Genomic DNA, 144,179 nt, shown 5'->3' on the forward strand with positions numbered 1-144,179 from the left:
CCCTTAGAGCATAGATTGTATACATAAAATAATTGACAGTCAAAATGACAGTCAAAATGTTCAAAATACGAAGCAACAATCGAACAAATGGCACTTGGCAGTAACAGTAGAACTATAACCATTAAGCGATATTTTAATCAATTTGAGGATAGTGATGATTATGCTTGACTGAGTATTGTCCTTCTGTAATTTGATTCCCAATTGCAGTTCTCTTAAGGGCCACAAGATGGCAATGCAGGATACCAAACAAACTAAATGTTACCGCCTCAAGCCCTTTACCGGTTTCCACAACATGATCTTGCAGCATTTGTCTTCCTCATGAAAATCGCAGAGACAATGAAAATAGCATTGAGACATTTATTTATTTACGTATGTATGTTTTCCATTTAGACTGAACGCAAATACAGCAAACACAAACCACCAAGCACTAGGGGGGGATGTAGAACAAACAGGTTGAGGTGAATTGAAGGGTGGAAGAGGAAGAGTGGGGTGGACAGTGCCTTATGTGAGCCTATGGAATCAGCCAGTTAGTTCTGTCCTATTGGGGCCTGTGACTGTTTGTAATCCTTCTGCCCTTCAATATATTTGTGTTCCAATTCGTATTATTCCTACCACTGAAACAGTGTATCATAGCTAATCTATAGATTTACCCAGTTCTTCTATGGGACCTTATGAGGTTATGACTGCAACACCACATGGAGAGTGGATGGCTGAAATGTCAGTAGATTACACTGGTAGGCTAAATAATTACTTCCATGGTTTCCAGTGGCAGTGACTCCAACAGTAAGGCACCCATCATCAGTATAACAAGTGCACTGCATTAGTACTTACACGTAGTCTGTAGTCTTAACATTGCACATTTGTGAATCCTCTACTACAAAATGTGCACAACCTCATACCACTCTTCCAGTATATTTGTAACGAAATGCACGCATTGAAGTATTTATGTTCATACATACAATATGCCTCCCACCCTTCAAAACAGCACATCAGCTATACAGAGCAACTTCTTCCTCAATGTCTATACCGTACAGCAAGTAATAATTTTCAAAGGTGTGTGTCCAGTATAGAAAAAACACACATTTCTAACAATATCGTTGCTGCCTATCGCTGCAAGCAAGTGCCTTAACATGAATCCAGTGTCATTTGACCAGATAAAATGAAATAAAATATACAAAATAACTGTTAGGGACTCTGTTTCACAGAGACTGAACTTTACAGCAGTTAAGACAAAGTTCGAAGGATCTTCTTCTCCGTTACTTCAGGGTGAAGTGAGAGTGGAGTAATTATGCCAAGCACGGTAACAAAGCCATGGGAACACGGTGGCAGAACTCAACTTTTAGATTCAACTCCATCTTGGAACGTTTTGGTAGTGCTTTTTATATGCATAAGAGTTCACAGTTCTCTTTTAAATAGATTGATAATGGATTACAATAGCGAGGTGGCTACAAAGAGACAGTTATTGCAAGTCTCACAAGCAGGTAAGATTGACCGCTGTAATAAACAATATCATATACTGTAGGAGATGAGAGCAGAGCGGCACACCAAAAATGAATCTGGTTCTCCTCAGTTATATTTTCAAAGTTAGTCCACACAGGGAACAATGCATAGTATTTATTCAACAGTTTGTTCCAGCATAGTTTTTGTTGATTTCTCAGACAGACTGACTGACTGACGAATGTATATGCAGCTGTTGAATATAGCTTTAGAGTTATTATCCAGAGAGTATACAGATTTGGCCACGTATACAGATTTGGCCAGGCAGGGCTATGGAGGCCTTGCTAGGTGTTCTGGAGCAGGTTCACCGCCTGTCTATCTGTCGAAGATGATGGAGTTTGGCCTTAAACGTGTCACACTATGAATCCAGGCTTTGTCTGTGAAGGTACAGGAAAAGGAATCACACACTTAATAATCATTTTTAGGGAAGGCAAGAAACCCGCCGGCTCACATTCACCACCACTCTTATAAATACAAATGTTGAACTCATACACCATAACTTAAAAACAAAGTAAAAAAAAAAAAAAATCAAACATATCCTCACACTTCATAAAATAATTAGATACTGTAAAACATTATATTAAAACTGCTCATTTGACCAGACTATAGCTTTGTCTCAAATGATGCCTTTTTCCCTGTAGAGTGTACTAGTTTTGACCAAAGTAGTGCACTACATGGGGAAATGGGTATGATTTGACTTTTGCACTACGTGACCAGCATTTGCGACTGAAAGTATAACAGTATGATGACTGAAGGAGAACAGGATGAGGAGAGGAGCACAGAAGGGGGTGTGGAAGGATTCTGTTTGTATTAATCCAGAGAACGAGCGTCAGAGCCTGTAGTAGTAGTAATGCACCCTGAATGCCAAGCGGAGTCCCAACTCATAGTCTCTTGATGTTGTAGAAGTGTCTGTCCACGTATTTCTTCAGTTGACTCTCCTATCAGTATAGGCCCATCAGCTTTGCTGGACATGCAGTGTCTGCACGTTGCAGAAGTATATTCCACAGAATCCTTCTTGAGCACTTCCTGTGGACGTCAGTTCAACGACAGCTCTGTATCGTATCGTTCATTCCCTCGACTACTTAGAATCATGCATGTGAGTATGAGACGCTAAATCGACACATTTTTATTTCTTTTCAGAAAATAAGCAAACACTGGACTTTAAATTAGATTGCTCTATTGTTAAAAATGTTTAAAAAGCTAGTAAGACAGCTGTTGACTATATGTGTCACGCTGGTGACAACAAGCATTAAAGGCTGACCCTCACTACTGGCCCCTTCAGAGCACCCCTCCCCCCAAACCCCTTCCTCACACTCCACTCACCCAGTCCCCATGCATGATGTCAGCACAGAGCAGGCATCTCCACGGTGACCATATATTACAGCAATTTGTGGGGGTGGGCTATTGAGTTCCTTAAGAATAAATGACTAGTACTTACAGGTAAGTCAATGTGTTCTGGGGAAAGGTCAATCAGATTTCTTTGTGGATTACATCATCGTCGCTAATAATTTCATTGAACTATGCTGATCGGGGGGTGATGAACCATTAACATGCCATTATGTTTGTACTGTACATACAGAGTCTGTCTGGGGATGTAGAATACCAGAAGCATTATACTGATCTCTCACAGATCCCAGAGCTAAACAGCCCTATTCACAACCAAATACAGGTGTAGGATCTTCATTATGCGCGCGCACACACAATTAAGATCCTACATCTGTAGCCCTATTCTTTACAAACCATGAGTTAGACCTCATGGGGGTCTACTGTACGAACACTATGCATTTTCTAGGGCATTTTCCAGAGGAAGAGTGGTTGGTGGGTGAGGGTGAGTCAGAGGCGGCATCACAGTCGGTTCTGGCTAAAGGGACAGGAGGCGTATATTGTTGTAGAGGAGACAGAGATTATTTCAAGGAGAGCTGTCTATTGTATTGTAGTATACACTATGGGTAGGTTACTGTAGTCCTCTTGCAACGGTGGAGTGGGGAGAGTCAGGGAGTTGATGGGCTCCTGTCCCCACTCCCAGGAACCACCATGAGTTATCAGGACTGGAACAGAGAGAGAACAACACAGAGCTCTGTGAAACAGACTGACACTGGGATAAACAAGATGGTTTAAACGCAAATTGAGGTTTGTCATCATGAATCTTTCCCTGGAGGCAGAACTGAGCGATTTCCACTAGATGGGCCAGCTGCAAAGTCAAAATTGCCTATATCGTAAAAATATTGGTCTAAATTTAAGGTTAGGGTACGGCATTAGGGTTAGCAGTGTGGTTAAGGTTATGGTTAGGTTTAAATCTGATTTGATGACTTTGTGGCTTTGCCAGCTAGTGACCACTCTGCAGAGTTGCTTGCAGTGCAAGAATCATGACAATAGATTGTAACCTGCATTTTAAACAACATGATTGACTTCCATGTCGAACATACTGTACGAGTGAGCTATGGCATATTTAAATCCACCTATAGCCTGTATGGCATACATTCACAAATAAATGCATACGCGCGCGCACACACACACACACACACACACACACACACACACACACACACACACACACACACACACACACACACACACACACACTGTCTATCACTATCTCCCTACTTATCGAGGTAATACCACGGTGTCTTGACAGTGATGTTTACATTGCAGCTCCACCTACCTCCGATTTCCTATGTTGCTCCTTAGCGGGAGACTCTGTTTCCCTGACAACCACTGCTTTTGTCACCAGCATGTCAGGATGTTGCTGCTTAGCCTCCTGTATCGCCATGGCGAGGGCCTGTGTGATAAAGGTCACTGTTCCCATTAAATAGACACTATTCATTTGCACCTCAATCAACAATATTGGTGTCTTTGAGTGTCCATGAAAGATGCCATACAAATGACATGCATTTCTACAGTGCTTCTAACTTAGTAACGGCTGTGACTGTTGTTCCTCACCTGATGTTGGTCCACATCATCGTCTCCTGTGATGATGATCCTTTTCTCAATCCTGGTCTCGGAGTAGCCACCTTTCACTGTCTGAAACACAACACACACAGTCAACATCAATCTACTGATCAGATAACGATTGTGACCTTTCATAGCGCTATAGTGAATATTAAGTGAAGAGGAAGTGTCAAGACCTTTTTTTTTAAACGGTCGCAGAGGAGACACGAGGGGTTACCTTGGTAACTTGAGTTGTGGTTGCTGAGGTGACATTGTCTGCGGTGACTGTCAGCGGGGACACTACGGCCTCTCCCCCCAGGGTGCCCGCCTTCACCTGCAGCACGGTCATTAGGAGAAAGAAGGGTCACTTACATTATCAGCACAGCTGCTACGAACACATGCACACAAACACACACAACCAGTGGTTGGATTGAGCCGGAGCTACCCGGAGCAAGGGTCAAAGAGAGACAGATGGAGCCTAGCTCCAGCACCTTATGGGTCCAACAAGGATTTTTCATTTCATTTATTAGGATCCCCATTAGCCGACACGTAACAACAAATATATTACAGACAAAAGACTTTACAATTTAAATACATTTAATAAACATTAACATGTAGTGTGTGTGTGTGTGTGCGTGCGTGCGCGTGCGCGTGCGCGTGTGTGTGTGTGCATCTATCAGTTAGTACATACACACAACAAGTACTGTAGGTCACATGGACGTTTTGCCGTGAGGTGTTGCTTTATTTGTACTTAGTCAACAACAAAAAATCCAACTGTTTGCAAAGAGCAGGCAGCAAGCTGATAGGCCGCTTTACCACTCTTGGGTAGAGGAATGACTTTAGCTTCCCTCCAGGCCTGAGGACCAAGACTTTGCTCTAGACTCAGATTAAAGATATGACAGATAGGAGTGGCTATAGACTCAGTAGCTTTCCATCTACGTTGTTAATGCTAGGAGGTTTGTCATTATTGATCAATGACAATCATTTTTCCACCTCTCACACACTGACTTTACAAAAATATAAAATTCAAACTTGCAATGCTTGTCTTTCATTATTTGTTTTTTTATGCATGAATACGATGGCTCACTGTTCGTTGTTGGCATTTCCTGCCTAAGTTTGCTCACTTTGTCAATTAAGTAATCATTAAAATAACTGGCAACATCAAATGGTTTTGTGATGAATAAGCCATCTGATTCGATGAAAGATGGATATGAAATTGTATTTCTGCCCATAATTTAATTGAAAGTACTCCAAAGTATTTTTATACCATTGATCTTGGCTTGATAATACAGTTTCTTATTTTTTGTTGTTGTGCTTAGTCACACAATTTCTCAATTTGCAGTAAGTCAGCAAGTAAGATGTGCAGGCAGACTTATTAGCCACTCCTTTTGCCCCATCTCTTTCAACCAGACATATTTTTAATTCCTCGTCAATCCATGGAGCCTTAACAATTCTAACACTCAGTTTCTTAACAGGTGCATGTTAATCAATAATTGGAAGAAGCAATTTCATAAATTCATCAACTGCACCGTCTGGATGCAGATCAGACGCACAAATATTTCTAACATCATCCACATAAGAGTCACAGCAAAATATTTTGTATCATCTCTTATACACTATTTTAGGCCCAGCTTTTGGAAGTTTGGCTTTCCTGGATATAGCCACTATACAGTAAGAAACTTCTCAAGCGAAAAGCTTGATGAAAACCTGTCAATATTCAGGTCCCCAAGTAAGTAGACCTTGTATAGCTACTGCTGTATCATCAAATTAAGTATTTGATGTAAGCAAGTTATTGATTTCATTAACCTTATTTCTAAGGCTACATATAGGAGTAGGATAAAAAGTAAAAGTACTAACCCTCACCCTAGAATGGTAATACATTATACTTACAGCAGTTAGCGTAACCCTAGCCGCTTTCCTAACCCTAGCCCTAACCTTAGCTTCATGTCCACACCCTGGTTCAACCCTAACCCTAGCAAAACCCTAACCTTGGCTCTGCCACCTCCAAAGTTCCAATTTAAACCCTGAACACAATGTCAAACAAACAGAAACACATACCCACCCACATACACTACGCTGCTGGTTCAAGGTATAGCCCAGCCAAAATACAACTGCATCTTTACCCACTTCTCTCTACATGACAACATACAGTGAATCACAGACACTGCTTCAATTCAACAACAAACAAGAGCATTGTTTCATGGGAACCTTTATCACTGCATCAGCTACAATTAATCAAGAGCTACAGTATAGGACTACATTTCTGGAGTCAGAGTACAGTAACATAGTCTATTGAGTGAGAGGAGGGGGGTGGAGGATGGTAAGGTGAATTATGTACTTACATGGGAGCCATTTTCTATACTGGGGAGAGGAACTTCCTTCCTACTGCCAACTTCCTGGTTCTGGTTCTGGGATAAAGAGAGGGATGAGGAGAGGGAGGGAGGGATGGATGAAGGGATGAAGTCATCATGTTCATGCTGATTAAACTAATCAGGGAGAAGAGCAATGTGTCCATATGGGAACAAGCAGTCCTCAAACCTGATCACCAGATTGCATGTGGCTACCATGACCGTAGTGAATCAGAAGCAAGGTATTAGGATGAATTTATAAAGCAAGTTATAAAGCCAATAGGCAGCCAAGCAGAAGTGTAGCATAACAATTTGATACAGAAGTATGGTATCAACATGGTAATGTACCAACTAGCAAAATTCAACCCAACAGATCCTCCAGTCATTCTCATTACAGCATGTTTGTTGGCACTGTGATACAAATAGGCGTTTATTTAAATATGAAGTGCCTTAGATAACCCAAGCCAATTATGTGGTAGCAGTAAGACATACTGTAAACGTGTAACTTTGCACAGTTTAGAAGGGGGGACAAGTCTTTATAACAAGCCTATTTTAAAAGGATGCACATACAAAAATTGTGAGGCAATATTAAGGTAGAAAACTAAACAATCTGGCAAAATATACTCTCTAAATGTGCAGCCCATTATTTGCACATGCAAAACCTGTCATGGCAGATTTGAGTGATTCTCTATACCCTTTCCCCCATGAGCACCATATTTACACCAGTCCAGTTCCTTTCAAATCCACCAGGGGGATTGAATTAGTGTGCAGTTCAGGGAGAAGGGTAGTGAATCAGACTGCAGCCAGAGCTTGCAGAGCATAGTCTTCAAGCCTTTCTGCTATTGTCAATAGAGTGTCTGATACATACCAGGTCGCCCTCTGGTGCCTTAGCCACGTCAGTGCTGCTGGAGACCTTTGTCTCGTTACAGTTGATGTCAGCCTCCATTTGCTGCAGATACACACACACACAAACGCTACTGTATCGTTGCTTACTCCAAATCAAGAGTACATCTGCCAAAGAGGCTCAACACACTTGATATGGCTATTTGTTATCTAGAAGACTATGTACCTACACGTAGTGTACAAAACATTAAGAACACCTTCCTAATATTGTGTTGCACGCTGCAGCGTTGCAGTTCTTGACACAAACCGGTGCACCTGGAACCTACTACCATACCCCGTTCAAAGGCACTTAAATATTTTGTCTTGCCCATTCACTCTCTGAATGACACAGACATACAATCCATGTCTCAATTGCCTCAAGCCTTAAACATCCTTCTTTAACCTCTCTCCTCCCCTTCATCTACACGGACTGAAGTGGATTTAACAAGTGACATCAATAAGGGATCATATCTTTCACCTGTTCAGTTTATGTCATGGAAAGAGCAGGTCTTCCTAATTTAATACACTCAGTGTATTCAAGTCAATCAATTTCTATGCTCAACACACACTGACTTGGGTTTTCACTTCAAAGAAACCCGCTCCAACACAGCTCATCCTCATCATTATATGAATGACACACCAGAGGCACCAATTACATTTTAATCAGGCACCTTTGGGACCGGCACAGCTCCATGCTCTGCCATTAGAGATGAATGGAACTCCCGCATGCTTTCATAATTCTCTTTAATGTCCTGTCAATACTTTAATCCCTCTATAACAATGTTATAAAAGTCCCAATGCATTAAAAAACATGATTTGATTTTGGCCTTCCATGGTGACATCACCATGGGGTAAATGTGTTAATTGACCAATAAGAAAGAGAGTTCCAAACCTCTCTGTAATAACAGCTACATTTCCGTTTTTCCCTTCCCTTCCTACTCAGACCACTCCCAGACAGTCCTAGTAAAATTGAGAAATTGCCCTTTGCTAAGAAGCTATTTTTGTTTATTTAAAACAATCACAGTAAGGTACTTAATTGTTACCCAGAAATGATTTGATATTGAGATTTTTTTAAAATGGCTCCCTTGGACCTTTAAGTCATTGTGGTCGTGAGAATATGTCACTCAATTGAATCAAGAGCTGCAGTACAGCAGAGCTACGGAGAGAACAATTCTCATCTATATTAGGATTATATGCTTCCTCTTTAAATGACTAATTACATTTCCTTCTGTTTACAAAAATATAAAACAATATTGATGGGGTAAAAATGAACCTATAAATGGTCTTACTATTATCTTATTCACCCAGTGTTTCCATTTCCCGCTGAAGATAATTTCAGATGCCTTCTGGTCAAACCGTAGGGCCACTCTGCTACATTTGTCATTTGATCATTAGCATGCACTAGCACTGGTAACACTAATCTGCACTGGTACCAAAGTGACTCTTATCAACTGGATGCAAGGATTTCCTTTGTGTTGTCTTAGGAATGCGGTATTATCTCACCAAACCCCATGTCACACCTCTGGGTGGCAGAGGTTCTGTTGTGATAACATCCCTTAAGTCTGATATCTGATTTCACTATGTAATGCTACTGTTCAACAACTCACATGTTGAATCCAAACTGAGATCTTATAAAGGGGTCTCAGATTCATTGTCTCTTTCTTTTTCTGTTTCTGGCCTGCGCTGGTGAGATTCATGCTCTCTCTCGTTCTTTCTTTCTCTCTCCGCCTCATGGACTCTTGGGGCATGCCCTTTCAGGCTATGACTTCTCCCCCTCTCTCCCTCTCTGATCAATCTGAGAATAATGCCGTGTAACGCTTGTCAATGCTTTGTAACTTGAGGTTTATGCCTTGTATGTGATTTCAGTCATTTTACAATGTTCATTAAATGCACTTATATTTAAGAATTCCATTCTCAGACCTTTCTTGATTGCCTATTACTGTATCTCAACTGTGGTCTCTTGCATATTACAAACATATCTTTATGGAGTCAGAAAACATTTGAAATAGGCTAATTGTATAGTCCCGGATCGCATGTGAGGCATATATGATCAATATTACAGGAGTGAGTCCATACGCATAGACTGATCTAGTGTACCTGCTCGGACATGTCCATGATGTTGGTGCTGGTGACCTCTGACCCATTGGTGTGTGTCTCCATCTTAGTGTCGGCCTTCCTCAGCATCTGGGCAGCGCTAACAGCACTGGGGTCTTTCCTGGCTACTGGGGGCTGCAGCAGGAGGAAACAGACAGGTACACTAAGATTTCGTCGACCATAGACAGTCTATTCTTCTCCAACGTCGTCAATATTACCTGACGGTAAACAAATCTTTAACAAATGTCCTAAAATTGAGCCCCGAAGTACAGTATCAGTCAAAGGTTTGGACAGACCAACTCATTCAAGGGTTTTTCTTTATTTTTACTATTTTCTACATTGTAAAATAATAGTGAAGACATCAAAACTATGAAATAACACACATGGAATAACATAGTAACCAAAAAAGTGTTAAACAAATCAAAATACTCTATGTTGTTTTCTATGTTTGTATGTTGGAAATAATTTTGGGTTGCTGAATCACTTGAAAGACACATGAAAAACCATCATATTTGAATCTTACTTACGTGATGTCTGAATACTGTATATTCAGTAATGTACGTGCTGTGGCCTTGACATGTTACTGACCATGTTAATCCTTAGTTCAACTACAATACATTTCTTATTCAAAAATTACAATACTGTTCAAACAGACAATGAAGCAATACAAGTATTGTCATACACTACATTATCAATTGGTGATTGTGCATCACTTCATTTCAGACCAAACATTTAGTAAAGCAAGCATGACTGACAATGGAAGGGAAAATACAAGAAAACATACACATTTCACAATAATCTGAAACAACGAAAACAGCAAATGGACAAACCATAGGAAAATAAATAAACAAAATCAAAAGATTAAGCAAAAATATAACAAATAATTGTAATACATGTAAACATAAAATTAAAACATCAACAAAAAAAGAAATGGCAACTGAAAATGTTCCAACAGAAAAGGTGACTGGTGATTTCATTAAAGGAATGAAGTTATCTCCTTCCCCAGAGTCAGATGAACTCATGGATACCATTTTTACATCTCTGCATCAAGTATGAAGGAAGCTAGAGGTAGTTTCGCGAGCCAACGCTAACTAGCATAAGCGCAATGACTGGGAGTTGATGGTACGTACTAGCATGCTAGCAGTCACCATGGTCTTCCAGTCATTTCACTAACCCTAGTTAGCAATTGCACCAACGCTATTTATCAACTTCTTTCAAACTGCATGCAGAGACATAACAATGGCATCCACGAGTCCATCTGACTCTGGGGAAGTAGATAAAGGGCTTCATTGAAAAAATAATGAAGTATCCCTTTAAGGGCAGTATTCGCTCTCAGAAGCAGGAGGGAGGAGACGGGGAGTGGCAAGGATCAGGGATGGGGTACATTGTGTCTACCTCATGGCGCACACGTTCCTCACGGTGCACAGGGGGCATCTCCTCTACAGCGGACATGTCATGGGAGCCCATGAGACGGGCCGAATAGAACCTGGAGGTCTCCTCAAAGTCATCCCGGCCCACCTCGGGCAACCGCTCGGGCAACCGCTCCTTCTCCCCCAGCTCAGACAGGCCCTTGGAGAAATCCTCCACGCCCGTGTGGAGGTCCATGATGACGGTGAAGTCCACCTCGGCCTCCAGGCTAGACGTGGAGCTGACCGTTATGCTGGAGCACTTCCTCTCAATGCCCAACTGGGTCTCTTTCATGAAGACCACCGTGTCACGCTCGTGGTCTTCCTCCGAGGTGGAGCCCGGCCGAGGCCTCCTCTCCCAGTTTTCCCTCTGGGTGAGATAGGGGGTTACAGAAAGATGGCCGCCACAACAAAATCACAACACACGGCCAGTCTGGCCGCAGCTCAGGGCAGGGAGTGACCATGAGAGAGGGGATGATAATGATGATGATGGACAGTGGATGAATGATCCTCTAGAAGGGAATATGCCCTGGCCTGGAGGTGTGCATAAGTACTCATGTAGGATCTTTCCGAGGCCCTGATACCTATTATACATGTATATATTATCATAAAAATCGATCATAAAAATCTTCTCCAGGCATGCAATTTGCCACATCGTATATGGAGACGAGAGGAGATAAATGGGGAAGTCTTACACAGAGGAAATTACTTTGAACGTAATGGAGGGTAGCCTGTGGCATAGTCAGGGTTCAGCCTCTATGTATGCTGCTCATATGACAGAGTTACCCATGTGTGACGGTGAGGAAGACAATGGGGAGTGAGGGACTAATTTACCACAGGGGAGAAATGGGAAAATGGTGAGGCATGCGGTTGAATTCAAAACGTAAAGTGACCTTGGCATCATCTACTGTATCTTCATAAATGGCAAGAGTGGAGAGAGGCTCCTGCGGAGGGAAAGCAGGGGAAGAAGGAGAGCAGCCAGAGGTTAGTCCAAGCTGGAGAGACAGACTACTAGACTTCAGTAGAGAGACTGGGTCTCTACTAACAGACCGTTAGAACAACAAAACAGCACGTTTCTAACATAGAAGGGCAGTTCCCCCTTCCATCTTACTACCAGCTTGGACAAGAGAAATGAACCCACCATGTCAAGCCAGTTGTCATACTTGGAATTAGTATAAACTAGAGTGTTGTACAGAATGTTCTATGGACAGGTTGTAAGATTTGATAGTGTAGAACAGCCGTAGCAGCACGGCAACAGTCAATCATTGGCCAAGGACAGAATCATAGAATGACGCAAACCACGCAGACTGAATTTCAAGGGGCTCAAATGGCCAAAGAATAGTGTTTGGTTTCAATGACATAAAGGCAGTTTTGGAAGTCAAAATAAGCAGGCTTGTACTTATTTTATAAACATGCTTGGAAGCCCATTCTGTTTTTTAACACCCAGTTTACAGAACGGCTGGTGCTCTCACATGGTGTTTGTCAGTTTTTGGGTGAGGCAGCTTATAAAGTGACCTCACACCTCATTTCATGCCTGTTCATGCCAAAGTGTCCTGGGCCTAGACTCAGATTAAACGCAGGGAATGATTTAAGCTGTTTGATCCCAGTCCTAATTTCTAATTATATTAATTCCACTGCCAAATACATGCAAGCACCTAATGACACCAACAGTGAAATGAAAGTGGTGAGTCTCTTTCTGAAAGCTAGTCTGTCTGTGTAGTTACAGTACAGCAGCCTGGGGATTGCTGCTTGAGGGCTTGTTGCCTGCCTCTTTTTTCACAGTCTGGGTGGGTCCTTTGCTTTACAAGAATGCACATAGCATCCAATGTATGATCCTTGTAAAGCATTTGATCTGGTTTATAAATAATCATTACCCAATAAGGTACCGTTAATCATTTTCATGTTAATGAAGTTGATATTTTGAAGGGAAAAAAACATATAAAAAAAAACATGTCAAATATTTACATTACATTATCCAAACTACTTTTTTCTTTAAAAAGTAACTTTGAGGTCAGGAGATTAATGGCCGACATTTGACTGATGAGCATACTGTACAGTATATGTAACATAGAGTGCCTTTATGGGTGATAATGACATGTTTCTCTCATTTTCTCATACAGTTCCTGTCACAGTCAATTGAGCTGAAAAACATGTATGAAACCATGTCTGAAGTCCATGCCTTCCTCCACATTTCAGCTTGGAAACAGCATGGAGGAGAAGTGCAAAAAAAACTCAGCGCCATGGCAATATGCAAGAGCCTTTGTTTCCCTGCAACCCTCTGCGAAAGAGACTTGCTTAGAGGGTTAGTTGGAAGGAACATCAAGGTTCAAATGTGAATAGAGGGGGAATAGAAGCCAAGAGCAAAAGCATGAAAAGTTGTGTTCGTCTTTTTGACAATCTCTACCATAGCCCTGTTGTGAGTTTTACAGATTTGCAAGCAGTTGTGTTTCAGGTTTGCTGTGAAGCATAAGGGTGAAGGGAGGCAGGGAGGAGTAGGGGGGCTAAATGGGGAGGATCCAAACTCATAGCAGACAAAATGCATTGATGGCGGCATCAGCCAATGAGACGCAGCCAAAACAAGTGTCTCATAAGTTACACTCCACCCCCTTCTTCATATACAGGCACATATAAGTTACATGTATATTCAAGTCACTGAAAACAGGAAAATAAGAAAATGGGAGTGTGCGGGTCAGTCTGAAGCTCATGCGATGCTTTTTGCTTCCAAATGACTGAAAAGCCAAGTTACCGAGTGTCTCTTCTTGGCAGCATCCAGGCCAGGCTCCCTGCTAGCATTGCGGTTGATGTTCCGGAGTATGAGTCCAGACTCTCTGGCTTTCCGTGTTTTCACTGGAGGGGCAGGAGGAGCTGTTCTGGGAATCGCTGAAGCTGGAGCTGGAACTGAGGCCTTAAAGCTGAGAAGCTGATGACTCTCTATGTCTTCTCTAGCCACCTGAAAGGGATCGTCACAGGCAGTGCTGCTCTGTTCCTGGACCAGCTCTTCAGTTTTAGCCTCGACTCTCGTCAAGCCTTCCAGACCCCAGAAGCTGCCCTGTATCTGTGTGGCTTCTCTGTGTGACGTGGTTGGGGAGTGAGTCCGTCTTGCTGGACTAGTGTTGGTTGTTATGAATGATGTAGGCAGGGTGAATGTTGGATGAAAGGTGGGTGCGTCGTTCCGGTTGATGTCTGAGGGTCCCTCTGACAAACCCCCTGACCATCTGTACTCTCTTCTAAAAACTCCAATCAGCTCAGACTCAGTCTCCTGACTCCCTTTGTCCTGCTCATCTTTGCATGCTAAGCTCTTTGACCTTTCGGGTTTGAGAGGAACGATCCTAGTTATTTCTGACTGACTGCTGCCTGATAGTCTTTGAAAAGACCGTCTCTGACCCCTGACCTCTGACATGAGACCTTCCATGTCCTCCCCCCCAGAGTTACTGGCTTTTCTCTCATGGGTCTTGACCACCCTCAGTTTGACCTCTGCTATGTGTTCTTTATTGTCAGTCATGCTCTTCTCTCTATGATCAAACTCTTTAACCTGTTCTGCTAAACTATCCCATTCTTTCTTATCAGGACCGTTGACAGAGCCCAGCACTTCATCTGCTGGCTGGACTTCATCGGTGATGAAGCTCATAGCCTGGTCGTTTTCATCACACCCTGCCGGATCATCCACAGCACTTCCCGGAGTCTCCTTGTCTTCTCCTATTGACGTAATGTGGTCCATCTTGTTATCTTCACACACAGCGGCAGACACCACTTTCTCCGTCCATTTTGCCTCTGGTGATCTCTCCTCATCTTTTATCAGCGCACTCGTCCCCCAACACTGGTCGTCTGGCTCCTCTCTCGTTGTTCTGTCTTCAGGGCGGTCTATTAGTCCCGCCTTTGTCTTCTCTGTAGGACTGTCCTCCCAGTCTGATCCCTCATTGTCTTCTTCACCGTTCGAGCCGGCGCCCTCTTTCTCATAGACAAATTCTGTTGACATTCCCAGGTTTAAACTATTAGGTCTCTTCTTTTGTCTGTGTCTGTGGGGTTGATGATCCTTCTTAGAGTCTCGGAATGGGACTGGGGTTGATACTGGGTCTGGGTGTGAGACTATGTCATTCTTTGCACCAGAGTCATCTGCTGGAGGTACTTTCCACTGTGTATCATCATGAGAAGATTCAGTGGTTTCAGCTAATTCCACCATGAACCGGCTGTTGCTTGTCAGCCGTGGTTCAGAACATTCATCATGGGCTTCCCTTGTGGCTTTGGGCAAAGGAAAGTTATCAATATCTGGTATCATTTCTGGCCCATCCTCCCCTGTAGCCTCGACATGAATCATCTTGGCTACTTCTGTCTCTTTTTCCAGATCTTTCTTCCTTTCCCAAGAGGAATCCGGGACTAATGGGGGAGGCGAGGTGGAAGCTTTGTTCTGTTCCTCGGCCTTCCAGTCACGGTTCTGTTGATAAGTGTATTGTTTCTCAATCAATACCCACTCCTCAGAGCCCTACATGTTGATATAGATTAAACACAGTTAGAGGTGCCAACTGAACTGTAACATAGGTTAACAGGTACAGTACAGAGATGTGTTTTTATTGTACAAATAGATCCTCTACAATCCTCCATGTAGATGCTAGGTGCATGCTCATAGACTGTAATCTGCTAATCATTTCCGCTTCAATTGCTGCAATCATACATCGAAATGTTACATTTTACATCAAAATGTATATGTTGGTTATTGCATTTCTTAAAATATTTTCTCAGACACAATGACTGCAGCAGGTCAGATTACAACAAGATGCAAGGGATATCAGATATAGCTGAGTGAGCAGTATGTCTATAAAATGGTACCAGGCCACAGTTTCATTACAGATAAATGGTCAACTACAGTACAGTCAGAATGTTATGAGGTAGAAGTTAGAAGAGAGAGGAAGAGGAAGTGAAGAGCAACCTCTGGGGAAGTCACCAAAGTCTTCTGGAAGAAGCCCTCTACAGAGAAGCTGTTTACTGGGTCCTTGCCCCCCACCTGATGGGGGGCCGAGCGTTACCCGCCAGGAGAGGTGTGGAGGGGGAAGAGAGAGGGAGGAGAACAGCTATTAGATGAGCCCCAACTGTATGGTTCTTTGTCACAGCATACTATCCAACTTTTGGTAATTTCGTGTGAAAGGGGAAAAGGAAAGTGAAGGATAGAAAGGGGGAAGAAATGTTGATTCAATGGGCTAGGGAGACAAGGGATTTTCCAAAAATACTGTACGACTCTCCTGAATCAAAGTCCTAGCTGAAATCTAAGAGCCAATCAAGATGAATCTTGAATCAAATAACGAGACATGGGCATAGTTAGCTTCCACCTGCACATTGCAGCTCCCAAATCCACATAACCAACTGAGAAGGTATTTGCAATGCAAAAATAACATTTGCAACTACATCAAAGGCTTTATGATTTCCTCTGAATCTCTCCGAGTTGGACTCCTCCAGGATAGAGAGATTTCTCAGGCCACACGTTGTCATTATTCAAATCAGGACAATAGCGTCGCTCCCTCAGATCTATGTAGGTACATGACAGATGGCGTTTTCATGCCCTCGAGGACGTCTGATGATAATCTCTATGGCTATAATCTGATTGTTCTCAGAGAGCAGATGTGAACGTGTCAGTAGACTACATAAATACCTGGAAACAGACTGCATTGACAGAGCTACACTGGAGAGTACTATCTTTGTATCTTAACAGTACAATCACAATGTGAAAGTGATCAAAGTGGCAGGGGCTTTTGCGTTCTGACACAAAGGGAAGATTTTTAACTGTCAGGCAATCAAGGTGGGCAGACGTTTGAGATGGTTGTTGCTCTAATGCCTCATATTCAGTAAATCTTCAGATTTTGCACATCTTCTCTTCAAGTTATTGCAGAATCACTTTTCTACCATCTCTAAATAAACAGGGATTTTACTACAAACGAAGATCCGTCGTCAATAAAGCGGTGAATTGGGAGCTTCAACAATGTGCGGGCCTTCTTGTTCTTTACTAGTGTTCTTTGTTAGCCCAGCACCTTTGTTTTTAAGGATGTGCGTATGACCACAAACACCCTCCTTCAATGATAAACGCAGAACATGATTTCAGTTTTTTCAAATTCAATGTGTTCTTATGATCTAGACTGAACAAGAATATAAACACAATATTTAAAGTGTTGGTCCCATGTTTCATGAGCTTAAATAAAAGATCCCAGAAATGTTCCATACGCACAAAAAGCTTATTTCTCTCAAATGTTGTGCACAAATTTGTTTACATCCCTGTTAGTGAGCATTTCTCCTTTGCCAAGATAATCCATCCACCTGACAGGTGTGGCATATCAAGAAAATGATTACCACCATGATCATTACACATGTGCACCTTGTGCTGGGGACAATAAAACACCACTCTAAAATGTGCAGTTTTGACACACAACACCATGCCACAGATTCCGCAAGTTTTGAGAGTGCGTGCAATTGGCATGCTGACTGCAGGAATGTCCACCAGAGCTGTTGCCAGAGAATTGAATGTTAATTTCTCTACTATAACGTTGTAGAGAATTTGGCAGTAACCAGCCTGACAACCGCGGACCAAGTGTAACCACGCCAGCCCAGGACCTCCACATCCGGCTTCTTTTGTGGGGAAAAACAAATTCTGATTGACTGGGCCTGGCTCCCCAATCTGTGAGCCTGGCTCCCAACTGGGTGGGCCTACTGTATGCTCTCCCAGGGCCACCCGTGGCTGAGCCTCTACCCAGTCATGTGAAATCCATAGATTAGGGCCTAATGAATTTATTTCAATTGACTGATTTCCTTATATGAACTGTAACTCAGTAAAATTGTTGAAATTGTTGCATGTAGCGTTTATATTTTTGTTCCGTATATTTTAGCAGTACCATCACACTATCCAATAGATTGGGTCTGAGTCTGCAGCAATATCTACAGTTGAAGTCGGAAGTTTCCATACACTTAGGTTGGAGTCATTAAAACTCGTTTTTCAACCACTCCACAAATTTCTTGTTAACAAACTATAGTTTTGGCAACTCGGTTTTGTGCATGACACAAGTACTTTTTCCAACAATTGTTTACAGACAGATTATTTTACTTATAATTCACTGTATCACAATTCCAGTGGGTCAGAAGTTTAGATACACTAAGTTGACTGTACCTTTAAACAGCTTGGAAAATTCCAGAAAATGATGTCATGGCTTTAGAAGCTTCTGATAGGCTAATTGACATCATTTGAGTCAATTGGAGGTGTACCTGTGGATGTATTTCAAGGCCTTCCTTCAAACTCAGTACCTCTTTGCTTGACATCATGGGAAAATCTAAAGAAATCAGCCAAGACCTCAGAAAAAAATTGTTTAGACCACAAGTCTGGTTCATCCTTGGGAGCAATTTCCAAACGCCTGAAAGTACCACGTTCATCTGTACAAACAATAGTACGCAAGTATAAACACCATGTGACCACACAGCCGTTAGAACGTGTCTCTTTCCTGAACGGTTTATCTCCTAGAGATGAACGTACTTTGGTGCGAAAAGTGCAAATCAATCCCAGAACAACAGCAAAGGACCTTGTGAAGATGCTGGAGGTTACACCAGCTCTGTCAGGAAAAATGGGCCAAAATAGACCCAACTTATTGTGGGAAGCTTGTGGAAGGCTACCCGAAACGTTTGACCCAAGTTAAACAATTTAACGGCAATGCTACTAAATACTAATTGAGTGTATGTAAACTTCTGACCCACTGGGAAAGTGATGAAAGAAATAAAAGCTGAAATAATTAATTCTCTACTATTATTCTGACATTTCACATTCTTAAAATAAAGTGGTGAGCCTAACTGACCTAACACAGGGACTTTTTACTAGGATTAAATGTCAGGCATTGTGAAAAACTGAGTTTAAATGTATTTGGCTAACATGTATGTAAACTTCCGACTTCAACTGTATCTACAATAAATAACCACCTACAATACCTTGAAGAATTATTATTGTCCTTAAAAGTCATGGTCAAATAGACAGTTATTGGTTTCACATCAGACTGTAGATTATTTCAAAAGCACACAAACACAAAACCCCAGTACTGTCTGTTTCCCTGTGAATAAAAACATGTTCTCCTCTGTTGACCTCCAAGCATACTGGGTTCTAGGAGAGTCAACTGTAAGAGGTGCTACGAAACTAACTGCAAGACTGGAATATCAATGCTGTCAGTCATACACAGCCTCTTCATCAAACGTTAGGGCAGTTTAAACAGAAGTATTAAAAAGGTGCACTACGCAGAAATCGCTCCACCATTTCCTGGTTGCTAAAATTATAATAGTTCACCTAATTTCAGTTTACTTGACAAAACAAGCAAGTATAGTGTAGAGAACCATTGTACAATCTAAACCGCTGTGAAATATATTTTCCATAACCAAAAATATTGTATGTTCAGCTGTTTAAAACTGGTGTACAAAACCGAAAGTACTTGCTTGTACTAAGAATGACAGATCTAGAACTAACGTTTCTATGTGAATTTGGTCATGGTCGCCCAAAAAGTTACATATTGCAGCTTTAAGGCATTATCAGTGATATATTCATGGCATACAGTAGAGAATTGGTACATAGGTTAAAGGTTGTGAATCTCTCAACCTCCACCCGTGCTCCAGTGGACCGCTGGTCCTCACCACCCTTATCCCACACTCACAGCCTTCCTCTCGGGCGTGCCGCCTGGGGACGTTCTTGACAGACGCTTCTCACGGTTCGTCAGCTTGCTGTTGGGCCCCCTCAGAGCTTTCTTCAGCTCATTGATACTGGCCTGGTGCTTCAATAAGACATCCTCCGACTTATCCAAAAACTGTATTGAATAAAAGGGGATAGATAATGATAATTAGAGAGGATTGGGAGAGAAGGAGAGAGAAATATACATTCATTTGACATCTATATCAATTACCACTGTAGTAATCACACTGTCACTCAATTCAATTGCATTATGACTTGATATGCATGGACGAGCGGAACGTGATCTGAAATAATACATCAAAGTGACATTAATATCGCAGGCAGCACACAAGAAAAGACACAATGACTTAAACTAATGTGTCTTAATACTTAGTGATTCAGCACATGCATCAAGTGCATTGTTTGTGGGCTGTTATCGCATTGCTATTCTGTTCGGTAGTCTGTCTATTAATGAACATGGCATTTGGGATGCTATTAAAACCCACGGAAATGAAATTATCTAACTTTTTGGATTGTTTATTAAAATGAAACAAACACAAAATTAAAACAACTGAATGCCCTAATAAATCATCTTAGTGACTAGCTAGCTAGTCTACTGTTGCCTAATATTCATTTTCATTGACTGTACCTGCCTATCAATTGAAGGCTGACTTAAGTGAATGCTGTTAATTCATATGAAGGCTGGTTGCATCTCCATGCAACAATAGGGCCATCACATAAATGCTACAGGCACCTAGAGAGGAAATGGAGCTTCAGTGCACTTTCTCCCCTAGTCCTAGTCATACATTGCAGTGTTCCATGATGTTCAATACTCTGCAAATAGTATCATGAGATTTTGGTAGAGACCACTTGTTCAGTTGAGTGGGTCATGAAGCACTGGGACAGAACCAGGGTTGAAATCAATTCCATCTGAATTCCAGTCAATTACAGAACTGATTTTAACTGCTGAAGAAATGTCAATGTCCAATTGAATAGACCTGGAACAGACTCCAACTCTGGATAGATCATCAGCACAATGAGCTGTACCTCCTTGTGTCGAGGGGTTGCCTCCTGGTCCAACTGAGAGGGCGGAGTTGGGGCAGGAGCAGGGACAGGGGCATGTGGAGCAGGGTAAGGGGAGCGGGGGAGGATGCAGAGACAGAGAGGAAGAGCAGAGATGGTGAGTCAAGGAGGTCAGGCAGGCAGACAGATGCAGGACTGAGCAACCCGGACAGGACACAAGACAGCAGCAGCAGTAGACACAAACACACAGAAGCACAAACAAGGAACTCACACATACACAACCATGCAGGCTGACTTAAGATGTTCACATTGAATTGCCTGTAAAATCCTTGTAGTTAGGCTCTTGTTCTGATAGTTGAATGATCATTGGGGAACTTTGTCAGGTCTATTTGATTTGAGCACCACCTCATGCTAACTAAAAATACAGCTCTACCAAAACCGTAGTTCATTCTAGAAGGAAATAAAATATTGCATTACCAGCAGAAAATGAAGGCTTTGCAGCTTCAATGTAATACTTTGGGCGCAAACAAATATAACACGGTGCAGAAGATGACTCACTGTCGGCCAATCACTGCTAGTTTAACAGGAATATGCGGGATTACTAAACAACAAGACAGGTAGGCAAAGAACAATCTCACTGACCGACAGACAGACTAACAGAGAGACAGACAGGGCACAAGACACCAAATACCTCCTGTATATTGTCAAGTGGGGACCCAGCATCCTCCTTTAGTCAGCGAGGGTTAAAGAGAGAGAGCATGTTAGTGAATGACAGGGAGAGAAAGCAAGAAAGAACAGCAGCGGGAGAGGTTAAGTTGGCTTGACATGAGAGAGAAGTGAAGGTTCGATACAACAGTTAGTGGGGATAGTGAGCCATAACGGTTAGCCTATGAGCCAAAGAGTGGCAGAGAGGGAGCAGAGTTAGTTCTGACAAATCTTTAGCTTTTTAAACCCCAGCAGGGAACGTCACAGCGACCCGAAAAGTTCCAGCGGTACACTCCTGCACCCTTGCAGTCACTACCATCTGCACTGAGACATACAGATCCACCCTGACAAAAACATGATCTCCACACGAGCAGTGTGACTCTCTAAGCTTCCATACAGATGCAGGATCCTAATTTGATCACCCTGTTAGAGGAGAACTTTCCTGCATTGCAAGTCGGGGCAAGTAGGCTGAGCCTGGGTCAACAGATCTGTTTGTGCTTTATCCAACTCCTATGTCATGTAGTCTAAGGAATGTTAGAGGAATTGGCTAAAACATATAGATCTGTCAACCATGCGAGGTTGGGCCATTTACCCTCTGAACCAGATATGACAACCGCGGTATCATAAATCATCTACCCTATCAACCCTTCCTCCCATTCACCTAACAGTACCTTGATCTCCTTCTTCTTGCTGGGGGTGGTGACACCCGCCTCCTCTTGGTCCTGGTCTTCCTCAGGATCCCGTTCCTCATCCTGATCCTCCTCATGGTCCTCTTGGTCCTGCTCCAGACTGGGTGGTTCCAGTTCAGTCTCCTGTTCGTCCCCAGAGGGGCTGTGGAGGTGGGGGTGTTCACTGACGCAGTGCCGGGACAGACCATCCTGGTTCTCACACATGGCCGACACTGGCCGTGAGAACTCTGCTGGTTAGACAAAGGCACAGTGGGACTGTTTTTTTTTTACAGGGGAACAATCCAGCACTAGATATACATACATAGTCGCATCTAAAAAAATATCCCATAGCCACTGATATTTCATAATATAATTCACTTTGCATAATTGTCACTTGTGTGAGTAGCCTTTGAGGAACACAACCATGGTATCTACCTCCATCCAGACTGCGGGACAGCAGGTACCTCTTGCTGGTGGATCGTTCAAAGTGTGGCGCGGGCCGGTCTATAAGGGCACTGGCCTGCCGGGTCTGGGCCTGTGTTCGCCCACTGTAGCGGAACTTCGAGCCCATCACCAGGAAGCCCTTAGGAGGAGGCTCTGGAGACACTAACCTGGAGGTGTTATAGTCCACAGACAGAGAGGAATTCATCAGCCCTAATTCTGGAGACTTTAACCTGGAGAATCAAGATTCAGGAACATCTTCATTGTCTGATTGCGTGGAATTTTGGTTGCAACGTTATAAAAACAACAAGGGTTAACTTAAAAATACTGGTGAAAGAGAAATTCACCATCCTTGCTTCACAGCAATACTATTAAGAGAAATACCAGATATAAGTATGAGAGTAATTACTGGATGTAGTAAACGGCTTTGTAAAATGCTGAGAACACTGGACTTGTGTTAGAGCAACAGGACAGCTTGAAAACATTGCTCTATACAGTGGTTCCTAAACTCGGTCCAGTTTTAAACGTACTCTTCAAAGTTGTAATAGTAGAATGCACAAGGTGTAATTTCAAAATTGGGTAGTGCATCATCAGTTCCTCTTGTCATATCAGTCAGAGCTATTTATAACTTGTCAGAAATGTCCAGATCAGCTAACCCATGTCAGTTAGGGTTTTTTTTGCACATAGATTTTCAGACTTTCAGTTCCTCAGATATTACATGAATACATAGACATGGCAAAATGTATAGAATTGCGAGAAAATTTGCTTAAAACGGCAAACTTTTCCATGCAACCCATGACAAAATGTGTAGTATTGCAGGAAATAAGAATTTAAACCTGCAAAATTCTCTCCACCAACAAGAGGGCTGTGAACAGTCTGCATCATGAACAGTGCTTGTGCCCATAGAAAAAGACAATGTTCCCAAATGCTAGAAGGGGGGCTCCTAGTGAAAAAGTTTAGGAACCCTTGCTCTATACTTTATTTGTTATTTAACTAGGCAAGTCAGTTAAGGCCAAATTCTTATTTTCAACGACGGCCGACCGGGGAACAGTCGTTTTACTACCTTGTTCAGGGGCAGAACAACAGATTATTACCTTGGCAGCTTGGGGATTCGATCCAGCAACCTTTGGGTTACTGGCCCAACGCTCTAACCACTAGGCTACATGGTTGCTTATTCCCCTTACAGTGAATTCCTCAAAACCTGAGGCAGCACAGGCAGAGAAACACAAGTCGTAACATGAAGACGAAGACACAAAACAGAGAAGGAAACACCGAGCCTCAGTGTAGTGCTGGCTGCTGTGGAACAAAAAGGCTGCTGTGGATGATGCCTACAGGGAGAGAGAGCCCTGATCAAAGCTGTGCTCTAATCACTCCTGAGCTTCCCCGGCCAGTGGGACAGCAGGTGCTGGAAGCGGCTGGGGAAAAAGCTATAGAGAGATGGGAACACGATTGAAGCGAGTGGTGTTTGGTTATATTTGGCTGCCTAAAGATCAAGAGGACTTAAGGAGAAATGGCTTGCATGGGGTAACGTAACAGAGGTACAAGAGGGCTACAAGGGAGGGGATTTAGATACCTGAAGTTGCTCTTACCTGAAGAAGGTGTGGTGCTCGATGCAGACCTTCCATAGTCTCTTAGCCGCCCGGTGGTTGGGAAGCTTGAAGCCAATAGTGCTCTCAAACTGCTCGTACTGGTTCGCAAGAGAGAGATAGAGGGAGAGGGGAAGTCCGAAAGGAAGGAGGGAAGAGAGAGAGAAGCAGGTGTTTCTTGGGGTTACATTTACTGCATCAATGTTCCATTCTGTATGTGTGTATGAGGAAGAGACTGCCGTTTTGTATGACATGATACATTCTTAAAAAACTACTTTGTAATGCATCATCACTTTATTTCCTATTCCAAACGGTCACAATTTGAAGTTTATGCTTTTCAGATAGATTCGCTGAATCGGCCTGCTTGTCACTCAGGAGATGAAACAAGCTCTAAACAAACAGACACAGTGTGAAACTGTTCACTTCTGTAAACCCACAGACACCTGTTCCAAAGCCAAATGGCTGACAAGCAAGGTTAAAACTCCCAATTATGTACACTAGTAATCTGTTCTCCCTGAAATTCCAGCCCTGTAACCACCAGACAGATTCCTGCGCTGAGCCGAGCAAATGGCTAAGAAATGACCATTTTCAAACAGTGGAGACAAACATGAGGGTAGCATTTCAATTTTCATGATTATATTTATACTTTTCATCCCTCTATTCTGGGTGCTGCTGCAGCTGCACTGGCAGTGTTAAAGGCTCTCTTTATCCTGCTCTTCCACAGGCTCACTGTGGGCCTCTGTCACTTTAGCAGCCCTGGCCAGACAGCCTGTCACACTGGGCTGAGCTTCTGGGCTGGGGCTGAGCTCACCAGGCTGCAGAGGTTGAGGCTGCAGTGCAGCAAGAACTGAATAGAGACTGGGCGAGAAAGGCAGGCTATAGATTCTAAGCCTGTGGAGCAGCAAAATTAGGGGGAACTAAATATTTTCCAGCTCTCTGATCAGTCGAACTGACCACACATCCGTTTCCTCACAATCTTTAGCAGGACGTATTTCCAGTTATAACAGAAATGATGGGGTGCATACTGCATAAATGTTAATGTCTCATGTCATTTTGAAAGGGGCTAAGGCTTCATCTACACCCAGAGGAGAACCCTTTGAAGAGCCCTTGTTGGTTCCAGGTAGGCCCCTTTTAGTTCCAAGTAGAACCATTTTGTGTTCCATGTAGAACCCTTTCTAACTGGAACCTAATAGGGTTCTCTATGGGTACAGCCAAAGAACCCTTTAGGAACCTTTTTTTCTAAGAATGTACAGAGAAGCCACTAACTTGGTTCAGCTTACCTCTCCAGGCCGGATCTTGATGTAGAAGTTGCTCCTCTTGTAGGAGATCTTAAGTATCTTTGGCCAGGCGAAGCGGTTGATCCTCAGGCGGTCGCGGTAGATTAGGAGCCCGTTGGCACACACGCCCAGCATGATGTCAATCCCTTCTGAATCCTGGAGCAGCCAAAGACCAAATAAATAATCCTGCACAGTCACATAGAAACTTAGACTCACAAAATGTCTTATGTAACAGCATACCTTGGCATGATGAAGGTCCACCCCATACATGGATAGCTTCTTAGCATTTTCCAGGAAGTTGATTTCTGCGTCAGCTGGAGTCATACCCCTGAAACCAAAAATGGGAGAACGGGAGAACCAATTGAATACTCTAAATGATAAGAATGATATTTTCAATCCCATGTCTCTCCCTCCACCTTTCTACCATAACTCCTTGGCCAAGAGCCAAGCCAGGGGCCATGCCAGGAAAGGGATGGGGGAGACCCTGAGACTTGGGAAGTATCGACAGTGTTGGCAAGGCCTCCATGTAGACAGCCATGACAGACCAGGGCAATGTGGTGGCATTTGTCAACATATGTATGGTATGTTGTTGGACACGGTCTGCGCAAAGGTTCATCAGCAGGCTCCAATGGTTCCATATGAATGGGAGATGGAGATATAACTCAAATGGATTTACTACAAAAATGCAACTGAACTAAACCTAACTGGGCCTAGAGGTTTCTCTGACCATGTGACCTGGCCAGGAAAACCTACAAGACCCTAGTCATGGCCCTATCATTATCTGGTGGTCAGATTATACTCTTGGACATAACCATAACTCCTACCTGTAGTTACGATGGAGTTCCATGACCCTCTCCTCCAGCTCTCGCGTCTGATTGGGTGCGAAGCGGAAGTCGCTGACGTAGTCGGGGCCATGGTCGTCGGTGTCATAGTCTCCCAGCTCGGCCTGTACGGCGTAGGAACCCAGCAGGGCGTGGGTCACGAAGGAACAGGGCAGACGACCTGACAACATGTCATCTCTCAGCTGCAGACACAGGTAGTACCTGGGAAGGAGAGGGAGACGTTAAAAAAGGCCTGGCCAAAGCTCCAACAAGAATGTTGAGAAGATAATCCATAACAGTCAGTGGAATTCCAAATGTAGCTAATCCTTCTAAGTAGAGTGGGATTTGGAACTCTTTGACAGCTGTGAAATATGCACTGAAATGATTACAACTGTACAAAGTCTTTCAACACAAACTTTTGTTATTTGACAGTGATATTTTAATGTGCAAACTGACACTAAGTATGAGAGACTGCATGCTGCGAGCTTATACAGTGCATTCGGAAAGTATTCAGAATCCTTCACTTTTTCCACATTTTGTTATGTTACAGCCTTATTCTAAAATGGATTAAGTAAATGTTTTCCTCAATCTAAGCACAATACCCCATTATGATAAAGCAAAAACAGTTTTTAGAAAAAAACGGAAATACCTAACTTACATAAGTATTCAAACCCTGTGCTATGAGATTCGAGCTCAGGTGCATCCTGTTTCCATTAATCGTCCTTGAGATGTTTCTACAACTTGATTGGAGTCCACCTGTGGTAAATTCAATTGATTGGACAGTTGACAGTGCATGTCAGAGCAAAAACCAAGCCATGAGGCCGAAGGAATTGTCCGTTGAGCTCCGAAACAGGATTTTGTTGAGGCACAGATCTAGGGAAGGGTACCAAAACATTTCTGCAGCATTGAAGGTCCTGAAGAACACAGTGGCCTCCATCATTCTTAAATGGAAAAAGTTTGTAACCACCAAGACTCTTCCTAGAGCTGGCCGCCCGGCCAAACTGAGCAATCGGGGGAATAGGGCCTTGGTCAGGGAGGTGACCAAGAACCCGATGGTCACTCTGACAGAGCTCCAGAGTTCCTCTGTGGAGATAGGAGAACCTTCCAGAAGGACAACCATCTCTGCAGCACTCCACCAATCAGGCCTTTATGGTAAAGTGGTCAGACGGAAGCCACTCCTCAGTAAAAGGCACATGACAGCGCACTTGGAATTTGCCAAAAGGCCCCTAAAGGACTCTCAGACCATGAGAAACAAGATTCTTTGGTCTGATGAAACCAAGATTGAACTCTTTGGCCTGAATGCCAAGCATCACGTCTGGAGGAAACAAGGCACCGCTAATCACCTGGCCAATACCATCCCTACGGTGAAGCATGGTGGTGGCAGCATCTTGCTGTGGGGATGTTTTTCAGCGGTAGGGACTGGGAGACTAGTCAGGATCGAGGTAAAGATGAACGGAGCAAAGTGCAGAGAGATCCTTGACGAAAACCTGCTCCAGAGCACTCAGGACCTCAGACTGGGGCGAAGGTTCACCTTCCAACAGGACAAAGACCTAAAGCAAACAGCCAAGACAATGCAGGAGTGGCTTCGGGACAAGTCTCTGAATGTCCTTGAGTGGACCAGCCAGAGTCCGGGCTTGAATCCGATTGAACATCTCTGGAGAGACCTGAAAATAGCTGTGCAGCGACGCTCCCCATCCAACCTGACAGAGCTTGAGAGGATCTGCAGAGAAGAATGGGATAAACTCCCCAAACACAGGTGTGCCAAGCTTGTAGTGTCATACCCAAGAAGACCCGAGGCTGTAATCAAAAGGTGCTTCAACAAAGCACTGAGTAAAGGGTCTGAATACTTATGTAAATATGATATTTCAGTTTTTATTTTTGCAAAATAAAAAAAGTTTTTCTTTGTCATTATGGGATATTCTGTGTAGATTCATGAGAAAAAACAACAATTGAATCCATTTTAGAATAAGGCTGTAACGTAACAAAATGTGAAAAGGTGAAGGGGTCTGAATACTTTCCGAATGCACTAATATTTATATATATATATATATATATATTAGTGCATTCGGAAAGTATTCAGATTCATATATATATATATATATATGTGTATACTTTATATAGGGCCCTATTAACTCTGTATTATTAGTAGCCTGAATCCGTTTTTTCCCAAACTTCGTTTTCTGCATTTTGTTTTTCCAGGTTTCCGTCCCCACCATCATCGCTAACGGCTACACAAAGTGGTAGACACCCGCACTGCACATACACAGACGGGGAATTCTCGATGCCTCTTCAGAAAGTCGCACGAAATACGTATCACTGATCCATTCTGTTCATTTCTAATGATAAACTTAGGCTAATTAATTACTTTTCAATACATTTAGTTGATTCCTACTAAGTGCAATATTTTTGGGGAAAATTGTTGAATTCTGTTTGGTCACACTTTATTTTTGTACATACCCTACAGATGGTCACACCATCAACAAGCCATCTGTTGATAAGCAACTGCTTGCTAAGGTTACTGCTAGATTTAGGGCAATGTTTAGGCTCCTGAACAGCTTCTACCCCTAAGCCATAAGACTGCTGAACAGTTAATCAAATGGCTACCCATATTATTTGACCCACTCTCTTGCACTGACTCTATCCATATTCACTGGACTCTACCCACACACTCACACCTTTTTACAATGTCACTCCAACACACACGCTCATACACACACACACACATGCATTTAGACGCTGATGCTACTCTGTTTACTATCTATCCTGATTGCCTAGTCACTTTTGCCCCTGCCTACGTGTACATATTACCTCAACTACCTCGTACCCCTGCACAGTGACTCGGTACCCGTACTCCTTGAATATAGCCTTGTTATTGTTATTTATTTATTGTGTTACTATTTTATTATTTGAAAATGTTCTTACTTTTTAACTCTGTATTGTTGGGAAAGGGCTTGTATGTAAGCATTTCACAGTAAAGCCTAGATCTGTTGTATTCAGTGCATGTGACAAATACAGTTTGACTGATTGATGTTAAGAATAAGGGTTAAGGTAAGGGTTAAGTATAGGGTTAGGATAAGCATTAGGGTTAGAAGAAGGTAATTGGAATGTTGCGGATAGTCTGTAGAGCAACTACAGATGGACTATCCAAATATAGTGTTATCTGGATTCTGTGATTCTGGCTATACTCAACCCTGCTCTTCCTACCCTGGTGTCCACAGATGCATCAGATTATGACTTGGGTGGTGTGCTTACGCAAATACATCCAGATGGAACAGGACAGATAGTGGCGTTTGCATCCCGTTCCTTCTCCTCAGCCGAGCGCAAATACACTATAGGAGAAAAGGAAACGCTTACTTGTGTGTGGTCAGTTGAGCCGTAGCGAACGTTCCTGTGGGGTACACCTTTTATCCTTCGAACTGATCATCAGGCCTTTTCTACCCTAGTGGCAGTGGTGTAAAGTACTTAAGTAAAAATACTTTAAAGTACTAAACTAGTTTTGTAGATATCTGTACTTTACTATTTATCTTTTTGACAACTTTTACTTCACTACATTGATATTTAAGCATGTTTTAGCCATTAAATTTACTTTTGATACTTAAGTATATTTAAAACCAAATGCTTTTAGAGTTTTACTCAAGTAGTGTTTTACTGGGTGACTTTCAATTTTTCATGGGTCATTTTCTATTAAGGTATCTTAACTTTTACTCAAGTATGACATTTGGGTACTTTTTCCACCATTGCCTATTGGCATCAAAAGGCGCTGGAATGTGCATTGCAAGATGGTCTGCTCGCTTACTGTGCTTCACATATGACATTCTGTACAGGCCTGGATCAGTACATTTAATTGCAGATTGCCTGTCAGGTCTGCCACTTACTTTCCCATTCTGCATGAACTCTCTGTACAAGACTGTTTAGTGTACTGTGGTCCAAACCGTCTGCTAGTGCCCATTATCCAAATGAAAGGACCAAGCACATATGTCCTTGACGACGGAAAGACATGGAATGCGTCGCATCTCTCACTGTGTCTCTCACTGTGTCCTGAGCAGGCCACACTATTAAAACGGTGCTGCTCATTCCCAACTCACAACAGACTTTTCAAAAGGGGGAGGCAGACTCAGAAGAAGCCCGGCTTGGCTAAAGGACTATATTCAGTCAAATCTGAAAGATTGACACTTTAGCAGTCAGTTAAAGTACTCACAATGTGATATTCTGATGTTACTGTTGTTTTGGTTACTATGCTGTGCATTTTAACAGTGCTATCATTCTGTGCTTTGTATATGAATAACTGTTCAATTAAAGAATTGTGGAATGTTTTATTTGGGTTATTCTTAGAGTGCTTTCACAAGATGGAAATATGTTGTGTACTGCTGCACGACCCACATTTACCACTAGAGACACATGTATTCTATCCTACCTATTCTGACACAGAATGGAAGTACAATAAGAACAGGATTTCAAATAGGGAGAAGAAGAGTATGCATGTGCTGATGATGTATGCTATGATGGGAGTGCTAACCTTGCTGAGTAAACTTATCCTTAATTATACCCATCGTGTCCTCATGTTATCCTCTTGCTCTTTTGCACCTTAGTATCTCTACTTGCACATCATCATCTGCACATCTATCACTCCAGTGTTAATGCTAAATTGTAATTATTTCACCTCGCTGGCCTATTTATTGCCTTACCTCCTTACTCTTCTCTATTTGCACACACAATACATAGATTTTCTATTGCATTATTGACTGTACGTTTGTTTATGTGTAACTCTGTTGTTGTTTTTGTCGCACTGCTTTGCTTTATCTTGGCTCCAACTGGCCTACCTAGTTAAATAAAGGTGAAATGAAAAAATGTAATAAAAATGTTACTCAGGCTACATGACAAGCTGATAGGATTGGAACGCGGTGTGGTCGGCTGTTGCAATATCCCATCCGTGAAAGGACCGACAAGTTGTGCGTTCCGAGATGCCATTCTGCACACCACTGTTGTACTGCGCCGTTACTTGCTTGTTCGTGGCCCGCCTGTTAGCTTGCACGATTCTTGCCATTCTCCTTTGACCTCTCTCCTCAACTAACTGTTTTCGCGCACTGGATGTTTTTTGTTTGTCGCCCCATTCTCTGTAAAACCTAGACATGGAAAGCCCAGGAGGCCGGCCGTGCCTGAGATACTGGAATTGGTGCACCTGGCAATGAGAATCATACCCCGCTCAAAGTCCTTTAGGTCACTCGTTTTGCCCATTCTAACATTCAATCGAACATTAAGTTACATACACTAAGTTGACTGTGCCTTTAAACCGCTTGGAAAATTATGTCATGGCTTTAGAAGCTTCTGATAGGCTAATTGACATAATTTGAGTCAATTGGAGATGTACCTGTGGATGTATTTCAAGGCCTACCTTCAAACTCAGTGCCTCTTTGCTTGACATCATGGGAAAATCAAAAGAAATCAGCCAAGACATCAGAAAAAAATTGTAGACCTCCACAAGTCTGGTTCATCCTTGAGAGCAATTTCCAAATGCCTGAAGGTACCACGTATAAACACCATGGAACCACGCAGCCGTCATACCGCTCAGGAAGGAGACGCGTTCTGTCTCCTAGAGGTGTACGTACTTTGGTGCGAGAAGTACAAACCAATCCCAGAACAACAGCAAAGGACCTTGTGAAGATGCTGGAGGAAACGTGTACAAAAGTATCTATATCCACAGTAAAACAAGTCCTATATCGCCATAACCTGAAAGGCCCCTCAGCGAGGAAGAAGCCACTGCTCCAAAACTGCCATAAAAAAGCCAGACTACGGTTTGCAACTGCACATGGGGACAAAGATCGTAGTTTGTGGGGGTGCTTTGCTGCAGGAGGGACTGGTGCACTTCACAAAATAGATTGCATCATGACGCAGGAAAATGATGTGGATATATTGAAGCAACATCTCAAGACATCAGTCAGGAAGTTAAAGCTTGGTCGCAAATGGGTATTCCAAATGGACAACGACCCTAAGCAAACTTCCAAAGTTGTGGAAAAATGGCTTATGGACAACAAAGTCAAGGTATTGGAGTGGCCATCACAAAGCCCTGACCACAATGCTATAGAACATTTGTGGGCAGAACTGAAAAAGTGTGTGCGAGCAAGGAGGCCTACAAACCTGACTCAGTTACACTAGCTCTGTCAGGAGGAATGGGCCAAAATTCACCCAACTTATTGTGGGAAGCTTGTGGAAGGCTACCCGAAATATTTGACCCAAGTAAAACAATTTAAAGTCAATGCTACCAAATACTAATTGAGTGTATGTAAACTCCTGACCCAGTGGGAATGTGATGAAAGAAATAAAAGTTGAAATAAATCATTCTCTCTGCTATTAGTCTGACATTTCACATTTCACAGGGAATTTGACAGGGAATTTGTGAAAACTGAGTTTAAATGTATTTGGCTAAGGTGTATGTAAACTTCCGACTTCAACTGTATCAAGCCATGGCCACGTGAATCACTGTTTGTAGGAGCAAACCATTTTGGTGAATGGAGTGGTGTACCTAATAAACTGAGTTTTTATACAGTGTGAAAATGATATGGGTGCCTCTTCATGCTGCCCTGCTGGACCACAGTACCTGGTGATGTCCTCTGTGAGCTGGGAGGGGTCTGGAGGGTAGAACTTGACAGAGAAGGCAAAGTGCCAGGGAGCAGCTGAGGACAGAGAGGAGAGGGGATGAGTTTACTGCCCATGTTGACTGGACATCCATCACTGAGGTGATGTATTTGTATTTATAATGGACCCCCATTAGCAGCAGCTACTATTCCTGGGGTCCAGCAAAATTAAGGCAGTTATACCATTTTAAAAACATTACAATACATTCACAACAGATTGCACAACACATTAAGTGTGTGCCCTCAGGCCCCTACTCTACTACCACATATCTACAACACAAAACCCATGATGTGGAATAGAGTTCCATGTAGTCAAGGCTCTATGTAGTACTGTGCGCCTCCCATAGTATGTACTAGACTTGGGGACTGTGAAGACTCCTTTCTGGTGGCATGTCTTGTGGGGTATGCATCGGTGTCCGAGCTGTGTGCCAGTAGTTCAGACAGGCATTAAACATGTCAATACCTTACAAAAACAAGTAGTGATGAAGTCAATCTCTCCTCCACTTTGAGCCAGGAGAGATTGACATGCATATTATTAATGTTAGCTCTCTGTGTACGTCCGTGCTGCCCTGTTCGGAGCCAATTGTAATTTTCCTAAGTCCCTCTTTGTGGCACCTGACCACACGACTGAACAGTAGTCTAGGTGTGAGAAAACTAGGGCCTGTAGGACTCACCTTGTTGATAGTGTTGTTAAGAAGGCAGAGCAGCGCTTTATTATGGACAGACTTCTCCCCATCTTAGCAACTGTTGTATCAATATGTTTTGGCCATGACAGTTTACAATCCAGGGTTACGTCAAGCAGTTTAGTCATCTCAACTTGCTAAATTTCCACATTATTTATTACAAGATTTAGTTGAGGTTTAGGGTTTAGTGAATGATTTGTCCCAAATACAATGCTTTAGTTTTTTAAATATTTAGTACCAATTTATTCCTTGCCACACATTCTGTGTTGCAGACATTTCAGTCGCTGTAGTAGCTTACATGTAAAGTGTTGAGTCATCCGCATACATAGACACATTGACTTTACTCAAAGCCAATGGCATGTTGTTAGTTAAGATTGAAAAAGTAAGGGGACTAGACAGCTTCCTTGGGGAATTCCTGATTCTACCTGTGTGTGACCCATGTATGACATAGCCAAATCACAAATAAAAGTGTCCGAGAACATTTAATTACGGCAACAGGCTACAACAATAGCATAGAAACATACTTATGTTAAACATAAACTCATTATATTGTCATAAATGGACCTACAGCTTCTCATTCTACTGCATAAGTACTTAGCAGATTCCATTTACAAACAAACAGTATTTGAATAATAACTGTGTTTTCGGTCGCTGTGTGTGGGTGTGATGTGTCTGTGCAATGTGCTGCGTATACTACGTGTGGGCCAAGGATACTCACTGCGCATCTGCTTCTTGATCTCCTTGGAGGGGTCCAACCAATTCTGAAAGACAGACAGAAGAGAGAGCATTCACAGGCGTCTGTGAGAGACGTGGCTAATGCACACCCTGTTGCCATGCTCTGATTCACTCCGCAGCTCTAATTGCAAATGGTGTTTCTAGTGAAAGCCATCACTGTACATATGGTTCAATGGAATGAGGAGGAGAGGGAGGAAGCAGGAGGAACCCTCCCCCACTGAGACTTTCAGCATGAGGAAATGAGAGTGTCAGTCCCAGCATCTGGCAGCCCATTTTGACAGTGAATTACCACCGGCCAGTTATCCTAGCTCGTATCACACCAGATATGTACATTGACATCGTTCACCACAAGAGGCACAGTTTTGTACAGCTACTCTCCCTCTTGCCTTGTGTTGATAACGCTTTCTCATTCAATGCACACCCTCTTGTCCCTTGTGAAATCTCTCAGGTCATGGCCTGCTCTTTGACAATCACACCATGCTCTTGTGCTGTTAGTTGAACAGGAAGTGTGAATACGCCTATTGCATGGATAATAGTGCAGGCAGCCGTGTGCCTGACCACTGACAGTGAGCTTCCCAGCTTTCTGAGCCTGAGTGGCACATCCCAGCTGCTGAGTAATGGTGAAAGTCTTTTTGGCAGCTAGTACAGTATCACTCTATCACTGTAAAATCAGGAGTGGAATAGGTTGAAACAGCACCGCAGTCTCCAATACTACCTTTGGAAAACCATGAGTGTTCCTGCCAATTTCGCAGCATTGCATTAATGGAAACCAAGTCTGTTCTCAGGGCAGGCCTGGTTGTAGCTAGATATGTTAGTTGCAACAGGGACAATTTTAGCATTTTAGCTAACCCTAACCCTTTTCCGAACCTTAACATTATTCTCCTAACCTGCCACATTAATTCTCCTAACCTGCTACTAGTCAAAACGATCAGCTCTGCCATGAGAACAGTCTTGGTTTCCACTAATGCAATACAGTGGCAATTTCAGTACACACAACCTGAAAAATCTACCCACACCTGCACACTAACATGCTGACTACACCGGCAATCCGCGCATGTTGATTTTGTCTATCCCAACCAGACACGACCATGACACGCAGGTTAACATATCAAACCAACTGTGAACCAACTTTAATCATTTAGGGTCAGGTCGAAACATACATGAAACATTCAAGGACATTTAGCTAGCTAGCTGTTGCTAGCTGTTGCTAGCTAGCTTGTCCCATAGACATTAAAACTGATAGATAGTGATAGCGACGATGGCGCATGAGGCCGGAAGTATTTGAATTTGAAGCACCCCATATTGCTGAATGGCACCAAATATCACAAAGGATCATGGTTGATGTAGTCGTTTTTATCCTGCCAGAGAGAGTTAACCCAACGCTGCTGGGTGCACATGCAAAGAGCATGCAAAGAGTGTGCATGAGGGCGCGAGTCTTCTTGTGGCCTGCCAGCCCGTGATACAAATAAAATTATTAAATTACGATCCTTGTTCGTTAAGCCACAGAAAAAGTCAGCCACCTTCCCACTAGCCATGATTGGCTGAGAAAATGAGTTGGCTGGACAAGCCAAGAGAGGAGTTCAGATTGGTCTGCCATATAGAAGGCTTCTGTCTATTTGAGCTGGTCAGTCTGTGTTGGTAATCCTGTTGAACGCGGCTTTATAAAAAATGTATTGTGTAGTGGAACTGCAAAAGTGTTGCTCTCCACTTTCTGGAGGATCGATTTTTGAAAATCAGTGGAATTAGAGTGTGATAGCCAAAGAGATGGATAAAACATCTTCAAACTAAGGATAACATCTTCAAACTAAGGGAAACCATGGCATGGCATCCGTGACAGGGAGATGCGTCCATCATGCATGATTATGTATACGGGTAAGATAGTCTGGCTAGCTACATTCAGATATTACACGTTTCTAATTTTGACAGAAAGTGGTTTCATTTCAAGCTAAAGTGTACTGTTAGCTAAATAGCTAACATTAGCTGGCTGGCTCCCTAGCTGATGTTAGGTGTATGACGTTATTATTAGTATCCCAGAACCGTTTGCTTTGCTAGTTAGAGCCTAATATTAGCTAGCTAACATGGAACCTGGTTGGTTAGCTCCCAGCAGATTCATGCAGGATCGTATGATCCTGATTTGGCACTATGTTCATTGTTGTTTAACTAGCTAACGTTTCCTGGCTGGCTCGTTAGTTAATGTTACGTGACGTGTCTGATCTTACACGTTGTTTACCTAGCTAGGGTCATCATTTACCTAGCTATCTACATGTCTTAGCTAAAGTGTACAACACCCGTTGAATATGGTCGGTGTCAGTAAACGTTGGCAAACAGCGTAATAGAATTGTTGCCAGCAGAGCTGGTTAGCATGTTTTCATGTTATCCAGAGGTAAACAAATCATCGGCCAGAGCATCAAGTGTGGGCTGTGAACTCTCCAAGAGCGAAAGGACATGGGTAGGGCTAAAGCTTAAGGGGGTGTGAACTATGCTGAATGGGTGTAGACAAAGAAGATCTCTTCACTAGATACCAAAACATTCAAAGGCCATTTTCTCAAAAGTGAGTTAACAAGTTTATCAACTTTCAAAGCAGAATTACTTTCCCATTCTTCCTCAAAAATGCAGTGTATGATATACTATTTTGTAGCTCTGAGTCTCTACTTTAATCCAATGTAAAAAAAAACAAATGATCTAATTTTGCTACAGAAGACCAAATCCAGGTGGTCCAAGTCACAAATGTAGTAGTCAGAATGGATCACTATTTAATTAAATATCTCGATTTGCAGCGAACTTTCAAATAATTCACTGTGAGGATCAACCTTGATCATAATAAATACATTTTACAGGCCAAAACGGCCATCTAAAAAAACAATGTTTGGCCATTCTGGTGATTGTAATTTACATAGGCTTTCTAGGGCAGACCAGGGCTTTTGGCACCTCTAGCTTGCTACGTAGTAGACAACCAGCAGAGCTCTGGGCTTCACGCTCCAGACGGGACACTGGGGGCCTGGTTTGTCCTTAGAGATAAACATTGGGTTGTTATTTTACCTGTTATGCACATGTTCCTCTTTTTAGATGGTTCTTTGTAGAATTTTGACCCAGAGCCATATAAAATCGTGTTTCTCTACTCCGACGATTAATCCACACATAAAAAGAAACCTAGTTAGTTTTTAGTTAGTTCTTGAATTAATCTCTCCTTGTTTGTCATACAAGCATCAACGTGGGTTTGTATCTTACTGATATCCAATAAGGAGGGGACTTGCAGCGTGTGGCATGTCTCAAATAGAACCAAATTCTATTTTAGCTCTTGGTGTGGGTGAAATTATTTTGCAGCGCTCACGCACACAACTTGGCCGATGAGCTTTGCATTTAATGAACTGAAATCCACTCACACAGACACTAACAAGTTCTCACTCACACACAACCCAAGTGAGGTCCTCTGGTGTTTAATCAGCGTGCTAAGCACCATAATCAACAGCAGTCATTTATTATCCTCCTGAATCTCTCTGATGTCGGCCTGGGCAAAATACCACTCAATAACTAAAAGGCACTGTCTCATTTGTCTCCTCTCTGTAGAGCAGTCCAGCAGGAATAGCAACTGTTCTCACTGTTCTGCTGCCAGGATGCACTGCAGTCAAAGTTCACAAAGCAATCATAAACACAATAGATGTTCTCCCCAAATGGTGTGGGCATAATATTCTCAAAGAGAGGCAGAGAGGAGTTTGAGGAAGACATTTCAATCAAGTATTGTTTGGCTTAGAGTCACCGAGGACCCCAGACAGTAAAGGCTGCCCTCAGATATGCCTGGTATTGAAGAGGGGGCCTACCTTCTCTCAGAGGTACCTACAGTTGAAGTCGGAAGTTTACAAACACTTAGGTTGGAGTCATTAAAACTCGTTTTTAAACCACTCCACAAATTTCTTGTTAACAAACTATAGTTTGGGCAAGTCAGTTAGGACATCTAACCGACTTGCCAAGGAGAATTATGTGGATATTAGGTTATGTGGATAATTGGAAGGAAAATTATGTGATATATTGAAGCAACATCTGAAGACATCAGTCAGGAAGTTAAAGCTTGGTCGCAAATGGGTCTTCCAAATGGACAATGACCCCAAGCATACTTCCAAAGTTGTGGCAAAATGGCTTATGGACAACAAAGTCAAGGTATTGGAGTGGCCATCACAAAGCCCTGACCTCAATACTATAGAACATTTGTGGGCAGAACTGAAAAAGTGTGTGTGTGCAAGGAGGCCTACAAACCTGACTCAGTTATACCAGCTCTGTCAGGAGGAATGGGCCAAAATTCACCCAACTTATTGTGGGAAGCTTGTGGAAGGCTACCCGAAACGTTTGACCCAAGTTAAACAATTTAAAGGCAATGCTACCAAATACTAATTGAGTCTATGTAAACTTCTGACCCACTGGGAATGTGATGAAAGAAATAAAAGCTGAAATAAATCATTCTCTCTACTATTAGTCTGACATTTCACATTCTTAAAATAAAGTGGTGATCCTAACTGACCTACGACAGGGAATTTGACAGGGAATTTGTGAAAACTGAGTTTAAATGTATTTGGCTAAGGTGTATGTAAACTTCCGACTTCAACTGTATCAAGCCATGGCCACCTGAATCACTGTTTGTAGGAGCAAACCATTTTGGTGAATGGAGTGGTGTACCTAATAAACTGAGTTTTTCACATTCTTAAAATAAAGTGGTGATTCTAGCTGATCTAAGACAGGGATTTTTTACTGGGATTAAATGTCAGGAATTGTGAAAAACTGAGTTTAAATGTATTTGGCTAAGGTGTATATAAACTTCTGACTTCAACTGTATGCTGTGAGATAAATCCTCCAGCATTTACCACATTTGCCTCACACACACACTACTTTCTCTTCTCCAGACAGAACGGGCTCAAAAATCTCAACCAATTGGGACAAATCAGGTCACAACATGTCATTCTGTAACTACTGAGACCTATACAAGCTGTTATTAGTGACAGGAGACAGGTGTGTTTGTCTCACCTTAGCGGCCGTTCTCTTTCAACATGCCAAATCCTATCTTTACACAATCACTGCCATTTGCAATACCTGCCCTGAAGGTGAGGTGTACACAGGAAGGGTAGACCCAAAACACACACATCCTCGAAACAACCCTAATACCACTTAATACAGGCTGACTGTCATGGCCATTCAATTTGGTCTCAGAGCTAAATCTTAGCCAGTTGCATAATAACCATAATTACACCCATTCTACTCCAATTACCCTTTCTCAAAAGTACAGACGTCAGCGGAGCACTAATCGGGGCTATCTAATGTAGGCTGATGATGATTAAGTGTTCCAATGTGTTCTTAGGAGTTTAGGGCGCCATGTTATCTTAAATTGTATAAATTGCCTGTTGATCTGAATCTGACTGAGCATGCACATTTTTCATTTCCAATTCCTAATGGAGTGACTCCCTACTGCCAGAGCCTGCTGTGTCTTCTGTTGTTATGGTGAGAGGAATGGGGATTGTTCCGAAGACAGTATTTCATAAGAAGAAGAAGGAAGGGGAGGGGGTACATGAATGGTCACAGAGGCTACATGACAAGACACTAACCTTTTGGCTGTCCGCCTCGCTAAATGTCAGACCAAAGTAGTCCTTCTCCAGGAGGTTGAGGTGCTCACACACCTTGTCCAGCAGGGCCTGTCCTTTGCAGTGCTTCTGCAGAAACACACAGACACACGTGTCATTACAATCAAGGGTCAATCAAGGTTCAGGAGATTTCTGACCATGTGACCTGGCCTCACTGATTAAAGCACAACAACACTGCACGGTTTTGTTGACGTGCATACATTTGTATTCTTGGAAGTGTATTAAGAGTGTCATGTAACTGCAAATGTATCAATCAACGCAACAAAATGTGTCTCTCTCACCAACCAGATAGGGAAGCCATCTTGACACCAGCTGCTATCTGTTGCTGTCTACAGGCTAAAACAGCTCTGCCCTTGAGTGCTGTGTTACAGTCAGAATTGATCAAATACTTGACAGGGAAAATGAACACTGAATTGTAGGAAGATTGCTTTCTGCATGATATTGCAAACAGTGCAATATCCAATGCCACTCAACCCTGTCCAAATGGTTCATCTTCTTGTCACATTCCTGTGAAGGACAGACTGAAGAATTGTGGAAATTTAGTTATCAAAGCTACTCAGATGTCAAAAGGAGAGAGACAACTGATAGGATGGCACTTTAGCAAATCATTCTAGCGATGATATACAGTACATTGATGTAACTTTAACAAATAGAGGGGAAAAACTATTGTGTAAATTCAAGAAGACATTCACACAGAAAAAAAAAACATTACTCTGACTCCATCAGAGTAACATGGTGCCCCGGTCTTTCAATCCCAGAGTCCAGAATATGGGTGGATGGTGCTGCTGCACACACGCACACAAGCACTCACGCGCACACACACTTTTCCCTGGAGTACGTCGCTAGTGAGCTGTGTGTGTGAGCTGTGCGTGCTGCTCTCTGGGTAGTAAGCGTCTGTGCGGCTCGGCGCTTTCCCTGGAGCCTGGTTTCCGCGGTGACAGGGAGACAGAGCAAGCCGTTGCCAGGGAAACAGATGCAGATGTGTGCTCCATCCCTCTCGTTTTTGGTTCCTTAATATCTCAAGGCCAGAGCTAGGTGGAGTTTTAGTATTTAGTATTTATTACTTTTCCTGGGAGTGTGTCTTTGGCTCATTATGGTTGAAAAGATGGTGGGATAATACTCTGGAAGCACTTATGAACTCTCCCCATCTCATTCAACACAGTCCCCATGGCAAGGTTGTAGAGAGAGAAGACATAGACGTGGTTGTAGGGTCTGATCTTAATACGCCGGTGACTAAGACACTGAGGTGTTTGTCCATGGACACTCTCTTTCACGGTGTAATGACTTCAACTCCACCTTGACAACTTCCTCACAAGTGTTTTCCCACAAAAGAAACAGAGGAGAAAGTAACACACTTAAGTATTGGCAAAGAGTACAAAGTATTCTATAAAACATATGGCGCCAACAATAGCACCATTCTGCACAACAACACAGTGCAGCTCATCCATGCATGGCCTGATAGAGTATGTGAGCTGAAGGAAGGGGTGAGGGAAGTATGGGAGGGTGCGGCCCCCTCTCCCCCTGCAGCCCCTGGGGAGCCAGAGCCAAGGAGTCATGACGAGACGGGCTAATTAACCCTTGGATGGGGCACCTCCTCCAGTGAGAATTGTCAGAGTGGTGCCTGCCTTCCCTCAACGCTATTATTATCAACTCCTGGAGCATGGAGGAGGTTTGATAGGACTGGCTTGACATTCCAACCCACCAATTAAACACCGGAAGGGGGTCGGAGGCAAGCCGGGAGTGAGGTAAGGGGTTTGGATAAACACTGTACTGCAGCAGCTTGTTATGTCAATATGATGAGTAAAATGGGGGGTCGATATGTACATCATTCTGTAGTAATGAATGGAAGTACAAAGGGAAGCGAAGGACAATTCATTGCATAAAGGCTTTGGTAATCATAATGTGGAGTTTTATTTCCAGTGTTGAGAGCAACAAAAGGTTTGAGAGTGGCTTGAGAGTATTTGTTTGACTATTTTTGCTATTTCTTCTTTTGAGAAAGGTTGGTTTGAAAGCGAGGCTAATGTTCTTGAGATTCTTACATCAGAGACACACACAAACGCACACACCTTAGCATTAAATTAAGTATTATAAGGGCAGCTCACGATAACGCAGTATTCTATTTTCTCCTTGACTGCACCTTTGTCGCAATGTAACGAGTATAGATTTCCCATTGTTCTGTCACTGGGTTTTGTTGAGGGATTTTATGTGGCAGAAAGGGAAATATCCTCTGACCCTCAAAGTGTCCAGTATTTCTGCTCTGCCATGTTGTATATTTATGTCTAGGAGGGGCCATGGAAGAGGGAAAGAGAGGGCAGTGGGGCGTGGCAAAGCCTGTCTTCCTGGCTGACACTAGGTGCTTTCATTTCTACATGCACTAGCATTGCTTTCAATTGTATTTGGTTGCACAAAAACAGTCCGTGGGAAGTTAAATACAATTGCATTTCAACTTACTTGGGCAGGACGGTTGGTCTTTATGAAGGGGGTCATTTGAGACAAAACATCTAAACAATCGTATTATAAAATAGACTTTTCAAACATGGGTCTGTTGTAGACCCACTTCGTCTCTGCTTACCTCATGTCGGGCTATACAGGAGGAATTTGAGACAAAATATCGAAACGATCGTATTATAACTTGGGGGGGGACTTTTATTTGGAGATGGGATAAGCAGAGGGGAAGTGGGTCTACAACAGACCCACGTTTGAAAAGTATTTTTAAATAATACGATTTTGTCTCTAATCCCCCCCTCGTCATAATGACCAACCGTCCTGCCCACCGGCACAGTAAGTTGAAATGGAATTGTATTTAACATCTGGCTTCTCGTGGACTGTTTTTGTGCAACCAAATAGAATTGAAAGTAACACTAGTGTATGTAAATACATCTGCATTGCTAAAAGGTAGGCTGGTACAGATTAGCCAGGGAGAGGATCCTGACTACAGTGACCATTCTCTACCAGCATGAAGATGTCTTTTTTGGTGATGGAGCTGTAATAACAGCCATTGTAAGCGAGAGAGCCTGCTTTTCCTTCACTATATTCTCTGTGTCACTAATCCTAATGATTGGAATGTGTGTCTGTGGCAGAGAATGGTATAACCTTGCATTACCCTTGCCCCACGGAGAGCTCCCAACATGACACCCTGTCTGTCATCTGCTTTACGCCGGCTTTATCTGCACTCTGCAGCTCCATAACATAATCACAACAAAGACATAACGTCCGAAAGTAAAGAAACTAGTTGCATCTGCTGGTAAAACCACACAAACATATTTTGCCTGGTTCCTTCCAGGACTTGGAAATGTGGCCTGCAATAGTAAAACATAGCACTCCTTTGGGGGGAAATTCCTTACCTCAATCCCCGCCTCATAGTCAGAGGTGTCCAGTAGGGTGACCTTGAAGGGAACAGTCTTTGGCCGTTTGGAAGTCTTCTGGGGGGACTTGGGGGTCTTGCATGGGGTGGTCTTCTCTGACACGTCGTCTGTTTCCCTGTGGTCGTCGATTAGTTTGGAGTCCTGGTCCTACAGAGGGCCGTTACATAGTCACAGGTGAAATTTGAAGTAAATTAATGATGTCCATTATAATTATGACTTTAAAAAACATGAGCTGGCACACACCAAAAAAAAAATGTTTGTGTGGAGGTGCTGACTAACGGCGAATAAACTAGAAACTATCAAAATAAAGAAAGTCGCACACTCCATATATAAACTCCCAGCAATTTAATGGGTATTTATCAACGTTTCGGCATCACTGTGCCTTCCTCAGGGTGATGCCGAAATGTTGGTAAATACCCATTAAATTGCTGGGAGTTTATATGTGGAGTGTGCGACTTTCTTTATTTTGATAGTTTACATTATAATTATGACATCACTGAATGTGTGTAAATGCCTGTCAACGGTTGATATAGGACGAAGATTACACGTGATCTCTCCAGAATAAAACACAAGGCCCTAATTATACTCTAGATTGAACTTCCTGTGCTCTCCTACGTACCTGTTTAGCCATCTTGCCGTCTGAAGCAGAGTCCTGCATGCCTGCTGCTGCCCCCTTCTGCTGGGAGGACACTTCTGCTGCGTTCTTCACCTCTGACTCAGGGCCAGGCTCTGTTGGCATAGCAACCTCTCCTTAACCTAAAAAAAAAACACACACAAAAAATACATTATAGTTGAATTCTTAGTTTAATTCTTAAAACAAAAGCAAAGTGACCTGCATGACACAAAAAGAGAGTTTTCCAAACAGTATGCAAGTAGGTGCCTGTACCAACTGGGTATTTCTCAGGCAGCAGCGATGGCAAGGTATGACATCGCAAAATTACATTTCAAAATGCCATAGGTTAATGTGATTCAGCTCTTTGGTGGTAGCAGTTATTCTCTGGCTTCCATTATTCTCTGGCCTCCAGAGCCATATACAGCAAACAGAGGCTGTAACAGATAAACAGCGCTGCAGACCGCCACCATCGTTCTGCTTCCTGTGGTGACTGGCTGCTAAAAACCACCTTGTCATCAAGGACATTCACTTCATTTAAGACATCTCTCATTCAGGTAATCGTCTTCCATTTAGGCAAGCAGTGCTTCAGCAGTTGAGACGATGCAATCACAGAGAAAGTCCTGTAATTTATTTAGCTGCATGCAAGATTGTGGACTGAATGTTGTTAGCTCTAGGAGCCGCTGGTAACTTCAATAGAGTTATGATTGTGAGCGTGTAGAATTAAACAGTGAGGTATCCTCACTAAAGACTAATGGTAGTGGTCATTACTAGGGCTGTGGCGTCATGACATTTTGTCAGCTTGTCATACAAAATGACTGCCGGTCTCACGGTAACTGACCGTTTATTAAACACGTTAACACGTTTAGCATCTCCAGGCCTCCACACATACCAGTTGCTGATGCGCTTTGAAACATCTACATTTCAAAAGTCAAATAAATCAATTTAATATACACCATCACAATAAATCTTTTTTTTTAGGCAGGTCTAAAGAAACACTATGATATGATGAAAATGCATTTCAGGTTAACAGAACAGGCTTACTATATGTGATCTGACTATGTGAAATCCATGGGCTATATGCTAGTTCATTTAGCAGACAAGACATGCTTAAGTCCTGTGCAATTATTTAATAAAATAGAAAGGATATTTTGAGTGTAAAAGCGATCATTTGAAACAGGTCCTATAGGGTAGATGTATTTGGCAACTTCAGTTGCGAATGATACAAACCTTAGAATGTCTAAGAAATCAAAATGTATATGGGCTGCGTGATGCAACTATAGGCTATTGATGATTTGAACCAAAAAAAACGCAAAAACAAGCTTGCGCTCCGTTCCTTGCCTCTGGCTGCACACGCTGTTCTCTCATCAAGTGATCATATTTTCACCCATCAGACTATTCTCAATTTAATCTTGTCTTTACTAATATTTAAAATTAGTTTTGATTTAGAATGGCCCATAATCAAAATGGGCAGGAACAGGGTCATGGGGAAAAAAAGAAATGTAATCCGTATGCACTCGAATAGCGAATGGAGGCTGCTTTCCCGTTTGATTTCAATCATGCTGAGCTGTGATTAATATTAGCAGCTGAGAAATAAATATAGTAGCAGCTGGGATCCCCCTCTTATTAGTGGCAACCATCAAAACTCTGCTTCACACGGGATTGCATATGGAAATGTCTGGGTTAATAATGCACTTATTTTTCACTCCATCCATCAACCACTGTTTGAGGAGCATGCAGCCTCTTGCTGCGCGACAGGTGATATTCCACCCAAACTCTGTATGCCATGGGTTATCCAACCCTGTTCCTGCAACCAAACCAAGTGAAATCTGTTCGGGAACATCGATAGCAACATGTTTTCACAGCAAAACATATTTCATTAAACTGTTGAGAGCCCCTCTCTCTGCGTAATGGAGAAAGGGATGAAGGAGAGAGAACAGGAGATGGAAACGCACAGTGGTGAGATATTCTGTAGCTAAAAGGTCATGTGTCAGCTTATTAATTATGAAAATACAAAAAAATGCCCTATTACTAGGCTATTCAAAATCAAATACAAATTCACCATAATTGTAGGGTAATTCTGTAAGCTGCCCTGCACAATCAATGAACCAACAGCATCGTTTAATGGTTTTCTGCCGTGCTTAATATGTGGTAGGCTTTTAGACTTTATACAACGAGTGGGTCTAATCCTGAATGCTGATTGGATAAAAGCACATTCCACCTCCCGAGTGGCACAGTGGTCTAAGGCACCGCATCGCTAGCTGTGCCACTAGAGATCCTTGTTCGAGTCCAGGCTCTGTTGCAGCCGGCCTCGACTGGGAGACCTATGGGGCGGCGCACAATTGGCCCAGTGTCGATAGGGGAGGGTTTGGCCGGCAGGGATGTCCTTGTCCCATCGCGCTCTAGCAACTCCTGTGGTGGGCCGGGCGCATGCACGCTGACACGGTCGCCAGGTGTACAGTGTATCCTCTGACACATTGGTGGGGCTGGCTTCCAGGTTAAGGCCAAACATTCCCTCATTGTGAAAAGTAACTAAGGTCTGGGTGAAGCGGGCATTGTGTCAAGAAGCCGTGAGGATTGGTTGGGTTGTGTTTAAGAGGACGCACGGCTCTCAACCTTTGCCTCTCCCGAGTCCATACGGGAGTTACAGCGATGGGACAAGACTGTAACTACCAATTGGAAACGAACACTTTTTCTCCCCAATTTCATAAAGAAAAAATTATTTCAATTCCACAACTTACCACCGGCTAAATCTATGACATTAAAATGCCGATTTACTCTGTTCCATCTGATTGCGCAATACACATTTTTTACATTTTAGTCATTTAGCAGACACTCTTATCCAGAGTGACTTACAGTAGTGAATGCATACATTTCAAACCTTTTTTTCCCCCGTACTGGTCCCCATGGGAATCGAACCCACAACCCTGACATTTCAAACACCATGCTCTACCAACTGAGCTACACAGGATCACACTATCTCATCAGCCCAGCCAGGCAATTTATTATCTTGATCTCCACTATAAAAAGCACCTAGACATTATCTCACATTTCTTTTAGACTAACATTAAGTTTTCAACAGCGGAGATTTGTATAAACGTTGCTGTCTGTCTGTCCAACATTTGCAACATTCCTTCAATGTTCAAATTCGATCTCCAGCTGCCCCATATTAATGAACGTGTCGGGATGAGAGACAGGTAGGCAGCTTTTCTCAGCCAGTCGAAATCATAAATCAGCATCATTTTTATGGATATATACAAAGAACTATTAATAGAAAACAGGTAAAACGAAATGAAGTGCAGCTAGTTTGTTGTCTTTCCAGCTTCAGTTTCAAGTGATTGTGTTAGTTGTGTTGGCTAGCTCCTCTGAACAACAGCGTCCTGATGAGAGAGGACATTTTCTATGCCAGGCAAAATCAGGGCATCCTTGTTATGGATGTATCCAAATAAATGTCACTAGAAAACAGCTTAAACAAACGCAAATCCAGCTACTTTGCTGTTATTCTGGCGGATTTTTGACGTGACTGTAATTTAGCGGTAGTTGACTAGCTAGCAAGCAAGGGATAAGAATGTTTCCACCCAGTATGGCAATGGAACATTTACAAAGAATGACTGGGTCGTGTCCATAGATACAGAACAAAAAGACTGAACTACTGGGTTACGTTTCTGGCAACCGAACCAATAGAATGAACAACCAGCCTTAGCAACCCTAGATTTGTGTCTATATCTTGTGGAAAGATGAAATAGCATGAATAAATGAATCAAAATAACTTTTTCATGAAAACAAATGTCAATCGTTATTTGAATATGCTGGTAACCTGTTGTATAAAAGTAATAATGACCTCAAAGCCGGTGTTTGGAGGATATATTGGCACTTAGTCGTCTCGGGCCTAACAACACATGTGCCAATATATCCGCCAAACACCAGCTTCTAGGGCATTATCACTTAAATGAGGTGTTTGTATAAAGAAACAAACATTTTAATTCAGACCATGTTTTCCACAAATTGTTAACCTGTTGTTGATCTTCTTTCTTTAAAATTATCATCAAAGTGAGGTGAGTTTTAAAAGGATCATACTGTTTTGATGATCAGTGTTTGATGTAATATTCTATTGCATTTTCATTGATGTCGGAGTGGTGAGTACCAGGGTATTAGCCACCTAATGGTTGTTAACAAGCTGGGTACTAAATCAAATCAAATATTATTGGTCACATACACATATTTAGCAGATGTTAAAGCGGGTGAAGGGAAATGCTTGTGTTCCTAGCTCCAACAGTACAGTAGTATCTAACAATTCACAACAGACACAAATCTAAAAGTGAAAGAATGGAATTAAGAAATACATAAATATTAGGACGAGCAACGTCGGAGTGGCACTGACTAAAATACAGTAGAATAGAATACAGTATATACAGTTGAGGTCAGAACTTTACATACACATAAGTTGGAGTCATTAAAACTTGTTTTTCAACCACTCCACAAATTTGTTGTTAACAAACTATAGTTTTGGCAAGTCGGTCAGGACATCTACTTCATGCATGACACAAGTAATTTTTCCAACAATTGTTTACAGACAGATTATTTCACGTATAATTCACTGTATCACAATTCCAGTGGGTCAGAAGTTTACATACACTAAGTTGACTGTGCCTTTAAACAGCTTGAAAAATTCCAGAAAATTATGTCATGGCTTTAGAAGCTTCTGATAGGCTAATTGACATAATTTGAGTCAATTGGAGGTGTACCTGTGGATGTATTTCAAGGCCTACCTTTGCTTGACATCATGGGAAAATCAAAAGAAATCAGCCAAGACCTCAGAAAATGAATTGTTGGCCTGGTTCATCCTTGGGAGCAATTCCCAAACGCCTGAAGGTAGCACGTTCATCTGTACAAACAATAGTACGCAAGTATAAACACCATGGGACCACACAGCCGTCATACCGCTCAGGAAGGAGACACGTTATCTCCTACAGATGAACGTACTTTGGTGCGAAAAGTGCAAATCAATCCCAGAACAACAGCAAAGGACCTTGTGAAGATACTGGAGAAAACAGGTACAAAAGTATCTATATCCACAGTAAAAACGAGTCCTATATCAACATAACCTGAAAGGCCGCTCAGCAAGGAAGTAGCCACTGCTCCAAAACCGCCATAAAAAAGCCAGACTAAAGTTTCCAACTGAACATGGGGACAAAGATCGTACTTTTTGGAAAAATGTCCTCTGGTCTGATGAAACAAAAATAGAACTGTTTGGCCATAATGACCATCTTTATGTTTGGAGGAAAAAGGCGGAGGCTTGAAAGCCGAAGAACACCATCCAAACCGTGAAGCACGGGGGTGGCAGCAACGTGTTGTGGGGGTGCTTTGCTGCATCATAAGGTAAGAAAATTGTGTGGATATATCGAAGCATCATCTCAAGACATCAGCCAGAAAGTTAACTTTTTAAGGTATAGGGGGCAGTATTTTCGATTTCAGATGAAAAGCGTGCCCAGAGTAAACTGCCTAATACTCGGGCCCAGAGTCAAATACTTGCATATTATTAGTAAAACACTCTAAAGTTTCTAAAACTGTTTGAATGATGTCTGTGAGTATAACAGAACTCATATGGCAGGCATAAACCTGAGAAAAGTCCAACCAGGAAGTGGGAAATCTAATGCTTGTCGTCTTTTCAAGTCATTGCCTATCTAACACACAGTGACTTAGGGCTCATTTTGCACTTCCTAAGGCTTCCACTATATGTCAACAGTCTTTAGAACCTTGTTTCAGGCTTTTGCAGTGAACAGAGAGCAAAGAAGAAGGCCGGGAAGTTGGTGAAATGACATGAGATCAGTTGCGCGCTTTCACGTGATGAGGTAGCTGTGTTCCATAACGTTTTTCAAGACATTGGAATCGTCCGGTTGGAATATTATTGAAGTTTTACGTTAAAAAGGCCCTAAAGATTGATGCTATACAACGTTTGACATGTTTCTACGAACGTAAATATAACTTTTTTTGACTTTTCGGCTCCCAACATTTGGAGTAGCTTACTGAACGCGCAAAGAACAAGGAGATATTTGGACATAAATTATGGACTTTATCGAACAAAACAACATTTATTGTGGACCTGGGATTCCTGGAAGTGCCTTCTGATGAAGATCATCAAAGGTAAGTCAATATTTCTAATGCTATTTATGATTTTAGATGACTCCAAAATGGCGGGTATCTGTATTGCCTGATGTATTTTTCTGAGCGCAGTACTCAGATTATTGCAAAGTGTGCTTTCCCCGTGAAGCTTTTTTGAAATCTGTCACAGCGGTTGCATTAAGGAGATGTTTATCTATAATTCTTTGAATAACAGTTTAATATTTTATCAACGTTTATGATGAGTATTTTTGTAAATTGTTGTGCTGATTCACCGGCAGTTTTGGAGGCAAAATATTTTCTGAACATCAGGCGCCAATGTAAAATGGGGTTTTTGGATATAAATATGAACTTTATCGAACAAAACATGCATGTATTGTGTAACATTGAGTCCTGGGAGTGTCATCTGATGAAGATCGTCAAAGGTTAGTGATTAATTTTAGCTGTATTTCTGGTTTTTGTGACCCCTCTCCTGCTTGGAAAATGGCTGTGTGGTTTTTCTTGTGTTGGCACTGTCCTAACATAATCTAACTTTATGCTTTCGCCGTAAAGCCTTTTTGAAATCGGACAATGTGGTTGGATTAAGGAGAGGTGTATCTTTAAAATGTTGTAAAATAGTTGTATGTTTGAGAATTTTGAATTATGACATTTTGTTGTTTTGAATTTGCCGCCCTGATATTTCACTGGCTAGCGTCCCACGTAGCCCATAGAAGTTAAACCTTGGTCGCAAATGGGTCTTCCAAATGGACAATGAGCCCAAGCATGCTCCCAAAGTTGAGTCAAAATGGCATAAAGGACAACAAAGTCAAGGTGTTGGAGTGGCCATCACAAAGCCCTGACCTCAATCCTATAGAAAATTTGTGGGCAGAACTGAAAAAGCGTGTGCGTGCAAGGAGATCTACTAACCTAGTTACACCAGCTCTGTCAGGAGGAATGGGCCAAAATTCACCCAATTTATTGTGGGAAGCTTGTGGAAGGCGACCAAAAACCTTTGACCCAAGTTAAACAATTTAAAGGCAATACTACCAAATACTAATTGAGTGTATGTAAACTTCTGACCCACTGGGAATGTGATGAAAGAAATAAAAGCTGAAATAAATCATTCTCTCAACCATTATTCTGACATTTCACATTCTTAAAATAAAGTGGTGATCCTAACTGACCTAAGACAGGGAATCTTACTAGGATTAAATGTCAGGAATTGTGAGATTACCGTGACACAACGGTCACATGGAATTTGACTTCGTCAAGACTCGACTGCCAGTGTGGCGGTAATACGGTCACCACAACAGCCCTAGTCATTATCTAAACATATTGAGTAAGCTATGCTAACTATAACATGAATAACTGATATAACAACTGACTGTATGCAATGTCCAATCAGTGAGCAGAAAAACGTTTACATGACTCATCACATCGTTCCGTTTGGAACTCCGACCCAGTTGTCATGTCAACATAGCTGCCAGTGCTGCTGCAAACCATGACAAAAGAGACCCCAAATGGGAAATGTATAAAACATTCAAGACACCATGGCCAGTCATGGTTTATGTACATGGTCTGGCAATCAATCAAATTAATTTTAAGAGTGAACCCAGACCTTTCTCTGTCCAGTTTCAACCCAAATTTTCCTACATGAACTGCACTTGCTAGCTAGCTTAGCTCATTGCTAGATAGTTAGCTAGCTTGGTAAAATATGGTTGGCAAATAGGTAACATTTTGGCTAGCTAGCTAAATTGTACAGCCAGCATTTTGTCTATATTGCTGCTGTTGCAATTACCAAATGTTTGGATAAACAAATCATTAATGAAACCATAATGTGATGTATGACAGGGTTGGATGTTGCATGCAATTTCAATTGCGTTTTAATTGCTTTGTATATCGCAGTTGCTATATCAATTGCACCTGCAACAGAAATTCCATCCTAATTCCTTTGTGTGATACAGACAGGTCACATAAAACTACATTTCAGAAAGGAAACACCAACTAGAAATATGTTTAACCGTTTATTTAAGAATGTCTTAGAGATATAGACTCTGCTCCTTCAGGGTAGCTCACTGCCCAAGCAAAGCGTCAATATATAACATTTCCTAAAAGCAGTGAGTGCGGTAAACTATACCAATCCCCAAGCAGGAAAACAGAACCTAACAGGTGGAGGCTGAGGTGGTGGTGGTGGAAGAAAAATTAGCAAATGCATACTAGCAGTAGCAGCAAGATGTGTGAGCAGAACCGGTTAGCTTAAATGGATCGCAAAATAAGGTAGGGGGGATTGCACCAATTAGATTAGTAGTAACAATCTTAGCTGATGTGTCAGCTAAGGCGAGCACTCAGGTTCTTTCTGAATTGGCTTCACTTTATATAGAATTGATATCAATAGTCATACAGCAATACATTTGTTATTCAGGATACCAGAGGGATGGGTTATTTAAATGAATGCAGGAATGTGAGGTGGTGGATGCCAAAGCCCATTATACCTACTAGTCTTCCCCCATAATTCCACTCTGTCAAGGTATACACTTTTAGACAGGCACCAAGAAAAACATGGCCCATCCGAGATGGCAGTATCCCTAATGGAGCCAACCCTGCTGGGGCTACCGTGAGCCAGTCTGATGCCAGTTGTATTCAGTCTCACACTACCTCAGTGGAGATTGTATCTAATCCAATCCCCATCTGACCCCTGCTGCCCCGCTGCCCTCATGGCACAAATCACATCCCCATAATGCACCGTGGCTAAGGTAGACTGGGCCGGTGGACGGCCGTCATTATCACCAGGGGACAGAGACAGAAACATGACCACTTCTCTCAGGATCAAAAGGGACAGACAGAGGCTGAAGGTTTAAGGTAGTGACATACTGTCCATGCAGCAGCGTGCTTAAAGCAGCATGAAGAGACCCCTGTGACCATCCGTCCTCCTCTATGCCATCTCAACCTCCGCTGTCTCATTACTAACAATCACATGGAATCGACAGGCATTAAATCCCCTCCTGTGGGACAAAAGGGCAGTGTGTGTGACTTCTCTGCTTTGCTCTGCTCCAGGGACTAATTCTCCCTGGCTGTCTTATCCAGCTGAGTCTCTGTGCCACACTGCTAAATACGTTTTCCCTCCATGGCTGAATCACAGAAATTACTGCAAAGAAGCTCTCTCACTCACAAACACAGCTCCCTCCTAAATAAAGTGCCTCATAGGGTTATTAATACAAACCAACATTTTTATTTCACTGCAGCACACACACACACACACCATTGTGCAGCAGTAGCAATCTATGGGGATACCATTCCAATGTAAACAGCCATACATACAGTATGTGTGTCTTTAATATCATCTATCTATTTACGCCTCACTGTCAAGTCTCATCATCTCAGAGCTAACACGGCGCCGACAGTGATGGCCGCCTCGCTTCGCGTTCCTAGGAAATAATGCAGTATTTTGTTTTTTATGTGTTATTTCTTACATTGTTACCCCAGGAAATCTTCGGTTTTATTACATTCAGTCGGGAGGAACTATTGGATATAAGAGCAACATCAACTCACCAACATTACGACCAGGAATACGACTTTCCCGAAGCGGATCCTCTGTTTGGTCCACCACCCAGGACAATGGATCGGATCCCAGCCGGCGACCCAAAACAACGGTGCCGCAGAAGGGGCAGACGGAGCGGTCTTCTGATCAGGCTCCATAGACGGGCACATCGCGCACCGCTCCCAAGCATACTACTCGTCAATGTCCAGTCTCTTGACAACAAAGTAGACGAAATCCGAGCAAGGGTTGCCTTCCAGAGAGACATCAGAGATTGTAACGTTCTTTGTTTCACGGAAACATGGCTCACGCAGGATACGTCAGAGTCGGTACAGCCACCTGACTTCTTCACGCATCGTGCCGACAGAAACAAACATCTCTCTGGTAAGAAGAAGGGCGGGGGTGTATGCCTTATGATTAATGAGACGTGGTGTGATCATAACAACATACAGGATCTCAAGTCCTTTTGTTCACCTGACCTAGAATTCCTTAAAATCAAATGCCGACCGCATTATCTACCAAGACTCTTCAATCATAATCACAGTCATGTATATCCCCCCAAGCAGACACATCGACAGTCCTGAAATAACATCATTTGATTCTATGTAAACTGGAAACATATCCTTTATTGTAGCTGGGGATTTTAACAAGGCTAATCTGAAAACAAGGCTCTCTAAATTGTATCAGCATATCGAATGCGCGACCCGGGCTGGCAAACCCTGGATCATTGTTATTCTAACTTCCGCGATGCATATAAAGCCCTCCCCGCCCTCCTTTCAGAAAATCTGACCACGACTCCATTTTGTTGCTCCCAGCCTATAGACAGAAACTAAAACAGGAAGCGCCCGTGCTCAGGTCTGTTCAACGCTGGTCCGACCAATCGGATTCCACGCTGAAAGATTGCTTCGATCACGTGGACTGGGATATGTTCCGCATAGCGTTGGACAATAACTTTGATGAATACGCTGATTCGGTGAGAGAGTTTATTAACAAGTGCATTGGTGATGTTGTACCCACAGCGTCTATTAAAACATTCCCCAATCAGAAACCGTGGATTGATGGCAGCATTTGCGCAAAACTGAAAGCGCGAACCACTGCTTTTAATCAGGGCAAGGCGACCGGAAACATGACCGAATACAAACAGTGTAGTTATTCCTTCCGCAAGGCAATCAAACAAGCTAAGCGTCAGAGACAAAGTGGAGTTGCAATTCAACAGCTCAGACACGAGAGGTATGTGGCAGGGTCTACAGTCAATCACGGACTACAAAAGGAAAACTAGCCCCGTCGCGAACCACGATGTCGTGGTCGCAAACAAACTAAACAACTTCTTTGCTCACTTTGAGGACAATACAGTGCCACCGACACAGCCCGCTACCAAAACCTGCAGGCTCTCCTTCACTGCAGCCAACGTGAGTAAAACATTTAAACGTGTTAACCCTCGCAAGGCTGCCGGCCCAGATGGCATCCCCAACCGCGTGCTCAGGACATGCGCAGACCAGCTGGCTGGTGTGTTTACGGACATATTCAATCAATCCTTATCCCAGTCTGCTGTTCCCACATGCTTCAAGAGGGCCACCATTGTTCCTGTTCCCAAGAAAGCGAAGGTAACTGAGCTAAATGACTATCGCCTCGTAGCACTCACTTCCGTCATCATGAAGTGCTTTGAGAGACTAGTCAAGGACCATATCACCTCCACCCTACCTGACACCCTAGACCCACTCCAATTTGCTTACCGCCATAATAGGTCCACAGACGACAATCGCAATCACACTGCATACTGCTCTAACCCATCTGGACAAGAGGAATACTGTCACGTCCTGGCCAGTATAAGGGTTAATTGGTATTGTAGTTTGGTCAGGACGTGGCAGAGGGTATTTGTTTTATGTGGTTCAGGGTGGTGTTTTTGTTGTAAGGGCATTTGATTTAGTATTCCGGGGTTTTTGGGCACTGTTTGAGTTTCACGTATTTCTATGTTGATCTAATTAGTTGTATGTCTATGTTTGGTTAATTGGGGTGGACTTCCAATTGAAGGCAGCTGTGTGGTGTTGCCTTTGATTGGAAGTCCTATATTAGTTGGGTGTGTTTGTCTGTTTAATTGTGGGAGATTGTTCTGAGTTTAGCCTTGTGCCTTGCCAGACTGTGTGTTGATCGTTCATTCTCTTTTTGTTATTTTGGTGTTCATTTTGGAGTCAATAAACCTCAAGATGAGCTTACACATACCTGCTGCGTTTTGGTCCTCCTTCACCGACGACAACCGTGACAAATACCTATGTAAGAATGCTGTTCATCGACTACAGCTCAGCATTTAACATCATAGTACCCTCCAATCTCGTCATTAAGCTCGAGACCCTGAGTCTTGACCCCGCCCTGTGCAACTGGGTCCTGGACATTCTGATGGGCCGTCCCCAGGTGGTGAGGGTAGGTAACAACATCTCCACCTCGCTGATCTTCAACACTGGGGCCCCACAAGGGTGCGTTCTCAGCCCTCTCCTGTACTCCCGTGGCCACCGAGAGACTGAAAAACAGCTTCTATCTCAAGGCCATCAGACTGTTAAACAGCCATCACCAACACTGAGTGGCTGCTGCCAACATACTGACTCATCTCTAGCCGCTTTAATAATGATAAAATGTATGTAATAAATGTATCACTAGCCACTTTAAACAATGCCACTTTATATAATGTTTACATACCCTACATTACTCATCTCATATGTATATACTGTACTCTATACCATCTACTGCATCTTGCCTATGCCATTCGGCCATCGCTCATTCATATATTTTTATGTACATATTCTTATTCATTCCTTTACACTTGTGTGTATAAGGTAGTTGTTATGAAATTGTTAGGTTAGATTACTTGTTAGATATTACTGCATGGTCGGAACGAGAAGCACAAGCATTTCGCTACACTCGCATTAACATCTGCTAACCATATGTATGTGACAAATAAAATTTGATTTGATTTGAGCTACTCTCACAAATCAAACATGGGTCTGAGCCAAGACCTCAGAAAATAAATTGTTGACCTCCACAAGTCTGATTCATCCTTGGGAGCAATTTCCAAATGCCTGAAGGTACCAAGTTCATCTGTACAAACAATAATACGCAAGTATAAACACCATGGGACCACGCTGCCGTCATACCGCTCAGGAAGGAGACGCGTTCCGTCTCCTAGAGATGAACGTACTTTGGTGCGAAAAGTGCAAATCAATCCCAGAACAACAGCAAAGGACCTTGTGAAGATGCTGGAGGAAACAGGTACAAAAGTATCTATATCCACAGTAAAACGAGTCCTATATCGACATAACCTGAAAGGCCGCTCAGCAAGGAAGAAGCCATTGCTCCAAAACCACCATAAAAAAGCCAGACTACGGTTTGCAACTGCACATGGGGACAAAGATCGTACTTTTTGGAGAAATGTCCTCTGTTCGGATGAAACAAAAATAGAACTGTTTGGCCATAATGACCATCGTTTTGTTTGGAGGAAAAAGGGGGAGGCTTGCAAGCTGAAGAACACCATCCCAACCATGAAGCACGGGGGAGGTAGCATCATGCTGTGGTGGTGCTTTGCTGCAGAAGGGACTGGTGCACTTCACAAAATAGATGGCATCATGAGGCAGGAAAAATGATGTGGATATATTGAAGCAACATCTCAAGACATCAGTCAGGAAGTTAATGCTTGGTCGCAAATGGGTCTTCCAAATGGACAATGACCCCAAGCATACTTCCAAAGTTGTGGCAAAATGGCTTAAGCACAACTAAGTCAAGGTGTTGGAGGGGCCATCACAAAGACCTCAATCCTATAGAGAATTTGTGGGCAGAACTGAAAAAGCGTGTGCGAGCAAGGAGTTCTACAAACCCGACTTAGTTACACCAGCTCTGTCTGGAGGAATGGGCCAAAATTCACCCAACTTATTGTGGGAAGCTTGTGGAAGGCTACCCGAAACATTTGACCCAAGTAAAACAATTTAAAGGCAATACCAAATACTAATTGAGTGTATGTAAACTTCTGACCCACTGGGAATGTGATGAAAGAAATAAAAGCTGAAATAAATCACTCTCTCTACTATTATTCTGACATTTCACATTTTAAAAATAAAGTGGTGATCCTAACTGACCTAAGACAGGGAATTTTTACTAGGATTAAATGTCAGGAATTGTGAAAAACTGAGTTCAAATGTATTTGGCTAAGGTGTATGTAAACTTCTGATTTCAACTGTATGTTTTTTATCTGTATTTAATCAGTTTGACATGACCAAACAAGATTCAACCCCTACAACAATCTTTTACCAAATATACTGCAACACGGTTACTCGTCCCAAAGACAAATGTCGAATTTGTTATTAAATGGTGTCCAGTCTACCTGCTCAGTCCTGTCCTGTCTAGTCACTTTAATAATGTTTACATAGTTTGCATTACTCATATGTATATACTTTATTCTATCCTATTCTACTGTATCTTAGTCTATGCCGCTTTGACATTGCTCATCCATATATTTATATATTCTTAATTCCATTCATTTACTTCGATGTGTGTATTGTTTGATATTACTGCACTGTTGTATCTAGAAACACAAGCATTTCGCTACACCCGCCATTACATCTGCAAAACATGTGTATGTGACCAATAAAATGTGATACCTGTCCGGTCCTGTCCTGTCTACCTGACCCTACCAGTACCTGTTGAGCATTTGTCTTGTGTGTCTTGTTTGCTTGTTTTTGTTGTTGCTATCGTTGTTTGTTCTGTTTTTGACTCACATTAGGTGAATAGGTTAGGATAGGCTAAGCCAGGGTGGAGATGGTGGGTATGTGGGAGGGATAAGGAGGGCTCAGAGAACAAACAAGGGTGGGGGGGGGGTATTTTGGGGGGGGTATTCGGAGCGCCTTCACTTTTGTGTGTGTGTGTGTGTGTGTGTATGTATGTATATATATATATTTTTTTTTACACACACACATACCCAACACATTGTCATCCAGAACCAACTCATTCCTCAGGTTCTAATTGGGTCTCCTATCTGGAGATCTTTTTATGGATTCAGATGAATTACCAAATTAACGCAGACTGATGTCACAGAGGGAAGTGGAGGATCCCTCGGAACACATTGGTGCACATTCATTTCCTGTTCAACCTCATTAGTCATAACAGCCCTGTATGTCCCTGGCCTGGACAAATGCAGCACCAGGACCGCTGCAGAGGAGAACGCCTGTTCATCGTCCCCCAAAAGCAGCAGACTGACGTGTGTTCCTATACCATACTGTATGTAGGCCAGCGTTTCCCAAACTTGGTCCTCTGGAACCCAAAGGGGGGTTGTTTTGGTTTTTGCCCTAACACTACACAGCTGATTCAAATGATCAAAGCCTGATGGTTAGTTGAATATTTGAATCAGCTGTGCAGTGCTAGGGTAACAACTAAAACGTGCACCTCTTGAATTAATTGATGTACAGTATCTTGTAATTATTCATTACAAAGAGTCTCTCTCTCTCTGACAGCTTTAATCTAAGTGAGAGAACGGAGAGAGAGAGCATGTGTGTGCAGAAGAGGACTGGCTTAGTTCAGAGACTCAGTTGCCATAGTAACAGTTCAGACGGGTTTTTTTCTCCTACCAATCAGCATATGTGACAACGCTATCTGTTGAAGAGAAAGAAGAGATGGAGGAAGAAAGAATGACGGGAGGCCAGCGGAAGAGGCAGGGAGCAGGAAAATAAGAAATCAGGAAAAAGGGAGATGATTGACTTAAACGATAGGCAGGTGAAAGAGGGATTATGACAGAAAGGAATGCCAAGCATTAGTGTTATTCTGCTCTGTGCTGCAGTCAGGACCACACAGCTCCCTAACCAGGGGGACCAACAATCTGCTGTGTCTAGACACCAGGCTGACACCAGGATCTGGGCCCAGCAACACACAGTATATCCCTTCCTCTGAGGACCGACCGGTGGGAGTCATTCGCTGGCACTGATAACCTGCTTCACACTTTCATCTCTGTTTTGACCAAGTGAGAACCTGCCAAAACACATTCATCTGCAGTGGGAGGGCTTTTTACAATACCAGTGGCAGTCTAATCCTCCCCTCAAATCTCATTGCAAATCTATTCTGCTCAGTGGTAGTTAGTGAATAATCCCTGTTGACCATTTCCATGGTGTAACTGCATGCTGTAACTACATGCTGTAACTTCATGCTGTAACTACATGGTGTAACTACATGCTGTAACTGCATGGTGTAACTATATGCTGTAACTGCATGCTGTAACTGCATGCTGTAACTGCATGCTGTAACTACATGCTGTAACTGCATGGTGTAACTTCATGGTGTAACTACATGCTGTAACTGCATGCTGTAACTGCATGCTGTAACTGCATGCTGTAACTACATGCTGTAACTACATGCTGTAACTACATGCTGTAACTACATGGTGTAACTACATGGTGTAACTTCATGCTGTAACTACATGCTGTAACTGCATGCTGTAACTGCATGCTGTAACTGCATGCTGTAACTGCATGCTGTAACTTCATGCTGTAACTACATGCTGTAACTACATGCTGTAACTACATGCTGTAACTACATGGTGTAACTGCATGCTGTAACTGCATGCTGTAACTGCATGGTGTAACTTCATGCTGTAACTACATGCTGTAACTACATGCTGTAACTTCATGCTGTAACTTCATGCTGTAACTACATGCTGTAACTACATGCTGTAACTACATGCTGTAACTACATGGTGTAGAGGAGGACTGCATGCAGAGTGATTTCCTCCTCTGTTCTGTGTGGTTTAGGAATGAATGGTAATCTCTCCCACGTGAACTACCGCCATCTTAATTCTCTCGTTAGCACACGCAAGAACTTTGGTTGGTAGCTAGCTTGCCTGCTCTGCCATTTGAACGTCGATTGATTGCAATCAAGTGAGGTGCTTCGATCTTTAAAAACCGATATCGGCATGTTGAAAAGAGGCGAGAAGAGAGACACGGAGAGCCATAGCACAGAGTAATTGTATCACAGAGGCAGAGCAGAAGACAAAAGCCTCACTGCTTAGGAGAGACTGGAGGTATATCTCGAAAGGATGACACGCTATTCTCCAGCTACTGTACTACATAGTGCCTGCAGTGTGCATGTGATGTGATGGTACAGGACAGAGAGAGACCTCCCATGCCAGGTGTCAGGTCCTCTCAGAGTCAGAATACGTACTCTCTCACACACACACAGCCAGACTAGAGCTGCCTGGCAACCCATCACATCACCTGATGCCAGCTCACATTCAACCAACCACACACACACACACACACACACACAGTACCATGACTTCATTTAGAGGCATAACCACATTCATAGTGACTTTTTGAAAAAACTGTATAGCCTCAGCTAGTGACATCTTTCATCTCCTCTCTCTCCCTCATGACGTCTGACCCAGTGTACTATATAGTGTTTCGGTGTGAAGAGTTAACTCTGTGTCACTCACAAAGTGTAAAGTCTGTCTGTTGACATGTAATGTTACTAGCATCAATCTGACCCACACAATACTACTGTATTCTGACAGACCCATTTCAACACTAATGGAATGCACTCAAACACTGCCTTAAGAACTTTTCCAAAACGCCAAGCGCTGGATGTCTGAGATAAATACAAGTTGTTACCGTGTGTTCTGAGTTCCCTGTTCCCCTGCCCCTGAGCACATTCCAACTCTTACAGCTCTGTGACAGTCTAGATGGGATATAGATTTTGTCAAATTGATGTCAAAATTATATATATTTTTTGCATTTTATCTAACCCTAACCTAATTCTCCTAACCTTTTTAATTAAATTTTCCTAACCTGCTGTGCAAGTTCTCCTAACCTGCCACGAAAAGTAAATTTGGACAAAAGCTGTATCCCTTCCAGACAAAACCCTCTGTGACCTCTCATCAGTACACACTTCCTGCTACTGCTCCTGCTGATGGCTGCTGACCGTGGGCGATGTGGCCTCAGCTCCTCCTCACTACGGAGGGAGAACTACAGTGATTACTACTACTTCTGCAGAGCAGTTCATAACAACACATTCCTACCTGCCAGAAACACCAGGGACAGAAGACAGACAGCAGGGCAGAGCCAATCCAACACCTGCTCGTCAAACATCGCATTCCAAAATCATGAGCATCAGTATGGAGTTGGTCCCCCCCTTTGCTGCTATAACAGCCTCCACTCTTCTGGGAAGGCTTTCCAGTAGGTGTTCGAACATTGCTGCAGGGACTTGCTTCCATTCAGCCACAAGCGCATTAGTGAGGTCGGGCACTGACGTTGGGCGATTATGCCTGGCTCGCAGTCTGCATTCCATTCATTCCAAAAGTGTTCACATGGGTTGAGGTCAGGGCTCTGTGCTGGCCAGTCAAGTTCTTCCACACCATCTCAACAAACCATTTCTGTATGGACGTCGCTATGTGCATGGGACCATTGTCATGCAGAAACAAGAAAGGGCATTCCCCAAGCACAGAATTGTCTAGAATGTCATTGTATGCTATAGCGTAAAGGTTTCCCTTTACTGGAACTAAGAGGCCTAGCCCGAACCATGAAAAACAGCCCCAGACCATTATTCCTCCTCCACCAAACTTTATAGCTAGCACTATGCATTCGGGCAGGTAGCGTTCTCCTGGCATCCACCAAACCCAAATCCGTCCGTTGGTCTGCCAGATGGTGAAGCGTGATTCATCACTCCAGCAAACGTGTTTCCACTGCTCCAGAGTCCAATGGCGGAGAGCTTTACACCACTCCAGCTGATGCTTGGCATTGCGCATGGTGATCTTAGGTTTGTGGGCGGCTGCTCGACCATGGAAACCCATTTCATTAAGCTTCTGACGAACAGTCCTTGCGCTGACGTTGCTTCCAGAGGAAGTTTGGAACTCGGTAGTTAGTGTTGCAACCGAGGACAAACGTTTTTTAAGCTCTACACTCTTCAGCACTTGGCGGTCCCGTTCTTTGAACTTATGTGGCCTACCACTTTGTGGCTGAGCCGTCGTTGCTCCTAGATGTTTCCACTTCACAATAACAGCACTTACTGGGGCAGCTCGAGCAGGGCAGAAATTTGACAAACTGACTTGTTGGAAAGCTGGCATCATATGACAGTGCCATGTTGAAAGTCACTGACCTCTTCAGTAAGGCCATTCTAATGCCAATGTTTGTCTATGGAGAATGCATGGCGTTGTGCTCGAGATTATACACCTGTCAGCAACGGGTGTGGCTGAAAAAGCCAAATCCACTCATTTGAAGGGGTGTCCACATACACTATATATACAAAAGTATCTGTCACCAACAGATGCATTTCTGTATTCCCAGTCCATAGATTAGGGCCTAATGAATTGATTTATATTGACTGATTTCCTTATATGAACAGTAACTCAGTCAAATCCTTGAAATTGTTGCATGTTGCGTTTATATTTTGGTTCAGTATATATATATATATATGGACTATGTTGTACAGTATCTGTCTCCATTCTGCAGCAGGGGTGATGAAAAACAACGGTTTGGAGCTTTGTTCCTCTCCCTTTGTTATAGGTTCCCCTCCTTGTTTCTCATTGTGTACTGGATGTCAGAGCATTATAAGTATTTATTACAGTTCATTTTACTGGCATACAGTATTGTACTGTTGGTAGGTGGGTTAGGTGTCTAGGTTCATGCTACATACATGCGTTCCTCTTTACTGGCATATTGTGGCAGGTGTGTTAGGCCCCTGAGGTGAAAAGAAAGGGCAGTGGGTGTGGGAGCACATGAACCAATGAACAGGCACCATGAGGCCTGAGGGCTAGGAGGAGAACAGAGCATAAACACATGATGACAAGAGAGGGCTTGCTAGCATCTCTACACACAGCACTGTATGGAACAGTAAGATACTAAAATACTGTATAGGTGTAATCCTAGTAAAGACATGCAATAACTGTCACGACTCCTACCGAAGGTAGCTCCCCTTCCTGCTCGGGTGGTGCTCGGCGGTCGTCGTCACCGGCCTACTAGCTGCCACTGATTCCTTTTTTTCCCCCTTTCTGTTTATTGGTTTCACCTGTTGTGTGTTGGGCTGATTAGTCTGGTTATTGTAGCCAGTAGGCCCTCCTGCTCTGTGTGAGGGATTGTTTGTGTGTTGCTACTGTGCACGCTTGTGTCTGACGTGTTTTCGGTCGTGGGTTTTCTCCGGACTGTTTCAGTCCCCAGTGTTTGGGGCATTTGTTTTGTGTGAGCCCTGTAGTTTCGTGGGGTGGCTTATGTTCGCCATGTGTGCAGATAAAGCACTACCCTGTACTCTTTGCTTCCTGCACCTGACTTCGCACCCACTACACCCAGAGCCTTACAATAACAAGCACAATGTGTTGGCATCTTTAATGTTGTGGCCCGTGTGCTTTCTGTCTTCCGTGCCCTGCTAGTCTAATTGAACCTTTAATAATTTAGTACACAGTACGTTATCTTTATTTCCCAAAAATGTATTATCATTATTCAAATCCAGGCTATTAAGAGATGATTATCATGAACTCAAATCTAGTCCAACTATGGATATTTGTAGAGACTGTTCCTTTAAGTTCCGCTTTAAAAGGTGCTACTTTAAATTAGCACTGAGAATAATGAATAGAAGTGCTGACATTTGCTCTTTTTTTTTATAAATATGGTCACATTGATTAAATGAGTCCCCTCTCTGTTCTCTTCCACTTCAATGCCGTAACATTTTTTGGCAAGGAATCAGTTTTCCTCACCTCATTCAATATATTTTGTCTAGCTCACAATATCCTTTAACAAAAATACAATAACAGCCCAGGGACAAACCTGGTTGAAATGACATCAACTCAACCAGAAACTGGTTGTCGTTACGAGCAGGACACAACTGAGTTGCACTCATAACCAACATTATTGTCATATTCTGCCTGGCCCATTGCCTCTATAACGCCCCAGCTAATAATAATATATATAACATATGCCATTTAGCAGACGCTTTTATGTACAGTTGGTCCTGGGAATCTAACCCACTAGCTCTACCAACTGAGCTACAGAGGACCATTAATGAGACTGTCAGTACGGGTGCACTTCCCAAAAATCCTACAGTCCATTCTCTGCCCTACAGCTATAATCTACAGTTGAAGTCAGAAGTTTACATACACTTAGGTTGGAGTCATTAAAACTCGTTTTTCAACCACTACACAAATTTCATGTTAACAAACTATAGTTTTGGCAAGTCGATTAAGACATCTACTTTGTGCATGACACAAGTAATTTTTCCAACAATTGTTTACAGACAGATTATTTCACGTATAATTCACTGTATCACAATTCCAGTGGGTCAGAAGTTTACATACACTAAGTTGACTGTGCCTTTAAACAGCTTGGAAAATTCCAGAAAATTATGTCATGGCTTTAGAAGCTTCTGATAGGCTAATTGACATAATTTGAGTCAATTGGAGGTGTACCTGTGGATGTATTTCAAGGCCTACCTTCAAACTCAGGCCTACCTTCAAGGCCAACTTTCAAACCTCTTTGCTTGACATCATGGGAAAATCAAAAGAAATCAGCCAAGACCTCAGAAAAAAAATTGTAGACCTCCACAAGTCTGGAGGTAGCACGTTCATCTGTACAAACAATAGTACGCAAGTATAAACAACATGGGACCACGCAGCCGTCATACCGCTCAAGGAGGAGACGCGTTCTGTCTCCTAGAGATGAACGTACTTTGATGCGAAAAGTACAAATCAATACCAGAATAACAGCAAAGGACCTTATGAAGATGCTGGAGGAAACAGGTACAAAAGTATCTATATCCACAGTAAAACGAGTCCTATATCGACATAACCTGAAAGGCCGCTCAGCAAGGAAGAAGCCACTGCTCCAAAACCACCATAAAAAAGCCAGACTACGGTTTGCAACTGCACATGGGGACAAAGATTGTACTTTTTGGAGAATTGTCCTCTGGTCTGATGAAACAAAAATAGAACTGTTTGGCCATAATGACCATCATTATGTTTGGAGGAAAAAGGGGGAGGCTTGCAAGCCAAACAACACCATCCCAACCGTGAAGCACGGGGGTGGTAGCATCATGTTGTGGGGGTGCTTTGCTGCAGGAGGGACTGGTGCTTTTCACAAAATAGATGGCATCATGAGGCAGGACAATTATGTGGATACATTGAAGCAACATCTCAAGACATCAGTCAGGAAGTTAAAGCTTGGTCGCAAATGGGTCTTCCAAATGGACAATGACCCCAAGCATAGTTCCAAAGTTGTGGTCAAATGGCTTAAGGACAACAAAGTCAAGGTATTGGAGTGGCCATCACAAAGCCCTGACCTCAATCCCATAGAAGATTTGTGGGCAGAACTGAAAATGTGTGTGCGAGCAAGGAGGCCTACAAACCTGACTCAGTTACACCAGCTCTGTCAGGAGGAATGGGCCAAAATTCACCCAACTTATTGTGGGAAACTTGTGGAAGGCTACCTGAAACGTTTGACCCAAGTTAAACAATTTAAAGGCATTGCTACCAAATACTAATTGAGTGTATGTAAACTTCTGACCCACTGGGAATGTGATGAAAGTAATAAAAGCTGAAATAAATCATTCTCTCTACTATTATTCTGACATTTCACATTCTTTAAATAAAGTGGTGATCCTAACTGACCTAAGACAGGGAATTTTTACTAGGATTAAACGTCAGGAATTGTGAAAAACTGAGTTTAAATGTATTTGGCTAAGGTTTATATAAACTTCCGACTTCAACTGTACATGAAGCAATTTCCTGTGTCCGATAAGTGCTGATAAAGAACATACAGGTTGGGGCAGTTTAGACAACATGGTTCGTTAAAGTGCCTCCCAGTGTTCTTGTGTAGTACTTACATATCTAGATAACATTGTAATTAAACGAGCTGAAGCCACTTTACCAACCACTCTACAAGACAAACAGGAATGACATTTGGCAGTTAGGCTGCCTGTCTATCAAGCTGACATACCATCTTAGTCAACAATATCAAATTACCTACTGCAACACTCAAACAAAAGGAACCATTCATTTCCTTTCCAATTCACGTGGGCTCCCGAGTGGCACAGCAGTCTAAGGCACTGCATCTCAGTGCCAGAGGTGTCACTACAGACCCTGGTTCGATTCCAGGCTGTATCACAACTGGCCATGATTGGGAGTCCTGTAGGGTGGTGCACAATTGGCCCAGAAGGGGGTGACAGAAATGACCTTTTAACTGTGATTTATTTACCTTAATTGACCCCAACCCTGCTGGCAATGATGGTCCTACTGCCTATAATATATTAGTTTCTATGCTAATATATTGCATAATCCATGTCCTTGAGAAAGCTAATGATGTGTGCCTAGGAGGAGCTGTTCATGTTGGGTATAACACTGTATGATAGTCAAAAGAGAATGAGTGCTAACACGTTCCAGTAGTGGGAAGGGCGTAGCACCGTTTAGACTAGAGAAGCTCTCTCTCTCATACCAGAGCTGCTGCCGCTGCTGGTGACATGTGGTCACCAAGACGGCTTTTCCAATTTCCTTTCACCCCTAGAAGATGTAGTGGGAGCCTAAATCAAGCTGAAAATGGTGGGTGTCAGAAGCCTCACTGGCCGGCTTTAGTTATAGCAACGTGTTTTTACTGTATTTATCTCAGGGGATCAAGACGGATCAGGGGCCGATACACAGGAGTTGTTGTGGGATTGCTGGAGAACCCTAGAGCATATCGGCTCAAACATCAGAGAAGGCTGTGGAATTTAGTTAAAGCTGGAATCCTTAATTAGTGAAACTGCCATTTGGGATGTTACAACAAAAAAGTTACTGCTAACAACAAACTCGTGGTTTTTTTTTCTCGGTCGGACATCATTGCACATGCAATAGGACAGCAGAATATGCACTAATACGAATTTGATCAATGTAGTGTTGGCATCATTAATCATAGCAACACAGCCTTATCATATGAAACGAAATTAGAGAGGACAGTGTTTTTCACCTGACTTCGTTTTAGTAATATTACTTTTATGTAGACAACAATTCTACTGATCATGGTTGTTTGTAAGGGGAGGCATTAACAAAAGAAATAGTTTCTGATAAAGATATTAAAGTATCTGATGATTTTCTATGACAGTAATATAACTTTTTGCAGAACACCGCCTTCAACACCGCAAATCAATCACCTTGTGCCACAGTTAATGCGTACACATTTACATTGGTGCCCCTCAGAATGACAGTGCAGTATGCTCTGAATAGGAAATGTGCAGTGCAGACACATGGGTCCGTTGGGACGGTTGGTATAGGAGTGCCATCTAGGCACAAACTGAGTGGCATCCTGCTGCTGCCCAGAGGCAGCTGGCTCCTGCCAGTACACCATGGCCTGCTGTCACACCACACCGTCTAGCAGAAACCTGGAGTGGGCGAGCTGCATTTCCTATGCTCTGTGTGGAGTAATAGAGAGCTCACAGAAGGACAGGATAAATGGGTTGCTGGTTCAGTGGATGCTGCTGGCCTAGAGCTCTTTCTAGCTGGCCAGAGCAACACAAAGAGTCATCCAGAATACAGACAAAGCAACAGCAGGACAGTGGTGCTGAGTGTGTGTGTGTGTGTGTGTGTGTGTGTGTGTGTGTGTGTGTGTGTGTGTGTGTGTGTGTGTGTGTGTGTGTATTTCAATACAGCCACAGCATTGCATTGAACACCCACGGAGAGCACCCTCATGAAAAAACTATTTTAGATTACTACTCATCACTACTACACAAGATTTACACAAAACCTACTGGTTTTACTACTTGATTGCTTTTGAGATGTGTAGTAAACCAGTGGGGATTTATGTAGTAATGAATTGGGGTGTTTCACTACTGGTGAACACTACATATTTCCTACTCAAATCATTACATAATTCTCCCTTAAATGATTACTATGTAACTACTTAAAACCTACACAAGTCCTACACGTTCAGTATTGAATTATGACAATGCCTACACATTATTGCTGTATGCCTACTCAATCCCTATTGAATTACTATTGCCATCTGTGTGTGTAGTGTTGTCCTTTATTATTTCCTACAAAAACCCTTTTGAATTACTATTGAAAACATTAACTAATGCTTGTCTATTCAAAATCACTATTGACATCTTGTTTTACTACTGTGTCACTACTAGACTAGTGCACATGTTATTTCCTCAAGTTTCAAACTTCAGTTATATCATCTAACAAGTAATAAGCTTAAACAAACATAATTTCCATTTTTATTTTTTATTAAAATACATATTTACACTTTTGTAAATCCATTTAAGGCCTCATCTTCATTCAACTTTGACTTAACCTTCAGATCTTCTTTTTTGTTGCAGCCACATTTCTCCACCACGTGACCTTTTAGAAAATAAAGCCAAGGACAAGAGACAATCAACTGTTACTCTTACCAACAATGGCCTCCAGTCTTCTTATGTCAAGGGCCTCCTTGGCAACAGGTCAAAATAGGTAAGTAGAATGGGTAAGTATATATGAACATACATTTGCATAAAAACACACATGCTTATTAGCTAGCATGACGAAAACAGAGGGTACATAGCTACATTTCAATGGGGCTAGCAAAGAGCTAGGCTAAACTCAATACATCTCTATGAAAATGGCTAACGGCTAACACCACTTTAGCTAGCAATCTTTTTGATGTGGTAAAAACGTATATAAATGGTTAAACAACAACATGAAAGTATTCATAAACCTTAAAGGAAAGTTAAACTTTCAGATGGTGTCAGCATAAGGGCTAATAAAGACAGGATGATGAAGGATGGAAGATAATTACAGTCGGGATTGTCAAATTCTTATTTACAATGACGGCCTACCCCGGCAAAAACCTGGACGACACTGGGCCAATTGTGCGCCGCCATATGGGACTCCCAATCACGGCCGGATGTGATACAGCCTGAATGACTCAAAAACAGTAGCTAGCTAACAACCTCTACTTCCTGTTTTGACCTCTTCTGCTGTTGTGAAAAGCCAGTGTAGTCTGGCTGTAGTGTTGACTACTTATTTGCTACCGACATCAAGTAGAAAAAATCTCTACCTGATTACACCTTGAAACACTACAGTTTTCCTACTAAACACTATAAAACTCTACTTGTGAATGCTGAGTAGAGCCTAAACTACACATTCACTACACAATCCCTACATAGTCACTAGTGCACAAATAGCTTTTCTGTAGTAAGGGCAGGCAACACACTCCAAATACAGTGCCCTCCATAATTATTGGGAAGTGAAGCATTTATACTCCAAAAGTTTGGATTTGAAATCAAACAACAACTATGAGCTTAAAGTGCAGACTGACAGCTTTAAATCGTTTAGAAATTAAAGTACTTTTTGTACATAGTCCCCCAATTTTTGTCTGTAACTTTCTCACTCAGCATTGTTCATGATGCCTACAGGATTATCCGTAATCATGGTTGTATCCACATTAATGTAGAAGTGTTCATTTACAATAAAAGTGACTCCAAAATGACACAATACATTATTTACCATTCATTTCTATTGGGGATAAAAGAATCTGAAACACAACCAAAACAAACAGCAAATGCATCCAACAAATTTGTAGTCACAAGCCTGATGTAGTCATTGCGTGCTATAAATATGGTACCAAATACATCACTTTTTAAATAAATACACAAGTGAATTTGTCCCAAATACTTTTGCTAACCTAAAATGGGGTGCTTATCTCCAAAGTGTGCTGTAATTTCTAAACGGTATGTATGAAAATACCCTGAAATTAAAGTTGACAGTCTGCACTTTAATCTGATAGTCATTGTTTGACTTCAAATCCAAACCTTTGGAGTATATAGCCAAAAGAAGAAAAAATGCTTCACTGTCCCAATAATTACAGAGTGCACTGTATATTTTGGAAAGGTTCCTCATGACATTCCCTGATACCAGTTACCAAAATTATAGAATGTATCTGATATGCCCATCTATAGCCATTCTTCCACCAGTATGAAAAATACTGCAGGGTACTGTGGGTGAGGAGGGGAGGAAAGGAGAAGAAGAAATGAGAGGAGGCAGGAGACTATGGCATGGGAGATAGTGCTCAACAATTCTTGCATCAAATCACAAGATTAAGCTATGACTGGGAAATTATCCCTCAAATACTATGACAACAGAGCCTGAAGCAGTTATCAGCTACAGACACACACACACACACACACACACACACACACACACACACACACAAACAAAGGAACACCACACACAGCCCTTTTGGAGCAGGTGCCCTACTGCTCAGGCAGGCCGAGGGTGGCACAGGGCCATGCCATATGGGTATCTTTGTGGGGGGGGGGCTGCATACGGACGGTACAAAGTCTGCAGTACAGCGGGAAGGAGCTGGTCTCTGGGCTGAGGAAGGAACCAACCTGTCCACTGGACCAAATAAAAACTCTGTGATACTGGATGGATGGATGTGTCCCCAGATCTCAGACTCACATTCACTGAGTACACAACTGATTTATTAGAAGAGTCCACTCCAACCCTGTGAGAGTCATTCTAATACTCTGCATGTTTTGCAGATGCTGCTTCTCTGTGGTGGGTGTGATGAGGACAGAGACACTGGGCATGGGTGGAAGTAGGTATGGTGCTGCTGCTTAAGCTTGAGGCCCTTTCTGATCTGATAGGACTGGAATAATAAGCAGTTAGCTATCTGTTGACGGCTCCGTTACAGCAAGCAGCCGATAAAGCAGAGGCACATCTCTGCAGCTGCACAACATCGCCCCACCGCAAATAATAACAGTGAAGCTCTTTGGGGTGACATTGTAATGATCATGTGCTGCTCAAATCTCTTTGAAAGTAAAGTAGGGTTAAAGATGAATCATCTCTGCGCTCTGGGACCTATATCACCATAAGGAATCATTCACACACATGACCGAACAAGATCAGTCATATGTTATAGACATACAGTACCAGTCAAAAGTTGACACATCTACTCATTCAAGGGTTTCTCTTTATTTTTGCCATTTTCTAAATTGTAGAATAATAGTGAAGACATCAAAACTATGAAATAACACATATGGAATCGTGTAGTAACCAAAAAAGTGTTAAACAAATCAAAATATACTTTATTTAGTAGCCACCCTTTGTAGCCACCCTTTGCCTTGATGACCGCTTTGCACACTCTTGGCATTCTCTCAACAAGCTTCATGAGGTAGTCGCCTGGAATGCATTTCAATTAACAGGTGCCTTGTTAAAAGTTAATTTGTGCAATTTCTTTCCATCTTAATGCATTTAAGCCAATCAGTTGTGTTGTGACAAGGTATACAGAAGATAGCCCTATTTGGTAAAAGACCAAGTCCCTATTATGGCAAGAAAAGCTCAAATAATCAAAGAGAAACGACAGTCCATCATTACTTTAACCCATGAAGGTCAGACAATACAGAACATTTCAAGAACATGGAAAGTTTCTTCAAGTGCAGTCGCAAAAACCATCAAGCGCTATGATGAAACTTGCTCTCATGAGGACCGCGACAGGAAAGGAAGACCCAGAGTTACATCTACTGCAGAGGATAAGTTCATTAGAGTTACCTGCCTCAGATATTGCAGCCCAAGTAAATGCTTCACAGAGTTCAAGTAACAGACACATCAACATCAACTGTTCAGAGGAGACTGTGTGAATCAGGCCTTCATGGTCAAATTGATGCAAAGAAACCACTACTAAAGGACATCAATAAGAAGAAGAGACTTGTTTTGGCCAAGAAACACAAGCAATGGAGATTAGACCGGTGGAAATCTGTCCTTTGGTCTGATGAGTCCAAATTTGAGATTTTTGACTCACTGTGTCTTTGTGAGACGCAGAGTAGGTAAATGGATGATCTCCGCATGTGTGGTTCCCACCATGAAGCATTGAAGAGGAGGTGTGATGGTGTGCTTTGCTGGTGACACTGTTTGATGATTTATTTAGAATTCAAGGCACGCTTACCCAGCATGGCTACAACTTTCTGCAGCGATACACCATCCCATCTGGTTTGCGCTTAGTGGGACTATCATTTGTTTTTCAACAGAACAATGACCCAACACACCTCCAGGCTGTGTTAGGGCTATTTGACCAAGAAGGAGAGTGATGGAGTGCTGCATCAGATGACCTGGCCTCCACAATCACCCGACCTCAACAAAATTGAGATGGTTTGGGATGAGTTGGATCGCAGAGTGAAGGAAAAGCAGCCAACAAGTGCTCAGTTATTGTGGGAACTCCTTCAAGACTGATGGAAAGCATTCCAGGTGAAGCTGGTTGAGAGAACGTCAAGAGTGTGCAAAGCTGTCAAGGCAAAGGGTGGCTACTTTGAAGAATCTAAAATATATTTTGATTTATTTAACTCTTTTTGGTTACTACATGATTCCATATGTGTTATTTCATAGTTTTGATGTCTTCACTATTATTCTTCAATGTAGATAATTGTAAAAATAAAGAAAAACCCTTAATTGAGTAGGTGTCCAAACTTTTGACTGGTACTGTACATCTGTGTCACCATTCCCACAGGGTGTAGAAGTGATACCCCAGGGAGAAGCAGCTGAATCCAATGAGACATAACAGATAAGCAAACGCTCAGTTCCACCAGAAACAAAGTTTATTAACTCAGACCTGGGGATCATTGATTGAAACACATCCAGATAAATGCTTACTGACTGTACTAGAAAGAGCAGGGAGTGTTTGGTTATTTATGTTTTTTTCCTAGATGAGATTTGCCACACCACACTGTTTGTTCCATCCATCTCTCACTTCCTCAAACTGTCTTCCACTCCTCTCACCCTTCTCTAACTCCTGAAGGAACCTGGTTAACCAATCTCTGCAGCCCCAGGCACTATGCGACATCTGCTCTGCAATCTGTGAGTGGAATCAAGCGTTTATGACACAAGGTCACTCTGCCACAGAAACAAGTCGGAGGGAAGGAGCCACACACATACACCTACATCCTGTCCTTGACTCACAGATTATAGGTGGAGGTGTTCATTGAAAATTGTATTTAAATTAAATGGACTAATTCAGCTTTAAGGATGTGTTAAATTGAAGTCATATTGTACTGTATGCAGGGTTGGGAAGTAACAGATTACGTGTAAAACGGTAACTGTAGTCCGTTACGTTATCAGTAAAAATATTGTAATCAGATTAGATACTTTTGAAAAACTAGGTGATTACTTCGTGGATTACTTTTAAATTAAGAAAGGATGTTTGCGTAAAAAAATCTTTGACACTTCTGTTTTCTCAATGACATTTAAATCAGCAATGAAAAAAAAGCGCAAGATTAAGTTTGTTCCACCTGAGCGAGTCTGACTAGAAGTCAGAGACCACTATAATGACACACCAAATGTGTTTGATGGATCGCGGGGAAAGAGCAGGAATAGGCTTCTGTGGGCTACAGTCCAAGCTGTGTCTTCCAATGGTGCGGCTGCTGTCGGCATCCAAAGATAATCCAACTTGAATAAACGCTTGGAGGTGAGGATGACATCAGTGGTGTAGTCTACGGTGATACGGATATCACTTATTATTTACATACTGTAGCGCATTGATGTGATTGTGAATAACACTGCTGCTCTCTCCTTTAGCTATTTGCACCTTATGTTGTGTGGTTGTTGTGGATGGCTGTTCACAAATCTAAATGTGTATTTGAACCCAATAATGGTTGAATTCAAGAAGTTTAAACTGCCTATCAAACATTGTTTTTGAAACCAGTGGACAGCCAGTGAAAAATGCACTCTTGCAACAGCTGCACAGTGCAGATTCCAGCCTATGCGCAATAAAAGCCCCACTTTTATTCCAGTCTAATTCACGCTGATACATTTTTTTTTAAACACAGGCCTAATGGACAGATGCTCAAACTCAAACACTTTGATAGACTTAAAGGGGCAATCTGTAGTTGGTACTACCATTTCTGGATTTATAGATTATAACATGCATATTTTTGGGGTTCTCACAGTTGAACTAAGCTCATGAGGCATTTATAAGTTATATTCTTCAAGAGACAATGGATCTTGAAGAATATAACTTATAAATGCCTCATGAGCTTAGTTCAATTGTCACACTCCATGAAAACTCAAAATATAAGCTTATTTTTCTGTAATGTTTGTAATGTTTGCCTTCTGTCTGCACTGGGTCTGAAGTTCAAATGTATGCAGATGATACAGTGATATATGTGCATGCAAAGAGCAAACAACAAGCTGCACAAGAACTCACTACTGTAATAGTCCAGGTTACAAAGTGGCTCAGTGACTCGTGTTTGCATCTCAATGTGAAAAAAACAGTTTGCATGTTCTTCACAAAGAGGGCAACAGATGCTACTGAGCCAGATGTCTATGTGTCAGGGGAGAAGCTCCATGTGGTATCTGATTTTAAGTACCTTGGCATCATACTTGATTCCAACCTCTCTTTTAAAAAGCATGTGAAAAAGGTAATTCAAATAACCAAATTCAACCTAGCTAATTTCCGATTTATACGAAATTGTTTGACCACAGAGGTAGCAAGACTGTACTTCAAATCGATGATACTCTCCCACTTAACATACTGCTTGACTAGTTGGGCCCAAGCTTGCTATACAACATTAAAACCTATTCAGTCTGTCTACAAACAGGCTCTCAAAGTGCTCGATAGGAAGCCCAATAGCCATCATCACTGTTACATCCTCAGAAAGCATGAGCTCCTGAGTTGGGAAAATCTTGTGCAATACACCGACGCATGTCTTGTATTCAAGATCCTAAATGGCCTAGCTCCCCCTCCACTCAGTATTTTTGTTAAACAGAAAACCCAAACATATGGCAGCAGATCCACAAGGTCTGCCATGAGAGGTGACTGTATAGTTCCCTTAAGGAAAAGTACCTTTAGTAAATCCGCTTTCTCTGTGAGAGCGTCCCATGTCTGGAATACACTGCCATCAGACACACATAACTGCACCACATATCACACTTTCACAAAATGCATGAAGACATGGCTAAAGGTCAATCAGATTTGTGAACATGGATTTTGTCTTGTTGCTTTTTGTTCTATGTTGCTCTGTCTGTATGCTACATCTTGCTTGTCCTATGTTGCTCTGTCTGTATGCTATGTCTTGCTTGTCCTATGTTACTCTGCATGTGCTCACTGTTCTATGATTGTCTATATTGTAATTGTTTTTAATAACCTGCCCAGGGACTGCGGTTGAAAATTAGCCGGCTGGCTAAAACCGGCACTTTTACTGAAACGTTGATTAATGTGCACTGTCCCTGTAAAAATAAAATAATAAACTCAAACTCAAACATTGAGAATGCAAACAAACCCTGTATAGCCTCATAGCATGGTTAAAACAATAATTTTGATATCATGGATAGTCAGACCTTGCATCCATAGCTCTGTCTATTAACCTGAGAGTGGTTACATTTCTCCAGGCCCATCCCTCAGCTTTTTACCAAAACAGGGGCGGGGCAACCGTTTTGTTATTGTTTCATCTGTGGATGTCACGGTTGTCGAAAGGAGCAGACCAAAGTGCAGTGTGGTATTTTTTATTATAATCCGCGATCGGAATTGTTTTTATTTTGGGTGCCAGCGCACATCTTTCAATCAAATGCAAATTGCTACGTGTTCTAAATAGCTCAACTGGCTAGTTTGCCTGTCTGTAAAGAGAAGGGTGGGCTGTACGTTGATCCTGCTGCTCTGATTGGTCCGCTCGCTTTGCTTCAATTTCACCCAACCACTTCTCCTTGCATGTTTCGGTCTGATCATTTCTTGATGCTGCCTTCTGTAAGCCTGCTACTATTGTCAATCAAATGGGTTGGACGTTTGCGTAAGCTCTCAAAGTGCATAGTATCTAACAAGCAGGGCGAGGGTAGGGAGAAAATATGAAACGTTGATTCTGACTGAGTGACAGCAAACTGCGTGCTGCAAATTGAGGACACAGACACACACACACACCCTCCGTGCTGCTCCTAATCTGAATCTTGTTTGGTCTATAGACGTGCAAAATCTATTTAGGCATATTAAAACACTTCTGTGTTTTCCGATCACGAGTATCATCCGATCCGACTATCAACTGCCAATTATGGTTACATTTCCGATGGCATTGAGGAGTACACCATATCAGTCACTGGCTTCATCGATGATGTTGTCCCCACAGTAACCCGGAAGCTTATAAGAAATCCCGCTATGCCCTCCGACGAACCATCAAACAGGCAAAGCGTCAATACAGGACTAAGATCGAATCATACTACACCGGCTCCGACGCTTGTCGGATGTGGCAGGGGCTGGCAAACTATTACAGACTACAAAGGGAAGCACAGCCGAGAGCTGCCCCGTGACACAAGCCTACCAGACGAGCTAAATTACTTCTATGCTCGCTTCGAGGCAAGCAACACTGAAACATTAATGAGAGCACCAGTTGTTCTGGACGACTGTGTGATCACGCTCGCCGCAGCCGATGTGAGTAAGACCTTTAAACAGGTCAACATTCACAAGGCCGCAGGGCCAGACGGATTACAAGGACGTGTACTCCGAGCATGCACTGACCAACTGGCAAGTGTAATCACACACTGGTTGTTGCTTATTTATTAAACTTTCTTAGGCCTGACTCCCCCTATCTGAGACATACAACACCCGTTCTGCCAGTCACATTCTGTTAAATGTCCCCAAAGCACACACATCTCTGGGTCACTCGTCTGTTCAGTTCGCTGCAGCTAGCGACTGGAACGAGATGCAACAAACACTCAAACTGGACAGTTTTATCTCCATCTCTTCATTCAAACACTCAATCATGGACACTCTTACTGGCAGTTGTGGCTGCTTTGAGTGATGTATTGTTGTCTCTACCTTCTTGCCCTTTGTGCCCAACAATGTTTGTACCCTGTTTTGTGCTGCTACCATTTTGTGTTCCTACCATGGTGTTGTCATGTTGCTACCATGCTGTGTTGTAATGTGTTGTTGTCGTCTTAGGTCTTTTTATGTGGTGTTGTGTGGTCTCTTGTCGTGATATGTGTTTTGTCCTATATTTTTAATCCCAGCCCCCATCCCCGCAGGATGCCTTTTGGTAGGCCGTCATTGTAAAGAATTTGTTCTTGACTGACTTGCCTAGTTAAATAAAATATTAAATAAAATTAAAATAAATAAATTACTACCGACCCATATCCCTCATGTCTGTAGCCATGAAGTGCTTTGAAAGTCTGGTCATGGCTCACAACAACATTATCCCAGAAATCTTAGACCCACTCCAATTTGCATACAGCCCCAACAGATCCACAGATGATGCAATCTCTATTGCACTCCACACTGCCCTTTCCCACCTGGACAAAGGGAACACCTATGTGAGAATGCTATTCATTGACTACAGCTCAGCATTCAACACCATAGCGCCTTCAAAGCTCATCACTAAGCTAAGGGCCCTGGTACTAAACACCTCCCTCTGCAACTGGATCCTGGACTTCGTGACGGGCTGCCCCCAGGTGGTAAGGGTAGGTAACAACACATCCGCCACGCTGATCCTTAATACGGGGGCCCCTCAGGGGCGTGTGCTCGGTCCCCTCCTGTACTCCCTGTTCACTCATGACAGCACGGCCAGGCACGACCAACACCATCATTAAGTTTGCCGATGATACAACAGCGGTAGGCCTGATCAACAACGACGAGACAGCATATAGGGAGGAGGTCAGAGACCTGGCCATATGGTGCCAGGACAACAACCTCTCCCTCAACGTGATCAAGACTAAGGAGATGATTGTGAACTACAGGAAAAGGAGGACCGAGCATGCCCCCATTCTCATCGACGGGGCTGTAGTGGAGCAGATTGAGAGCTTCAAGTTGCTTGGTGTCCACATCACCAACAAACTAACATGGCCCAAGCACACCAAGACAGTTGTGAAGAGAGCATGACAAAACCTATTCCCCCTCAGGAGACTGAAAAGATTTGGCATGGGTCCTCAGATCCTCAAAAGGTTCAACAGCTTTACCATGGTTGCATCACTGCCTGGTATGGCAACTGCTCGGCCTCCGACCGCAAGGCACTACAGAGGGTAGCGCATACGGCCCAGCACAACACTGGGGCCAAGCTTCCTGCCATTCAGGACCTCTATACCAGGCGGTGTCAGAGGAAGGCTCTAAAAATTGTCAAAGACTCCAACCACCCTAGTCATAGACTGTTCTGTTCTCACATGGCAAGCGGTACTGGAGCACCAAGTCTAGGTCCAAGAGGCTTCTAAACAGCTTCTACCCCCAAGCCATAAGACTACTGAACATCTAATCAAATGGCTACTCAGACTACTTCCATTGCCCCCTCCCCTCTTTTACACTGTTATTATCTATGCATAAATCACTTTAATAACTCTACCCACATGAATATATTACCTCAATTACCTTGACTAACCAGTGCCACTACACAGACTTTTTTCAGGTACCCCTATATATAGCCTCACAATTGTTATTTTACTGCTGCTCTTAAATTATTTGTTACTTAATTTCTTTTTTTTAGGTATTTTTCTTAAAACTGCATTGTTGGTTAAGGGCTTGTAAGTAAGAATTTCACTGTAAGGTGAAATACAACAAATACCTGTTGTATTCGGCCCATGTTACATATACATTTTGCTTTGATTTGAAGTACGACTATAGTCAGGTCGGCACACCCCTAGTATAGTGATGTAGCATGGAAAGCCATGGACGTTTCTGAGGACTCATGCTGGAGCAAGTCTTTGTATTTCACAGCTAACAGGCATGCTTACATCCAGGGAGCTACTCCACTAGGCTCAAAGACAAAGAGCCTAGTGAGGGAAATGGCCCTGAGACAGAAGAATTTAACAAATCTCTTTACAGCGCTTAGTATTTCTCTCTGTCTCTGTCCATCATTGGCAATCATTCTGGCAGTAGATTGCGCTTTAGCCTACCCCTCTGCTCTATCATGTGAATTATAGTGCCTACAAGCATGTCATAACACTACATGACAAAGCAGTTGGCTCAAGCACATACAGATCTGTTACCAGCCAGGCCTGCTATTGTACTCACACTGAAGGCTACACTTCTGTGGTAAAGCATTTCCAAAGCTTTTGTATGTTGTCCACCGCCAGATCTCGCCTCAGGCCCAGCATAACCTCTGCTCTGTGTTTGATGAGACCTTGTGAGCTTTGTAGTGGAAGAATGAGAAGGTGATACTCGCGCCCGGCAACTAGTTGGCGTGGGAGAACAGCGGGATGTCTCAATCACGGTTTATGACATTCTTTGGATGGTTGACCATTTGTGGGCAATCACAGAGGTCAAACACACCTTATCTGGGTCTTTCTCCAGGAGGGAGGTTTCCACAGTACCCTGGGAGCACAGACACTGTTGGAGTTGTGAAGACAGATTAAAACAGGCCTGGGCAAAGGCCGGCCCGGGGGCCATTTGCGGTTCGCGACCTGATTCAATACGGCTCGCGGAATCATGCTCAGATCACAAAGAATTTGCGATAGTAAAGCTTTGAAAAATGTATTTGTTATTCAAATTAAAATCCCAATTAATACTTGCCTTTGTGTAATGATTTAATGCCCACTGTTTGTGGGACAATTATTATTTATCTATTTTGAAGGCACGTATAAATAACAACTGCACAAGGAGAGACAGTGACTGACACACATCACAGTTACAAATAGTAGCTAGTTCGAAATTGTGCAAAAATGAGTTTTTCAAAGATTTCAAAGAAAAGGAAAGTGGACAATGAATGTAGGGTGTTCCAGCAAGAATGGACATCGAAATATTTCTTTATTGAGGTATCAGGGAAAGCTGTGTGCTTAGTGTGCAAAGAGAGCATCGCTATCTTGAAAGACTACAACTTGTCCCGACACTTCCAGACGAAGCATGCAGAGAAATATAGGAATATGTCTTCTGAGCAGAGGACAAGTGCATCAAAAGAGTTGCTTTCTCTGTTGCAAAAGCAGCAAGGACTTTTCACAAAACTGCATTCAGCAAATGACGGAATTGGGAGAGCTAGCTCTAGCAAGCTATTCGCTGAGGGCGAATTCATTAAAGAATGTTTAATTGACTCTGCAGCAATACTTTGCCCCGACAAGAAAGAGCTGTTTGAAAATGTTTCCCTATCAAGATGAACAGTGACACGGCATGTTGAGGACATCGCAGAGAATGTGGAACAACAGTTGAAAGACAAGGTAAAGGATTTCACCTATTTCTGCTTGGCCCTGGATGAGAGCAGTGGTGCACATGACACAGCACAGTTGTTGATATTCTTACGAGGCATAACCCCAGACTTTGAAATTACAGAGGAGTTTGCGTCAGTGCAGGCAATGAAGAGCACAACCACAGGGAAAGATTAATTGGAGGAGGTTAATGAGTGTGTGGCAAAGCTGGGAATGAGTTTTGAAAAGGTATCCAGTGTGACCACTGATGGGTGCCCAAACTTGACAGGAAAAAACGTTGGCCTTTTGAAAAGGACACAAGATCAAGTAGTTGAGCTGAGCCCAGATCAAAAAAATATTTTCCTGCATTGCATTATTCATCAGGAGGTGCTCTGTAAATGTGCTCTGAAAATGAGCCATGTTGTGGATACAGTCACTAAAGTGGTAAACTTCATAAGAGCAAAATCTTTAAACCACAGGCAGTTTGTCTCACTGTTGGAAGAGACAGTTGGGTCATGCAGATCTCCCCTACCACACAAACGTGAGATGGCTGAGTTTGAGGAAGGTGCTTAAAAATGTTGTGGGACCTGAAGTCGGAGATTGCTGAGTTTTTGCAAATGAAAGGAAAATATGTGGATTTGCAAGATAAAGAATGGTTGGCTGATTTTGCCTTCACCGTGGACATCATGGCTCTCATGAATGAACTGAATTCAAAACTAGAAGGGAAGGGCCTTTTTGCACATCAGCTGTACAGCCTTGTCAAAGCCTTCAAGGGAAAATTACTCCTCCTGACCTGCCAAGTAGAAGCCAACAATCTCACCCACCTTCCGACACTAGTAGTCTGTTCCCTATCAGATGACCAGTGGGAGAAGTATACATCACTGCTGTGTGCTTTGAACTGTGAGTTTTCTCCTCGTTTTGAGGATTTCAAAGTGTTGTAAAATGACATGCTGTTGGTTTCCTCTCCTTTCACCTTCAATGTGAATAACGCTCCCACTGACTTGAGCTTATCGATCTTCAGTCTGATGCAGTGATTGGAGAACTATTCAAAACAATGTCACTGACGAGGTTCTATGCATCTCTCGATGAAGAAAACTTTCCAAAGATTAGGAGTCATGCTCAGAAGATGTTTGTACTGTTTGGGTCAACCTATGTATGTGAACAGACATTTTCAGTGATGAAATATAACAAGTCAATGCACAGATCATCTCGTACTGACTCTCACCTCTCAGCAATCCTGCGCATAGCAACGTCAGAAACTATACCTGACTTCACTGCTCTAGTCAATGCCCATCAGAGACTTAACTACTCACACTGATTGAGTTCTGTCCTTGGTGCTGAATGCAGTGTACTTTTCCATCCGTGTAGTTCATTGCATGTTTAATAATGAAAATACCAACCAAAAGAAGAACATGGATGTGGTTTATTTCTGTGCATGTTATAAAAGTAAAATAGGTAGCATATCTGGATGTGATTTACAGTAGATATATCTGTCAACACAGTCATACACCTGATGTATAATCCTGTAATATGATTCTGGCCCGTGATGGCAAAAATATACTCTAATGTGGCACTCCATGGAAAATAATTGCCAAGGCCTGTATTAAAACGTGAAATAGACTAAATGAATGTTACTATGTGAATTCAATTGTCATGTTTGGATTGTTTCAATAGTTCATAAAGAGCTATGAATTATGATATGTTTCATTGCACTGTAAGTGCTATTGATAATTGTTACATGGGAACGTATTTTGTTCATTGGATGGAGGACAGTTCAAAGAGGAGCGACACAGGGGTGCGCTCCTATCATTTAAATTGAGTTGATTAGATTATAATCTGGGTGTGTTTTCAGGGTTATTTTTTTACTAGCAAAGTGCAAAGAAATGTTAATTCAGGTTGGGGGCAAGCTCCTGCTTGAATTTTTATTTTATTTAACTAGGCAAGTCAGCTAAGAACAAATTCTTATTTACAACGACGGCCTACCCTGGACAACCCTGAGCCAATTGTGCGCCACCCTATCACCCTATTGTGCGGACTCCCAATCACAGCTGGTTGAATCATACAGCCTGGAATTGAACCAGGGTCTGTAGTGACAACTCTGGCACCGAGACGCAGTTCCCAAGACCGCTGCACCATTCGGGAGCCATGGTTAACAGAAGAGTGAATTTGTTCATACTTTGAGAACTTGTTGCCAAGCTCCTGCGTATATAACACACTTCGTTTTTTCTCTTAGAGATTATTCTGAATTGAAGACACATGTTAGCACGTTACATCTTATATAGTCGATCGTCATTTACTCAGAGTACTCTGTAATGTATCATGTACACTAAGTGTTTGAGTGTTAATTCTTTTGTGACTAATAAATTATATTAGCTGAATTGAGTACATGTATTCCTCATTTTACAGAGTATTTAGTAGGTATATTGGTAGTTCTTATTTACACTATATACTACACATGCTCGGGTACCACCATGACATCTCTGATCTGTTTGCCTCAATAAATTACTGCTAGAACATTGGTCGCCAGCATGAGCTATTTATATCTGGTCTCAATAATTGCGTAACGGTGCAAGTTAGACATGTTCATTATACTCATACTAAGTGGTGATGTGAGGCTCGCTAGCTTGACTAGACTCCGACAGAGGCGTAAAGTGCCTGTTGCATTGATTCACATAATATTGGAGTCAGATTTGATGTAGATGCATGTAGTTTACTATTATATTGAACATAATCGGCGGATCGTTTCCCTCCAAACTATAAATGGTGACTCATCATCTTCAGTCTATGGGGATTTCTACCAAAGTACAGCTTCACCCTGAACAGCCTTCAGCTGAGCTGACACAGAGGGGTAGTATTCACTAGGGCTGTGTGAAATCTATATGGGAGAAGGAAAGTGGGTCTCCTCAACGCAGTTAATTGCATTGAGGCTGGTGGATATTCTCATGACACTGTTATTATGGCACTGTGGATGCCTGTCTCTGTATCTGATGTCTTGCCACAGGGTCCTGTATGGCGCAGTTGGTTGAGCATGGCACCTGCAGTGCCGGGGTTGTGGGTTTGATTCCCACAGGGGACTGTTACAAATGAAAATGTATGGACTCACTACTGTAAGTCGCTCTGGATAAGAGCATCTGCTAAAATGTTAAGTTCCTGACTGCTAGAGAAATTCTCACAGCTTAGCTCTGGTATTTACACTTTAGTCATTTACCAGACACTCTTATCCAGAGCGACTTACAGTTAGTGCATTCATCTTAAGATTGCTAGGTGGGACAACCACATATCACAGGCATAGAAAGAACATTTTTCCTCAATAACGTAGGGGGGGGGGGAATCAAGTGCAAGTGCTGGTTAAGTGTTCTTTATATTTATTTTTATTTATTTGGGGGGGTCGAAGTTAGGAGGATTATTTAAGATACTGTTTGAAGAGGTAGGGTTTCAGATGTTTTCAGAAGATGGGCAGGGACTCTGGTATCCTAGCTTCAGGGGGAAGCTGGTTCCACCATTGGGGTGCCAGGACAGAGACGAGCTTGGACTGGGCGGTGCCCTCCCGTTGGGGTTGGAGGGCAAGAGACCTGAGGTGGCAGAATGGAGTGTTCGGGTTGGGGTGTAGGGTTTGAGCATAGTCTGAAGGTAGGGAGGGGCAGTTCCTCTTGCTGTTCCGTAGGTAAGCACCATGGTCTTGTAGTGGATGCAAGCTTCAACTTGAAGCAGGTGGAGTGTGCGGAGGAGCAGGGTGGCATGAGAGAACTTGGGAAGGTTGAAAACCAGGCGGGCTGCTGCGTTCTGGATAAGTTGCAGGGGGTTGATGGCACAAGCAGGGAGCCCAGCCAACAGCGAGTTGCAGTGGTCCATACGGGAGAGGACAAGTGCTTGGATTAGGAACTGCGCAACTTCCTGTGTGAGGTAGGGTTGTACTCTACAGATGTTGTAGAGCATGAAACTGCAGGAGCGAGTCACTGCTTTGATGTTTGCAGAGAAAGACAGGGTGTTGTCCAGGGTCACGCCAAGGTTCTTTGCACTCTGTGAGGGTGACATTATGAAGTTGTCAACCGTGATGGAGAGGTCTTTGAGTGGGCAGACCTTCCCAAGGAGGAAGAGCAGTTCCATATTGTCGAGGTGAGGTAGTGGTCCGACATCCAAGTTGAGATGTCTGCCAGGCATGCAGAGATGCGTGTTGCCACCTGGGTGTCAGAAGAGGGAAGGAGAAAAGTAGTTGTGTGTCATCTGCATAGCAATGATAGAAGAGACCATGTGAGGATATGGCAGAGCCGAGTGACCTGGTGTATAGAGAGAAGAGGAGAGGGCCTTGAACCGAGCCCTGGGGGACACCAGTAGTGAGAGTATGTGGTGCAGACACAGATCCTCTCTACGTCACCTGGTAGGAGCGGCCTGCCAGGTAGGATGCAGTGTGCAGAGCCTGAGACGCCTAGCCCTGAGAGGATGATCTAATGGTTCACGGTGTCAAAGGCAGCGGATAGATCTAAGAGGATGACAAAAGAGGAGAGAGAGTCAGCTTTTGCAGTGCGGAGAGCATCCATGACACAGAGAAGAGCAGTCTCAAGTTGAGTGACCCGTCTTGAAGCCTGACTGGTTAGGGTCAAGAAGATCGCTCTGTGAGAGATAATGAGAAAGTTCAGAGACAACACGCTCAAGTGTTTTGAAAAGAGAAGAAAGAAGGGATACAGGTCTTTAGTTCTTGATGTCAGAGGAGTCAAGTGTTGGTTTCTTGAGGAGGGAAGCAAGTCGGGCCATTTTGAAGTCAGAGGGGACGCAGCCAGTGGTCAGGGATGATTTGTTGAGGGAAGTGAGGAATGGGAGAAGGTGTCTAGAGATAGTCTGGAGAAGGGAGGAGGGGATGGGGTTGAGCGGGCAGGTTTTCGGGTGGCCAGACCTAGCTAGTCACAGGATGTAATCTGGAGAGAAAGGGTAGAAATAAGTCAAGGAGTAGGGTAGTTCTGTGTGAGTGAGACCAGTGGACTCAATAGGCTGAATGAGTAGCGGATGTCGTCAACCTTTTTTTCAAAGTGGTTGACAAAGTCGTCTGCAGAGGGGGAGGAGGGAGGGGTTGGGGTGGAGGATTAAGTGGAAAAGAGTTTCCTAGGGTTAGAGGAAGAAGCTTGAAATTTAGAGTGGTAGAAAGTGGCTTTAGCAGCAGATACAGAGGAAGGTAGAGAGGAGGAACTGAAAGGATGAAAGGTCCTCCGGAAGTTTTGTTTTTCTCAATTTTCGCTCAGCTGCCTGCAGCCCCGATCTGTAAGCTTGCAATGAGTCACTCAGCCACGGAGCAGGAGGGGAGGGACAAGCCGCCCAGAAGGAAAGGGGACAGTGCGAGTCATAGGATGCAGAAAGGGAGTAGAGTAGGGTCGAAGAAGCAGAATCAGGAGATAGAAGAGAGAAGGATTTAGCAGAATGGAGAGATAAGAGAGTAGTGGGAGAGAGAGAGAGAGTGGAGATTCCGATGGCGCATGACCATGTGGGTAGGGGCTGAGTGGTTAGAGTTGGAGGAAAGGGAGACAGAAAAGGAAACCAATTAATCAGAGACCTGGAGGGGGTTGCAGTGAGATTAGTAGGCAAGCAGACTCTAGTAAAGATGAGGGCAAGCGTATTGCCTGCCTTGTGAGTTGGAGAGATTGGGAAAGTGTGAGGTCAAAAGAAGCAAGGAGGGGAAAGAGAGAGTTGGAAAGAAATTAAATCGAAGGCAGACGTCGGGAGGTTGAAGTCACCAAGTATGAAGAGCAGTGAGCCATCGTCAGGAAATTGAGCTTATCAAGGTGCCAAGGTCATTGAGGAACTCTCCAAGGGTACCTGGTGGGCGATAGATGACAACAATGTTAAGCTTGAGTGGACAAGTGACAGTGACAGCATGGAATTCAAATGAGGAGATGGACGACTCCTCGGCATACTATCGCACGTTCATGTGGCATGCCTGTGACCTTAGCTCAGGTTGAAGCTCACATGAATAATCGCAGCCATTGGGCTTCTCATTACTGCGGCATGCTGGGAGCTTACAGAAAACAGCAGGTGAAAACAAGGTCAGAAGCCCTTGACTACTCTCTGTCTCAGAGCTATGGTAATGTTACAGAAAGGTGTGTAAAGTGCAAGCTAACTGTTTCAAATCATACCCTATTCCCTATATAGTACACTACAAAAGTCAGTACTGTATTGCATTACAAAGGTCACTACAAAAGTCAGTCTATTCGCTATATAGTGCACTACTTATTCATTCTCATTCAATTAATATGACTAGCAGAAACAGAGGTAACAGTATTGTTTTGTCTGGTTAGTCATTCACTGCCTGTTAACACTCCAAGGTGTTAATAATCATATCTACAGAACGTTATTGACTGTTTTCAGTCTGCCTTAAGGCGTTAAGCTGTAACTGAACCACAAGATTGTGTCTTTGTTGAAGCTACAATATGTAACTTTTTGGGCGACCGACCAAATTCACATAGAAATGGAGTTATAGATCTGTAATTCTCATTGAAAGCAAGTCTAAGAAGCAGTAGATCTGTTCTATGTGCACCATCTCTATTCTTCCCGTTCTGAAGTGTCCTTTTTGTGACTTATAATTTCAGTTTTGTACACCAGCTTCAAACAGCTGAAAATACAATATTTCTGGTTATGGAAAATATACTTCACAACAGTTTAGATGGTACAATGATCCTCTACACAATGACTGCTTGTTTTGTCACAAACTGAAATTTGGTGAACTATTCGAATTTTAGCAACCAGGAAATGGCGGAGCAATTATAATTTTTTTTAACCTTTATTTAACTAGACAAGTCAGTTAAGAAAAAAAAAATGTATTTACAATGACAGCCTACCCCGGCCAAACCCTAACCCGGACGACGCTGGGGCAATTGTGTGGGAATCCCAATCACAGCCAGTTGTGATACAGCCTGGAATCAAACCAGGGTCTGTAGTGACGCCTCTAGCACTGAGATGCAATGCCTTAGACCGCTGCGACACTCAGGAGCCCAAACCTTTAAGAGGTTTTAAATTAAGTTCGGACTGCATGATCGTTTTCTGCAAAGCCAAACTGTACATGCCTTCTAACCAATGATTTATATATGTATTCTGTATAATCTTCTGAAATGTCTCAAACTGCAAACCATGTTTGAGCAGAATAACAAAACATTTATTTTATTGATGTGCCAAATAACTGCAGTACTGAGCCATTTTTTTTAAATCCACTACTGCTGCCAGTCCAGAGTATCTCACAGAAGACATATAAAAATCCATCACTAGAAAGCGGCAGCATGATGAAATGAGGCAGGTGTCCTTGAGCTAGCAGTGGAACATATATTAACAAGTGATTGTGCTTTTATTAACATTCATCCTCTGCAGTGTAAAAGATGTGTACATTCTGCTACCGTATGTCTACTGGCTCTGTGCGCTGGTGTGAAACAAACAGGCTCTATTCCCCATATTCAGACCCCACCACAGGGGATTGTTGGTCCGCCTTAAGTCACCATGCCTATTCTCACAACAGACCGATTGAACTCACAGTATACAGGCAACTGCCAAAATAAAGGAAACTCAGGGGCTCCCGAGTGGCGTGGCGCTCTAAGGCACTGCATCTCAGTGCTAGAGGCATCACTACAGACCCTGGTTTGATTCCAGGCTGTATCACAATTGTAGGGCGGCGCACAATTAGTCCGGGATAGGCCGTCATTGTATATAAAGGTTAAATAAAAATAAATGAAATAGCAGGCGCTTTGAACTGGTGGTTTCCGAGTTAATTAGGCAATTAACATCCCATCAAGCTTAGGGTAATTTGTAAAAAATGCCAAGTTGCCCATTAATTTGGCTACCAGAAGAAGAGATCTCAGTTACTGTGAAAGAGGGATCTCAAAGGAGCACAGGGTGTGTGTGCGCACACACACACACACACACACACGCGCGTCTCAGTCACCAGATCTCAACCCAATTGAACACTTATGGGAGATTCTGGAGTGGTGCCTGAGACAGTGTTTTCCACCACCATCAACAAAATGATAGAATTTCTCGTGGAAGCGCATCGAAGCTGTTCTGGCGGCTCGTGGTGTCCCAACACACTATTAAGACACTTTATTGGGGGTTTCCTTTATTTTGACAGTTACCTGTACTTTGCACAAGTGCCAGCTAATCATGTGTTTATTAAGCAGCATAAATCCCCCTGTTGCACCCAAACACACACCAACGCTGTCCAGATATACTCTAATAAAAGAAGGTGCCATCTAGAACCTTAAAGGGTTAGTTGGCTGTCCCCATAGGAGAACCCTTTGAAGAACCCTTTTTGGTTTCATGTAGAACCCTTTCCACAGAGGGCTCTACATGGAACCCAAAAGGGTTCTACCTGGAACCGAAAATGGTTATCCGTTTGGAACCCTTTTTTTTGTAACAGTGTAGACTACAAGAACCCATCTGCAAAGACAGATAAATACAGCCCATACTGAAGCATTACACTGTTGCATAACATGGTCTCACACTGAGATTGACTCATTAGAGTAGTTCGCAATGGGCCAGCCAACAGATTCACAGCCTCTCAAACGACTCACAGCTACAGTACTGCAGCTTCTCACATGGGAGCTCTCAAATACACAAACAGTACAGCCGTCTAAAACAGGCACCATGTAATTTACACATACACACACACCCAAAGAGAGAGACACATGCAGTACACACACACACACACTGTCGCAACGTTGTAGTGTGTTTATAAGTGAGAGAGGAGGCTCCTCTCGTGGTCTGTACCTCCCACTGAGGTTATGCGTCACTGCGGTGCAGGGCCTGTAACTACATGTGTGTGTGTGTATGTGTGTGAGTGCCTATGTGGATGTGTGTGTGAGCTTTCTGGCAGAAATGGGAGTTGACTGCTTGACAGCCAACAAGCTGTTCCACAGAGTGCTACTCACCGGACAGTACCCACCCCCCAGGAGGACTTACTGATAGCCTGGCTGACCCTGTCTCCAGACCGTCATCCAGAACAACCCCTCCCTACCCAATTGTGCAGTGAGCGACAGACTACACACACACACCAAACCAGCTCCAAAATAAGCCCTGTTCAGTTTAGAGCTACACACCCACACCAGCTCTATTGCACCACACACAGCTTACAACTCAGACTGATCCTGATCCTGCACATCAGTCACCATCGGGACACTCCCTCCCTTCATGGGCTACTCGTCAGATCGAAGCAGAGGGAATCGATAGCAGTCAGCCCTCTCATATATACCTCCCTGTTTAGTATGCTGGCCCTTAATCCCAGTTCATTGGAATCCTTAGTAAAAATGCTGCCAGTTATAAAAACCATCAATCTGATCTGAATGAGCCACAGACCGGAGGACAGAGGGCTGGAGGAAGGGAGGGCAGGCATGAAGTCATGGCCAACATGCTACCCATAATGCCCCTCACCAAGGCTCTACTAAATTATCCAAAGACCTGACTCAGGGGCACAAACTGCTAGTCAAGACACACTAGGGTTTTCCATGTTCTGATATCTGAAATGGTATGTTTGTAGAGTAGTGATGGTCCACATTCAGAGTGATAATGGTTACTGTTTCCTCCCACTGAGATATGTCAGAGGATATTGAAATGAGTTGTGGGTTTGTGTGGTGGTGGGTGTGACTTGCTTCTTCTCTCTATGCCGTTCTGCATCGTCATTAATTATCTAGATCTTTGCTTATAGGGCTGAGTTTCTGTCTTCTGTAATCATCTCAGACATTTTTTTTTGTACCACGGCCTGCTTAACACAACAGGCTTTTTTCCCATTAAGGGACATGCAGAGTTATAACTGAAGGCTGTGTGTGATGCATGGCTCAATTAAGGCCAGGATAAAGGTGTGCTTTGGGCAAGATGAGAAGGAAGTAACTATCAATGGTGGCTCACAACATGACCTATATTGCAGCTCGACACACACACACACACACACACACCAGTAAACAGACCCTGGCTCTGAACATGACCTCTATTGCAGCAGCTCAGCACTCCTCACTCAGTGGCAGGCAGCTCAGGGAACACCTGGAAACAAAAGACTATTGTACCTCCCTGTGACACGCTGAAACACAGAACCAGAGAGGGCAACAATCAACCAAAACAAACACACCTTTCATTTAGTTCTCTAACGGCTCACTGCCTGCCCCTTGAGATAAAAGGAGCTTGTTGTGCTGACACTGCACTATTTGTCCGGTTGGCCTTGTCCATGGAGGGGAGAGAGTGCCATTAGACAAACACACACACACACACCCACACAAAGACACACTGCTGAAAATGACCTAGAAAATCCCCCAGGTCCTTCTGCAGAGGCCCAGAGGCTTGGCCAAATCAAATGTTATTGGTCACATGTTTAGCAGATGTTATTGCGGGTGTAGGGAAATGCTTGTGTTTCTAGCGCCGACGGGGCAGTAATATCTAACAAGTAATATCTAACAATTTCACAACATACCCCCAACAATACACACAAATCTAAGTAAAGGAATTAAGAATATCTAAATATATGGAACCAGCAATGTCAGAGCAGCATAGACTAAGATACAGTAGAATAGTATAGAATACAGTATATACATATGAGATAAATGCAAGATATTTAAACATTATTAAAGTGACTGGTGTTCAGGGAGTAGCTTGATCAGCATCCATTCAGGCGAAAGAGAGAGAGACACAGCAGTGATCATAGCGCACAGCGTCCATCGGTGAAGAGATTGACATGAGCAGTACTGCGTTGCTCACACAGTCATCCCACGCTCAGCCTGAGGCTAAAAGGAGTGTACGCCTGTGTGTTCCACCATCATCTGAATGAAAAATCCATAAAGGCTGCTTGTAATAGAGAATCCTATGGGTTCGGTCAGCGTTTCAGCAGACAATATTTGCATCAGTGGCAGTTTGGAGATAGACAGAGCTGGTGACATTTGATGAGGAGCGTGAAGCCAGTCAGACTCATTCTTCAGTAGGTTGTATTAACTCCTTCATACATTCCTCAGCCGAGTAGACCTCTAATGCTGGGGTTACTAGCTCGCACATTGTGTAATGTGTGAGCGTGGTCCTGCTGTGAGGTCAGCTGCTCCAGCATGCCACCAAAAGGTGGCTAATGTTACATCAGTGTTACCATGGCAACCCCAGCCACAGAACATGTCACTAGCGGCCCCCCTTTTGTAGGCCCGCAGATCAATTTACACAAAAATCTGGGAAAATTATATCATTTTTTTTTCTTTCAAGGGGGGGGTCTCAGTTGAGAGTTAGAATAGTACAAAACACAAGGTAAATGTTTAAAATTTGGTTGTGCATCTGCATACCACATGTAACCATGGCAGCCCAGGACCTCCACATCCGGCTTCTTCAACTGAGGGATCGTCTGAGACCAGCTGATAAAACTGAGGAGTATTTATATCTGTAATAAAGCCCTTTTGTGGGGGAAAAAAACTCATTCTGATTGGCTGGGCCTGTCTCCCCAGTGGGTGGGCCTGGCTCACAAGTGGGTGGAACTATTCTCTCCCAGGCCCACCCATGACTGTGTCCCTGCCCAGTCATGTGAAATCCATAGATTAGTGCCTAATTCATTTTTCATTTTACCGATTTCCTTATACGAACTGTAACTCAGTGAAATTGTTGAAATTGTTGCATTTATTTTTTGTTCAGTATAGTGAAACAATTGCAAAATCTTCTCTCCACCCATGGCAAAATTTGTAGAATTGCAGGAAATGAACCCTAAAACAAACAAGAAATGTTGAGGGGGGCAACTAAAATGTTTTGCTTGCAAGGTGGACCCCCATAATTTAACTTAGTGCCCCCAAAGGCAAAGGCCGGCTCAGACTGCATGTGTGGGTATGGATGTGGGTACACAGACCAGCAAGCCACTGCAGCCCCTCATGATGAGTTTAGATTTTTTGTGGCCCCCACCCCAATCAAAGCTGGCCATCCCTGCACTGGAAGAAGGGTCGTTAGTAAAGGGGAATTGTGAGAGGGTGAGTGCTTCCCTCACCTCCTACAGTCTTGTCTATCATCCTTCCTGACAATTGGCTGCCAAGTGTGAGCTATGATTTAGTGGTGGACATTTACGATTGAGCAGACGAAAGTTCCCGCCATGTTCCTTAAATTGATCTCGTGTCTACGTCTTGTTTTTGAGTCAAGCAGCGTTGTGCAGGTCTAACAACAACAAAAAATGAATAGCCTGTCGCTAGAATAATCAACGGTCTCCTTCTCTAGGTCCACAGGGTCCACCTCACATCAACGGGTCCTGTGGTCATTTCAGGCTGTCCATTGGACACACTAGATCCCGTTACCGTGCAATATTTTTTCCTGCATTGATCTAGCGAGTGAAATTACAAAATGTGACTCGTTTCAGGAAACTAGGTGTTTGATCACTACTTCACAGAAGAGCCGTTTGAACGTAAACTTTTTTTTAAATCTAAATGTGTTTACAATTTAAAATTGTTAAATTACGAGCCTAGTTGGTTTAGCCACAGAAAAAGACAGCAATCTTCCCGCTAGCCATGATTGGCTGAGATAATGAGTGGGTTAGACATGCCATATAATACGCATCTATCTATTTGAGCTGGTCAGTATGTTTAGGTAATCCAGTCTAATGCTGCTTTTATGTATCGCAAAATAAAAATGCATAAGTGTTGCTCTCCACTTTCTGGAGGACCGAGTTTTAAAATGAGTGGAATTCGAGTATGATAGCTAAGGAGAAAAAACACTTGTCTCCGGATTACATCTTTAAACTAAGGGCAATGGCATAAAGGAGACACATCCATCCATGATGTATATGGGTAAGATAGTCTAGCTAGGTATATTTTCAGATATTACACATTTCTATTTTCATTTCATGTTAAAGTGTACTGTTAACAAGCTAGCTAACATTAGCTGGCTGGCTCGATAGCTAACGTTAATTGTATGATCTTCTTATTCATATTTCAGAGCCATTTGCTTGTCTAGTTATAGCCTGATGTTAGCTAGCTACCATTGAACCTGGTTGGTTAGCTACCTGCAGATTCATGCAGGGTAGTAACGTCATGAGTTGGGATTATGGTTCATTGTTTACCTAGCTAGCTAAATACATGTCTTAACAAAAGACTCCACTATGCAAGTAAACATTTCGGGTGCGTTCGTAAATTTAGTCTGGCCATCTACTCCAATTTTAGAGCACTCTCATCTGAGTGTACCAGAGTGCAAAATAACTGATGAATTTACGAACGCTCAACACCCGTTGAATATGGCTGGTGTCAGTAAGCTTTTGCAAAAAAGCATAATAAAAAATTGTTGCCAGCACCACAGTTAGTCACCAACGCTCTGAATAACATGAAAACAGCTTAACCAGCTCTGCTAGGGTGAGTAAAATGGTCAGAGTGGGGGGGTTCTCTCATTTGTGTCTGGAAGTAGCTAGCAAGCTAGCCAATGTTAGCCAGTTAGCTTGGGTGCTTGACTGCCGTTGAGTAATGTACTGTGAGATGTTCTCTCAATTGTGTCTGGAAGTAGCTAGCAAGTTAGGTTGGGTGCTTGACTGCTGTTAGTACAGAACACTGATCAAACCTTAAAGAGATGGATGGGGCTAAAGCTTAAGAGGGTGTGAACGATACTGAATGGGTCTAGACAAAGAAGGGCTCTCCAATAGTAGTACCAAACATTCAAAAGGCCATTTTCTCAAAAGTGAGGTTACAAGTTTAGCAACTTTCAAAGTATAATTACTTTCTAATTGTTCCTCGACTGTAGTGTATGATATACCATTTTGTAGCTCTGAGTCTGTACTTGTATTCAATGTAAAAAACACAATTTCTAATTTTGCTACAGTACATAAGACTTGTTTGAGCCGGACGGTCACAAATATACTCAAGCCATCTAAATCTGTTTGTTGTCTTGTTTGATTGATTTTACTGAATCGTAATGATAGTCTTACTTTGACTGAGCCATGATTATGAGAAGGCAGATACTGTATAAATAAATGCAGCCAAAGGCTATGCAGACGAAACTCTGGACGGCCATTGGTAGGTCTGTCATCAGCACACGATAATGCTGCAAATAGCAATCCACTGACCATAAGCTGCTTGCAAATCATTGTGGTTGCTGTGGAAACATAAGATTCGTGACTCTATAAAAATATTTCATCACTCTCAAAGCAGAGATACGAGTTTATTCAATTTAATTGATGGCGAGAACACAGAATTTCCTTCCAGTCAGTGACTCTCAAAATCAAATTGTAGCCCCCCAAAAAAGACTGCAATAAATGCCAGCCAAACATATAATCATTACAAAATATGCCAATCGTGTGTTATATACATTTTAACTGTGAAACTTGCTGGCAAAACCTAGCATCTGTGTGACTAGACAGTGGGCAGTGACCACAGGTGTTGACTCAAGCATCTGCTTACATACACAATGGCTGTTGGACCCTTAGGCTACCTAGTGAGAATTAAGTCCAACATTGAAAACAAACAGAACACAGGAGGACTGCCTGCCTGATGTCTCGGTTGGTAATGGAATGAATGGATAGTCTGTCGACTGGAATTAAAGGGGTCTTATTCAAGGCTGTCCATTTAGATCAGCTCCATCACCTCAATAGAAGATCTACACCGTGGATCATCAACTAGGTTCAGCGGCACACCCATTTTCTCTTGAGTGGATGATCAGGGGGGCATCCACAGATCCTTTGTAGACTGCAAATTGAAGCCCAAACAGGTATAATATTTGACTCAAACATAATCATTTCAAATCTTGTACACGATCACATACATCTCTCTATAATGCGTGGGAATACTTTGGAACACATCTCCAAAATTAAAATCAGTTGGAGCTGATTTGCTGGTGTTTTTACAGTCTTTTATGTCCAAAACAAAAACAAAATATATGTAAGGGGGCCAAATAAAAATCACCAACAGGCTGCCAGTTGGGGAACCCTGATGTACACATTCAGTCCCTGAGCTGACGGTATGCCACTGTATTGAAGGAGTTGTAAGGAACCAATGAGAAGGACATGCGGGGGTGAGTCCTATGCCATGCAAAAAATACTGTATTTCAACCTAATCTGAAAAGCTCAAAAGTGTATGAACTGCTTCTGAGTGCAGTACTGTACATTCTCTGGGGTGTTACCATTACACTCACATTCAACACCTCTGCTATGAATGTGTGTGGCAGGCACACCTTTTCAGTCGACACCACTCCTTTCTGACACATTTATAAAGAAATGAAGATGTCAACTAAGACCGACAAAAGACCGCTAGTGTATAAAACATTCAACAAAGAGAACAGCACTCTTCTGTACGAGGGAGACAGAGTTACCATGGAAGCAGAGCTATATTAAATGGAAGACTAGTTGAAAAGGCCTCCCTTGGGAAATCCTATCCCTGACTGGCACATGCTCAGTTACCAAGTGGAAATACTGCCCCAGTGAACTCTATCCCATTTTCTTAAAAACACCAAAACAATGACTTCTTACATGGGGCTTGTCATTCGCTGACAGCCACTAAAGATGCGTTTTAACACAAAATATTCTCTGCTTTTTCTGTCAGCTGGTGCCCATTTAGCATGCTTTGGTCTGCCTGCCTAGGAGGGAGAGAGTCATGAAGGGGGAGAAGGGAGGAAGTGTTTGTGGCAATATTAGCTCCTACTGCCCTCTCTCCTTTCTTGTCTGACCACATTCATGTCCCTAGTTGTTACATCCTGATTCCAGCCACATGGGACCTGGTCATTCTACCCAAAAAGCTGAGAGCTGAGAGAAGCAAGGGGAGGCTGGGTGAGTCTGCAAGGAGACGCTCTGGGGGAGAGAGACAGACATTTTAGAAGGAGAGGCTGGCAGTGGGCATGGGTCCAGTCCAAGCTCAGCTCACTCTCCTGTTTGTATAGAGCCATTCATCTCCTTATTAGGATCAGAGCATGGCTGAAAGGAAGCTAAAGGGACTCTGTGTGTTGTTGGTGTCAGTGACAGGGAGCTAGTAAAGGGGTCGAATGGCGAGCTCGATGTTACTGCCATCTAGACACAGAGAGGCCTAACTAAGAGTCACCCAGTCAATGCCTTTACTACTGAGCCGAAGAGCTAACTGTTTAAGACTTACTGTCAGTCCAGTAAACCAGTCTCTTGTTTAAAGACCATTGTGTGCATCAGAATAGAAGGTCTACTGAGCGCTAGCTGAAAGCATCAGTGCACTGTAGAGGAGTTGGCAGCGCTGTGTGCTAGTGTCAATGTCCAAAAGGAATGCAGCAGCAGAGCGGTACCATGGCGGCTACACTTCAACATCATGATACGAATTATCAAGGACCTTTTTGGCTTTTTTCACGATGAGAATCAATGTACCACAGAGAATCACAGAAAGATCTGTGTGGAGAGCAGAACAAATGCTAGGATCTCAAACTGTGGAACTATACAATGAAAACGAATTAATGGGTTCGATTAATATAACGCTTTTTTTTTGTCTTGATCAAAGGGCTTTACATTGTATGGGGGGAAATTCACTTTATCTAACGACTACTAGTACTAACATATCTACACTAACTAACGGACTCAACGACCAATTACTAGTTATTACGGTTAATACAGCCTGTAGTTGAGAAATACGGCGATCTGTTTAGAGAGTGCCACTGGTGACCCAACACTGTGTGGGCTCTCTTCACGACTGAGGGGTTTATGTTAGCTCTGCACGCAGGTGCCGAGGAGAACTGAGAGCTCTGTTTCCTCCTTCTGCTGATAACAGTGCATCAGTGAGCACAACAACACAAACAAACCCCCTAGTCGTTGACTGCTGAACACATCAGGATTGTCATACGGTCGCACAATTAAACTACAGTGATGTTATCAAGTCATTTCACCCGTTTCAGTTCTGAGTTTATATAAAATGCAGAGAAGGGATTTAAACATCATTGTTAGTCTACTAATGAATAGATTGGGATTGCCACACACACACACACACACACACACACACACACACACACACACACACACCGTTATCAAATCATATCACTCGGTTTCAGTTTTTAGTCCTTTAGGATAGAGCTGTGGTGTAGTCTAGATGTTCAACAGCAGGCCTGTAGGTAGGTCATATACTGGTTACGGTCTAACGTCCTCCTGACTAAGACACTTAACGTCAGCTCTTTAATATCCCCAGTAAAATCTCCCTGTTTATGAGGAACCGAATGTGTGAAATGTGACTATGAAACTCACCCTGGACGTGAGTCTCTGGTCTGAATCTTAAATCATAGGAAGCATGTACGGTTTTAATAAGTTCTAACGGGCGAGGCACTCACACCCATTCACATATTGGAGTCAATTATATGGCTAACCCATTTGAGTATTCCAGGACCAAAGTTGGCAGTGTAGTTCTGTCTGCAGGGAGAAAGAGCAGTGTTGGTAGCTGATTGCAGAGCGATACTGTGTGTTGCTGTGCCCATGGTCATGATAGAGGAGCTGGGAGTGTCCTTGTGTCAGGCATCAGGGGTAAAGTAGCCCTGTGACATAATAACAGGCTGCAGACACCTCACCCCTGTCACAGTCACACACACTACATACAAACCAGCAATTACCTGAGACCAGACGTCATTCACACATACATTGATATCGGTTAGCTTGTAAATAATCCTGTACATTGTCTATAGATCTCTAAGCACACAGCAGGCATACACCAAGTACAGTATGGTGAGGCACATCCGGGATCTCCTATCCAACCTGTCTGACCAGTTTGGGAGCCACAAGACAGGCCCAGCGGGACTAGGAGTAGTCTCCTCTCCTCTGCTCCTCAGACCCTAACTATTCCACACACCTTCTGCTGCTAGGCGACTAGCCTACAAACATCAACAAGCATCCTGACCAGGGAAGCTAGCACTGGGAATTGAGTGAAAACAAAGACATGTTTTTTTTTCTTCTCACGAGCTAACAAATTGATGTGATGTCGCCCCTATCCAACCGGTCTGCCCTGCAATATCCAGTTTGATGGTAATACTTTCTGCAGCAGTATGTGGATAGATCATGGGAACTCGCCGTCATCAAAAAATAAAAACAAACGTGGCATGAATCGAATGTCACAGTTTACATGAGCACTGATTAAACGTGCTCTTCTCCTTTCATCTTCTGACAGGCTAATTACAATCTCTGATGTTTATTACAGTGGAGAGTTTAAGCGTCGCTGAGGTCACAGACAGACAACAGGAAAAACACATTCTGCAGTGACATTTTTTTATTTATTTAACTAGGCAAGTCAGTTAAGGACAAATTCTTATGTACAATGACAGCCTAGGAACAGTGGGTTAACGGCCTCGTTCAGAACAACAGATTTTTACCTCGTCAGCTCGGGGATTCGATCTAGCAACCTTTCGGTTATTGGCCCAACACTCTAACCACTAGGCTACCTGCCAACATCACTGGCTGCATAGAGCTACAGACAACTACACAACTCCTCCACCAATCAACATCACTGAATCCCTGAGATACTGGATGGCTGTAAGATACAGTAGCACAAAGAGAAGAGCACACCCCCACTGTCTGAGCTGGGTTGAAAGACAATGAGGCATGAAGCATGCACATATAATCATCATCCCACTTGATCAGAGAGAGCATGGGACATGACTCATCCCTGAAAAAGGAGGGGAGATTTCTTTAGAGAGAGTGGGGGGGAGGCAGGTATGTAAGAAAAAAAAGAGAGAGAAAACCATCCCAGCCTCAGAACCTGCTGACTCACTGCAATCAGCAGGAGCACAGAGAGCTTCTGCAGCTCTGGAGAACAGACCAGACGCTCCACTCCCCCTCTGGGCTGGCTCTGCCTCCCCTTCAGAAGGACAAAGTGACACTTCCCATCACACTCAACGAGCTATGATGACAAGCTGGAAATAAAAGACAGGACTAAAACCGTCTTAAGGAAATGAAATAGCAGCTCCCTAGGATTTACAGTAGTAGAACACCCATCTCATCGGAACAGAGACGCATGCGAGAGAGGTGACAGTGAATCAGTGAGGCTAGTGCAGTACGTAAAAAAAAAGATAAAAAATATATCTCCTGAGCAGACAGACAGTAGTAGGAGGTGAAGGGACAACACTGAGGGAATGAGAGAAAGAGACATGATGCCAGAGAGAACACATAGAGAGGAGAGACAGCTCATTGCCCAGCAGTCATTATAAACGTCAACAACACACTGTCTGTCTAGCCCATTGAAAAGAGACATTCATTGACTTCCTATGGCAAGACAATACCCATTGTCCCCAGCGGTCAGAGACAGCAAATAGTCCTATGGTTCTCCTTAAAACCTGTGATGGCAGAGCTTCAGTAACCAACAAGGTTGCGGATTCAAGAAGATAAATCATCTCAATTACTGCAGTCCAGGAGTGGTACACAAATAAAACATTGGACTAATATCGCATTCAAAAAACAGCCATCGACTGTGTTTGCCAACAGTCTGACCACGACTGAACACAGCCCTCCGTGCGTTAAATCAAGGGAGTTACTCTGTTGTGGTGTAATACGATTTTGAAAAGACCACAATGATTCCACTACACCTCTTGTAAGGCCTAATTCAATCCCAGAGCGAAAGCTTTCTAAACCAAGAACGTGAATAGACATCCAGCTCCCCCTGGCCAGTTCCACGCCATGGTATTATGGAAACATTTTCCTTGTCCTTTTTTAAAAGGCATCATTGTTTCCTCACTAACGAGATTACAATCCTTTCATCTGCTTTTCAGTTCTCTTATTGCTCCTACTTATACTGTGCTTACCGTTCGTTGCAGGTGTGTCTTATCCTGTAAACTGTATCGCTCATTTCAAACTGGTGTTTGACAGCCATCTCTCAAAACATCAACTATCAATCAGTGTAATATCCTTTCACATCCCTCACAATAGAAAAACATTATGTCACCCACTCTCACAAGACAAAAGCACGTGATCACTACTCTGAAACGCCACACTTTACAACGACATGAATGACACTATCCAGAATAGACGTTGCGCTGCCACCCTAACTTCAGAGAGCAGTTTAAAGCAAAGTCTCCTCCTCTGTCTATGTGTGTTCTCAGTAGTACAGTGTCCCTGACCAAGCCTGTGGCTCGTCTCTGTGACTCCCTCCGACTCGTCCCTGCGCCGCTGCATGAGACGTGACCAGATTCGCCCAACTACAACACGGAGCCAGGGAACATTCCACAGGGCCAGCAGCAATGACAGCTCAGTGGAGACACTGACTAAAGCATACACTCTGTCCTCAACACACACCGCACTGTAAAGCCCACGTACTAAAGTCTGTGTAGATCTGGGTTCATATGTCCTCTGGTTTGGTACTGTAATAAATGAATAATGACACAAGCAAGATAATGCACTTCTATTTTCTAACCATGAAGGCAGGATGTTGTAAAGTGGTAATGAGCAGTAGGATCAGTCTATGAGGTTAACATGGGGTACAGGAGCTGGTTGTCTCCAGGTAAAGACTGATCAGAGCGAGGAGCACTGCCTCTGTGCCTCAGACCCAGTGGATGCTTCATACTTCCTCATTTGAATTGCAAATCAGGGAAAATCAAAACAATATGTTGTTGGTCACATGCGCCGAATGCATCAGGTGTAGACTTTACCGTGAAATACTTGCTCACAAGCCTTTTCCAACGATGCCAAGTTAAAAAAATTTAAATAAAAAATAAGAATAATGCAAAATACAGAGAGTACCATATCACTGTGCAGGGGTATGAGGAATTTGAGGTAGATATGTACATAAAAGGCAGGGTAAAGTGACTAGGCATCAGGATAGATAATAAAAAGAGTCAAATAAAGGACAGATTAGCAGCATATGATGTGTGTGTATGTGTGTGCGCATATGTAGTGTATGTGAATGTGTTTGGGATTTCTGTGAGTGTCAGTGAAGTGTGTGAGTGTGAGTGTATATATAGTCTTGAGAATGTGCATAGAGTCAGTGCAACTAACTATTTAGCAGTCTTGCGGTTATTTAGCAGTCTTATGGCTTGGGGTTAGAATCTATCTGAGCAGATGCTCAGGCACTATTTGCCGGACAGTAGTAGAGTGAACAGTCTATGGCTTGGGTGGCTTAAGTTAGCATGCTGTGATCTGAAATTCCAGCAGCCTCAAGCATATAACAAACACACACACGTACACTATGACCAACTCATGTATCTACATGACCCCAGAGTGAGACAGATGTGCCACACGTTTACCGTACAGACATACAAAAGCTTAGAGACAGACACAGACAGAGCTGTCAAGGGAGTGATATGATGTGATGTCATGGCAGCAGTTCTCTTTCATCCAAGTCTCTCAGTACACTGACAAAAAGTGTTCATAAATGCTTGTTCCCCAGCTCGTAAGGTACCTTGGAGAACTCTTGCCTTTAAATTGTAAATAGTTCAATGAACTCCAGTGTTGATGTTAATAACCAGAGATGAACCAAAACCACACCCACCAATATCATATTTCCCAGCATGCTCTATTGCAGGTTGATTTTTAGAATTATTTGTTTCAATATCTATTTTCTTGCATGTACATTGATTGATTGAGTTATCTTATGCTACTCAAATATAAATAATACATTTTCCTAAACTAATCCAATCTGTTACTTGGATTTATTGCACCTATTACTGAAATGGTTGTTCCAATTTAGATGTTTAAGGCAGTCTCATATCTTAGTCTTCCCAATCCTGGCAGTCATTCTGAATGCAGGTGAGTAAAAATTTGAAAAAAACGTGGATATCCCCACTCCGGCTGGATTCCAACAGGAATTACTCATCACTTTTCAAACCAGCATAATATGACTAGCAGGCTGTAAAATATGAGTTTCAGACTAACTGTATTAAGGTAAAACTGGGCTTGTGTTAAGAAATAGGCCTTATGAAATATGTATTGTCTTAAAGAATGTAATTTTAATGACAACATATTCTCATAGGATCTCATTTGGTGAAGGCCACAAGACTGAAAATGAATGAATAAAACAACCATGTCCTCTGTCACTAACAAACACAGTCGTGGGTGGTACTGGTAAGTCTAAAATTCACTCAAAATCCACCCTGGGAAATATGCAAATAAGGCTTAAAACTCTACAGCAGGGCTATTGAATTCCGGTCCTGGTGGGCCGAAACATTTATGGTTTGTGATTTTTGTATGGTTCTTCAAAGAATCATCCCATTTATAATTTTTCAGAGACCCTAAAATGGTCCCACTATGGCTTTGCTCTCAAGAAGCTTATTTGGTTCCAACTTGCACTTTTATTTTTAAGAGTATAGGCAGGCAAGTGGTGCTCTGGGCAGGGGAGATCTAAACTGGCAGAGGAGTATTCCAGGCCTAATGTTAACAAAGCTACTGTCTGACAGCTCTACCCAGTAAGGCTGCTGACTCGGGACTGTGTCGGCTGGAAGAAAGACAGCGCTGGCTAAGATAGAGGGATTTAACGAACACAAACAAACTATAAAAATAAGCTGGGATGGAAGAAACTGCTGAAAGAACATGATGATACAGATGAAGAAATAGAGGTCTACTTAGCGATGATTTGAGCATAAATGTCAGAAGAGGTTGGATCTAAGCGGCTACACATACTACAATGTAAACGGGTGTACTTGTCACGTCTCCACGGCTACCTCCAGAAGTTGCCCCCCTCTAAGCAGCAGAGCAGTGTAAACAGAATTGTCTTGTTCAGCCAACACTATTACAGTAAAAATTGTAATAGCATAGCAATGTTTTTTAAACCGATTTTTTTAAATAAGGAAAATGTCTGTACATTGAGACTTTTGAGGCGTTACCTGTCTGTCGGTCAATTTAATGTGTACGGACGAGAAAATAAACCCTTTAATTGAATGCACATGCTTGTTGGTTGTTGCATTATTCAAGAGTGGAATATAGTTTGGTTACATTATTCAATATTGTAATATGTTTTAGAAGAAAAGTAGCTTGAATTGTTTAATAGTTTGTGCTTACTGGCTAGCGGCGACTGATATATGGTCAATTTGAGTTGCGGACCAAGAATGACGAATTACCAGTCACGACGAAGGTAACACATCGATGTAATGTGAAATGAAAAGTAGAAAAATCGCTTTCGCCACTCCGCTCCTCAGACTCTCCTTTGTCTCTCGTAGTGGGAATAGGGCCTAATAGAGCATTTCTATCATAGCCTAGATCCAGTTTTCAGACCCAAACAAAAAGAGGATTATGTCCTGTGGCTAAACATCAGTGACTTCACCAACACGTGCTGGATAGCTGATTCAATCAAGCGATTAAATATTTACCACATGTATTCGTTTTACGCAAGGAAGTTGGTCATTTGATAAGGCTTTCGGTAAGCATTCTTCACATAGCTAGATCACAGGAAGGCAATTGACACAAGTTATTTCATTATATACTTGGCTTAATTAGCCGGGTTTGGTGAATTAAATGGCTACTTTGTTGTAAATGTTGCAGCATCATTAATGCAATCTAATAACAACAAAATATCCATCCTGTGCCAAGTTCAAATTCAAGAGGAGAGTAGACAACAGCTATCCAAATCAACATTCCATTCAGTCGAAAATGAAACACAACTTGAAACCTGTCCAAACGAAACGCCTCCATAAAAATAAGAATTCCAGTAGCAAGCTGTTCACCTTAATGTGATTGCCACAGTCAGATACTGTATGATGCATGACAAATGTTAACAGTAATGGAGAACACAGCCCTATGAAGAGTACCGTAGAGCTCCATGAAGAGGTCAATTGTCCACTGAAGACAACCCCCCCCCCCCCCCCCCCAAAAAAAGCACTAAGCCTCACCAATGACCATGTCCATTGTATCAGTGCGATACACATAACATACACTGAACGTACAAAACATTAAGAACACCTTCCTAATCTAGAGTTGCACCACTCCCCCTTTTGCCCTTAGAACTGCATAAATTCGTCAGGGCATGGATTCTACAAGGTGTCGAAATCGTTCCACAGGGATGCTGGCCCATGTTGACTCCAATGCTTCCCACAGTTGTGTGAAGTTGGCTAGATGTCCTTTGGGTGGTGGACCATTCTTGATACACACAGGAAACTGAGTATGAAAAACCCAGCAATGTTTCAGTTCTTGACACAAACCAGTGCGCCTGGCATCTACTACCATACCCCGTTCAAAGGGAACTTTGAATAGCACACTTACACAATCCATGTCTCAATTGTCTCAAGGCTTAAAAATCCTTCTTTAACCTCTCCTACCCTTCATCTACACCGACTGAATTGAATTTAACAAGTGACATCCATAAGGGATGGTAGCTTTCACCTGGATTTACCTGGTCAGTCTGTCATGGAAAGAGCCGGTGTTCTTAATGTTTTGTACACTCAGTGTAGTTTGTGTTGGTTAAATACACTGAAGAGATGTTTGCCTTTTATGAGAACCTAAAGTTGTTACATTTTTATTGAAGCATCTGATCTGAAACAGGGCTGGGATTCCCAAAAGCATCGTAGCACCAAGATCATCTTAATTCCATTGAAACTCCCTCACGGTGAGGTATCTGTGGGTGTCACGGATCCCCCCGGTACTGATGCTCATTCTGTTCACCAGTTCCGGAGGTCTACGTCACCGGCTTTCTAGGCTTCACTGAACGGGATTCATTATCACCAACCCCGGACTGTCTTGTCTGACTACACACACCTGGTTCCCATTTCCCCTGATTAGTATGTTATACATGTTCCCTCTGTCTTTATCGGTTATTGTTCCCATGTCCGTTGGTGGTGTGAGTACCTATGCGTTGGTGCAGCTGTTATGCTACGTGCTATATATAGTGTGTATTACGGGTGTCGTTCAACGAGGTTTACCCTCACTCTTTAGTTTGGGTACAGCCCAGTGTTTTTGCGTACGTGCTTGTTTTGGGTGTATTAAAAACCCCTATGGTGTATTCCTGCGCCTGTCTCCAAAATCCTTTATACCAGCGTGACAGTAGGAATGCCTTCTTTGGTGTGATTATCTGGACAAAGGCCACAACAATCAGTGATTTAGGTATTGGTGATGAGCTGTCAGTCACTCAATACTCTGTCCACAGTTCATACAAATGCCTTTGAGAAACGTCAAACACTGAGTCATTTTAGAAGTGCCTGACTGAACATGCACCCTGGCGGTGTTTGGGTGTTTCAGAGAGGGTGTGAAATGGGACTATGTTTGCCATTTGGATCGGTGTCTCAACATGTTATGCATACGTGTGTGTGTGCGTGCATGTGTGTGTGTGTGCGTGCATGTGTGTTTGTGTGTGTGCGTGCGTGCATGTGTGTTTGTGTGTGTGTGTGTGTGTGTGTGTGTGTGTGTGTGTGTGTGTGTGTGTGTGTGTGTGTGTGTGTGTGTGCATAAGCATCAGTCAGGCAGAGTGTGTGTGCACTGTGTGAGATGGGCGTGTCTGGGGAAAATCAGGCAAGTGGATTGTGCTAACTTTAAGTTGGGATAGAAGATCCAATTTGCCTTGACAGCAGGACTGAGACAAATTAAAGCCCTAGACGAAAACAAATCTATATATTGCAGTCACGAGAGATGGTGTGAATTAACATTGGTTACAAGCAGCAATACTCAACACAGTAAGACTGACAATTGTCAACCAGAGACATACTATGAGATAGCTGCGCAGGGCTGAAATGAACAGAAACAACAACAACAAAAACTATACAGCATCTCCCATGGAGGTAAACATGAAGTTGAGTGAGAGTGAGAGTCTGCTAGTTTTAAGAGTGAGTGGGATTCAAGCCATCACACTGTTACGCAGGCTTAACAAAGGGATGTAGAGGTGAGGCATTTGACTGGGTATGGATTGTGAAACCGTGATGATAAAAAGGAGGCATTTGACTGGATATGGATTGTAAATGCCTGGTGAAACCGTTATGATAAAAAAGGTGAAAGCACTGTGTGAGCAATTGCATGCCGGTATACCTGGCAATGTATTCAACATAAGTGCTCAAGGATTGACTGTGTAATCAGCTATCTAAATTCACTCCGCTACATGGCCTTAAACAAGATGCCACCCACCTGAGTGGTCATATAACAGAACATACCAGAATAGAATAGAATAGAAAGTGCTCTCTTCTGTCCTCTGCACAGCAACCATTCCCAGGAGGCTAACACAGCCTCGGGCTTAACAGGAAGTCACCTCAAGGCTACCCTCACTTCACTACACCACACGGTCCCTGTGATACTGATAACGTATACGGATGTGTTTGTATTCCCATTACTGGGAACACCTATTTCTTAAAACAGTTTTCTCCCTTTAAGATACGTGACATCTAACGGAGTTATTCTTCATTATTTGTGTGGGTCTACTGGCTCTTTATGACATCATGGCTAGATGAAGAGTAGGTTTGTTATTAATTCTGTCAGGAGTTAGGGCGGGGGCTGTCAGGCGAATAGCCGCGTCATTGACGCTACAAGTTGTGCCTCTGGAGCCATAGGACGCGCCATGGAAATGAAACGTTTATTTCCTATCACCTCATGCCACCCATCGCCTTCACATAATTTCCTGTGTGCGCATATGGGATGTTATGATGATGAGGCTATGGGCATGTTCCACCAAACATATTCCCGAATCATATTCGCTTTATAGTCGAGGAGCATAAAGGCAATCGTATGGAATGGAATTATTGCAGAATAACCAAGCATTGACATGGTCTCCCTTACAAAAGATAAAATAGTGAAAGACATTTCGGTCTAGCGTGTCTTTCACATGGAATACCATTGCACAACATGATTGTAGCCAATCCCACTAAATAGTGCGGTAGGGCTACATCAAGAAGAAGAAAAATCACTAAGTAACGGAATCCAGCATAGCCTACAAATGGCCTTATAGCCTACCAACATTTTATATTTCAAAAACGAGGCATAAGTAAATTTTTGGACGTGTGTGTTGTGGACAACGTTAGCGGGAGCAACAATAGTGGATTATTATATATTTTTTCATGCATCTGCAACAATTTATTTAGAAGTAAGGAGAGATTGTAGCGTAATAAACTATTCCCTATGATGAGATGGATGTACCGCATGTAGGCTTTGAAATGTAAATAATACAATGCAAAATGTTGCTACCTACCTTTCCGTCAAACTCACATCCAGGTGTGGACCATTGACGTTGCGCACCGCGGCCAAATCAATCCAATACTGCCTCCGCCCCGTCGTTTTTCCCTGCTTTAAAGGGAGCAGCAGTATGAGGGAGTGAGCGAGCTTCGAGTGAGTATGAGGAAGAGAAGGAGAGTGAAAGAGGGAGGGACAGAGACTGTGAGGTAGAGAAAGACGCGCAAGTCTCGGGATCCTAGTAACCAGCGGGAGCTTGCTTTCCCCCCCACGCAGAGAACGGCCTTCACTTCTTTGGCACTGCAAAGACTTTGATTTATATCATTGGCATAACACAAACCCCTATTGAGGGAGTCTAGAATATGCGATGAAACAGTCTCATTTTGCATATAGAAGACGATACCAGGCATAGTGAAATTGGTACATCAAGTCAGGGCCTTTTCTTTATGAATGGTTTATACATGCGACATAGATTACCACCAATGTGTAAACTATGGTAGCACTACTTAGTGAGAACATGCATTTATAGTTTTCCTTCTTGGTTAAACAAGAACCCTATCCTGTTCTAATTGATTAAAAAGGTCAAATAAAATGGTTTGTTCTGTAGGCCTATAAATTGAAAGTATGTCAATCTATTCAACCTGGACTCAGCGGTAGACGTTAGTGGTGCGCGACTCAGCTGTTTGTTCAACCACACCCGCCCGCAATTGCTAATAACCCATCAGGTCTACCCAACTATGTGATAAAGTGAACATCTGAAGCCTGCACCCAACCCTAAACCGTTAATATAGAAAATGTGCTGTAGGCTACAATCAAAGACAGCAGAACGATTTTTTACATTGAATCCAGGTTTTTTGTTGTTGCCTGATTTCTGTTTATAATCTCCGAGGCTATTTGTTAGTCGACTATAATTAATTACATGCAGCTTCTCTTCTGTCATTATATGTTGCCCTACAAGACAAAATAAACCAGAATAATGTCATAAATCTAGTTGACATCTGTAACGTTCTCTGTCATCTTTGCCAGGAATTTAGGGACTGGGGAGAAAATGCAATAACAAAAAAAACAGAAAAGATTTTCTGTTCAAAATTTCCAAATGACATCAGTTTGATGGTTGTAAGAAAATAGAAAGCTGTGAAAACAACAAAACAGGTTTCTGATAAGATTTCAAAGGAAGGTTTCAAACAGCATTTGCATTCTCTCAAGATGCTGAAAGAAATCATTTCTCCACTCCTGTTCCCAAGTGAACATTTTGCCTACGTTTGGTATATCCTTTTACTGCAAGAAATGCTTAATTCTGCAGGAGTTAATATTAAGGCTGTGAGAGAGGTAATAGACCTGCAGTCAGTGTTTAGATTTCAGTTTCCATTTTAACCCATCTGAGCAGTAGGCTACAGTTCCCTTGATGTGCCATAGGCCTATTTAAAGTCCCCCTCTTGTGACTGTCAAATTTGTTTCGAGCCTCAATCACCACACAGACCCCTTAACTTGTTGCACATTTTGTTACGTTACAGACTTATTCTAAACTGAATTAAATTGTTAATTTTCCTCATCAATCTACACACAATACCAATAATGACAAAGCAAAAACAGGTTTTTAGAAATTTTTGCAAATGTATAAAAAAATACATTGAAATATTACATTTACATAAGTATTCAGACCCCAAGTTTTCTTGGGTATGACTACAAGCTTGACAAACCTGTATTTGGGGAGTTTCTCAAATTCTTCTCTGCAGATCCTCTCAAGCTCTGTCTGGTTGGACAGCTATTTTCAGGTCTCTGCAGAGATGTTAGATAGGGTTCAGGTCCGGGATCTGGCTGGGCCACTCAAGGACAGTCAGAGACTTGTCCCGAAGCCACTCCTGCATTGTCTTGCCTGTGTGCTTAGGGTCATTGTCCTGTTGGAAGGTGAACCTTCGCCCCAGTCTGAGGTCCTGAGTGCTCTGGAGCAGGTTCTCGTCAAGGATCTCTCTGTACTTTGCTCTGTTCATCTTTCCCTCGATCTTGACTAGTCTCCCAGTCCCTGATGCTGAAAAACATCCCCACAGCATTATGCTGCCACCACCATGCTTCACCTTAGGGATGGTGCCAGGTTTCCTCCAGACGTGACGCTTGGCATTCAGGCCAAAGAGTTCAATCTTGGTTTCATCAGACCAGAGAATCTTGTTTCTCATGGTCTGAGAGTCCTTTAGGTGCCATTTGGCAAACTCCAAGCGGGCTGTGATGCCTTTTACTTAGGAGTGGTTTCCGTCTGGCCACTCTACCATAAAGGCCTGATTGGTGGAGTGCTGCAGTGTGTTCTTGGGGACCTTCAATGCTGCAGAAATGGTTTGGTACCCTTCCCCAGATCTGTGCCCCGACACCATCCTGTCTCAGAGCTCTACGGACAATTCCTTCAATCTCGTCTCTTGGTTTTTGCTCTGACATGCACTGTCAACTGTGGGACCTTATATAGACAGTTGTGTGCCTTTATAAATCATATCCAATCAATTGAATTTACCACAGGTGGACTCCAATCAAGTTGTAGAAACATTTCAAGGATGATCAATGGAAACAGGGTGCACCTGAGCTCAATTTCGAGTCTCATAGCAAAGGGTTTGAAAACTTTTTTATTTTATTTAACCTTTATTTAACTAGGCAAGTCAGTTAAGAACAAATTCTTCATGGATTGAGGTTAACTTTTTCTGCCCGTTCCCAAAAGCATTTGTCAATTGGCGTGTAGGCTATTTGGCACGCGTACAGTAGGCCCTCAGATGTAGGCTTATGCACTATTCCCAGATAGCCTCAAATAATTAAAGAAAAACTTCAATGTACCCTACAGATATAAATTGCACAAGAATTATACATTTATGTATTTTAAGGTAGACTATTATTTACTCTTTATTCAACCCATCCACCACATAGCCGCCCTTCATCCACACAATATTTAATGGCCCTAAACCTGTCCGCCCCTATTTCCACAGGGATGAGGGTTATGAGTTGGCCCATGCATCACAAGTAGACATAACGTAGTAAATGTAAATCTGTTTCCCTCCATTTAGTATGATATGTTATGTTTCATATGTTATGTATTCATTTGTGGATGTCCGTCATCTATTTTGTATGATATGTTCGAATTCCAATTTGTTGTGGCCAACGTTAGCTAGGGTGCTAGATGGCTAACGTTAACATTAGCTAGGCTAGGGGTTAGGGTTAAGGTTAGGTTAAAGGGTTGAGGTTAGGGGAAGGGGAAGGATTAGCTAACATGCTAAGTAGTTGCATAAGAAGTTGCAAAGTTGCTAATAAGCTAAAATGCTACCTGTGATGAGAGGTAAACACACCATCTTTGGGTTGCTAGACATTCGTGTCAGTAACATTCGTGTTAAAGTGTTAGTAACAAAGTAGCTAAAAAGTAGTAAGTTGTTGTCTGTGATGCGATTCGAACATGCAAACTTTGGATTATTAGACGTTTGCATTATATGCCGACCCAACCACCCTGACCAACCACCTTCCTTTCATTTTTGCCTTATTAAGTAACCTTCTGTCTTACGTAACCATACCAAGAGTAACATATCATACTCATTTCAGTCTGCCGGATTTACATTTACCATGTCTGTAAGACCAGGCTGGTTGTTAGGCCTATCAAATCCACTGTATTGTAGGAAAATTAACTATTTCATGCCATGCATGATGTTCTCATGTAGCGAAGAAGTAAAGATGAAAAGAGCAGACACTTACAGTAGACCTGTCGTAGCCTACTCACTGGTTTAGATCATTTACTACCTTCCCCTCTTTCTCTGGGCTGTAGATAATGTAAATAATGATGTACTGCCTTCTTAGAAGCACTGATCTATGCTTAGAACTCCCCTTGCCCCTCAAACATTAATAAGCATGCGTCACTGAGTGTGTTTACCTTCAAACAGACCAGTACCACTGTGGAAAAGTACAGCGTCTGTCCACTCAGTGTAGCTGCGAGGGAGTACAGACACACTTGCAGCCAGCAAGATGATGAAATCACTAGCTGTATACCACTGCACATCAATACGTATCAATATGTTAGGCATGCAGTCAGTGAGAGTCCTGTCACTCTCAACCTGTGATTTGGACCATCCGTGTTTCAGATTAGCACTGTTTCTGTTGGACTATACTGGAGTATAAAGTCAGCACACAACTCCCATCCCCCCTGCCTACACTTACGATAACAGATTGCAGTCAGAGTGCAGTATAACTGCAGTACACTCAAAACTGGGGCCCCACAAGGGTGCGTGCTCAGCCACCTCCTGTACTCCCTGTTCACCCACGACTGCGTGGCCATGCACGCATCCAACTCAATCATCAAGTTTGCAGACGACACAACAGTAGTGGGCTTGATTACCAACACCGATGAGACAGCCTACAGGGAGGAGGTGAGGGCACTCGGAGTATAGTGTCAGGAAAACAACCTCTCACTCAACGTCAACAAAACAAAGGAGATGATCGTGGACTTCAGGAAACAGCAGAGGGAGCACCCCCCTTTCCACATCAAAGGGACAGCAATGGAGAAGGTGGAAAGTTATAAGTTCCTTGGCGTACACATCACAGACAAACTGAAATGGTCCACCCACACAGACAGTGTGGTGAAGAAGGAGTTTTGGCTTGTCACCCAAAACCCTGACAAACTTTTACAGATGCACAATCGAGAGCATCCTGTTGGGCTGTATCACAGCCTGTTATGGCAACTGCACCGCCCTCAACTGCAAGGCTCTCCAGAGGGTGGTACAGTCTGCACAATGCATCACCGGGGGCAAACTACCTGCCCTCCATGACACCTACAGCACCCGATGTCACAGGAAGGCCAAAAACAATGACCCCACTGCCTGTTCACACCGCTACCATCCAGAAGGCGAGGTCAGTACAGGTGCATCAAAGCTGGGACCGAGAGACTGAAAAACAGCTTCTATTCCAAGGCCATCAGACTGCTAAACAGCAATCTCTAACTGAGAGAAGCTGCTGCCTGCATTGAGACCCAATCACTGTCCACTTTAATAAATGGATCACTAGTCACTTTAAACAATGCAACTTTAAATAATGCCACTTTAATAATGTTTACATATCATACATTACTCATATCACATGTATATACTGTATTTTATACCATCTGTTGCACCTTGCCTATGCTGCTCGGCCATCACTCATCCATATACTTATATGTACATATTTTCATGCACCCCTTTAGATTTGTGTGTATTAGGGAGTTATTGGGAAATTGTTAGATTACTTGTTAGATATTACTGCACTGTCGGAACTAGAAGCACGTGTCCAAAATAACACTGTTTGTTTTACTGCAGTAATTTTTCAGTGTAACTGTAGTTAGAGTGCAGTATAACTGCAGTTACTGTGTCCAAAATACCACAGTCAACTGCAGTTACTGCACTTACACTGCAGTTTCAAAACGGCAATCTTTTTTGTAAGGGTAACATCTATAGGGGGCAGTAATGTGGCCCTGCCTCCAGTGAAGGCTTTTGGGATTGAATGGTGACTGGCTACCACATAAATCACCAGGTTCTAAAATTCCAAAACACGTTCAAGGACACAACAGACCTCCCTCCGTTGAAGGACTTTGGTTTTGCCTCAGAGATTTACGTTATTGACATTTTTCATCATGGCAAATCCCAATCAGCCTGCTATTGAGCACTACAGCAGGGTTAGGTTAAGGCTAGGGTTTGGTACTCTGTATCAGAATTGTTTGGTAAAATTATGTAATAGCAGAAATGTAGATGCAGCCACTCTGCTGCTGCTAGCCTTAGTGGAGTGTTTTTAGAGTGCTCTTCAAAATCTTCTCATCCAGAGCTGCCACGCATTGGCTGTGAGACACACGCATTTGACCCTCTTCTCACGCTTTCACGGCACACCTCTTATTGAAAAGTACAGCGCGTTAACTTTTCAACTGTGCTCCAAATCATTTTGAACTCGTAGCATCTGTGCCTGCAATTTAACATCACGAGCAGAACCTCTATCATTGTCTTGTATTGCCACTTCCTTGTGAACAGTGACACATTGAAGTATATGATTGATCTAGTTATGTAAGGGATCGAGGGAATTGGATGCAGGTTTTAAAGAAACGCCCCTCACTATTAAAGTTGAGTTGAATGGAGAGGGGGAACATTCTCTGCTGAGTTTATACAACTGTAAAGTGTAGCACGGTAGCGATGTTTTATGTACAATGTTGTCAACAAAATTAGGTTGCTGATACTCCCGTCCATAAATCTATTGCAGAATGCAGCCTTTGACAGCCTGTACTAAAGTCGATTTAATCCACAAATGCATAGGTCTGGTTTGTAACTATAAATACTTTTGTCAAACAGATTGTGAACCCAAAAGTGTAAATTTGATTCTATAGGGGGGACAATAAATATAACAATACTTTGGTTAAGGTGTTGGGTTGGATTTATCTTGTCATCAGGAGATTTTATTATCTGTTTACTTTATTCAGTCTGATCAGTGGATAATTCTCATACTTAACAATGGGCTAAAATATAGCGTGATTACTGTGCTTGTCAGCAAGAACACTGCTGTTATTCTCCAAACGTATTTCATTATTCCACTTCTTCCCAATTGTAATCACGTATTTGAAAAATGATATGCCTACTTGTGTCTTTGAAAATGAATTACATGAGGCTATGTATTTTGGCAGCCACTCATGGACAGTTTTGAAATACAAATCTACATTAGATATAAAATGCTCCAGGAATCAAATATAATTTGACATTTTAGTATTGTGCACATGCTAGGCAACTCATAAATGCATCACATTTTGTCTATGTAGGGTAAGATGATGGCAAGGATCTTCGACTAGTAGGCATAAACCACCTGAATATTGATATTCATTTTATTTTATTTGAAGGTTTAGAGTTTTTTGAGAAATTAGAATACCTCACAATCAAATGCAGACCGTATTACCTCCCAAGAGAATTCTCTTCGATTATAGTCACAGCCGTGTATATTTCCCCTCAAGCCGATACCACGACGGCCCTCAAAGAACTACACTGGACTTCATGCAAACTGGAAACCACATATCCTTGAGGCCACATTTATTGTAGCTGGGGATTTTAACAAAGCAAATTTGAGGAAAACGCTACCGAAGATCTACCAACACATTGACTGTAGTACTCACGCTGGTAAAACATTGGACCACTGCTTCTCAACTTTTTTAAATACCTACAAGGCCCTCCCCAGCCCTCCCTTCGGCAAATCTGATCACTACTTAATTTTGCTCCTCCCTTCCTATAGGCAGAACCTCAAACAGGAAATACCCGTGCCAAGGTCTATTCAACGCTGGTTTGACTAATCGGAAATCCATGTTTCAAGATTGTTTTGATCACGCGGACTGGGATATGTTCCGGGTAGCCTCTGAGAATAACATCAACGAATATACGGATGCGGTGACTGAGTTCATCAGGAAGTGTGTAGGAGGTGTTGTACCCACTGTGACTATTAAAAGGTCTTCCCTGGGGCTCAGTTGGTAGAGCATGGTGTTTGCAACGCCAGCATGGTGTGTGCAACGCCAGGGTTGTGGGTTTGATTCCCACGGGGGGCCAGTACAAAAAAAAAATGCATGAAATGAAATGTATGCACTCACTACTGTAAGTTGCTCTGGATAAGAGTGTCTGCTAAATGACTTAAATGTTAAAACCTACCCAACCAGAAACTGTGGATAGATGGCAGCATTCTCAAAAAACTGAAAACACAAACCAATGCATTTAACCATGGCAAGGTGACTGGGAATATGGCCAAATACAAACAATGTAGGTGTTCCCTCCATAAGGCAATCAAACAGGCAAAATGTCAGTACAGAGGCAAAGTGGAGTCGCAATTCAACGGCTCAGACACGAGACGCATGTGATAGGGTCTACAGACAATCACGGACTACAAAGGGAAAACCAGCCATGTCGCGGACACCAACGTCTTGCTTCCGGACAAGCTAACACCTTTTTCGCCCGCTTTGAGGATAACACAGTGCCACCAATGCGACCCGCTACCAAGGACTGTGGGCTCTCCTTCTCTGTGGCTGACGTGAGTAAGACATTTAAGCTTGTTAACCCTCGCAAGGCTGCCGGCCCATTCAACACCATAGTACCCTCCAAGCTCACCATTAAGCTCGTTCGTCCTGGACTCCCTGACGGGCCGCCCCTAAGTGGTGAAGGTAGGTAACAACACCTCCACTTCGCAGATCCTCAAAAGGGGCCCAAAAAGGTGCGTGCTCAGCCCCCTACTGTACTCCCTGTTCACTCATGACTGCGTGGCCACACATGCCTCCAACTCAATCATCAAGTTTGCAGACAACACAACAGTAGTAGGCCTGATTACCAACAATGATGAGACAGCCTACAGGGAGGAGGTGAGGGCCATGGGAGACTTGTGCCAGGAAAATAACCTCTCACTCAATGTAAATAAAACAAAGGAACTGATTGTGGACTTAGGAAACAGCAGAGGGAGCACGCCCCTATCCACATCGACGGGACCGCAGTGGAGAATGTGGAAAGCTTCAAGATCTTCGGCATACACATCACTGACGATCTGAAATATTCCACCCACACAGACAGTGTGGTGAAGAAGGTGCAACAGCACCTCTTCAACCTCAGGAGGCTGAAGAAATTTGTCTTGGCCCCTTAAACCCTCACAAACTTTTACAGATGCACAATTGAAAGCATCCTGTCGGGCTGTATCACCGCCTGGTACGGCAACTGCACCACCCACAACCGCAGGGCTCTCCAGAGGGTGGTGCGGTCTACACAACGTATCACTGGGGGCAAACTACCTGACCTCCAGGACACCTACAGCACCTGATGTCACAGTGAGGCCAAAATGATCATCAAGGACATCAACCACCAGAGCCACGGCCTGTTCACTATCATCCAGAAGGCGAGGTCAGTACAGGTGCATCAAAGCTGGGACAGAGAGACTGAAAAATGGCTTCTATCTTAAGGCCATCAGACTGTAAAATAGCCATCACTAGCCGGCTTCCACCCGGTTATGCAACCCTGCACCTTAGAGGCTGCTGCCCTATATAAACTCAGCAAAAAAATAAACGTCCCTTTTTCAGGACCGTGACTTTTAAAGATAATTCGTAAAAATCCAAATAACTTCACAGATCTTCATTGTAAAGGGTTTAAACGCAGTTTCCCATGCTTGTTCAATGAACCATAAACAATTAATGAACATGCACCTGTGGAACGGTCGTTAAGACACTAACAGCTTACAGACGGTAGGCAATTAAGGTCACAGTTATGAAAACTTAGGCCATTAAAGAGGCCTTGCTATTGACTCTGAAAAACACCAAAAGAAAGATGCCCAGGGTCCCTGCTCATCTGCATGAACGTGCCTTAGGCATTCTGCAAGGAGGCATGAGAACTGCAGATGTGGCCAGGGCAATAAATTGCAATGTCTGTACCGTGAGTCGCCTAAGACAGTGCTACAGGGAGACAGGACGGACAGCTGATCATCCTCGTAGTGGCAGACCACATGTAACAACACCTGCACAGGATCAGGTACAGGGTGGCAACAACAACTGCCCGAGTTACACCAGGAACGCACAATCCCTCCATCAGTGCTCAGACTGTCCGCAATAGGCTGAGAGAGGCTAGACTGAGGGCTTGTAGGCCTGTTGTAAGCCAGGTCCTCACTAGACATCACCGGCAACAACGTTGCCTATGGGCACAAACCTACCGTCGCTGGACCAGACAGGACTGGCAAAAAGTGCTCTTCACTGATGAGTTGCGGTTCTGTCTCACCAGGGGTGATGGTCGGATTTGCGTTTATCGTCAAAGGAATGAGCGTTACACCGAGGCCTGTACTCTGGAGCGGGATCGATTTGGAGGTGGAGGGTCCGTCATGGTCTGGGGCAGTGTGTCACAGCATCATCGGACTGAGCTTGTTGTCATTGCAGGCAATCTCAACGCTGTGTGTTATAGGGAAGACATCCTCCTCCCTCATGTGATTCCCTTCCTGCAGGCTCAACCTGACATGACCCTCAGCCATACTTCATCATTTGCCGCCCTGATATTTCACTGGCTGTGTCCCGCAGGCATTGGTGGAAAAAGATAGAAGTTAACTTCTACACCATTTTAAAGATAGAAGTTCACTTCTATGGGCTAGGTGGGACGCTGGCGTCCCACCTGCGGGACACAGCCAGTGAAATATTAAGGCGGCAAATTCAAAAACAACAAAATGTCATAATTCACCTTTCTCAAACATACGACTATTTTACACCATTTTAAAGATACACATCTCCTTGATGTAACCACATTGTCCGATTTCAAAAAGGCTTTACAGCGAAAGCAAAACATTAGATTATGTTAGGAGAGTACATAGACAAAAATAATCACACAGCCATTTTCCAAGCATATTTTTGCAATACATTTACTTTTGATACTTAACTATATTTTATTACTAGATTATTTAGAATTTTACTCAAGTAGTATATTACTGGTTGAATTTCAATTTTACTTGAGTCATTTTCTATTACGGTATCTTTACTTTTACTCAAGTATGACAGTTGGATACTTTTTCCACCAATGCCAGCATGTCACCTTTGCAACTAGAGGGAAAACTCTAGATCACCTTTACCCCACACACAGAGACGCATACAAAGCTCTCCGTCACCCTCAATTTGTCAAATCTGACCATAACTATATCCTCCTGATTCCCGCTTACAAGCAAAAACTCAAGCAGGAAGTACCATGGACACGCTCAATACGGAAATGGTCCGATGAATCAGATGCTACGCTACAGGACTGTTTCACTAGCACAAACTGGAATATGTTCCAGGATTCATCCGATGGCATTGATGAGTTTTCCACATCAGTCACCGGCTTCATTAATAAGTGCATCGACGACGTCATCCACATAGTGACTGTACGTACATATCCCAACCAGAAGCCAGGGATTACAGGCAACATCCACACTGAGCTAAAGACTAGAGCTGCCGCTTTTAAAGAACAGGAAACTAATCTGGGCGCTGATAAGAAATCCTGCTACGCCCTCAGACAAACCATCAAAAAGGCAAAGTGTCAATACAGGACTAAGATCGAATCCTACTACACCGGCTCTGACGCTCATCGGATGTGGCAGAGCTTGCAAACTATCGGAGATTACTAAGGGAAACCCAGCTGATAGCTGCCCAGTGATGCAAACCTACCAGATGAGCTAAATGCCTTCGATGCTCGCTTTGAGGCAAGCAACACTGAACCATACATGTACATGAGAACTGTTTGATCACTCCCTCCATAGCCGATGTAAGTGAGACCTTTAAACAGGTTAATATTCACAAGGCCGCAGGGCCAGACGAATTACCAGGACGCGTACTCAGAGCATGCGCTGACCAGCTGGGAAGTGTCTTCACTGACATTTTCAACCTGTCCCTGACCCAGTCTGTAAGACTTACATGTTTCAAGCCAATCACCAATGGTCCCTGTGCCGAAGAACACCAAGGTAACCTGTCTAAATGACTACTGCCCCGTAGCACTCACATCAGTAGCCATGAAATGCTTTGAAAGGTTGATCATGGCTCACATCAACACCATCATTCCAGAAACTCTGGACCCACTCAAATTTGCATACCGCCCCAACAATATTTTTTTATAAAGTAAAGCATTATATTATTAGATTATAGGAGTAACTCTGGAAGGCCTAGAACATTCTTCCATGCCTCAAGTTCAACTGTCGGAGTCATTTGGAGCACCTGTGCATATTTCCATCATACCATAGGCCTGCAGTATAAGCCAGGTAGGTAAGTAGTGCAAGGCAGGTAGGTAGCCATAGCGGTTAAGCGCGTTGGGCCAGAAACCGAAAGGTCACTGGTTTGAATCCCAGAGCTGACTAGGTGAAAAATCTGTTGATGTGCCCTTAAGCAAGGCACTTAGACCTGATTGCTCATGTCAGTCACTCTAGATAAGAATGTCTGCTAAATAATATATTTTTTTGAATGTCAAACCTTAATGAAAGTTTCTAAACTTTATTGGAATAAGTCAAGCCATTGTTTATATAGAAAATACGAGCAGGATATTACATTGCAGAAAACACAACGATACAGTTAGAACTTAATTTGGCCAAAGAAAATTGCTTAACAGAATGAAACAAAACACTTAGGAACTGGTTTAAACCTTCACAAAAGAAAATGTCTCAACAGAAATATACGTTTTTCATATTTAAAGAACTTAAATAACAGGTTTGGATTAATACATAGGCCTACACTAATAACAAATACAGTTGAAGTCGGAAGTTTACATACAACTTAGCCAAATTCATTCAAACTCAGTTTTTCACAATTCCTGACATTTAATCCTAGTAAAAATTCCCTGTCTTAGGTCAGTTAGGATCACCACTTTATTTTAAGAATGTGAAATGTCAGAATAATAGTAGAGAGAATTATTTATTTCAGCTTTTATTTCAGCCAGTGGGTCAGAAGTTAACATACACTCAATTAGTATTTGGTAGCATCGCCTTTAAATTGTTTAACTTGGGTCAAACGTTTCGGGTAGCCTTCCACAAGCTTCCCACAATAAGTTGGGGGAATTTCGGCCCATTCCTCCTGACAGAGCTGGTGTAACTGAGTCAGGTTTTTCAGTTCTGCCCACAAATGTTCTATAGGATTGAGGTCAGGGCTTTGTGATGGCCACTCCAATACCTTGACTTTGTTGTCCTTAAGCCATTTTGCCACAACTTTGGAAGTATGCTTGGGGTCATTGTCCATTTGGAAGACACTTTTGCGACCAAGCTTTAACTTCCTGACTTATGTCTTGAGATGTTGATTCAATTCATCCACATTACATTTACATTTACATTTAAGTCATTTAGCAGACGCTCTTATCCAGAGCGACTTACAAATTGGTGCATTCACCTTATGATATCCAGTGGAACAACCACTTTACAATAGTGCATCTAAATCTTTTAGGGGGGGGGTTAGAAGGATTACTTTATCCTATCCCAGGTATTCCTTAAAGAGGTGGGGTTTCAGGTGTCTCCGGAAGGTGGTGATTGACTCCGCTGTCCTGGCGTCGTGAGGGAGCTTGTTCCACCATTGGGGTGCCAGAGCAGCGAACAGTTTTGACTGGGCTTTGCTTCCTCAGAGGTAGGGAGGCGAGCAGGCCAGAGGTGGATGAACGCAGTGCCCTTGTTTGGGTGTAGGGCCTGATCAGAGCCTGAAGGTACGGAGGTGCCGTTCCCCTCACAGCTCCGTAGGCAAGCACCATGGACTTGTAGCGGATGCGAGCTTCAACTGGAAGCCAGTGGAGAGAGCGGAGGAGCGGGGTGACGTGAGAGAACTTGGGAAGGTTGAACACCAGACGGGCTGCTGCGTTCTGGATGAGTTGTAGGGGTTTAATGGCACAGGCAGGGAGCCCAGGTGCCTGGACTAGGACCTGCGCCGCTTCCTGTGTGAGGCAGGGTCGTACTCTGCGAATGTTGTAGAGCATGAACCTACAGGATCGGGTCACCGCCTTGATGTTAGTGGAGAATGACAGGGTGTTGTCCAGGGTCACGCCAAGGTTCTTAGCACTCTGGGAGGAGGACACAAGGGAGTTGTCAACCGTGATGGTGAGATCATGGAACGGGCAGTCCTTCCCCGGGAGGAAGAGCAGCTCCGTCTTGCCGAGGTTCAGCTTGAGGTGGTGATCCGTCATCCACACTGATATGTCTGCCAGACATGCAGAGATGCGATTCGCCACCTGGTTATCAGAAGGGGGAAAGGAGAAGATTAATTGTGTGTCGTCTGCGTAGCAATGATAGGAGAGACCATGTGAGGATATGACAGAGCCAAGTGACTTGGTGTATAGTGAGAATAGGAGAGGGCCTAGAACAGAGCCCTGGGGGACACCAGTGGTGAGAGCACGTGGTGCGGAGACAGATTCTCGCCACGCCACCTGGTAGGAGCGACCTGTCAGGTAGGACGCAATCCAAGCGTGGGCCGTGCCGGAGATGCCCAGCTCGGAGAGGGTGGAGAGGAGGATCTGATGGTTCACAGTATCAAAGGCAGCAGATAGGTCTAGAAGGATGAGAGCAGAGGAGAGAGAGTTAGCTTTAGCAGTGCGGAGAGCCTCCGTGACACAGAGAAGAGCAGTCTCAGTTGAATGCCCAGTCTTGAAACCTGACTGATTAGGATCAAGAAGGTCATTCTGAGAGAGATAGCAGGAGAGCTGGCCAAGGACGGCACGTTCAAGAGTTTTGGAGAGAAAAGAAAGAAGGGATACTGGTCTGTAGTTGTTGACATCGGAGGGATCGAGTGTAGGTTTTTTCAGAAGGGGTGCAACTCTCGCTCTCTTGAAGACGGAAGGGACGTAGCCAGCGGTCAAGGATGAGTTGATGAGCGAGGTGAGGTAGGGGAGAAGGTCTCCGGAAATGGTCTGGAGAAGAGAGGAGGGGATAGGGTCAAGTGGGCAGGTTGTTGGGCAGCCGGCCGTCACGAGACGCGAGATTTCATCTGGAGAGAGAGGGGAGAAAGAGGTCAAAGCACAGGGTAGGGCAGTGTGAGCAGGACCAGCGGTGTCGTTTGACTTAGCAAACGAGGATCGGATGTCATCAACCTTCTTTTCAAAATGGTTGACGAAGTAATCCGCAGAGAGGGAGGAGAGGGGGGAGGTGGAGGAGGATTCAGGAGGGAGGAGAAGGTAGCAAAGAGCTTCCTAGGGTTAGAGGCAGATGCTTGGAATTTAGAGTGGTAGAAAGTGGCTTTAGCAGCAGAGACAGAAGAGGAAAATGTAGAGAGGAGGGCGTGAAAGGATGCCAGGTCCGCAGGGAGGCGAGTTTTCCTCCATTTCCGCTCGGCTGCCCGGAGCCCTGTTCTGTGAGCTCGCAGTGAGTCGTCGAGCCACGGCGCAGGAGGAGGGGACCGAGCCGGCCTGGAGGATAGGGGACAGAGAAAATCAAAGGATGCAGAAAGGGAGGAGAGGAGGGTTGAGGAGGCAGAATCAGGAGATAGGTTGGAGAAGGTTTGAGCAGAGGGAAGAGATGATAGGATGGAAGAGGAGAGAGTAGCGGGAGAGAGAGAGCGAAGGTTGGGACGGCGCAATACCATCCAAGTAGGGGCAGAGTGAGAAGTGTTGGATGAGAGCGAGAGGGAAAAGGATACAAGGTAGTGGTCGGAGACTTGGAGGGGAGTTGCAATGAGATTAGTGGAAGAACAGCATCTAGTAAAGATGAGGTCAAGCGTATTGCCTGCCTTGTGAGTAGGGGGGGAAGGTGAGAGGGTGAGGTCAAAAGAGGAGAGGAGTGGAAAGAATGAGGCAGAGAGGAATGAGTCAAAGGTAGACGTGGGGAGGTTAAAGTCACCCAGAACTGTGAGAGGTGAGCCATCCTCAGGAAAGGAACTTATCAAGGTGTCAAGCTCATTGATGAACTCTCCAAGGGAACCTGGAGGGCGATAAATGATAAGGATGTTAAGCTTGAAAGGGCTGGTAACTGTGACAGCATGGAATTCAAATGAGGAGATAGACAGATGGGTCAGGGGAGAAAGAGAGAATGTCCATATCTTCAACCACCAACCTACTACCCTGAGACAAGGCCAAGTATAGCCCTCTCGAAGATCTCCCCCACTGCACAACCCATAGGGGGGCGCCAACCCGGACAGGAAGATCACGTCAGTGACTCAACCCACTCAAGTGATGCACCCCTCCTAGGGACGGCACAGAAGAGCATTAGTAAGCCAGAGACTCAGCCCCCGTAATAGGGTTAGAGGCAGAGAATCCCAATGGAGAGAGGGGAACCGGCCAGGCAGAGACAGCAAGGGCGGTTCGTCGCTCCAGTGCATTTCCATTCACCTTCACACCCCTGGGCCAGACTACACTCAATCATAGGACCTACTGAAGAGATGAGTCTTCAATTAAAACTTAAAGGTCTAGATCAAGTATGTTTCTCTCACATGGATAGGCAGACCATTCCATAAAAATTGAGCTCTATAGGAGAAAGCCCTGCCTCCAGCTGTTTGTTTAGAAATTCTAGGGACAGTAAGGAGGTCTGCGTCTTGTGACCGTAGTGTACGTGTAGGTATGTATGGCAGGACCAAATCGGAAAGATAGGTAGGAGCAAGCCATTGTAATGCTTTGTAGGTTAGCAGTAAAACCTTGAAATCAGCCTTAGTCTTAACAGGAAGCCAGTGTAGAGAGGCTAGCACTGGGGTAATATGATCAAATTTGGGGGTTCTAGTCAAGATTCTAGCAGCCGTGTTTAGCACTAACTGAAGTTAATTTAGTGCTTTATCCAGGTAGCCGGAAAGTAGAGCATTGCAGTAGTCTAATCTAGAAGTGACAAATGCATGGACTGATTTTTCTGCATCATTTTTGGACAGAAAGTTTCTGATTTTTGCAATGTTACGAAAATTGCTTTCCTTGAAATATTCTTGATATGTTCGTCAAAAGAGAGATCAGGGTCCAGAGTAACACCGAGATCCTTCACACTTTTATTTGAGATGACTGTACAACCATCAAGATTAATTGTCAGATCCAACAGAAGATCTCTTTGTTTCTTGGGACCTAGAACTAGCATCTCTGTTTTGTCCGAGTTTAAAATTTAAAAAAATGCCGCCATCCACTTCCTTGTCTGAAACACAAGCTTCCAGGGAGGGCAATTTTGGGGCTTCACCACATTTCATGGAAATGTACAGCTGTGTATCATCCACATAGCAGTGAAAGTTAACACTATGTTTCCGAATGACATCACCAAGAGGTAAAATATATAGTGAAAACAATAGTGGTCCTAAAACGGAACCTTGAAGAACACCGAAATTTACAGTTGATTTGTCAGAAGACAAACCATCCACAGAGACAAACTGATATCTTTCCGACAGATAAGATCTAAACCAGGCCAGAGCATGTCCGCTTAGATCAATTTGGGTTTCCAATCTCTCCAAAATGTGGTGATCGATGGTATCAAAAGCAGCACTAAGGTCTAGGAGCACGAGGACAGATGCAGAGCCTTGGTCTGATGCCATTAAAAGGTAATTTACCACCTTCACGAGAGCAGTCTCAGTGCTATGATGGGGTCTAAAACCAGACTGAAGTGTTTTGTATACTGTACATTGTTTGTCTTCAAGAAGGCAGTGAGTTGCTGCGCAACAGCTTTTTCTAACATTTTTGAGAGGAATGGGAGATTCGATATGGGCCGATTAGTTTTTTATATTTTCTGGGACACGGTTCGGTTTTTTCAAGAGAGGCTTTACTACTGCCACTTAGAGTTTGGTACACATCCGGTGGATTGGGAGCCGTTTATTATATTCAACATAGGAGGGCCAAGCAAAGGAAGCAGCTCTTTCAGTAGTTTAGTTGGAATAGGGCCCTGTATTCAGTTTGAAGGTTTAGAGGCCAAGACTATTTTCATCAATGTGTCAAGAGATATAGTATTTAAAAACGGGAGTGTCTCCCTTGATCCTAGGACCTGACAGTGTTGTGCAGACTCAGGACAACTGAGCTTCGGAGAAATATGCAGATTTAAAGAGGAGTCCATAATTTGCTTTCTAATCATCATGATCTTTTCGTAAAAGAAGTTCATGAATTTATCACTGCTGAAGTGAAAGCCATCCTCTCTTGGGGAATGCTGCTTTTTAGTTAGCTTTGCGACAGTATCAAAAATACATTTTGGGTTGTTCTTATTCTCCTCAATAAGAACCAATTGTTGTACTCTGATGTCCTTGGGTAGGTGGAGGGAGTTTGGAAGGGCATCTAGGAATCTTTGGTTTGTCCAAGAATTTAGAGCATGGCTTTTGATGATCCTTGGTTGGGGTCTGAGCAGATTATTTGTTGCGATTGCAAACGTAATTAAATGGTGGTCCGATAGTCCAGGATTATGAGGAAAAACATTATACTAAATATTTGAATGCACAACGTAATCCAGTGATTGTCATTTATTTTGTGTAGAATGTTGCTATTGTTGTTATATTTTACTGTTGAAATAAGGCTCCAGAATGTTCTGACTTTGATTTGTTCAATAGAGATGATTTTGCCTCCATCTTTATGCGCTCTAATATCATAGGCTAATTTATTTGCGGCTAATTCAGCCACCTGAGTAAGTGGAAACTCAAAACCCATTAGCTAGATCACTAACTCTAAAGATAATACGCACTCATAGTGGCCATGTATTCATCTAACAGTGCATTTAATGTCACATTTTTGTGTCACACAGTTGTAACCTACTGTAGCATCCAATGAGGCCTATGCACTTGCAATGGCCAATGTGCATTTCGTACGCTCCGTATCTCAAAACCATATCAAATATCTTTGTAAAGTAGTTGCTATTGACCTCATATTTGAGAGTTGAGAAATGAAAAGTTTACCTATAGAAAGATGTGAACATCCTCTCTCCATCTGTAACAACAGGGTAGCTATGTTCTCCCAGCAATTGGATTTTAAAACATAACTTTTCTTTCTCCCAGAGCATTTTTTCCTCCTGGGAAATGAGAGAGAGAGAGTGGCTCACTCGACTCAGCAGCAGGCCTCATGCAGCAAAACAGGTACAGGGGCAGGCAGGCAGACACTTTCATTACAGGAATCATGAGGATAATGTACTTTACTGTTTGACCAAATCATGGTTTTAGCCTCGTTTTCAGTGAGGCGAATGAATGTTCTGCCCGCATTGATGCATTTTCTATCTCCCACAGCCAGTTGTCAAAGGGTCGCAAAATGTGACTAAATGGTCGCATACTGGAGCCCTGCCTTGTAGGCTTTTTACAATAGGCACTCTCTAACTTTCATTTTACTTCAATGAAAAAGGCCTCCATCTTTGCAATCAACAGCAGCCTAGGCCAAGACTGCTCCCTCGCTTTCTCTCTCTCCTCAGCAGCAGGGCAGCTCCAGATAATTTGGCCAACTTAAATTGTATTTATTAGCTTTTCATTTATTTTATCGGTCAAAAGCTGTACATTTCCAGCTAACGGAAACCCTGAGCCCCAGTGGCTTTCCATAGCCACTAGTGTGTTCTGACCATTGTGCTGACAGTGCAGCGGAGATACAGATTTTGCGCCAACCTGTCACTCAATCATTTGAACATCTTTGCTATTTTTATATAGGTACATACAATTGAGGGGGCACAAGTTTCAGTTTTGCCCCATCGTGGAGCCAGGTAAGCCCAAAGCATTATCGAACCTCCCCTATAAGTATTTTCCTTGAAAGCGTAATTTGGTCGTTGGTAAACACAGGAAGACCCCACTGCTGAATGAGACACAAGAAAGCCTGATTGAACTTCTCAAAAACCTGCCTAAACGAGCCTAAATCCTGGGGAAAATATTATGTGGACCGACAAAACACATTTACAGCTCTTTGGAAATACAAATCAGCGCTGTGTGATGATCAAATTAATGAAAATAACAATGAAAATTACAATCCAAGATGGGGGAGGTTTGTTAATGCTCTGGGGTTGCTTTGCTGCCTATAGTACTGGGGACCTTGTACGTGTGCAAGGCATCATGAAATCAGCAGATTATCAGGCAGTTTTGCAGTCCAATGTTCAACTCCGTGTCTATAACCTGGGCCTACATTGAAGGTTGTGGGTCTTCCAGCAGAACAACAAACCCCAACACACATAAAAAAGCACCCAGAAAGGGTTAAGATATGCTGGACTGTTCTGGGGTGGCCAGTGAAGAGTCCAGATCTGAATCACATCCAAAACCTATCGCGAGATCTGAAAACAGTAAGTGGTTGGGGGCACCCCTTAAATATAGAAGAATTAGAGCAGTTTGCTGCTGAAAAGTGGGCCAAATTGTCAGTAGAAATGTGTAGCACGCTCATTGATGGCTACAAGAAGCGCTTGCCTGCAGTTATCTTGGCCAAAGGCTGTGCAACCAAGTCCTAGCTCCAGGGTGACAATAATTTAGTCCATTACAATTGTTTTTCTAAATTTGTTTACAAATATGTTTTTAAAAATTAAACTTGTTCTGCAATGTTAAAAATCCAAAAGCCTAACAAGGTGTGGTGACCATTTGTTCCCACAACTTATTTGAGAAGAAATAGGGAATTATTTAAGAAAAGTACAAGGGTGCCAATATAATGCTTGCTGTGTGTGTGCATCTTTGTGTGTATGTGCACCCATATGTGCATGCATATACTGTATGTACGTGTGGATTTAATTATGTGCCTACTCTGTATGTGGGTGTTTCCACACGGACATATCCAGGGTTGTTTTGGGTACCTGTTTGTGGTTGTTTTGGGTACTTTTGAGTTGTTTTGTGTACATGTTTGGGGTTGTGTGTGGTTGTTTTGGGTACTTCTGGGTTGTTCTGGGTTGTTTTATGTACTTTTGGGTTGCTTTGGGCACCTGTTTGTGGTTGTTTGGGGTTGTTCTGTGTACTTTTGGGTTGTTTTGGGTACTTTTGGGTTGTTTTGGGTACTTTTGGGTTCCTCTGAGTTGTTTGAGGTACATGTTTGTGGTTGTTTGGGGTTGCTGGCTGTTGTTTGTGGTTGCTTTCGGTTGTTTTTGGGTACTTTTGGGTTGTTTGGGTAATATTTTTGGTACTTTTGGGTTAATTTGGGTTATTTGGGGTACCTTTGGTTTATTTTGGGTACCTGTTTGGGTTTGGGGTTGTTTTGGGTTGTTTTGGATACTTTTGAGTACTTTGGGGTTGTTTGGGGCACCTGTTTGGGGTTGTTCTGAGTACCTTTGTGTAACGATCGTCGTGCAGGAAGGAAGAAGTGGACCAAGGCGCAGCTGGGAGCGAACACATGTTATTTATTTCAGACTGAAATAACACGGTCAAAACAGAGAATAAACGTATCGCTACTGCTCAAACAAAAAGAGACAACAACCCACAAACATCGTGGGGGGAAAAGGAACTTAAATATGATTCCCCAATCAGAGGCAACTAGCGACAGCTGTCTCTGATTGGGAATCGACATAACCCAACATAGAAATACGCCCCAAAGCAAGGCTATACCAAAACATAGAAAATAAACTATAGAAATGCCACACCCTGACCAAAATAGAAGAGTTCACCTGGTCAGGGCGTGACACTTTGGGTTGTTTTGGGTACTTGGGGTTATTTTGGGTTGTTTGGGGCAGTGGCGTCATTCGTCCTGGGCTTCCTGCGCTTCAGCCCCGGATGTTTTTGATTCAGTACCAAACTTTTTGATGGTCTATGAGTTCCATAACCACACATCACTTGTGCTATGCACTTGTGCTAAGCTGCTTATGGATTCCAATTAGTTTTATTTATTTGCACAAATAATAAGAGGTGAAATACAGACAGTGAAAAGGTAAAACATGCTTTACAAAATGTTCAGGTGAAAAAGCCTGTGGAATTACTATTAAAACAATTGTTTTCTTTTCCACTTACAACCAGGACATGTCACAAGAGGAGGGTAGACAAGAGACGGCAACAAAGAATACTGAGAGACAGCAACAGATGACACAGAGAAAGCGATGGAGAGGGGGGATCAACTTAAAGCTCTATGGATTCTAATTACTGTACTGTGTGTGTGAGGAGGGGGGTACTGTGGGATTGTTTAATCAGTTTGGCTCATTGGACAGGTCAGAGTCTGTCTGATGTTGAGTGGATTTTGGCAATACACTGTAGATGTATGTGTTCCAGAGTAGAGAGCCCCACGGTAGCCACTGTAATTGAGTATTAGCTATGGCGAGTGGGAAGGTGCGAGCTACCTGAAAAATATTCATGCATCTAGCTGTTGAAATTCCTTATTTTCTTTGCCAGGGGAGAATGCCCCCAGAGCCCCCTACTGGCTTTGGGCTTCATTCTATTACTGCTATTTACTTACTTTTATAGCTCTTCATCAGCAGCCCACTTTTTGTAAGTAATTAGGCCTTATTGTCCTCCAAGTTTATCTGGAATATTCTGCCACAGTGGATGTGTCATAATACCCATAAAAATGTGGAAATGGTTCCAATGGTTTTTCTGCCATTTTTCACATTTTTTTATGAATTATGCAGTTGGTGGGTGTAGGCTTACCTTTGGGTGACATTTTGATAGCCATGTAATTCTCTCTCGGACAAGGTGAGTTTTATCAATATATTCGCCTCAATTTACTCTCTACAATCCCAGATGGAAAAATGAATGATGAAAAAACAATTGGAACCATTTCTGGGTTTTATGACTCATACTGTGGTACTTAATTTAGTCCAAAAGGATTTGAGAAATATGATTGGTTGACGATAGGTCTATGACATTGGCCTAAGCCTAGTCTTGCGCTGCTCATAATATCAGATCTCAACAATGATTGGAGAAGTGTTTATCACCACCAGTTGGCTTAGGCTACTACATCCTTATACATACTGTATCTTTTCCATCTTTTCCAGTGGCGACCCGTCATTATAGGCAGGTGGGGCGGAGCCCCACATTTTTAGCATGTTATTTTGACATTAATACGTGTCACATACTGTATCAGCCCCACATTTTTAGCATGTTATTTTTGCATTAATACGTGTCACATATCAGTTTGCAAACAATGTAAAAAAATAAATATATCATTGAGTTAATAAAGCCGCATACAAACATGGTCTCTTTTTTGTTTTCTTGAGTAAGGCAGCTCCAAAATGTAGGTGATTCAGCCTAGGTCAGTGCTTTCTGTGGTGGTGGGGTAAGCCAGAAGAAAATACGGAGTGTTGCGTCGTGATTGGCTCAGTGTTCTGTCACTCATGGGGACACTACGTCACCGCCAAGTCTTTGGGTGGACCTCGAAAATTCGAGCCCCATGCTTTTAAAATCTTAGCTAGCAGTCATCATCATGATGAATCAAGTCGACAATCTACTGCCAAATCCTTCTTAAGCAAGTCAGCCATATCAGCTATGTTTTTTAAAAGGCATTAAATGAGGCTGAATGAACTGTTTCGCTGCAAGACAAAGCTCCGCCAGGTGTAGCAGTGGTAAGATGTTGGGACTGCTGTTGGGACAGATTTATGTTGGCCCTAACAGTTGGTGGGCACCGTTTGTCACCGTTATAGTGCAATTAATGTATTGTTTAGTGTTCTGTTGTATAGTGGCTTTGCTGGCATGCGTCCCACTTTTCATATTTTTTTGCCCCACCCAGATTTACATGCTAAAATTGCAACTGATCTTTTCATAAACTCAGCGTGACTGCAAGAGACAGGTGTGAATGTCTGACTGAAATAAAGGACAAATCTACCTTTTTTAATTAAGGGTGGTGTTTGATTTTGTTGCTTAAATGCAGAACATGGTTGTTTGGTTGCGGGACAAAGCGCCAAAAATGCGGGACTGTGTCACGACTTCAGCCGAAGTCGGCTCCTCTCCTTGTTCGTTCGGCGGTCGACGGTCGACGTCACCGGCTTTCTAGCCATCGCCGCTCCATTTTTCATGTATCCATTTGTTTTGTCTTGTTCCCTGCACACCTGGTTTTCATTCCCCAATCAATTCATATTTATTTATTCCTCTGTTCCCCATCATGTCTTTGTGTAGGATTGTTTGTGTTATGTGTATTTTGATATTGTGGATATTGTTACCATTAGTTTTTATCTATGTTCTGTGTTTTGGGCACATTTCATGTTATTTTTGTGCTGTCATTTTGACCGGAATAAAAAGTGTGGCTGTTCACTACACTCTGCTCTCCTGCACCTGACTTCGCCTCTGATACACACTCCTAACAGACTGTCCTGTACAATCGGGGACACGTGGTCATCCTAGGATTGGTAGAATAGGACGTAAATAGAGGATAAATCAAATCAAATCCAATTTATTTATATAGCCCTTCTTACATCAGCTGATATCTCAAAGTGCTGTACAGAAACCCAGCCTAAAACCCCAAACAGCAAGCAATGCAGGTGTAGAAGCACGGTGGCTAGGAAAAACTCCCTAGAAAGGCCAAACCCTAGGAAGAAACCTAGAGAGGAACCAGGCTATGAGGGGTGGCCAGTCCTCTTCTGGCTGTGCCGGGTGGAGATTATAACAGCACATGGCCTAGATGTTCAAATGTTCATAAATGACCAGCATGGTCAAATAATAATCATAGTAGTTGTCGAGGGTGCAACAAGTCAGTAACACAAGAGTAAGTGTCAGTTGGCTTTTTCATAGCCGATCTTTGAGAGTATCTCTACCGCTCCTGCTGTCTCTAGAGAGTTGAAAACAGCAGGTCTGGGACAGGTAGCACGTCCGGTGAATAGGTCAGGGTTCCAGCAGGTCTGGGACAGCATGTCTGGGACAGGTAGCACGTCCGGTGAACAGGTCAGGGTTCCATAGCTGCGGGCAGAACAGTTGGAACTGGAGCAGCAGCATGGCCAGGTGAACTGGGGACAGCAAGGAGTCATCAAGCCAGGTAGTCCTGAGGCATGGTCCTAGGGCTCAGGTCCTCCGAGAGAGAGAAAGAAACAAAGAGAGAAAGAGAGAATTAGAGAGAGCATATTTAAATTCACACAGGACAAGACAAGAGAAATACTCCAGATGTAACAGACTGACCCTAGCCCCCCGACACATAAACTACTGCAGCATAAATACTGGAGGCTGAGACAGGAGGGGTCAGGAGACACTGTGGCCCCATCCGATGAAACCCCGGACAGGGCCAAACAGGTAGGATATAACCCCACCCACTTTGCCAAAGCACAGCCTCCACACCACTGGAGGGATATCTCCAACCACCAACATACCATCCCGGGACAAGGCCGAGTATAGCCCACAAAGATCTCCGCCACGGCACAGCCCAAAGGGGGGCGCCAACCCAGACAGGAAGACCACGGCAGTGACTCAACCCACTCAAGTGACGCACCCCTCCCAGGGACGGCATGGAAGAACACCAGCAAGCCAGTGACTCAGCCCCCGTAATAGGGGTAGAGGCAGAGAATCCCAGTGGAAAGAGGGGAAACCGGCCAGGCAGGCAGAGACAGCAAGGGTGGATACATCTTTTTCAAGATTTAGTTATCCTATCTCTGCAAAGACATATACCGCAACCTGGAAGTCAGACTAAACATATGAACAGCGTTGTATTCATCTGAGTGACATCCCTGTGGTGCAGTGGACTAATTCCAGGGATAAAACTCCTAAGGTACCAGGTTTGATCCCTGCTTGCGTCTACATGAACTGCCTTACAACAACATTCCTCAACAGTAAAACAGCACTAACAGATGATAAAAACCTCCATGGACTTTAAATGATTTTATTCTATAAACATAGGGACTAACATTCTAAGAACATTTGAGGGAATGCTGGATAAAACCTAAAGATAATATTTTGAGAACCTTTCAAGAGTACATGAACATGTGTGTGAACATTCTTGCAACTTAAGGGAAATGTTTTGTACACCCTGACCCTGATAGAAACATTGCATGAATTCAGCACCACAGGAGGTTGGTGGCAACTTAATTGGGGAGGACAGGCTCGTGGTCATAGCTGGAGCGGAATTAGTGCAATGATATCAAATACATCATACACATTGTTTCCATGTGTTTGAGGCTGTTCCATTTGCTCCGTTCCAGACATTATTATGAGCCGTCCTCCCCTCAGCAGCCTCCACTGTAATCAGCACAACTGGACAGATTTTGTGTTTTGGGAACCTATCTCTTGTAATGTCCCCACACTGTTCCCAAAACCTAATGAAATATTTTGGGAACTTTTAAAGAATGAAAAATATGGTCTGGTAACATTCTGTCAACATCAGAGGAATGTTTTGTGCACGCTAATACAAACATTGTATAATCATCGTCACAACTGGACACATTTGGCATTACCCCCCCATTCTCCCTAATAAGTGGTTCTTTCCAAGGTGAACCACGGAGCAAAGATATGCTAGACAGGACGCTAGAAACTCTAGCGCAGGGGTCTCCAACCCTGTTCCTGAAGAGCTACCGTCCTGTAGGTTTTTGCTCCAACCCTAATCTAGCGCACCTGATTCTAAGAATTAGTTGGTTGATAAACTGAATCAGGTTAGTTACAACTGGGGTTGGAGTGAAAACGTACAGGAGGGTAGTTCTCCAGGAACAGGGTTGGAGAGCCCTGCTTTAGTGCGTGCAGACAGTATAGTCAGTGGTGGAGGAGAGAGGGTGTAGAGTGACACACACACAGCATTTGATTTGATTTTAGCTGCTGGTGATGGGCAGGACTCACAGGAGATATGTTTGTAAATTAATTTGATCAAGTTATGTAGCCTATTGATTCCTTCTTGATGAATAAATAAAACAAAAATGTTTTGTTGTTTCTCTGTAATACTAGTCACCTAGCAATTGTACGAAGTTGGCTTTAGCTAGCCAGCTAGATAGGTTCCCAATCTCCCAACCTCATAACTAGATACCAAGCCATTTCAGGCATCAATCAAGGTAGAGTTGCTTGTCTAACTATCTTAGCTGGCATTCTGGCAAGGTTGCTAGACTTTAGAAAATAATTAAATTGCTTTAATTCGTAGGTGATGATACTATATACCAGTGTTGCAGTTGTACTAAACTCCTAATGCATGACACTTCTTAAAGAATCAATGTGCATCATTAATCAAAATGGTAATTGAACAGGTGAAGAGGTATGCTTAGATAATCTAGACATATTTTTTTTTTTACATAGAATTAGACATAATGATTATGGCTCTAGATTGCAAGAAAAAGCTGTTTCAGGTGTTTGAAAAATGAGGAATTCTCAGAATTCTCACCCCCCTCCATCATCAAATACTTTGTGCCCCCTCTAAAATAATGGGTGCATGACACCCCTGACCAATGCCACTCAGTCATTGGCTACATATCAATACAAGGCTTTGCAAGAACAGTAAACCACAGGCAATCACCCATCTTAATGGAGCAGGCATCTCCAGTAACACTAATAATCCTAACCTCACCTGGGAACACCATTACACCAATCCTCTGAGCAGCACTATAAATCGAGAATTACAACTCTCCCTCTTCCTGGTGCTGCAAAGTCTCAGCAGGACCAAAGCAGATCACATGCCTCAGCACCCAGCCCCCCAGGAGGGAGCAGAGAGGATGGAGCTACAGTCAAACCCACAGTGAGATATGACACCCCGAAGGCTGCCTGCATGTTACTCTGAGCAAAGAACTGATTGGCAGGCAGGTGGGTGCACTGCAGGCCACGGAGCTGCTGAAACCAAGTAAATTGTGGTTAGACCATTTCATCTGCTGATGTAAGGTCAATCATACCCAGAACCATTTTCCTTCCACTGTGTCAAAGCCTTGGTGTTAAACGATAAGGGAAGTTTTGCCAAATGATTTACAGTGTTTTGAAGAGACTTAAAGGAGACCTCCAGTATCCTGTCTCTTTACTGTCTGATCCCTGTGCTCTCTCCTCTCCCACTCATATATGTGGGCATAGGCAGGAGTATTTCCATTTCTTAATTTGTTCTATGGCGTCTTGATATCCTCCATGACTACAGCTGGGAGTGTTTCCTGTAAATGTGACTTAGGAAGGAAACACTAAGGCCCCGCCAATGACAACTGACAAAGAGGAAAGGGAAATGAACAGTAGTTAACAAGCTTCGCTCGGTCAACATTACAATTCCAAGATCCACCCCTAGGCGTATGACTAAGCCAACAGAACAGACAGCTCTCCATCAGTCAGAGCATGTCAGCCCCAAGATGCCCAGCAGGGGAGTGGTAACCTCATACCCAGGCTAATTGCTACCACTTCAACAGAGAGAGAGACAAATAGAGGAAGAGACTAGGGGAGCAGGGTCAGAGGGGACACGCCCTGTCAAGCTCCACCAGGCATGTGTGTCCGTCCGGCCCTGGATGCTGTTCCGTTTTCACATGGCAGAACCAGTGGTGGCCTCACGGCCTCCTCACAGCTGCACAGGAAGTGAGCCCCAGCAGGAGGGAGACAGTGACCCACGTCTGACCCACAACAACAACAACAACAACGCCTAGACTGCTTGGGTTCTTAATATGCCCTATTTCTCCTCCTTCGCCTCCCAAGTCTACTGTCTCTACACGTGGTCTGTAAATGGAATACCTACTGCAGCGTTGTTGGTGTTCATTCTTAGAATCTAAAAGAATATCAAAAGGATTTGGTCATAGAGATTTGATTAGAATCCTTGTAGGCGACCACCATCGTATCTCACTTTTGTTAACGTTCAATAAACCTGCAATTGTCTAGTGTAAGGGTGAGCTATTTGATTTGCATAATGTTTGAAAGGATTTGTATTAGCGAGTCATACCTTCCTTGCGGAGGTACATGTGGCAAATACCTTAGTTGTAACCAATTACAAATTGGGGGAGCAGGTTCGGGACAATGTCTCAAATAGCCCCTAATAGCTGTGCTATTGAACATGAAACTCATAGGACGTTAAGGGCATTGGGGCTACAGAACTCACAGTCCCTTTTTATTGAAACAGAATTTAAAGAGCTTTGATGTTTTCAGACACAGAGATAAGGAAAAAAACAAATAAATGTGTATGACATTTTTTTAAATGTCCAAAACACTGAGGCCTATGCATTCCTCTCCAGCCATGGAGGATCAATAGTTTGCACTACTCACTGCAGTAATTGGGAAAGATGTCAGCTTAACCATGAATTATTACGGACATTTGGTAGAATTCCATCATTTTAATCATAGCAGCTATTTTCTGAACAGTTTCCACAAGGGTGGAGATGATGCTTGGCTACTTTTCCATGCTTCTTTTCCACACTGGTATCAAATTGTCCCATGTCTGCCAGGGGTAGGAGAGAGTTCGACAGATTCCAGCATATCGTGTACATTCATATTTGTTGTTCCCTGAGAACTGTCTAAAATAATCCAACATTGCTTCATAGGAATGTGTGCAATTAAGTCACTGGCTTTGTTTCAGGACTATGTGGCAGTTGTACTTTATGCACTCACCACAGCGGTCAAACTGATGATGCCCCTCCTCCCAGATAGTCCAGAGAGGGAGAACTACAGACCAGCTCCTCCTCTTCAACTCCACACCCTGGGGCCTGGATATCCCAGGAGACAGGAGGATTCGTTCTTGACTACGTAACCGGGGCAGGGAGAACCAGTGACGGCAGTTATTCCTAGTCAAGTCGCATAGTCAGTAAACCTCTTCGGCCTGTTCATATCTGCAAGTGCAGGGATACAGAATGTCTGAATGAGTGTCACCCTTGACTGTAGTGGATGTAGCATGGGCCGTGGATCTGTTCACGGTGGTGGGTCCCCCAGCCATCTGCATGGAGAAGGGGCACAGACAGACATGCCTTCTCTCAGGCACATTTCTCCTTTTTATGCCACACACTAAAGAATTGATCTAAGGTGCCTGTCTCAGCAACTCAGGTCTGTATGGACTTACTACTGTACTTGTTAGATTAGCTAAATCTCTCTTGCAAAGATCATGATACAAATTAATAACGTTAACATCATTTAGAGAATATTATATACTTAACCTGATGGACCAACAGGTCCATCAGCAGACAATCGCCAGACACAAAGTATGAAAATATTGGGGGGAAATTACACAATGTTCCTATTTCTCCAATGTGTCTTTGAAACCGCCATTTTAGCCCCAGACACTTGGCAACTCCTTTCAGGAAGTTCCCTGTGGACCCAGTGGAGTTTGGATGGAGCGCTAGTTTAGGCCTACTCTTTCCATCAGTGGACTATGTCTCCGGCAGTGAGGCTGTAATGACACTGGTGGGATTGTATTGTGTGAACTGGGAGCAAACATAGTGGCATATTGTGACAGAGTCTAAGAGTGAGAGTGAGCGGGGAGCCTCTTCTAGCTCTCTCAGTCACTCTGGGGCTCTGGTCAGTAATCACTATCAGCCCAGTTCTTTCTGCTTGATATTCACTGCACTCCTCCTGTCCTGTCGCTGATGCACTGCCCAGTGCCCAGTTTGCACTCTGAGAGAGATGAGGGAACGTCTATGTGAGGACGTAGCCTGGTTGTGCCAGATTGGTTTGTGATCTGGCACGACCAGTCTGACCACGGGTATTTGAGGCCATCTGCACCATTACAGGACTGCCAAACCATTTGAAAGCATCCTGTTTCCTATGAGAGCAGTGCCCTTGGTTTCCCCTGGCCCAATTTTAATTTGTTACTATTTACTTAAATATAAATCCATCATTGTGAGACACTGCAATGAAAGCATTTTTTTGGGATGCTGGTCTTCCTCTGCAGAGTTGCAAAAAAAAAGCCATATCTCAGACTGGCCAATAAAAATAAAAGATTAAGATGGGCAAAAGAACACAGACACTAGACAGAGGAACTCTGCCTAGAAGGCCAGCATCCCGGAGTTGCCTCTTCATTGTTGACCTTGAGACTGGTGTTTTGCGGGTACTAATTAATGAAGCTGCCAGTTGAGGACTTGTGAGGCGTCTGTTTCTCAAACTAGACCCTCTAATGTACTTGTCCTCTTGCTCAGTTGTACACCGGGGCCTCCCACTCCTCTTCCTATTCTGGTTAGAGCCAGTTTGCGCTGTTCTGTGAAGGGAGTAGTACACAGCGTTGTACGAATAGCCTTCATTTTTCAGAACAAGAATAGATTGAAGAGTTTCAGAAAGAAAGTTATTTGTTTTTACCCATTTTCTCAACTAGTCTAAAGGCCAGTTTTATTGCTTCTTTAATCAGGACAACAGTATTCAGCTGTGCTAACATAATTGCAAAAGGGTTTTCTAATGATCAATTAGCCTTTTAAAATGATAAACTTGGATTAGCTAACACAACGTGCCATTGGAACACAGGAGTGATGGTTGCTGATAATGGGCCTCTGTACGCCTATGTAGATGTTCCATTAAAAATCAGCCGTTTCCAGTTACAATAGTCATTTACAACATGAACAACGTCTACACTGTATTTCTGATCCATTTGATGTTATTTTAATGGACCAAAAAAAATAGCTTTTCTTTCAAAAACAAGGACATTTCTAAGTGACCCCAAACTTTTGAACCGTAGTGTATATAATTATGCCCCCCCCCACTTCTAATACCAAAGTTGCGCCCCTGACAGACATATTATTACCATTGTTACCAAGACCATCAGCCCTTAAATGTGCTGATGTACCTGGTGGACACATTAGTGAGGTAACAAGAAAGTCATTATCAATATTTAAAAATAATGTATTCTATTATCTATTAGGCTAAAGCAATCATGTGTTTGTGCACCTGATGGCTGTGTTTAACAAATTGGCTCATAGGTGTGTTAATTTGACAGACAGTGCTTTGAAATTGCAAGGAAGTGACATCATGATATACTTCTGTGTCTGATGTATACAAGTGTGTTTAGTGTTTTGCAAATCACTGTGTGTAATGTTTTGCAAATAGTGTGAAGCTGACAATGTGCTTACACTTGTGCAAATCTAGCCTTGTGTTTTGCTCCTTGAGTGTAAGGTTTTGCTAATTGTGGGAAAAGTTACATTTTAGTGTGTAAGCAATCGTAAAAAAAAAACTGTAAGAGCACCTACACTTAATGGTTTAATTGTTTTACAAATTGTACTCCGGACACTAGAGATGGACTTGATTTGGAGGTTGGCTCAGAAATTACGGACAGATGTTGTAAGACTGCTGTCTATTGGTGATTTTTAGCATTGCAATTAAAAAATGATAATTAGAAGTGTCATAACCTTTAATCGATGGCCAAAAAATATTTCCACGAATTTTCCTTCTTGGAAATATCCACAATCCACAAGCCAGTTTTGGTTGCTTTGATGGTTACTCATTATCACAATCAAAAGCTTATGACCAAAATATCCATCTCACTTCATAAAGCCTTTTTTCAGAGCATCAGCAAAGAGAGGAGTCCAGTCAACATCGCCCTCTAGAGGCCCTGGTAGAGACTTACAGACTGGAGCTCCACTCAGACAAACACAATGTTGGTCTGACATAAACTTCAAGGACAGTAAGGAGAATAGGAAGACATCTTCTCCATCTTTTTTCAAAGTCTTGCTGTGACTGAGAGTATTCATTTCAGTAGTGCTGAAGAAATGTTTCTAAGAAAATCATTTGATCTATGAAAACTACATTTTTGTAGTGCAATAATTAAAGTCGTTAGCTTGGGAAACGTGTTGATTATGTTGATCATGTGTTTATTCATAATCAACAATACGTTTAACGATCCTCCATGAGGACTTTTAACCTAAAACAGGTATTATATAATCAATCTGTTTGTGATTGTCTATAACCGACAACATTTCTGAGAGAGACATTTTTTTTACCACTACATTTGTGTAGTGATATCAAATCACATTTTATTGGTCACATACACGTGTTTAGGGGACGTTATTGTGGGTGTAGCGAAATGCTTGTGTTTCTAGCTCTAACAGTGCAGTAATATGTTTTTGTTGTGATGTTTAATCACTTTATTGGTCTTGAAATATTTACCTTAAATTAAGATCATTCATTGAATCCTGAAGTAAATTTGAGTAAATCATAAAATGAAGCTTATTGCTCTTGATTTTCGTTTCTTCCTTTCTTATATCTTATTTACAGGAAACTCCGACTTCCAAATGTGCGTGTATAGGCCTAGTCCATATTGTTTATCATTTTGCTAATCATTTTTGTTACTTTTAACTCGCAAAATGATTGCTTTCTGCCGCGTGCAACAACAAGTAGCAGCCATGTTTGGTTTTATCTCATTGCTCGAGATCAGTTACGAATCAATTTGTTCTTTAAATGGCACTAGTTCTCAATAAAAAGTGTTTTTTGTGCCGACACCAGAGATGTACTAACATAGCTTCATTTGAATGTAACATTTTTTTTGTCTCAAGTGGCATTCACTTTCACTAACATCACATATTATGTTCCCATAACATACATGGTAAATGTGATGGTACAGTGTAGTTATATTTCAGGTAGGCCTACACATTATGAGACAGTACTTAAATAATATCATAAATCCCCTGCACATGCTGATGAAGAATATATCTTCACACCGTCTTAATAATTACTGCTTAATACATTCATCTTAGACCAAAATGTAACATTTTAAGTATTTGACATGTTGTTGAGCTGAAATGTTATCATAGCAATGATAGGGAAATGCCAAATAATTGATTTGATATATTTTCAATTTATTCAAATTGACTCAATTAATCACATTACAGAGAACACCTTAAGGCGCAAACAAAGTGAGTAAACATCACAACTACAACTTTGATACATTTCCAAGAGATGCTGAAACTTGACAAGTCTGGCTTAGCTCACTTGGTAGAGCATGGTGCTTGAAACTCCATGATTATGGGTTCAATCCCCATGGGGGCACAGTATAATAATATATGGAGTCACTACTGTAAGTTGCTCTGGATAAGAGTGTACATGAAGTCTAACAGACTCAAAGAATAAACAAGGGTTTTAGAATGAGAAAGAAATGTGTTCTCCAATTGTTCAGGTAACGTGAGCAACATGTTCACACATAAAGTCTGATCTTAAAACAGATCAAATACCTCTAGTCACAGAGGGGTTTTGTTAAATAATCCTCCTGGAGGACCGTTGATCAATATCAAATATATAACTGATACATGCTTCACAGAAGATGCTGAATACAATGTCAATATGACTCTTTCACTACACAAATGTAGAGGTAATATGTTTGTATCTTGTAGAGTTTGAACTTAAAACAGATCAATCAAAGAATTCTAAAATATATTGATGATATAACACCCGTTTGAGTTGAAAGTCCTGTAAGAGGATCATTGCAGCTGATGCAGCACATCATCAACATAATCAACGTATTTTTCATGAAACATAAATTACTATGATTTCAATTTTAACACCACATAAAATATCATTTTCATAGATCAGATAATTTTCTCAGAAAAATGCTTCAACTTCAGCACAACTGAAGTAAAATTCTCAATCACAGCAAGACCTTTTAAACATCCTGCAACAGCAAAATGGGAATTCTTATTATCACTACATAAAAAATAGATGACTATTGTCCATTGTGTTGGTCTGAGTGGAGCTCAAGTCTGTAGGTCTCGAACAAGGCCTCCAGAGGGCCATGTTGACTGGACTCTATTGTTTGCAGATGCTGGGAAGGGCTGGGAAGATGAGGCAGGTCCCTCCAGTGGCATTTCTAGACTATTTCAACTGGGGGGGCCAAGCTGGGGCCAGTTGTACTGTTAGAGGGGCCAGTTACATTAGACGTTATTGTTGGCATATTGTTTTCTTCACTGCATTGCAGGCATTAGCAGGCAAAAGACCATGTTCATAATCATCATCGTTGCCACTGTCTAATAACGGGATGTAAAAAAAGAACGATAGCAAAAAATAGTTATGTAAAAATGATTTTATACTCCACAATTAGGGGGGCCACAAGGGGGTCCAAAATTGTTGTCACAGGCGCACTGTGACAACAAGTGTCTCAGCAGTCTTCTCTGGAACTGTGTCTTCACCTCATTCTTAGACAGGAAGTGAACAATCTCTTGGACACACCTGGAGTAACCCTGATTGACAGGTGCTGAGCAGGAGGAGGAGCTCACTGACTGGTTCTGTTGCTGTCGTCTCAGGAAGCAAACTGTCATCTCCAGGATGTCGGCTTTGTCCAGCTTGGAGTCGGGCTGCTGGTTGAGGATCTCTGGAACCAGGAGAGACTTGAACTGCCAAATGCTGTTGCTGATACGATCTCTGTGTAACTTCTCCACTGGCTTCCTTAGCTGCAAGAAGAGAAGAGGAGTGATTAATTACCTAAATTCTGGTGTGGGACATTATTGAAACAAAAAATCAATCAATCAATACAATGTAATAAATGTCATTGAATTTGAATCTTCAATTTACCTTGTTTGTCAGAGTCAGGTGCTCCTTAGAATAGATCGTAGCTGAAGTGATTGTAGGTACCATGGCTGGATCTCTGTGCTGTAGAGGTCTGTGTAGAGAGAATCTGATCTCTACTGGCTTCATCTCTTCTATATATAGTCCCAAATCTACATATGAATGTGTGAGTCTTGGGCTTGTTGGAGTTTCTCACAGTCTGTAGCCAATGGGAGAGCTTGGGAGGACAATGAGGAGTGTGGAGCTGCCACATGCTCAGTGTTCTTATTGCTGGGGGACAATGGTCACGTCTCAGGGGAACAGGTGGAGGGGTGGGAGGTGATGGAGAGTGACTGACAGAGCGCTGTGTGAATCTGGGAAAGTGGTGACCCCCAGATCTGCTGCCTGATGTTGGTATCAATGACTCTAACAGAGCAGCACACTCCTCATCATTACAACTTACACGTGTGGGACTGACACAGATTCTCTAATGAAACGAACAGTGTTAATAATCCCCACCTATAAGGACATTGTTGAATGTAGTATTCTGTATCCACGCATCATCACTGACTTAGAAACATTTTATTCTCTCCATGGATATGACCTCTGATAATGAATGACTCTACAATATGGTTTTACTTTTCACATACCGGTAGTTACATTTAACAATATGATGATACATAACAATGTATCACAATTTCAATTCCTGGTTATTTCATACATGTTTACTAGTTTTTACCCAACACCTGGAATCACTGACATATTATGACTAAACTAAAATAATGTAATACATTCTGAAACACTGAAAAGACATTTATTTATAACAGGTGCATCAATAAAGTATATATCAGTCATGTCTCCTAAGGAAGTCCGATTGATAATCACTTACATCTCTATAGTTCATTACACCTTTACTACAACAAGATATGATATGACTGTTATGTTTTATATAAAACAATTACTGTAAAATAATCATGTATGACTAGAAATGTCTCTTAACATTGATCTTACTCTGTAGATTTTCAATGAAGCACCCAGAGATAAAAATGTATATATTGATTCAATTGAGTGTTGCATTCCAATGCAGTCAGTATCATTCTGTATAGTCTTGGGGGATAACTTTTATTGTTTTTTTATTAGCAACTTAATCTATGTGGAGTTTCATAAATCAGTAATTTAATAATGTAATGTTGTTGGAGGATTGTCTTTGTCAAGAAAAGAATGAAGCAACAGACAAGAATATTTCATTTGATGATTTGTGTATTTATTCAGACTGACTCAATGAGTCACACCATCAGTATCTTAATGTCAGAGAAATATTTCAACAGAAATAAAGTGATTAAACATCACAACAAGAACTTGAACAAATCTCCAAGATATGATACTCTATCAGAGTATAGGATAAACAGTTACTGTCTTTATAAAAGACAACAGAATTGTTTAAAATAAACGTTTTTCAATTTGACATTTGTTCTCCCATTTGATATAAACACATTACTCAAATAATGTAAGTGACAATTTGACATATAAAGTATAATCTTAAAACAGATCAAACACTGCTAATCACAGAGTGATGATAAAGCTATAATACCCAGTCTGGATAAATAATCCTCCTGGAGGAACATTGATGCTGTAGCTCAAGTTGATCAATATCAAATATAAAACTGATACATGCTTCACAGAAGATGCTCAATACAATGTCAATATGACTCTATCACTACACAAATGTAGTGGTAAAGAAATGACTGATATTTTGACCTTAAAAACAGATCAGCCAAATACAATCACAAACAGACTGATCATATAACATCCCTTTGGGTTAAAAGGTTCTCGTGGAGGACAATTCAAGTTATTGTTGATCATGAATATAAACACATGATCAATATAAGCAACACGTTTCACAAAACATAAAGGTTATAAGGATTTCAATTAACACTACAAAAATGTACTTTTCAAAGATCAGATTGTTTTCTTGTAAAAACGTTTAAACTTCAGTACAACTGAAATGAAATGTCTCAATCACAGCAAGACTTTAAAAAACTC

General features: G+C 42.8%; 2 protein-coding genes and 1 pseudogene across 9 annotated transcripts; all 3 read right to left on the reverse strand.

Annotated features, from left to right (window-relative positions):
* Positions 1-343: 343 nt before the first annotated feature.
* Positions 344-107,773, reverse strand: LOC115150885 (band 4.1-like protein 1). Of its 8 annotated transcripts, none has more exons than XM_029694681.1 (26): positions 107,613-107,771; positions 44,009-44,145; positions 43,369-43,536; positions 39,989-40,093; positions 34,384-34,426; positions 32,946-33,021; positions 26,354-26,572; positions 25,770-25,857; positions 25,533-25,685; positions 24,256-24,353; positions 22,661-22,836; positions 22,229-22,473; positions 21,544-21,579; positions 20,877-20,909; positions 19,816-19,965; positions 16,080-16,154; positions 13,902-15,635; positions 12,049-12,099; positions 11,145-11,525; positions 9,753-9,884; positions 7,642-7,722; positions 6,768-6,833; positions 4,664-4,759; positions 4,438-4,518; positions 4,160-4,276; positions 344-3,545 (listed from the first exon to the last, which is right to left on the reverse strand). In XM_029694681.1, exons 2-26 carry the CDS (start codon positions 44,126-44,128, stop codon positions 3,540-3,542), a joined length of 4,530 nt encoding a protein of 1,509 aa, XP_029550541.1. In that variant the 5' UTR covers positions 44,129-44,145; positions 107,613-107,771; the 3' UTR covers positions 344-3,539. The 8 variants fall into 8 exon arrangements, with proteins under 8 accessions (XP_029550541.1, XP_029550540.1, XP_029550537.1 ...); XM_029694680.1 differs by having other exon boundaries at positions 22,229-22,476; positions 107,613-107,769; XM_029694677.1 differs by having other exon boundaries at positions 25,533-25,857; positions 107,613-107,773.
* Positions 107,774-141,676: 33,903 nt separating this feature from the next.
* Positions 141,677-142,260, reverse strand: LOC115149827 (transcription factor HES-5-like). The gene is made up of 2 exons (XM_029692647.1): positions 142,164-142,260; positions 141,677-142,042 (listed from the first exon to the last, which is right to left on the reverse strand). The coding sequence occupies exons 1-2, from the start codon at positions 142,224-142,226 to the stop codon at positions 141,677-141,679; spliced, it is 429 nt and encodes a 142-aa protein (XP_029548507.1). The 5' UTR covers positions 142,227-142,260.
* A 1,725-nt stretch (positions 142,261-143,985) lies between these two features.
* Positions 143,986-144,179, reverse strand: part of LOC115150886 (transcription factor HES-5-like) — a 957-nt pseudogene continuing 763 nt past the window's right edge.

Source organism: Salmo trutta, chromosome 16 (assembly GCF_901001165.1).
Source record: "Salmo trutta chromosome 16, fSalTru1.1, whole genome shotgun sequence".
NCBI classification, from domain to species: domain Eukaryota; kingdom Metazoa; phylum Chordata; class Actinopteri; order Salmoniformes; family Salmonidae; genus Salmo; species Salmo trutta.

Excerpts from the sequence above, each read along its gene's own strand:
- LOC115150885 (XM_029694675.1), bottom strand. The coding sequence starts at position 44,128 with ATGCCAACAGAGCCTGGCCCTGAGTCAGAGGTGAAGAACGCAGCAGAA. Across the intron at positions 33,022-34,383 it reads GATCAAGAAGCAGATGCGCA|CTGCTCCCTGGCACTTTGCC; the intron begins GTGAGTATCCTT and ends CTCTGTCCTCAG. Across the intron at positions 20,910-21,543 it reads CACTTGACAATATACAGGAG|TTGGACCAGGAGGCAACCCC; the intron begins GTATTTGGTGTC and ends CCGCCCTCTCAG.
- LOC115149827 (XM_029692647.1), bottom strand. The coding sequence starts at position 142,226 with ATGGTACCTACAATCACTTCAGCTACGATCTATTCTAAGGAGCACCTG. Across the intron at positions 142,043-142,163 it reads ACCTGACTCTGACAAACAAG|CTAAGGAAGCCAGTGGAGAA; the intron begins GTAAATTGAAGA and ends CTCTTCTTGCAG.